General features: G+C 39.2%; 1 protein-coding gene and 3 pseudogenes across 1 annotated transcript; 1 reads left to right on the forward strand and 3 right to left on the reverse strand.

Moving 5' to 3' along the window:
• Window positions 1–25,994: 25,994 nt before the first annotated feature.
• ATF7IP2 (activating transcription factor 7 interacting protein 2) lies at window positions 25,995–102,300 on the reverse strand. Its single transcript, XM_066278252.1, has 11 exons — window positions 102,239–102,300; window positions 82,718–83,553; window positions 80,753–80,877; window positions 76,171–76,305; window positions 75,120–75,218; window positions 69,719–69,879; window positions 41,622–41,692; window positions 40,183–40,244; window positions 39,263–39,332; window positions 28,006–28,091; window positions 25,995–27,037 (listed from the first exon to the last, which is right to left on the reverse strand). The coding sequence occupies exons 2-11, from the start codon at window positions 83,541–83,543 to the stop codon at window positions 26,624–26,626; spliced, it is 2,049 nt and encodes a 682-aa protein (XP_066134349.1). The 5' UTR covers window positions 83,544–83,553; window positions 102,239–102,300; the 3' UTR covers window positions 25,995–26,623.
• Window positions 84,254–84,731, forward strand: LOC136335717 (small ribosomal subunit protein uS15-like; annotated as a pseudogene).
• LOC136335718 (tigger transposable element-derived protein 1-like) lies at window positions 85,857–90,605 on the reverse strand (annotated as a pseudogene).
• LOC136335719 (vesicle-associated membrane protein 7 pseudogene) lies at window positions 99,534–100,307 on the reverse strand (annotated as a pseudogene).
• Window positions 102,301–144,179: the final 41,879 nt, after the last annotated feature.

Below are 144,179 nucleotides of genomic sequence, written 5' to 3' on the forward strand. Positions count from 1 at the left end.
TGAAGCCATTTTAAATAACCAAATTGTGAAAAGAGCACATGAATGTTTCCTTTCCAATTTGTTCCTTATAAGGAGTTTCATATTACGTACCACGGTTTCCCAGTGTTGGCCCAATTGACATTTGGGGCCAGATAATTCTTTGTGGTGGGTCTGTCCTGTGTGTGTCAGATGTTGAGCAGATTCCTGGCCTTCACCCCACCAGAAGCCAGTAGGAAGCCTCTCCTCCCCAAATTATGACAACCAAAAATGTCTCCAGACATTGCCCTCATTTGGGAACCATGGCTGTAGTGTTTACACAGCAGGAAATATGACGATTGGCAACCAGAAGGCGGCAGCAAGGGTGCTGTCTGAAGTTGCTAGGGAAGGTGGCTGACCCAGAATGTCTCACACCATTGGGAGAGAAACATGGCTTAGCCAATGGCTGCCTAACCCTTGGTGACCTCCGGGATATCTCTGAACACGCTGGAGAACAGCATGGGGTGTTTCTGGTCCCCACGCTTAACATGCCCATTGGCTCAATATTTGTTATCAGCTAAAACAAAGAGAGACCAGAGCGGCCAAAAAGAAATTCTTCCCTTGTGGAAGGACATTAGTGTAATTTCGCCAGGGGCTTGTCACACATGAGGAAAGGGAGGAGTGACGTGACCTTGGCACAGGGTTACCTTAAACTTTTGTCTGTTTGCTTTTGCCAGGCAGGGAAGTTAGACTGCCGTGACATGCTGCCGCGACATGCTGCCACCTTGTCCAGGAAGGAATTACGGGTGAGGGTGCCTATGGAGAGAAGAGGGCCTGGGCAGAAGAGCACCCACATTTGCAGTCGGACCCCGAGTTTGTGATGGGGAAAAGGGGTACCAACAAGGCCAGCACTGCACCTCTGTCCCTTAGCTGTGTCAGGGTTCGTGTTTCCTCTGTCATTCTACAGCAGCCTCTGTACTGAAAAAAAAAAAAAAGGATGTCAAAAGCTCTAACCCTTCTCAGAATAAGGTGTACTATCCGGATGGTGAGGAAACACTAACCCCGCTGAGCTGGCTGCCGATATTCAAATCTGGTCCCAGCAGTTCCCTGCTGTGTGATTTTGGGCAAACTGCTTGATGTCTCTAGGCCTCTACTGTAATAAGGTATTTGAAGAACTTCCTTTTGCCCTTTCAATAGGAGATAGAATTTGTATATTGCTTTCTCTCTCCCCCTCTTTGTATCCTAGGAATAGCATGCCCCTGGGCAATGGAGGGAGGGGAGAGACATTGGAGGAATCTGTGAAACATTATGTCCTGTGAATCTCCACCTGTATGTAATTGTAAGCTTGTGTCATAATACTATGCCTCCTCCCACCTGTATGTGGTCAAAAAGTATATAAGCAGCCTCTGAGAAGTAATCAGGGCTGCATGATTTGGATAGGAGGATTGCCCTGTGTATGCTGCCGGCTTTTCATAAATAAAACTCCTCAAAATTCATATTGGACTTGATGTCTCTACATCAGGTGACGCAGGACGCAGGCGCCACGGCTCCGGAAGCACCTCATATCACTTGTTACGGCTAGCAGTGACAAATATGGAACCGGACATTGACCATCTCATTAGCCAAAAGCAGGCCCATAGTTCCCATTGAAATACTGGTCAGTTTGTTGATTTAAATTTACTTGTTCTTTATTTTAAATATTGTATTTGTTCCCGTTTTGTTTTATTACTTTAAAATAAGATATGTGCAGTGTGCACAGGGATTTGTTCATAGTTTTTTTTTTATAGTCCGGCCCTCCAACGGTCTGAGGGACAGTGAACTGGCCCCCTGTGTAAAACGTTTGGGGACCCCTGTTCTACATGAACCCGCAGAAATGAAGTACAGTACTCTATAACACTACTTCCTGGAAAATGGGAACAGTCGTGGATGGCGGAAATGGCAGAGGGCGCCGACGGCTGTTGATACTGCATTGTTGTCAAGTCACTGTGCCAAGGACCTATCAAGTACGTGGTAGACTCAAGGCTTAAAATTAGATTTTCTGACTCCAGATTCTGGGTTCTGCACCTCACCACTTGCTGGAGTCACGTGGGAAGCTTCTGAAACCTGGATCCCACAGAGGTTGCCCTTTAATTGGTCTGGGGAGCAGCAGGGGTGTGGAAGTTGTTAAAGTTCTCCTGGTCATCCTAACATGCAGCCTGGGTGGAGAACTGTCTCTGCTCCATGTTATGACTCAGGTACAATCAAGTGATGGTCAGAACTGTGCTGTATTTAACCTCCTGTGTCTGGCTTATTTCGGTTAGCATAGGGTCCTCCAGGGTTTGTCCATGTTGTAGTGCATGACATGATTTCCTTTTTCATGCCCGAATAATATTCTACTGTATATACATACCACATTTTCTCCATCCGTTCTTCTGTCAGTGAACGTTTAGATTGTTTCCTCCTCTTGATTCCATTGACGAGAGGTACCTAGAGTAGTCAAAGGCTTAGAAACAGAAAGTAGGTGGAGGGTGCCGGGGGCTGGGGGAGGAATAATGGGAAGTTACTGTTCAGTGGGTGGAGCTTACACAAAATGAGAAAGTTCTACAGAGCTCCTGTACAACATATGCCAAGAGTTAACAACACTATACTGTATATTTAACCTTGTTAGGAGGGGAGATTTCATGTTATACATTTTACCGTCGTAATTTTTTTTTTTTTAAACGCCAGGGTCAAATGGGTGGTTCAGGGAAGCACTGAAGGCTCCAGAGAGGGCAGAGGTCACAAACAGTGGGGCTAAATCAGAAGGGGCTTCCTGGAGGAGCTGGTGGGGGCTGAGCTCAGCTGGAGCTGGACTTCCTGGCAGAAGAAGCACAGGGAGAGCAGGAAAGGGAGGAGCCAGCTCGAGAAGCAGCCGCTGCTGGGGTTTCCCAGGGGGTAGATGGGAGAGGCAGGCTGCGGGTCCCTTTGGCATGAGTGGCAGACATGGGACCTCGGAGTTGCCTCCACTGGTTAGAAGGCATAGCTTGCCTGTTCCAGCCTCCCTGCTTCTGGGTGAGGTGACACAGTGACCAGAGTAACCAAAGGGAGGATGACTCAGCCTCCAGTTCCAGTCTCAGTCTTGCTTGGCTTGTTTTCTGGAGAAGGAGGCAGAGAGAGCCAGTGGGCAAAATGTATCGACTTGCTAGATTTTGCCTGCAGCTCCGCTGGTTTCAAATTTAGCTTAGATTTCTGTCTCATTATATGTGAAAAGGCTTTCGTAATTTGCTGGTGGGGGAAAAGGAGTTTCTTAAATTGTGGCCCTTGGATTTGCTGCCTTGGAATTCCCTGGGGAGTGTGCCGAGAGGACAGATTTCTGGACCACATCCCAGACTCACTGAGTGGGACCCCCCCAAGGGGTGGGGCTCGGGAATCGGCCATTTTCACAAGCTCTTCAGGGATTTGGGCTGAGGATGTCGGTGGATCAAAATTGAGAATATGTCATGGGGTGCTTAGCCCTGCAAACTAGGCCAGGCAGCCCAGATTAGGAGGTGGGGACGGCCCAACCCATCTGAACTTCCTTTCTCTGCTGGCTCTTGTCTTTGTCGCGCTGAGCTCCACAGACACAGAGTGGCCCTCCGCGGTGGTTTGAAAACGCAATGACCTAACTTCACTTAGTTCGACGTAAAATGATACGTTTTAAAAAGGGAACTTTCTCCTCCTCATGGTCCACAGGTTTTCAAAGTACCTTGTCAATCACACTGACACGGACGTTTATTGCTTTCTTCCGCCGTCTAATATGTAGTCCCCTCGCTTTGGTAACAACAGCCCGCATCCCTTTTGCAGAGACATCCCTCTCTCCCTGTGGGCAAGCTGGTGGGCAGGTCAATCGAGGTGTCTTGCGGTGTGTCACCCAAGCTAGCCCAATCAGTAATCAGTGTTTCTCTCCTGGACTCTCAGGCAGTGAAGATGGAGAACGCAGTTGGTGTTTATTCCCTTGAGCGGCTGCATCTTATCAAGTCTCCATCAGCTTATGTCCCTTCAATTGCCGCTTTGCCCCTTTCCGAGCCTCCTCTAGTCTGTGCTGAAATCCTGGGATGTCCTGGGGGCCACCATAGGTTCCTCCCATAAAACACTTGCTGCTTAGGTTTTTGGTCCACTCGGCAACGCTGAAGATTCTTTATGTCTGCGCGGTGCTACAGTGTTCTGGAAAGCTTCGTCCCATGTTTCTCTGTCCTAGGAAGGGAAGAGTGAGGTGGGGGTGGAAACACGAGTCACTTCTATGCTATTCATTTTGCCATATTCAATTTAGTCCATCAGGAAAGACTTCATTTCATCACAAATGATACAGTCAGTTGCTTTCATAGTCTCCTTGAGTTTTGAGTCTTCCCACGCGCATTGGATTTGATTTTCATTAGTCCGCATGATTCGATTCCAGTTTGGTGGAAGGGTGGAAGAATGAATGAAGTGAGGAGGGAATGATTTGCCGGATGATAAAATAAATCCACCTGCAAGGGCTTCTATTGCTTAGGTAAGACTGATATTCTGGAATTAGGAACACAGTCAGCAAAGAGCTCCCGACTCTTAAATTTCGAAAAGCCAACTAACTGCTAAGGCAATTCCAGTTACAATTTGTGAATCAAATAGAGATGCGAAATCAACAGAGAGCCAGGGTGGAGGTCTGGAAGGAAAGGACCACGTGGTACCTAGATATTAGCAAAAGATGGGCTACACTGGCACCATGTATCAAACATGTGATTTAGCAGTTTGTGACTATCAATTGGCTTCAGCACCAACAAGGACAAAAAGCAGCCTTGATTTCACATTTCAGAATTGTGGGAAAGAGGCATGACTGCCACCTGGTGGCCGTCTCAAACTGTTTGCTCATCTCGTTTTAGGGATGAATTTATGACCCTGAATTGGGAGTGAGGAGTCCTGAGGAGCCACTGCGCCACCTCACCTGCAGGTGTTGTAAAATACCAAAAGCTACAGAAGTGATATTAATATTTTAAAAAGCTTAAAGGACATTTTATTAATTTTGGGTTAAGGTATGCAGAGAAATTTTGTGAATAATCTCTGTACTGTGTAATTGGCCTAAAACCAGAATAGCCCTTGGCATTGTGTTGTAAATTGTATTGCAAAGGGAAGGAAAACATGGATTCCCCTGACATTCCACCACACCTGTGGGGAAAGGGGTGAATGGTTAGCCAGGTGCAGGAAGAGAAAAGCCAAAATAAACCTTTTCTTATAGTAATAAGCCATTTGCGGGCATTTGTCCCCACGGAAACTACCTCTCCCATATGAATGCATATAGTTAATGTGTGTGACTCTGGACAAAAAGATGGTGAATAAACATTAGAAAATATAGGGGCCTGACCTGTGGTGGCGCAGTGGATAAAGCGTCGACCTGGAAATGCTGAGGTTGCCGGTTCGAAACCCTGGGCTTGCCTGGTCAAGGCACATATGGGAGTTGATGCTTCCAGCTCCTCCCCCCCTTCTCTCTCTCTGTCTCTCCCCTCTCTCTCTCTCTCTCTCTGGCTCTCCCTCTCCTCTCTAAAATGAATAAATAAAAAAAAATAAAAAATAAAAAAAATAAAAATAAAAAAGCTTAATAAAAAAAAAAAAGAAAATATAGGAATGTCTCTTAATATGTAAAGAGACATCTTTTTATCATTGTGTTGACTTATAAATTCTGTTTTCTCCAAAATGATGTATGGCTTGCAAATTGAACATGGTCCTATCACCAATAGTGGTAAAGGGCACCTAATTGCAATTTTTGCTTCTATACTTCCTGCTTGCAGAACTATAAAAACTAAGTAGAACAAAGGGCCGGTGCGCTTTCCCTCAGATTTCTATCGGAGTTGCCGCTGCTTGGCCAAGCTAGACAATAAAGCTTTGGTGTGTAATCGATGGATTTTGTTCGTGTCTTCAATGTTTCGGGTCCCTCCGGATTAGGCTTAACAGGAGGATAACACATTTGGCTATTGACCTGGGCTGTATACATTTCTATCTTCAATTAAAATCTTGGTTATAAGATTTCCTCTTTTAATTTTTTAAATTTAGGTATTTCTCAAAGAGAATTGATTCCAGTGATTTTTCTTTTAATGGTCAGTCTACATTTTTTTTTCTGCCATGTTATTTACCCTGTAGAAGAAGGGTATGCACATTTATTTTGTCCCCCTTAGTGGTCTTGAGGCTGAATAACTGGCCCCTGGCGTGAAGTATTGATACAGGTACTGAAGGCTCATTTACTCTTCCCTGCCCCTGGACATCACTTCCACCACCCCATCTCAGCCGCTGTCATCTTGCCCTAACTACTGTGATAGACCTGTAACTTGTCCCCTAGTACCTTCCCCACCCCTTCTCACTCCTCCCCACCCCTCCCCACCCTCCCCAACCATCACCCTTGTTACTGGACAGGGGACCTGGCCCTTTGGGTCTGTCTAGGGCCAGCCATTAATGTGTAGGTTCTTGAGTTGGTGCTGGAAAAATTTCACAACACGAGTCCAGAGTTAAGATTTTGAGAGTTAAGTTTATTAAAGCTGGGGACAGTGAAACAAGGAAGGCCTAGAATAGAAAAAAGCAAAAGGAGAGCCCAGGCAGGGCTGCCTCTGCTCCCTGGAAACCTTATGGGAAAGAAGTGAGCCTGCACTGGGCAGTCAGAGAGAAGGAGCCTTGGGGACAGGCTCAGGGGGTCAGCCCGGAGGAGCTGCCACCGCCCACTGCCGCCCACTGCTTCCCTGACTGCAAGTCCTGTGAGGACCCTTAGACTGAGGAGACGCACGCCTGTGGGGGAAGAACAGAGGAAGGGGGAAGGAAAGGGCCCTGGTATGCTCCTGGGAAGGAGAGCACTGGATCCTCCCTCCTGGGGGCTTTGCTAAAGGTGGAGCTCTTAGGGGAGGTCGCAGGGGAGGATCTCAACAGACTCTTTGTTCATCAGCTCTTCAGCTGCGTTTTCTGGGGTCGTGGTCTTCATTGCTAGGTCAGTGCCAAGGCGGGGGATCCTGTGGCTTTCCTCTGTCTGGTTTGCTGCTTTTCTGGGCCTGAACCTGGAACACAACTGAGGTCTAGGGGTCATCTTTAGGGGTTAGTGCTTAAACGCTGTCCTCTGGCTTTCCTGTTTGTTCCTCCTCTAAGGGGTCTAAAACCACGTTACTACCACTATGAAATTAGGGGGCCTAAACTGCCTGACCAGCTAAGGGAGAAAAGGTCACCCTGAGGGGGAGATCCTTGTTTCCCCAGTATTGAAAAATATTTATTTATTAATTTTAGAGAGGGGGAGGGAGAGAGATGGAAACATCAATCTGTTCCTGTATGTTCCTGTATGTACTGGGGGTCAGACCTGCAATCATTGTGTATCTGAGATGATGCTCTAACCAACCACGCTACTTGGCCAGAGCTCTTGTTTTCCCAGCTTTTCCTGTTCTTAGGCACCCAGGGCTTTCTGCCCTGGTGGCTTTCAGTTTCTGGCCTGTAGTCCTTACTCTGCTCCTGTCTAACTGCCTGCCACACTGTTGCTGCATCATAAATGAGCCCCAAACTTAAGAGGCTTCCATGACTACTGTTTTGCTCACAGTTTTGTGGGGTGGGAATTTGGGCAGGGCTCAGCTGGGCTGTTTGCTCCACAGGGCTGCCGCTGGGCGTTAAAACCCAGATCCACTTCAAACGTGGCTTCTTCTTGTTTCCCTGGCCCTGAAAAATGGTTGTCCACGCCCCAAGCCCCCAGCCTGAAATTTAAAATTATGGGAAATTGTTCCTTTCAAAGAGATTTGAGAAAGTTATCCGTGTGTATGGATTATTATTTCCAGTGGTGGGATTTGGCCAGTTCGCACCGGTTCAGCAGAACCGATACCTAATTTTTGGTTGAATTCGGCAAACTGGTTGTTAAAATGGCACTTGTGATCAGGGTTCTCTCTAAGTTGGGCAGCTGGGCAGCCGCCCAATATGAAAATCACAAATTTACATTCCTCACTCTTTTATAACGTTTATCTGCACAGTAGCGTATTTTAAGCAGCCGGAGTAATTTCATTCCGTCCATGGGTGAAAAAATTACATGCGAGGATGCCAATAAAGAAGCAATATGGAAATATCTTCAGTAACAGTTTTATTGTTTTTTTGGTCAGGTATTATTTAATATTTTTCATTAATATTTTAAGACTTATAATCTAGTTTTGTGTACCTCCTTTATCGTTCTTATTTAATTATTAAATGCATGAAACAAACTACCTTTTGGTATATCTTTTTTTATACTTAAAATGGTCAGTAGGGCAGAGAACCGGTTGTTAAATTATTTGAATCCCACCACTGATTATTTCATTGTCTGTGTGGAAGGGTCTAGTTCAGGGGTCGGGAACCTATGGCTCACGAGCCAGATGTGGCTCTTTTGATGGCTGCATCTGGTTCACAGACAAATCTTTAATAAAAAAATAATAATGTTAAAAATATAAAACATTCTCATGTATTACAATCCATTCATTTCCTACTGCTCATGTTCATGGTTGCGGGTGGCTGGAGCCAATCACAGCTGTCCTCTGGGACAACACCAAATTTTTATTGGATAATGCGTAACATACACGGGTCATTGTATGGCTCTCACGGAATTACATTTTAAAATATGTGGTGCTCATGGCTCTCTCAGCCAAAAAAGATTCCCGACCCCTGGTCTAGTTTGTTGACCAGTGATGTAATTGACCCTGAGTTTGTATGCCCGATGCACAGAAGCCCAATCTCTAAAGCTTTGAGTATGCCACAAGGAAAGAGTTTGAGAGGCAGTCAAACAAGGAGACAGGGAGAAAGCTCCCATCTGTGTCCCCAAGAAGGAAAAGATGAGGGGTTTTTAACCTCTTTTAAGTGATTTAACCCATTTGCTCTTAGGTATCTTTGGTTAGGGGGGTAGATTTAACCATCTGTTCTCAGCAGAGGCGGATTAAGGTCGGTTGAGGTCCTAGGTGCAGAAGAAAATATTGGGCCCCTTTTAAAAAAAAAGAGAGAGAGGGAGGAAATAAAAATACATGTTAACTATATAACTATATTTTTAAATAAATAAAAAATATTAGGTACTATTAATGTTAAAATTGCACATATGAAACCAAACTTGGTGTCATTAGAAAAAAATGTAAAGTTGGGGTTTTGCGGGGCCCTTCAGAAGTGGGGCCCAGTGTGCGCACCCTTAAATCTGCCTCTGGTTCTCAGGTATCTTTGGTTACAGGGGGATGGAGTCTTGTGATTTGTCAGCTTGGCTGTTCGTTGCTCAGCTGTTCTTGCCGTTTGATTGGCTCTTTCCTCGTTCCACTGGCCAGGGAGTTTTCCTAGGTTCTTACTAAGGTGCCTCAATGACAGTCTGAATTTTAGCTAATCTGCTAATATCTCCTTCCATGCATTGTAATGCCTGTGAATACGGATGCTGGGATCCCAGCAGGTGGGGCTATTCACCTGCTTGTCCTGTTGCAGAAAAATCTCGCCTGACAGAAAAGACCCAGCGGTATTCGGGATGGCGGAGAGAACCAGTTTATTAGCGCCAGTGGGACCGGGATGGTTAGCACCCAAAGGCCTGGACCCCGAGCTTTCAGAATCTGAGGGTTTTATAGATTCTCTGCAAAGAGCTGCTTAAGCAAGTTAACGGTCACAAGTTGTGGGGACTCTCTGGTCCTAACTGCCGTGCGCCTGCAAGCAGGAAGCAGGGGTTACAGAAGCTAAAAAAGCAATTAGCGGGAAACAGGGAGTGTAGAAATAGCTTGCGAAGCAGTTATTGAGCCTGCTGTCAGTGAGGAGTTAAAATTTTCCATGGAATTAAAAACCCAGGATCCGCTTCAAAGATGGCTTCCTCTTGTTTCCCTGGCCCGGAGAAATGGTTGTCCATGCCCCAAGCCCCCAGCCTAAATTTTAAAATTATGGGATATTGTTCCTTTCAAAGAGATGAGATGTTAGAAAATTATCCTGGTGTATGGATTATCATTCCCAGTGGTGGGATTCGGCCGGTTCGCACCAGTTTGGCAGAACCGATACCTAATTTTTTGTTGAGTTCAGTGAACCGGTTGTTAAAATGGTATTTGTAATTAGGATTCTCTCTAAGGTAGGCACCTGGGCAGCTGCCCAATGTGGAAACCACAAATTTACATTCCTTACTCTTTTTTTCTTTATTATTATTCATTTTTAGAAAGGAGAGAGAGAGGGAGAGAGAGAGAGAGAAGGGGGGAGGAGCAGGAAGCATCAACTCCCATATGTGACCAGGCAAGCCCAGGGTTTCGAACCGGCGACCTCAGCGTTCCAGGTCGACACTTTATCCACTGTGCCACCACAGGTCAGGTTCCTTACTCTTTTTTAACGTTTAGCTGTGCAACAATGTATTCTAAGCTTCTGTGATAATGTTCATTCCATCCATAGGTGAGAAAAATTGCAAGTGAGGAAGTCAATCAAAAAGCAACATGGAAATACCTTAAATAACAGTTTTATTGTTTTTGGTTGGGCATTATTTAATATTTTTTCACTAATATTTTAAAACTCTTTCTTATTACAATCTAGTTTTGTGTACCCCTTTTAGTGTTATTTACTGTATTTCCCCATATATAAGACACATCTTTTTTTGGAAAAATTTGGGATCTAAAAACTGGGTGCATCTTATACAGTGGTTATAGATTTTTTTTACTTGCATTTCCTGCTTGTTTTTGTGCTCACTGTTGAAGACAGTGATTCATCATCAGACACAGATGAAGACAAGCTAATGGATGGGAGTTTTGACAGTGATGCAAGAGTTGTATGAATTTTATGATGAATAAAACTTGAGTTCAATAACTTTATGTAATACTTTCTTTCCCCAAATTTCAAGCCCCCAAATTAAGGTGTGTCTTATACATGGGAGCATCTTATACATGGGGAAATACGGTGAGTATTAAAAGCATGAAACAATAAACTACCTTTTGGTATATCATTTTTTTATACTTAAAATTATCATAGGGCATAGAACTGCCTGTTAAAGTATTTGAATCCCACCACTGATTATTTCATTGTGTATGTGGAAGGGTCTAGTTTGTTGACCAGTGACGTAACTGACCCTGAGTTTGTATGCCCGAGGCATGTAAGCCCAGTCACTAGGGGTCCCCAAACTACGGCCCGCGGGCCACATGCGGCCCACTGAGGCCATTTATTTGGCCCCCGCTGCACTTCCAGAAGGGGCACCTTTTTCATTGGTGGTCAATGAAAGGAGCACATTGACCATCTCATTAGCCAAAAGCAGGCCCATAGTTCCCATTGAAATACTGGTCAGTTTCTTGATTTAAATTTACTTGTTTTTTATTTTAAATATTGTATTTGTTCCCATTTTGTTTTTTTACTTTAAAATAAGATATATGCAGTGTGCATAGGGATTTGTTCATAGTTTTTTTTATAGTCCGGCCCTCCAACAGTCTGAGGGACAGTGAACTGGCCCCCTGTGTAAAAAGTTTGGGGACCCCTGCACTAGAGCTTTGAGTATGCCATGAGGAAAGAGTTCTGTAAGGTTGGCCGAAGGAGGACACCCAAGTTCAGGAAAGAAAAGTGTATTAGGGGGTCATCTGCGGGGCTGACTCCTAAGGTGGAGGTCAACAAACGTTCCTCTAATCGGTAGAGTTAAATAGGGGATTTGAAGTGGGGCTAGTAGTTGTTATGGGGAAAAAAAGATTAACCATAAGTAAGTTAGGGGACCTTCCACTCCCAAGTAAGTCAGTCCAGATGCCTGGGGGAAGGTGATCTGGGATGTCTAGTTTGTCCCTTCATCCTCTTTTTTTTGTTTGTTTATTAGTTTATTTATTTTTTATTAATTTTACTAGGGTGACATCAATAAATCAGGGTACATATGTTCAAAGAAAACATGTCCAGGTTATCTTGTCAATCAATCATGCTGCTTACCCATCACCCAAAGTCAGATTGTCCTCCGTCACCTTCTATTTAGTTTTCTTTGTGCCCCTCTCCCTCCCCTTCCCCCTTTTCCTCTTCCTGTCCCTCCACCCCTCCCCCCATAGCCACCACACTCTTATCAATGTCTCTTAGTCTCGCTTTTATGTCCCACCTATGCATGGAATAATGCAGTTCCTAGTTTTTTCTGATTTACTTATTTCACTTCGTATAATGTTATCAAGATCCCATCATTTTGCTGTAAATGATCCAATGTCATAATTTCTTATGGCTGAGTAGTATTCCATAGTGTATATGTGCCACATCTTCTTTATCCAGTCATCTATTGACGGGTTTTTTGGTTGTTTCCATGTCCTGGCCACTGTGAACAATGCTGCAATGAACATGGGGCTGCATGTGTCTTTACTTACCAATGTTTCTGAGTTTTGGGGGGTATATACCCAGTAGAGGGATTGCTGGGTCATAAGGTAGTTCTATTTTCAGTTTTTTGAGGAACCACCATACTTTCTTCCATAATGGTTGTACTACTTTACATTCCCACCAACAGTGTATGAGGGTTCCTTTTTCTCCACAGCCTCTCCAACACTTGCTATTACCTGTCTTGTTAATAATAGCTAATCTAACAGGTGTGAGGTGGTATCTCATTGCAGTTTTGATTTGCATTTCTCTAATAACTAAAGAAGATGAGCATCTTTTCATATATCTGTTGGCCATTTGTATTTCTTCCTGGGAGAAGTGTCTGTTTGTGTCCTCTTCCCATTTTTTTATTGGATTGTTTGTTTGTTTGTTGTTGAGTTTTATGAGTTCTTTGTATAGTTTGGATATTAGGCCCTTATCTGAGCAGTTGTTTGAAAATATCATTTCCCATTTAGTTGGCTGTCTGTTTATTTTGTTATCAGTTTCTCTTGCTGAGCAAAAACTTCTTAGTCTGATGTAGTCCCATTCATTAATTTTTGCCTTCACTTCTCTTGCCTTTGGAGTCAAATTCATAAAATGCTCTTTAACACCAAGGTCCATGAGTTTAGAACCTATGTCTTCTTCTATGTACTTTATTGTTTCAGGTCTTATATTTAGATCTTGGATCCATTTTGAATTAATTTTAGTACAAGGGGACAAACTGTAGTCCAGTTTCATTCTTTTGCATGTGGCTTTCCAGTTTTCCCAGCACCATTTGTTGAAGAGGCTTTCTTTTCTCCATTGTGTGTTGTTGGCCCCTTTATCAAAAATTACTTGAACATATATATGTGGTTTTATTTCTGGGCTTTCTATTCTGTTCCATTCGTCTGAATGTCTATTTTTCTGCCAATACCATGCTGGTTTTTTTTTTTTTTTTTTTTTTCTGAAGCTGGAAATGGGGAGAGACAGTCAGACAGACTCCCGCATGCGCCCGACCAGGATCCACCCGGCACGCCCACCAGGGGCGACGCTCTGCCCACCAGGGGGCGATGCTCTGCCCCTCTGGGGCATCGCTCTGCCACGACCAGAGCCACTCTAGCGCCTGGGACAGAGGCCAAGGAGCCATCCCTGGCGCCCGGGCCATCTTTGCTCCAGTGGAGCCTTGGCTGCGGGAGGGGAAGAGAGAGACAGAGAGGAAGGAGGGGGTGGGGGAGTGGAGAAGCAAATGGGTGCTTCTCCTATGTGCCCTGGCCGGGAATCGAACCCAGGTCCCCCAAACGCCAGGCCGACACTCTACCGCTGAGCCAACCAGCCAGGGCCAATACCATGCTGTTTTGATTGTCGTGGACCTATAATATAGTTTGAAGTCAAGTATTGTAATGCCCCAGCTTCATTCTTTTTCTTTAGGATTGCTTTGGCTATTCGGGGTTTTTTTTATAGTTCCATTTAAATCTGATGATTTTTTGTTCCATTTCTTTAAAAAATGTCATTGGAATTTTGATGGGAATTGCATTAAATTTGTATATTGCTTTGGGTAATATGGCCATCTTGATTATATTTATTCTTCCCCACCAAGAACAAGGAATATTCTTCCATCTCATTATATCTTTTTTGATTTCCCTTAACAATGGTTTGTAGTTTTCATTATATAAGTCCTTTACATTCTTTGTTATGTTTATTCCTAGGTATTTTGTTGTTGTTGTTGTAATTGTGAAGGGGATTATTTTTTTGAATTCATTTTCAAATGTTTCATTGTTGGCATATAGAAAGGCTATTGACTTTTGTATGTTAATTTTGTATCCTGCGACCTTACTGTATTGGCTTATTGTTTCTAGTAGTCTTTTTGTGGATTCTTTGGGGTTTTCGATGTATAGGATCATATCATCTGCAAAAAGTGATACCTTTACTTCTTCTTTTCTGATATGGATGCCTCTTATTTCTTTGTCTTATCTGATTGCTCTGGCTAGAAGCTCTAGTACCACATTAAATAAGAGTGGACAACCCTGTCTTGTTCCTGATTTAAGGGGGAAAGCCTTCAGTTTAGTGCCATTTAATATGATGTTAGCTGATGGTTTATCATATATGGCCTTTATCATGTTGAGATATTTTTCTTCTATACCCATTTTCTTGAGAGTCTTAAACATAAAATTGTGTTGTATTTTATCAAATGCCTTTTCTGCATCTATTGATAAGATCATGTGGTTTTTGTTCTTTGTTTTATTGATATGGTGTATTACGTTAACCGTTTTACGTATGTTGAACCATCTTTGAGATTCTGGGATGAATCCCACTTGATCATGATGTATTATTTTTTTAATATGTTGTTATATTCGATTTGCTAGTATTTTGTTTAGTATTTTAGCATCTGTATTCATTAGAGATATTGGTCTGTAGTTTTCTTTTTTTGTGCCATCTTTGCCTGGTTTCGGTATGAGGGTTATGTTGGCTTCATAAAATGTGTTTGGAAGTATTGCTTCTTCTTCAATTTTTTGGAAGACTTTCAGTAGAATAGGAACCAAGTCTTCTTTGAATGTTTGATAAAATTCACTGGTATAGCCATCTGGGCCTGGACTTTTATTTTGGGGGATGTTTTTAATGTTTTTTTCTATTTCTTCTCTACTAATAGGTCTGTTTAGGCTTTCTTCTTCTTCTTGACTCAGTCTAGGAAGGTTGTATTGTTCTAGGAATTTATCCATTTCTTCTAGGTTGTTGAATTTAGTGGCATAAAGTTTTTCATAGTATTCTACAATAATTCTTTTATATCTACGATGTCTGTGGTGATTTCTCCTCTTTCATTTTGGATTTTGTTTATATAAGTTCTTTCTCTTTTATCCTTGGTAAGTCTTGCCAGGGGGTTGTCAATTTTGTTGATCTTTTCAAAGACCCAGCTCCTTGTTCTATTAATTTTTTCTATAGTTTTTCTGTTCTCTATTTCATTTATTTCTGCTCTGATTTTTATTATCTCCTTTCTTCGGCTGGTATTGGGTTGTCTTTGTTCTTCTTTTTCCAGTTCCTTAAGGTATGAAGTTAAGTGGTTCACTTGGGCTCTCTCTTGTTTGTTCATATATGCCTGAAGTGATATGAACTTCCCTCTTATCACTGCTTTTGCTGCATCCCATAGATTCTGATATGTCATATTGTCATTTTCATTTGTCTGTATGTATCTTTTGATCTCTGCGCTTATTTCTTCTTTGACCCATTCATTTTTTAAAAGTATGTTGTTTAGTTTCCACATTTTTGTGGGATTTTTTCCCCTCTTTTTTGCAGTTGAATTCTAGTTTCAAGGCTTTATGATCAGAAAATATGCTTGGTACAACTTCGATTTTTCTGAATTTGCTGATGTTATTTTTGTGGCCCAACATATGGTCAATTCTTGAGAATGATCCATGTACACTGGAGAAAAATGTATACTCTGTCACTTTGGGATGAAACGTCCTGTAGATGTCTATCATATCCAGGTGCTCTAGTGTTTTGTTTAAGGCCAATATATCTTTATTGATTCTCTGTTTGGATGACCGATCTAGAGCCGTCAGTGGTGTATTGAGGTCTCCAAGTATGATTGTATTTTTGTCAGTTTTTGTTTTAAGGTCAATAAGTAGCTGTCTTATATATTTTGGTGTTCCTTGGTTTGGTGCATATATATTAAGAATTGTATGTCTTCTTGATTCAGTGTCCCCTTAACCATTATGAAATGGCCATTTTTTCTCTGAGTACTTTTGCTGTCTTGTAGTCAGCATTATCAGATATGAGTATTGCTACACCTACTTTTTTTTGGATGTTATTTGTATGGAGTATTGTTTTCCAACCTTTTACTTTGAATTTGTTTTTATCCTTGTTGCTTAGATGAGTTTCTTATAGGCAGCATACAGTTGGATTTTCTTTTTTAATCCATTCTGCTACTCTGTGCCTTTTTATTGGTGAGTTTAATCTGTTTACATTTAGTGTAATTATTGACACTTGTGAGTTCCCTGTTGCCATTTTATAGATTGCTTTCTGTTAGTTTTGTGTCTTGTTTGATCCTTCTCTTTCGTTTTTCTATCTTTTGTTTTTATTTGATTGTATTCCATACATCTTTCCTCTGTTGCTATCTTTTTTAAATCATGTGCTTCTGCGGTGGTTTTTTCAGTGGTGGTTACCATTAAGTAATGAAAAGGGTTCCTACCCTGTTCACTGTAGTGTACTGTGTTGTGAATACTTTTGCACTCCATCGTCCTTTGCTACTGTTAATCTCCATCCTCCCCCCCCTTTTTTTTTGTTGTTGTCACAGTTTAAATTTGGTTTTATTGTGTTCTTCTTGGAGCTTTTACTTGTGGCTTTTTTTTTTTTTTGTTCTTTGTATCTGATTGGAGAACCCCCTTTAGTAATTCCTGGAGTGGGGGTTTTCTGATGATAAATTCCCTCATCTTTTCTGTGTCTGTGAATGTTTTTATTTCTCCTTCATATTTGAAGGATAGCTTTGATGGGTATAGTATTCGTGGCTGAAAGTTCCTCTCTTTCAGGACTTTAAATATTGGGGTCCACTCTCTTCTAGCTTGTAGAGTTTCTGTTGAGAAATCTGATGATAATCTAATGGGCCTTCCTTTATATGTTGTATTCTTCTTTTCCCTGGCTGCCTTGAGAATTTTTTCTTTGTCATTGGTTTGTGCCAATTTCATTATGATGTGCCTTGGAGTAGGTTTGTTGGGGTTAAGAAAACTCGGAGTTCTGTTTGCTTCTTGAATTTGAGGCTTTAGTTCTTTCCACAGGCTTGGGAAGTTCTCATCTATTACTTGTTTGAATATGTTCTTCATTCCATTATCTCTCTCTTCTCCCTCTGATATACCTATTATTCTTATGTTATTCTTTTTGATGGAGTCAGATAATTCCTGTAGGGCTATCTCATTTTAAAAAAATTTTTGAGTCTCTTTCTTCTCTCTGTTGAGCCTCAAGTTGCTTGTCTTCTATTTCACTAATCCTACCTTCTATCTGGCCTGTTCTATTAGCTAAGCTTGTTACCTCATTTTTCAGCTTGTGAATTGAGTTTTTCATCTCTGTTTGATTTGTTTTTATAGTTTCAATTTCCTTGGTAATATATTCTTTGTGTTCATTGAGTTGTTTTCTGAGCTTCCTAATTGCCTTTCTGTGTTTTCTTGTATATCTCTGAGTATTTTTAGGATTTATATTTTAAATTCTCTGTCATTTAGCTCCAAGGTTTCCAATATATTAAATTTTTTCTCCATAGATTTTTCCTCATCCATCTATTACCTCTCTTTCTTTTGTATCCATGATATTAGATTTTCTCTTCCTTAATGGCATCTGAGGGTGGTTTTGTTGATAGTATTAATGAGATTTAATAATGAATAAAAAGTTAAAAAAAATAAAAATAAAAAATAGAAAAGAATTTTTTTAAAAATTAAAAATTAGAAAAATGAAAATTATCCCCCCCTCCTTTTTCCCTTTCCTTTCCTCTCCCCTCTTTCTTGAGAAAAACTTGTGGTGAACTATGAATTATATTGTGCTGAATAGAAGAAACAATACCTATAATGGAGGGCCTGAGTTGGGGAGAAGTAATAAAGGGGCAAAAGAAGGGGGTATGGACCCACAAACTGCAAATAAAGAAAAAATTTGAGTCAAGAATAAAATGATTTGCTTTTAGGTGTTGGTTGACTATGAGATATGATGAGAGGAATAAGAAGGAAACAGGAAAATGGGGGGGAAAATTAAAAAGTTACTATTGTATTTAGTGGAACAAGAACTAGATAAAATGGAGAGCCAGGGTTGGGAGCACTGCTAGTGAGTTAAAAAAGCAAAGTAAAAACCCCCCACAATGACACAAACATAAGTTTGAGTCCCAGATAAGATAATTTGTTCGTTATTGAGGATTGAATGAGAGGAGACATAAAGGAGAAAGGAAGAAACTAATATAGAGGGAGAAAAGAAAGAGAGAGAGAAAAAAGAGGGAACCACTAAAAGAATAAAAAAGAAAGGAGAGAGAGAGAGAGAGAGTTAAGGGTTTTGGAGTGCAACCCTCATAGAGAGAAAGGAAGAAGAAAGAAAAGATAATGGGAGATGTAACACTTGTGGGTAGTGTAGTTCAAGGAGAGGAGAGAGTAAGACTGGCAGAGAGTTAAACGACCAAATTGGAAGAGGAAAAAATAATCAAGACATGAAGATAAGAGGAACAAATGAACAAATATAATAAAATGGGATAGGTTATAAAGTCTGTGGATTATTCTTGATTTTGAGAGGTTATCTTCTTGCTTTTTCTTTTCTCTCCCTCTTCCTGGTCAGTGACTCTGTACCCTAGGTTCTGCCCCTTTGGCACACTCAAGTAGAGGTTTGCAGTTGATAAGTCTCTATGGTGATGTCATATACTGGGCTTCAGTCTCGTTGGCAGTCGAGGCTCATTAGTATTTGTAGGCTCCAACAGTGGGAGAGTTCATGTTCCTGGAGCCTCTCTCCTAGTCTTTCCTTCCTGAATTAGTAGCCTGATAATCCAGCTATAGGGTTGCTGCTGCCTCTGCCTGGATAGTAAGAGGCTCAAAGAGCTGGCAAATCCCCACTCTATTCCCACTCAGCACAGGGCTCTGGGTAAGGCTCAATCAGTCAGAGCTGCTAGCATAATCAGGCGGGGCTTCCGCCCACACAAAGACCTCTGACTCTGCCACTCTGTCCGGTAACACAGGTAGGCGCCCACTCCTGGGGTGCTTGGAGGAATCTCTCACTCACTATCTGTGCATGCAGACCGGGATATGAAGCAGGTCGTCTCTTACTCTGAATGAGACCCCCGTCTGCATGGAAAAGTTCCAGCGTTGGAATTAGCTCTTGCTCCCTCCCCGTGCGTGGCTTTTTCAGGGTGCTGGGGTGGCCCGAGATTCTGCTTTCAGCCCACACAGAGGCCCCTGACTCTGCTCCTCTGTCGGGGAACATGGGCACCCACTCCCAGGGCTCTAGGAGAGATCTCCTGCCCACTCTCCCTGCGCACCAACCAGGATATCAGGCTGGCCGTCTCACACTCCGAGAGAGACCCCTGCCTGCACGGAGAAGTTCCAGCATTGGAATTAGCTCTCGCTCCTTCCCCGTGCGCGGCTTTTCCAGGGCACTGGGGCAGTCCCGAGATTCTGCTTTTCAGCCCACACAAAGACCCCTGGCCCTGCCTCTCTGTGGGATAACACGGGTTTTCACTCCCGGGGCTCTCGGAGGAGTCTCTTGCCCACTATCTGCATGCGCCGACCAGGAGATCGGGGTGAATGGCTGCCCCACTTGTCTTTCTTTGTGTGGGTTTGGCGCGAGTTTTAGCTTGTATTGACTGGGTTGCCACAGGCACAGTTTTTCCTCGGCTTGGATCTCCGTGCCACAGCCTGGTTCGGCTGTTTGTGCCATGGCCTGGATCTATTTACCCCCTTTGCCTGCCTTAGTTCCTATACTCTCAGTTCCCAGTGAAAGCAGCCCTATTTAGGTTAGTGAAGAAGGCGGAGTATTTCTTACTCCCTATTTCCTTCAGGGTTTGATTATATATTTAGCCAATTTTTCGCTCGACCATACCTTCGGGGGTATTGCGGAACATATGGAGGCTCCAAGGATAGATTTTTCTGTTTCTGGTTGAAGATCTTGTTGAGTTTTGGGGGAGATTTATTGGTATCGCTCCCTATAGCGCCATTACTCTGACGTCATCTCCCCCTTCATCCTCTTAAGGGTGGTGGGAGTCATGGTCCCCATCTGCAACCCTATCACTCTAGCCTTTTGTTATATGGTTAAGGGGTGATGATCATTTTTCTGTAACTGCTTCCTGCTGACTAAGGGCAGTGAGTCATAGGAAGGGATGGCTGGCCTTGGGCTGCAGTGGCAAAGTAGGGACTTTCTGGTAGGTGGCTTGACGTAACAGTGTTGTATTTAAATAGTGAGAAACAGACATTTTGACATACAATTAAGTAGCCAAATTAAGGAGTCTTTATTTTAAAGTCGGCAACCACACGGAGACCTAAGTCATTCAAATCATGCGGCCCTGAACATAGTTTGGGGCCAGCTTTTAAAGACAAAATCAGGCCCTGGCCGGTTGGCTCAGCGGTAGAGCATTGGCCTGGCGTGCGGGGGACCCGGGTTCGATTCCCAGCCAGGGCACATAGGAGAAGCACTCATTTGCTTCTCCACCCCCCTCCTTCCTTTCTGTCTCTCTCTTCCCCTCCCGTAGCCAAGGCTCCATTGGAGCAAAGATGGCCTGGGCGCTGGGGATGGCTCCTTGGCCTCTGCCCCAGGTGCTAGAGTGGCTCTGGTCATGGCGGAGTGATGCCCCGGAGGGGCAGAGCATCGCCCCCTGGTGGGCAGAGCGTTGCCCCTGGTGGGCGTGCCGGGTGGATCCTGGTCGGGCACATGCGGGAGTCTGTCTGACTGTCTCTCCCCGTTTCCAGCTTCAGAAAAATACAAAAATAAAATAAAATAAAATAAAATAAAGACAAAATCATATACTGATTGGGGAATGTATGGGAAGGAGGGGGAGCTCAGCGAAGCATGGCACAAAAGTAATAAAACATTCACTAATCTCGCTAATAAGCTCATTAAATCTTACTGTCTTTTTACAATGTTTATCTATAGGATCAATTTAAAGAAAAAAGTATTTTTACACACTAAGACCATAAGCTCTGAAGATGATAACATAGTAGTGATAAATGTTTCACATACTTAATAAAAACATTTCTAAACATTCTAGGATTTATGACTGTAAAGCCAGTAGCCACAGCCACCATCATAGCTGCCTGGCCTGTGCAGGTTCGAATTTGATTCAGACAGATGGTAATGAAACAATGGAGCCAAGAACTGGTGGGCCATTACCTTTAACCCTAGCTTGTACCCGGAGGGCAAGAAATAACACACAGTGGGAAAACATGTTCCTTTCCATTCAGGGTTCCCAAAGCCACTGACTTGTCCGAGTTTCCTAGAATCAAAGGTTTCTACCTCACCAGCCTTATTCACCTCTGTTCCCCATCTCCTTCTCTCTGCACAAACTGGCTTCTTCAGCACTCCACCATCTTGGCTGCTTCTCCTCTCCTCCAGTGGCCTTTCTCTGCTCTCCTCCAGCATGGGTTCCTCTGCCTCATTTTATAGTGTAGAAATCAAAACCTTTAATTCAGTATACAAACAAGGAAGTCTCTGATACAAAGTCACTTAGGGTGGGAAAGGCTTAGTCTTAAAACTAAGCCTTAGGCTATAATGACCCTGCCTGCTTACAGCCTGTCCCCCACACCCAATGCAAAAGATAAGCGAGCAAACATATATATCATATTTACAACCTTATTTGACCAACAATGACCCACCCCCGACACATCGGCAATTTGGCAAAACTAACTTCAAGGCTGGGGGTAGGGAGTTTTAGACCTAAGTAAATTCTGGGATTATTTAGAGTTTAAGATGGAAGAGAAGTTAGATGAAGTTACTTATGCTAAGTGCCTTTTAAAGTGACCTATTGCTAAAAGCCTTTTTTTTTTCTCTATATTTCAACAGAGGCTTGTGGTCAGTCCAGTTAGTGAAGGCCTTCAGGCAGTCCGGGAGGAAATTAGAGAAAAGGTGCAGGCAACAGGGACCACATGCTAGAATAACAAAAATGAGAGTGAGTGGATGTTGGTCAAATAAGTTTGTAAATATGATATATAGGTTTGCTCACTCATAGTTTGCATTGGGTGTGGGGGACAGGCTGTAAGCAGGCAGGGTGGTTATAGCCTAAGGCTTACTTTTAAGACTAAGCCTTTCCCACCCTAAGTGACTTTGTATCAGAGACTTCCTTGTTTGTATATTGGATTAAAGGTTTTGATTTATACACTATAAAATGGAGCAGACCGGGAGCTTATTCTCTCTCGGTTCCTGAGATTAGCATTAGAGAGTAGAGCAGAGAAAGGCCACATGGAGGAGAGGAGAAGCAGCCAAGATGGCAGAGTGCTGAGAGAAGCCAGTTTGTGCAGAGTTTGTGCAGAGAGAAGGAGATGAACAGAGGTGAATAAAGCTGGTGAGGTAGAAACCTTTGATTCTAGGAAACTCGGATAAGTCAGTGGCTTTGGGAGCCCTGAATGGAAAGGGAAGTGTTTTCCCACTGTGTGTATTTCTTGCCCATCGGGTGCAAGCTACGATAAAGGTAGATGGCCCACCAGTTCTTGGCTCTGTTGTTTCATTACCGTCTTTCCGAATCCAATGTGAACCTGCATGGGCCAGGTAGCTGTGATGGTGGCCGTGGCTACTGGCTTTACAGTGGGCCAATAAATGGAATAACCAAGACACCCAGTTTGTGTGGAGCCACTGATCCCAGGACCCCTCTTGTCTTTCAGGGATTCGTTGAGCCCATTCCTTTAGCTTTGTTGCTGCGTCTCTAACCAGCCCTGACTGGTTGAGGTAAAAGCAACACTGTTCTAGAAAAACACAGATACCTCCCTTTATGTCGTCAAGAGGTCCAAGCTGTGGTGATTTTGTAGCATGACAGTGGCCAAGGGAATCAAATTGGTCTTGGAGTCTTACCAGAGTGGAGGCAATTTTCTCTAGGGAGTTCTGAAGCACCCGGGGCTGACCTCCACCTTTGGAGTCGCCCGGCACGTGACCCCCTATAAACTTTTCTTACCTGAACTTGGGTGTCCTCCTTCGGCTGACCTTACAAGTTTGAGAAGCAGCCAAATGAGGAGACAAGGGTAAAGCTCCCATCTGTGTCCTCAAGAGGGAAAAGATGAGGGGTTGGGTGATTTAACTCATTTGCTCTTTGGTGTCTTTGGTTACAGGGGCATGGAGTCTTGTGATTTGTCAGCTTGGCTGTTCGTTGCTCAGCTGTTCTTGCCGTTTGATTGGCTCTTTCCTCGTTCCACTGGCCAGGGAGTTTTCCTAGGTTCATACTAAGGTGCCTCAATGACAGTCTGAATTTTAGCTAATTTTTGTCCTCTTTACCATCTAAATAGCCAGGCTGTTAAAATCTCCTTCCATGCATTGTAATGCCTGTGAATTTGGAGGCTTGGATCCCAGCAGGTGGGGCTATTCACCTGCTTGTCCCACCTTTCCAATTTCCACTGCAGGGGAGCGAAGACTTCTCTCTCAGGTTCTGTGAATAAATGCAGCCCGTCATTTGACAAAAGGTAGATTAGCAGGAGAAAAGGAATACAAATTTTATTAGTTTTATAAGCACTGGGGCTTCAGAGAAATAAATGATACCCTAAATAAAGGATAAGACTCCAGGGCTTAACCAAAGGGCCATACATTATGGAGAAGTGACAAGACAAAGGGAATTTGGAGCTCCTGGAGGTGGTAGTTGTGGGCAGGGCACTAGGAAATGCAGAGTAAATATTGTTTGCTGGGGTTTGTTATGCAGACTAATCTCTTTGTCATCTAGGGCAGTGGTCCCCAACCTTTTTTGGGCCACAGACCGGTTTAATGTCAGAAAATATTTTCACAGACCAGTTTTTAGGGTGGGATGGATAAATGTATCACGTGACCGAGACAAGTGTCAAGAGTAAGTCTTAGACAGATGTAACAGAGGGAATCTGGTAATTTTTAAAAAATAAAACATTGCTCAGACTTAAATATAAATAAAATGGAAATAATGTAAGTTATTTATTCTTTCTCTGCAGACCGGTACCAAATGGCCCACGGATTTGTACCTGTCCGCGGCTTGGGGGTTGGGGACCACTGATCTAGGGTCTTCCTGGTACTGGAGCAGGGAACACCTTTACAAGTGGAAATTTATGTCATCTTTACTAATTTATATTGTTATGCCTTGATTTTAGGCAGGAGGTGGTGGAGGTCAGAGAGCTCTTCCTGTGTTTTCTGTTTCTCAGTTACCTTCAGCTCAATATAATCCTTAAACCAATGTGGCATATTCTTTTGTAATTGATTTTAGAAAGGGAGGGGAAGAGAGAGAGAGAGAGAGGAAGGGAGAGACAGATAGTGACAGGATAGGAAAGAGATGAGAAGCATCAATTCTTCGTTGCGGCACCTTAGTTGTTCATTGATTGCTTTCTCATATGTGCCTTGACCAGGGGGCTCCAGCTGCGCCAATGACCTCTTGCTCAAGCTAGTGACCTTGGACTCAAGCCAGAGACCCCACACTCAAGCCGGCGACCTTGGGATTTTGAACCTGGTTGTCTCAGGCTGATGCTTGATCTACTGTGCCATTGCCTGGTCAGGCATGGACAAATGTCAACATATAATTATGTGGTAGAACATGAATTGCATAAACTGTCTCAGGTTTTAAATTAAACCTCATGAATTTGTTGCAAAGTGGTTTTTCTCCCCCCTTCCTGTTCCCCATGCCTGAGTCTTTCAATTCCCTGGTGATTCCACACGTTACCCCATAGCCTTTTCTCAATTTATTCAATTTAGCTCATCAGTTCGGAGGCATCAAGTTTTCTCGCCAAAAGTACAAAGTGTTTCCTGGGCTGGGCTGGGGTGTTTGCTCTCTGTACTATGTACTGGACCTTTCTTGTCCTGAGGCTAGCTCTCTTCTGGTGCACTAATCGGAGACTCTGTGTTGGGCAAGTAAGTTTGTAAAATCTGTATTTTCTGGTTTTGCTCACTTTTATTAAAAATGGTGCTACCCACGAGAATGGCCATCACCCAGGTGATACAGTGAATTACCTTCCTGCTTGGGAAGGGACTTGGTTATGCTACTGTGCTGGAGGAGGGATTTTTACCCCAAAGTTTTAAAAGGAGGAGCTAGGAGGCCATTTTAGAGGAGACCACGTTGCTGTAGGGGAGAGAGGCCACGTGGTGGTTGCAGAGAGGCAGGCAGCAAGATGGAGGCGTGCAGAGGGGACTGAGTGAGGCTAGTAGGGCCCTTGATTCTGGGAAAACTTGGATGTGTCAGTTTTGTGAGCGCTGAATGAGTGGGTTTTGGTGCCCGTGTGTTTTTCTGCGCCAGATGAGTGCGACGCTAGGAATAAAGAAAAGGGCCCACCATTTCCTGGCTCGGTTGTTTCATTACGATCTGAATCGAATGAGAACCTGCACGGGCCAGGCGGCTGTGATGGCTGCAACTATTGGTCATACACTCTGATTCTTCCTAAAGGCAAAACATTCTTTTGCGCTACAAAGATGCTTGCTCTCATCTTTTCTCCCATCTATTACTGCACCTAAGGTTACGCCTATCAGTATTGCAGATGTGCATGTTGGGGATGTAGTTTCACTTTCACGTTGCACACCAAAGCCTTGTTTATGGTGTAAAGTCTTTGGGCTTCACTTAGCGAGTGAATGTTAGTTATGCCAACTGAAGAGTACAATTCTCCCCCAAGAGAAGCCCTTGACTGTGCTGGAGGGTGCCCTCCTGGCTGAGCCTGGGACCTCAGAGAGGGCAGCTCATCTCACCACACTCAGTTCAGAATCTGGCTCTTTTAGTCGTAATGTTTCAAAAAGGAAAGACAGAGGAGACTGAAAAATAACAGCTTTATTTATGACTTAAGCTGTGAAGGCATCCACAAAATGCCAAGGATAACTAATTCCTGTTCATTTCAAAAACATCCCAGCACCTCTGAGGCCTGAACTGTCATAATGTACCAAGAAAGAATGCCTCTTGAATAGACTATCTTTCACACTAACAGTTTGTGTTCTCAGCATCCCAGTTTGTCCCACTGGGCCTTAACTTATGCTTAGCGAGTCTGTTCACTTGTTGAGTTCCGTGGGCTATAGCCAGTTCCACCCAGTACTCTCTCAGGTAGAGGTATGCACAGGACAGTGTTAGATTCTTTCTTTAAGTAATAATGGTAGCCAGGAAATAAGCAAAGGGCAGCACTAGGGAGCCAGCAAATTAAAGCCTTAAATCTAAGGCAGACAATTCCATTTTTCTCAACTAAAATAGGTTTGGCTAAAGCTTTTATAAAAGATGCTGAATGTTTTGTGTGCACAGCAAACAGTGCTTAACTAATTTTATTGTATATATAGGTATGTGAACAGATGACTATTTCCCCAAATGATTGATGTAACAAAAAAAGGAGGTGGGGGCACAAATAGCCCTTAGAATTTCAACAGAGTGGGAACATATCTTCATAGAAGCTTGCTGGAGATGTAACCCAGGGATGATCTGTCCTCAGTAACGAGCTGGCTTTCCCTGTACCTATAATGACCACAAGGAGGCCACCAAAATTTGGTTGTTAACAGAGGAAATGGTGGTTGCTTGTATCCTAGGGTTTCTGATAGCAGCAGCAGCTCCATAGTCACCAAAAGTATTGTACACAGCACAGCTTAGTGATATGGATCCATGATAGTGTATGTTTTGGATATATCCTTTGGAAGCAGTTAGTGAATCAGAAATTCATGAAACTAGAGACCACTACAACATAGGGAAGTGGGCTGTCCCTATATAAAGGGTTCACAATCTTAACTGGTCATTTAAGACAGAAAACAGTGTTAGAAGAACATTGTAAACAACTTAAATATGAAAAAAAACCCTCCCAAAATATAGTACAATATATAATTATTCAAGTCTTTTCTTTTAGATACAAATTTCAGAAAACCCACAGATAGATTTTACATCACAAAATGGTCCATATCGCCCAAAAATGTCTTTTGATTGGACAGCAAAATAATATTTGTTGGAAGGTAAAAACTGAGATACAGTACAGGCCATTGGGAGTGGTAAAGCTTTAACTTCTCCAATTTTCTTCCACATCAGTTTGTTACTGGGATTCTCATGGCACAGGAAGAGGTGGTAGCTTTCCACAGGAGCACACTTCGGATTGATTTTGGTGATGTTCCAAGTCAGGGCAATGCCCTTGGGTCTCAGCACCCGTTTCAATTTGAGCTCAGGCTTCTGGGGAGGAAGTGTGTCTCGAAGTTTGTCTACCAGTTCGGGCAGTAGAGTTGGTGGTGCTGGGAGAGGGGGCAGATACTCAAAGGGTTTAGGAACCTGAAACACATTTATGAAAAGTTTAGCAAGCTGAATTGGTGGGTTCTAATTATTTTAAAGTGGTTAATTTACAGTTCTACAATATACTATTTTCCATTCTCCCATCCATTTATCAAAATCATAAGAACAAAGGATGCTTCAAGAATATGTAAGGCTGGACCCAGTCTCTTCAAGCATGATCTTCCTTTGGAGTTAAGATTGCTACACTCTGGAACATCACTAATCTAGAATGGATATGTCCCAGACATTCTGGATAGTCCATCTCATTTCCAAACTGTGTTTCCAAACATTGTGCTAATTTACATGAAAAGCATGAGTATACGAGAACCCATTTCCCTTCACTGTATCGATAATGGCTATTGCTATTAAAAATCTTTTCTGGCCCTGGCCGGTGACTCAGTGGATAGAGCATTGGCCAGGCATACGGACAACCTGGGTTTGATTTCCGGTCAGGGCACACAAGGTAATTGATCATCTACTTCTCTACCCGTCCCTCTCCCCCTTCTCTCCCTCTTCCCCTCCTGCAGCCAGTGGCTCAATTGAGCATAGCCCCAGGCACTGAGGATAGCTCGGTTGGTCCCAGTGAGCATGTCAGCGTCAGGCACTAAAAAAAGCTTGGTACTTGAGCATTGGCCCAGATGCGGCTGCTGAGTAGATCTCAGTCAGGGTGCATGCAGGAGTGTGTCTTACTATCTCCTGTTCTCTTACCTAAAATAAAAAAAATTTTTTTTTTCCAATTTGTTGAGTAAAAAATTGTATCTGTTTTAATTTCTATAGCTTCTGGAAAATTCAATTAAATTATTTTAATTGTGTCAGTAAGTAGACTCACAATAACACATTTAAGAATGCCCATAAATGTGCTTTTGAAGCTAAAATGTGACCCAAATATTCCTTCATGAGTAAAATGGCACTTCCATTTCTACTTAATTTGGAATGACTATCCCTTACAGAGCATTTCACATCAGTACCTGGGCTGCACTTTGTGCCACTGTGGTTGTCTCTTTTGAGATTGAAACAGACTTCATGGATGACTCTAGCACGGATACTGGATTTTCTGTGAACAATACAAGGTTTAAGAAGTTAAATTTATCTGCAATAATCAATCCTTTAGCCTTTAAGCAAAGAATAGTTCAAGTCATGCATAGTAATTAAATGGGAGCTAAAATTATAAAACTGTGAAGATAAACTTTTGATAAAAGTTCAAGATCCAAAGTTACCAAATACAGAGAATTTTCCTTTAATGTAACAGAAATTTCCCATGTAAGTTAAAGTTAAGTCATTATGTAACTGGGAACCAGGAAAAATGACACATGGGAGAGGGCTCCCTGCTTGCTGGTCATAGAGGTGGAATCTGCTACCAGGTCAACAAGGATGTTTGCAAACACAGAGTTATTTATAGTCCCGTTTAAATACGTGATACACACAGTCCTGGGAAAGCAAACTACAAATCATGCAGACTAGGAATGAAGGAATCTCCACTGCTGAGGTCTGCGTCAACCTAGAGGGAATGAGACGGGTAGGAATTGGGGACTGAGGAAAAGAGGAAGGAGAAGGGACAGAAGGGAGAATGGAAGAAAAAGAGATGGTGAAAAGAAGGGGGGAAATAATGAAAATGTGGGTGTGAGGAAGAGAAAGGGGGTTCAGTAGGTGCAAGAATGGTTTGAAAACTAAGAAGAGTATATATGGGGACAGTAAGAAAAGGGGATTCACATTGATAAGTTGTAGGGCTGGCAGAATGCTAACTTCTAAACATTTCAGACATATGAGCACATCTAATAAGCAGTAAAAACCATTTTAGATCCATTGTGTGTGCAATGATATACTATTTTTTTTTTTTTTTTTGTATTTTTCTGAAGCTGGAAACGAGGAGGAGACAGTCAGACAGACTCCCGCATGCGCCCGACCGGGATCCACCCGGCCCACCCACCAGGGGGCGATACTTTGCCCCTCTGGGGCATCGCTCTGTTGCAACCAGAGCCACTCCAGTGCCTGGGGCAGAGGCCAAGGAGCCATCCCCAGCGCCCGGGCCATCTTTGCTCCAATGGAGCCTTGCTGCGGGAGGGGAAGAGAGAGACAGAGAGGAAGGAGAGGGGGAGGGGTGGAGAAGCAGATGGGCACTTCTGTGTGCCCTGGCCGGGAATTGAACCCGGGACTTCTGCACGCCAGGCCGACGCTCTACCACTGAGCCAACCGGCCAGGGCCAATGATATACTATTTAATATACTTTATGAACCTCCCCAAATGAAATATTTTATTTGTATTTTTCTTTTGACAGACAAGGATAATTAAGAGTATTTGTTTTTTTTTCTTTTCTTTTTAAAAAGATTTTATTTACTGAATTTAGAGAGAGGACAGAGGGAGAGAAAGGCAAGGGGAGGAATAGGAAGTATCAACTCATTCTAGTTGCTTCTCGTATGTACCTTGACCAGGCAAACTCAGTGTTTCGAACTGGTGACCTTAGCATTCCAGGTCGATGCTTTATCCACTGTGCCACCACAGGTCAGGCTCTCTCTCTCCTTTCTTTTAAATATTATTTCTTTTAGAGAGGTGGAAGGGGGGAGAGGTGGAGAGAGAGAGAAGGGGGGAAGGAGCAGGAAGCATTAACTCCCATATGTGCCTTGACCAGGCAAGCCCAGGGTATTGAATTGGTGACCTCAGCATTCCAGGTTGATGCATTATCCACTGTGCCACCCCAGGTCAGGTCTTTTTTATTTTTTAAAGATTGTATTATTGATTTCACGGAGAGAGGAGGCTGGGGGGTGGGGAGGAATGAAATGAATCAACTCATAGTTGCTTCTCTTTAGTTGTTCATTGGTTGCTTGTCCTAAGTGCTTTGGACTGGGCAAACCCAGGGTTTCGAACCAGTGCCCTCAGCATTCCAGGTAGATGCTTTATCCACTGAGCCACCACAAGCCAGGCAGCATTGTGTTTCAAATCAATTTTATTAGTCACTTTATTTAGTGGTGTTAAAAAACATTTTTGGAAGAGGTAACGACTTTACGATTATAATTGTTTAAGAGTCTGTACAGCCTTTTTAAACTGGTATAATTGATTAAAACTAGATTTGTAAAATTATAATCTGTAAGTTAATTATCACAAGAGCTGACACAAATAACCTTTAAATTTTCAAGTGTATACTTTCATACAAAAAAATTCTATCAAATATGACTTTCTACCACATTCCCTCTTTCAACAGTTTGTAGAAATGAAGCTAGAAAAGTTTTCAGGGTCTAAGACATTAAGGATTTGTATATCTTAAGGAATTTAGCATTCACTCTAAAGATAAAAACACATGTAGATATGTATATAAGAAATAATATTTTAGTGGCAGCTTGGATGATTCATTAAAGTAATAATTTAGGGCAGAAATACGCAATAAGCTATGGCAATACACAATAAGTTATGGCAGAGCTAAGAGTCAAAAGTGACTCACTTCTGGCTTGGGAAACTGGGTAAGCTGGTGATAATACTCATCAAGCCTGGGAATATGGGAAATTGACCTGACTCTTATTCAGAACTGGACATTCTATAAGACAGACCTGCATTACCATGAGTTAGCTCATGAATTAGAATGATTTATCTTTCCAACTGCTACATTTCAACCTGAAGTCCTTAAATTAGATGTACTGCTTATTTTGTTAAGCACTGAATTAATCTTTATCCTTACTTTTTATTTTACTGTATCTCAAATCCTGTATTATATAGTTTAGAAACCTTAATCATTAAAAAGTAACTGGGAGCCTCTGAAGATGGCAGCGGAGTAGGCGGACGCACAGACGCCCAGCTCTCACCACCAAACTGGAATACAAATCAATTTAGGAAAAATCAGCATGAAAAACCAACTCTGGACTACAAGAACAGCTCTCAAAAACCAAAGAGCAAAGAAAAAGCCACAACAAACCTGGTAGGGAGCGCCTGAATCTCCTCTGCTTACAGGAATGGGGGGGTTTGAGGCTGAGAGCCCAGAGGGGATCTCACTCCAGGGAAAAGGGCAGAAAATACTGCTCACAGCCACTTGCCTGGCAACCAGGGAGCGAGGTGTGTTGAAAAGACCTATCTCCCAAGTGGAAAGGAGAGAGAGAGGGACAGACTGTGAGGGGCAAAGGAATGCAGCAGATGACCTAAAAAAAGCTGACTCATCCGTGCTGGAGATGGCCATAGCTGGGGGAGGGACTGATCCTTCCACAAAACAGAACTGAATTGCATCCAGATCAGAGATCTCCAGACATCTCTCCAGCTCCAATCAGTGCAACAAGACACAGCTGAAAACAAGAAGTGGGGAAGAGGGGCAGTAAGTCAGGTCTCCATGGAGATCTGAGATATACCTCCCCCTTCTGAAGCTGAGAAAACACCCTGCCCCCGGAGAGATTAGTTGGTGGAAGAGGCCTTCAGAGTCTCAGGTTACACCCATTGCATTCCTGGATACAGTTTCAAGGAAGCCCCCTGCTGAGATCAGTAAACAAGACTATCACCTGTTAAGAAAACAAACAAATCAAGACTTCAAAGCTGCCCAAATCCGAAAGTGGATTACAAATAGTAGCTGACACCAACCCAAGAAGACCTAGAAATAACACAATTGAAAACTGGAAGCAGACAACACCAAGCCTAGACTCAACCAACTCTACAAACAAAACACCCAAATACAGATAATGAGAAGACAAAGAAGTGCAATTCAAATGAAACCACAAGATGAACTGAGTGATATGGAAATAATCAAACTTCCAGATGTGGAGTTCAAAATGATGATTGTAAGGATGCTTAGGGATCTTAGAACAGGGGTCCCCAAACTTTTTACACAGGGGGCCAGTTCACTGTCACTCAGACTGTTGAAGGGCCGGACTATAAAAAAAAACTATGAACAAATCCCTATGCACACTGCACATATCTTATTTTAAAGTAAAAAAACAAAACGGGAACAAATACAATATTTAAAATAAAGAACAAGTAAATTTAAATCAACAAACTGACTAGTATTTCAATGGGAACTATGCTCCTCTCACTGACCACCAATGAAAGAAGTGCTCCTTCTGGAAGTGCGGCGGGGGCCGGATAAATGGCCTCAGGGGGCCGCATGCGGCCTGCGGGCCGTAGTTTGGGGACCCCTGTCTTAGAACAACAATGGATGGTCAATATGAACACCTAAATAAAGAAATAGCAAGTATAAAAAAGAATATCGAAATATTAAAAAAGAATCAGTCAGAGATGACAAATACAATATCAGAAATAAAGACCACAATCGAAGGAATTAAAAACAGGATGGATAGAGCTGAGGATTGAATCAGCAAGTTGGAGGAAAACTTGAATGAAGGCAAGAAAGCAGAGAAGAAAAAAGGAAAGAGACTCAAAAAGTCTGAGGAAACTCTTAGAGAGCTCTGTGACAACATGAAGAGAAATAACATCCGCATCATAGGGGTTCCTGAAGAAAAAGAGAAAGAACAAGGGATAGAGACTTTGTTCAATCATATCATAGCTGAAAACTTCCCTAAATTAATGCAGGAGAAACTCTCACAAGTTCAAGAAGCACAGAGAACTCCATTAAAGAGAAACCCAAAGAAACCTACACCAAGACACATCATAATTAAAATACCAAAGCTAAGTGATAAAGAGAAAATATTAAAAGCTGCAAGAGAAAAAAAAGCTATCACCTACAAAGGAGCCCCCATAAGGATGACATCCGACTTCTCAACAGAAGCATTTGAGGCCAGCAGGAAATGGCAAGAAATATTCAAAGTAATGCAGAACAAGAACCTACAACCAAGATTACTTTATCCAGCAAGGCTATCATTTAAAATCGAAGGAGAAATAAAAAGCTTCCCAGACAAAAAACAACTCAAGGAATTCATTACAACCAAACCAATGCTGCAGGAAATGTTAAGGGGCCTGTTTTAAACAGATCAAAGTGGGAAAAGAATATAGCAAAAAAGGAATACAGCTTTAAAGAATAAAATGGCAATAAACAACTACATATCAATAATAACCATAAATGTAAATGGATTAAATGATCCAGTCAAAAGACATAGGGTAGCTGCATGGATAAGAAAACAGGACCCGTACATATGCTGTCTACAAGAGACACACCTTAGTACAAAAGATGCACATAAATTGAAGGTAAAAGGATGGAAAAAAACATTTCATGCAAATGGAAATGAAAAAAGAAAGCTGGGGTAGCAATACTTATATCAGACAAAATGGACTTTAAAACAAAGGATATAGTAAGAGATAAAGAAGGCCACTACATAATGATAAAGGGAGTAATCCAACAGGAAGATATAACTATTATAAATATCTATGCACCTAATATAGGAGCACCTAAATATATAAAGCAGACTTTGATGGATTTAAAGGACGAGATCAACAGCAATACTATAATAGTAGGGGATTTCAATACCCCACTAACATCAGTAGATAGGTTCTCAAGAAAGAAAACTAACAAAGAAACAGCAGACTTATAGGACACACTAAATCAACTCGATTTAATAGATATCTTCAGAACCTTTCACCCTAAAGCAGCAGAATATACATTCTTTTCAAGTGCTCATGGTACATTCTCTAGGATAGACCACATGTTAGGGCACAAAAGTGGTCTCAACAAATTTAAGAAGACTGAAATCATATCAAGCACTTTCTCCAATCACAACGGCATGAAACTAGAAATGAACCACTACAGAAAAGCTCAAAAATTCTCAAACACATGGAAACTAAATAGCAGGTTGTTAAATAACAAATGGATTAAGAATGAGATCAAAGAAGAAATAAAAAAAATTCCTAGAAACGAATGACAATGACCATACAACAACTCAAAATTTATGGGACACAACAAAAGCAGTACTGAGAGGGAAGTTCATAGCACTACAGGCACACTTCAAGAAGCTAGAAAAAGCTCAAATAAACAACTTAACCATGCATATAAAAGAACTAGAAAAAGAACAGCAAGTAAAGACCAAATGTAGTAGAAGGAAGGAAATAATAAAGATCAGAGCAGAAATAAATGACATAGAGGCTAAAGAAACAATACAGAGGATCAATGAAACTAGGAGCTGGTTCTTTGAAAAGGTAAACAAGATCGATGAACCTTTAACTAGATTCACCAAAAAAGAGAGAGAGGACTCAAATAAAATTAGAAATGAGAGTGGAGAAGTAACAACTGACACAACAGAAATACAAAATATTGTAAGAAAATACTATGAAGAACTGTATGCCAAAAAACTAGACAACCTAGATGAAATGGACAAATTCCTTGAAACATACAATCTTCCAAAAATCAATCTGGAAGAATCAGAAAACTTAAACAGACCGATTACACCAAATGAGATTGAAACAGTTATCAAAAAACTCCCAACAAAGAAAAGTCTGGAGCCTGATGGCTTCACAACTGAATTCTACCAAATATTCAAAGAAGAACTAACTCCTATCCTTCTCAAACTGTTTCAAAAAATTCAAGAGGAAGGAAGACTTCCAAACTCTTTTTATGCGGTGAGTATAATTCTGATTCCAAAACCAGGCAAAGACAACACAAAGAAAGAAAATTATATAGGCCAATATCTCTGATAAATATAGATGCTAAAATCCTCAACAAAATATTAGCAAACAGGATCCAACAATATATGGAAAAAATCATTCACCATGATCAAGTGGGAATTATTCTGGGGAGGCAAGGCTGGTACAATATTCGTAAATCAATCAATGTGATTCATCACATAAACAAAAAGGAGAAAAACCACATGATAATTTCAATGGATGCAGAAAAAGCATTTGATAAAATCCAGCACCCATTCATGATCAAAACTCTCAGCAAAGTGGGAATACAGGGAACATACCTCAACATGATAAAAAACCATCTATGAGAAGCCCACAGCCAACATCATACTCAATGGGCAAAAATTAAAAGCAATCCCCTTAAGATCAGGAACAAGGCAGGGGTGCCCCCTTTCACCACTCTTATTTAACATAGTCCTGGAAGTCCTAGCCACAGCAATCAGACAACAAGAAGAAATAAAAGGCATTCAAGTTGGAAAAGAAGAAGTAAAACTATCATTATTTGCAGATGATATGATATTGTATATAGAAAACCCTAAAGTCTCAGTCAAAAAACTACTGGACCTGATAAATGAATTCAGCAAAGTGGCAGGATATAAAATCAATACTCAGAAATCAGAGGCATTTTTATATGCCAACAATGAACTGTCAGAAAGAGAAATTAAGGAAACAATCCCCTTCACTATTACAACCAAAAAAATAAAGTACCTAGGAGTAAACTTAACCAAGGAGACTAAAAGACTTGTATTCGGAAAATTACAAAGCACTGATAAAAGAAATCAAGGAAGATACAAACAAGTGGAAGCATATACCATGCTCATGGTTAGGAAGAATAAACATCATTAAAATGTCTATATTACCCAAAGCAATCTATAAATTCAATGCAATACCAATTAAAATACCAATGACATACTTCAAAGATATAAATCACATATTCCAAAAATTTATATGGAACCAAAAGAGAACACAAATAGCCTCAGCAATCTTAAAAAAGAAGAATAAAGTGGGAGGTATCACACTTCCTGATATCAAGTTATTCTACAAGGCCATTGTACTCAAAACGGCCTGGTACTGGCATAAGAACAGGCATATAGAGATCAATGGAACAGAATAGAGAACCCAGAAATAAACCCACAGCTCTATGGACAACTGATATTTGACAAAGGAGGTAAGGAAATACAATGGAGTAAAGACAGCCTCTTTAACAAATGGTGTTGGGAAAATTGGATAGCTACCTGCAAAAAAATGAAACTAGATCACCAGCTTACACCACTCAAAAAAATAAACTCAAAATGGATAAAAGACTTAAATGTAAGCCATGAAACTATAAGCATCTTAGAAGAAAACATAGGCAGTAAGCTCTCCAACATCTCTCGGAGCAATATATTTGCTGATTTATCTCCATGGGGAAGTGAAATTAAAGACAGGATAAACAAATGGGACTACATCAAACTAAAAAGCTTTTGCACAGCTAAAGACAATAAGAACAGAATAAAAAGACAAACTACACAATGGGAGAACATATTTGACAATACATCTGATAAAGGGTTAATAACCAAAATTTATAAAGAACTTATAAATCTCAAGGAAGACAAACAATCCAATCAAAAAATGGATGAAAGAAATGAATAGACACTTCCCCAAAGAGGACATACAGACGGCCAATAGGCATGTGAAAAAATGCTCAACATCACTAATCATTAGAGAAATGCAAATTAAAACCACAATGAGATATCACTTCACACCAGCCAGAATGGTGCTCATCAACAAAACAACACAGAATAAGTGCTGGCGAAGATGTGGAGAAAAGGGAACCCTCCTGCACTGCTGGTGGGAATGCAGACTGGTGCAGCCACTGTGGAAAACAGTATGGAGATTCCTCAAAAAATTGAAAACCGAAGTGCCTTTTGACCCAGCTATCCCAAGAACACCATAGAACGGCTCCAAAAGGAGAAATGCACCCCCATGTTTGTGGCAGCATTGTTCACAATAGCGAAGATCTGGAAACAGCCCAAGTGTCCGTCAGAGGACGAGTGGATTAAAAAGCTTTGGTACATATATACTATGGAATACTACTCAGCCATAAAAAATGATGACATCAGATCATTTACAATAACATGGATGGACCTTGATAACATTATACGGAGTGAAATAAGTAAATCAGAAAAAAATTAAGAACTATATGAATCCATACATAGACAGGACATAAAAATGAGACTCAGAGACATGAACAAGAATGTGATGGTAACGGGGGGGGGGGGGGATGGGTAAGGAAGGAGAGAGGGGGTGGGGGAGGGGAGGGGCACAAAGAAAACCAGATAGAAGGTGACGGAAGACAATTTGACTTTGGGTGAGGGGTATACAGCATAATCAAATGTCAAAATAATCTGGAGATGTTTCCTCTCAACATATGTACCCTGATTTATCAATGTCACTGCATTAAATTTAATAAAAATTTTAAAAAAGTAACTGATTACTTCATTATGGACTCCCAATTCATTTCTCAAATCATCTTGAGACAGGAAATTGAATGGTTTTAAAATTCTATCATGAGGTACCTAGAATTCCAATGGTTCTGACTTTTGTTGGATCCACAGTTGAAAGAGGAGAAGGAACTGGACTATATACTTCCTATACTAATCATCATTTAAAAATATTACATAAATTACTAATGCTAATAAGTGAAATTCAAACATTTCATCAAAAAAGTATCATAAACATTCAAATGTAGTTATAAAGAGATGAAACTTTATAGTTAACAGCCTTATAAGACTGTATTTGATTTTTTTATTTAAAAAAATTTTAAAAACTGATATAAGAGAGAGGGAGAGGTGGAGAGGGGAAGAGAGATAAAAAGGGGTTAGGGGGAAGAGAGAGAGAGAGAGAGAAAGAAAGAAAGGAAGAGAGAGGGGAGTGTGGGAGAGGGAAACATCAATTTGTTGTCCCACTTATTTATGCCCAGTGTTGGCTGATTCTTGAATGTGCTCTGACTGGGGATCAAACTGCAACCTGGCACATTGGGAAGTTGCTGCAACCAACTGAGCTACCTGCAGGGCTCTTTCTTTTCATTTCAATCTAAGAAACAGGGCACTGCTGTTACTCTCCCTCTACATTTTCATGTTATGCCTGTGAACCCCAAGAAGGAATTCATCCATTGAGTTGGACTAGGACTCCCCATGGTTAACCTGGCCTAAATTCAAAACTAAGTATCTACTGATAGCTGTTTACTGACAGGGGCCTCTTAAGTACGAGAAGAACCATGAGCTGAACTCGGGTTTCCCAACACTATGCACTGTGTGTTTACACTGCTGCCTGAGGCAGTCACTACAGAGAGGTTCTTTATTGTTATTTCCATGTAATCCAACCAACAGGCTATGCCTCGCCCTAACAAATCAGAACTGTACAAAATGTATCCTTATTTGAATTTATACCAACCAATCCGAACTGTACAATTTGAAAACCTCATTTACATGAAGCAGGCTAAAATGAGAACTGTAGGTGGGAAGTTTTCCATAAAAAGTTGCCTCTCAGGCCCTGGCCGGTTGGCTCAGTGGTAGAGAGTCGGCCTGGCGTGCAGAGGTCCCGGGTTCGATTCCCGGCCAGGGCACACAGGGGAAGCGCCCATCTGCTTCTCCACCCCTCCCCCTCTCCTTCCTCTCTGTCTCTCTCTTCCCCTCCCGCAGCTGAGGCTCCACTGGAGCAAAGATGGCCCGGGCGCTGGGGATGGCTCCTTGGCCTCTGCCCCAGGCACTGGAGTGGCTCTGGTCGCAACAGAGTGACGCCCCGGACGGACGGGCAGAACATCGCCCCCTGATGGGCAGAGCATCGCCCCTTGGTGGGCGTGCCGGGTGGATCCTGGTCGGGCGCATGCGGGAGTCTGTCTGTCTCTCCCCATTTCTAGCTTCAGGAAAAAAAAAAAAGTCGCCTCTCCTTTGTCCCAGGAGAACACACTGGATTTCTACCTCAGGCCTTGTCTTCCTGGTTTTCAAATTGTTATTTGATAATAAAGTCTCTCCTTTTTTGCCCTAGTACCTCTTGCTGGATTTGTTTACATACCCTAGTATCCTCTCATAACTGCTGCCAGTATGGTTAAGGAAAAAAACACGTGTGCCACAGGTAGGAAAGAGATTCCTAATAGCCCCAATATCTTTCCCTGAGTGAATGGATAAACTATTATACATCCATACCGGGCACTATTACTACTCAGCAATAAAAAGTAATACTACTAATGCACCCAAGAACTCAGATGACCCCCCTGGGAATTATGCTAAGTGAAAGAAACCAATCTCAGAAGAATACATACTGTGTCATCACATTTATATAACATCTATGAACTAATACAATTATAAAGGTAGAAATGGATTCATGGTTGTCTGGGTTTAGAGACTGGGGGCAGACAGCAGGTGTGCCTATCAAAAGGTAAGCATGAGGGAAACTTGTATTGATAGAACAGTCGTGTAATCTGATTGTGGGCAATTACTTAATCTTAACAAGTGATAAAGTTACATAAAGAGCTACATGATTTGGAATTGTGCCCCATGTAGCTAGCCAGCTAATTAATAAACTCCTCAAAAATTCAAAATAAATTGCATAAAGATATCAACACACACACACTGAAACTTCACAAATAGGTCAAATGCATTTTGAGTTGTTATCCTTCCCTCCTTAAAAAAAAGACAAATCCTTTACCTGTGTTACATTTTGATAGGCCTTCTTTCGTCAGATCAATCACAGAATCAAATTTCTTTTTCTCTACAGCCTAAAAAGTTAGGTTAAAGAAATAAGATTGCTTCAATGCAAATAAATATTTTTTAAAAATAAAACATATCATTTTAAATTACCATATAGAAGCTAGAAATTGAACATTCTATAAGTCTTTATGGTTTAATTCAGTCTTTTTTTTTGAGGGAGAGAGATGAGAAGTAACCCCTAGTTGTGGCACCTTAGTTGATCATTGATTGCTTTCTCATATGTGTCTTGACTAGGGAGCTCCAGCTTAGCCAGTGACCCCTTGCTCCATCCAGCAACCCTGGACTCAAGCCAGCGACCATGCAGTGATGTCCATGACCCATACTCAAGCCAAATGAGCCCACGCTCGAGCTGGAGATATCAGAGTTTCGAACCTGAATCCTCAGTGTCCCAAGCTGATGTTCTACCCACTGCCCCACCGCCTGGTCAGGCTAATTCAGTGATTTCAACCACTGGTTTGCCAAACATTTTGTGCCTGTCCATGAAAGACTTAACTACACTGATGCTGTATAAAGATTACAGACCCAATAATTATACACCATTGGTTTAATTTAACTCTCCTGTGATAAAGCAATTAATGAAATACTGTACAGTTTCTGAAACTATGACTAGGCAGAATTCAAATAAGTTAATTTGGTAAGTATGATTGTAAAATATGTGTATCATTAGCTGTTTGCTTTTTTATGTTTAAGTGAGGCTGGAACCTGGCTATGCTAGCTAGTCAGACATTAATTTCTCAGAGAACAAATCTTTCAAAGAATGAATAACAAAGCTGAGTCATACAACATGTAGCAATACTAAAGTTGCTAGAACTAACATATTCAAATAAACAATATTCAGTGGTATTATTTGTTACTTACCATAACTTCAGTATCAGCATTAGGTGAATTATTAGAATTTCCTGATGTATTTTTTCTAGTATCTGAAAGAAAATTATTAAAATATAAACATTTGATAAGTTTATTAAACTACTAAATATCTATCAACTTTATATATATTGAAACACAATAATATTAAAATGTTGATTATCTGTTTATTATACAATCCTAAAAAGTAACTCAGTTGACTTTATATCTAGAAGACTGATGACCAAGTAAAAAAAAAAAAATCTGATTTTGGTTCAAAAGATGTCCTTCTGTAACCGCACAACTATATTAACTCTTGAAAATCTATCTGTAAATAGTATTTGAGGGAATAAATTTGAAAATGTACACATTTTTTTATTTGATATTTTTAGATTAGACTACCCAAGATGGCTGAGCATTCTTCCTAGAACCAATAAGAAAACCTAACAAAATTGTTTAATATCCTTTAAGCAATTGTATTCACAATATTAACAGCCCAAACCAGAGGGGCAATTAAGTAGCTATATAAGTGAAGGCAAAGCTTTCAGAATTTAAAATGCAAATGCTCTAATATATCATAAAAAATGAAAAGGAAATGGAGAATTCTGAATGAGAAATTATGGATCAACAAGAGAGCTATTTTGAGAGAAAATTTATTGGAAATTTATGGTTAAAGATTTTTACATAGGTTTAAGAAGACAGAAACTTAAAGAACAATAGTATTATAAAAAACACCTCAAAGATGTTGAAAAAATCAAAGATACTAAAGAATACAAGGGGTCCTCTGGTTATGACAGTTGCAACATACAATGTTTCATGTTTATGACGCACACTCCCATTAAAACTTAAAAAAACTGAGATGTGTTTCAGCTAATGCTGTTAGCATCGTATGAACTATGGGGGCAAACTAGTTTGGTTGTGTGCAGTGGAAGAATATGCAGTAACGTGGCCTGTTCTGTTTTTATGTTCTAGAATTATGATTTTACAACTGTATTAGGATAGGTAAGTGACTTAGGCTAGGATGTGTTTTGATTTACACCAATATTTGGGTTACGTCACTATTGTAGGAATGGAACTATGTCGGAACCCAAGGATGCCCTGTAGTTAAATTTTAAATCTTAAGTAGATTATACAATAACTTAATAAACAAAAAACAAACCACTAATACAAGCCAGAGAAAACAAGTAAAAATAATGTATATGAAAGGTTAAGTAGTTTTACAACTTACAAAGCCATTAAACAAATAGTAAAGAAACAAAGACCATAAATTGATAAACACCAGGTTAAAAAGAAACCTCAATAAGATTTAGAGGTTATTTATTTAGGTAATATAAATCAAATATAAATTAAAACATTTTTGAGTGGGATTTTATTAAAGGATAATATTCAGTTCTCTAAAATACTGATTTGAAGCTTTCTAATTTGATAGATCATATTTTAATCAACTTAGATACCTGTTAGATTTGATGTAATTGGTGTTGTCAAACTAGGGCTTGCCACAGAAATCAATATAACATCATCGTTACTAAAATGATAAAAGAAATTAAAAACAAAAATGAACTAAACATGCATTAGGCTTAAACACACAATCAATGGTTAGAATTCTTCGAACTCAACATTCACAACTGACATGTCTTAATTTAATAATTGCGTGTGTGTGGGAAATGGAAGTGTAAAACCAAATTCACAAGAAGCCCCATGTATTACCAATTAATTATGTGACCAAAAGTTCACGGACGTCCAATAATAATAATGGACCCTTAAAACTTGGTAGAGATCCACTTACAATGAATCCAAATATATTATCTATATGTATACAATATACATAAGTTTTCAAAATATAAAAAGTCACTCTAGCACAAAAACTTGGCTTCATAAAAATGAAACAACATATAAGAAAAGCATTAAGATACTTTGATTCTTACTAGATATAGGACTATAACAAAGCCATTAAAATTTTACTTCTGCAACTACACTACATCACTACAGTGGCGATATTTACCACACATTTACTAAACTGAGGCATGAACAATAACTGATGCTGATTACGGTCACACAATATCTTGAGTCAAGATTGTCTCTGCTCCCATTTGACCCTGATGAGTAGCCATTTAAATTATAAGTTTTGTTAAAATCTTGACACAAATTTCATTAAGTCCATAAAATTGCTAAATGAATTTTCTTATAGATGTTTTGAATTTTAGCTTTTGTATTTAGATCTATACTTCATTCCAAGCTATTTTTGTATATAACGTGAGGTACAAGTTGAGGTTCACTTTTCTCCTCTGGTTATTTCAACATTTGTTGAAAAGACTTTCACCATTAAATTACTTTAGTATCTTTGTTGAAAACCAATGGCTATATGTATACTTTCTAATCTGTCTATTGACTTATGTATTGATCCTTATGCCAACAGCATTGTCTTAATTACTATAGCTTGAAAATATCTTGAACTCAGGTTGTTTATGTCTTCTTCTGACCTTTTCTTTTATAACATTGTTTTCATCTTTGTCTTTTCCATTTCACGTAAGTTTTCAGATTTTTACTTTCTACAAAAAGTGCTGCTAGGATTCTGACTGAGATTGCATTAAATGTACAGAACAATTTGGGTGAAGTGACATTAATAAAGAATTTTCTGATTTGTGAATATGGCATATCTCACTATACTGCTCACAAAAATCAGGATATTTCAAAATGAATATGAAGCAATAAAAAAAGAAGCATTTGACTTTTTAAAAAATTAAACAAGAACATCAGAAAAGCAAATGACAAGTAAAAAAAGTTGTTTATGCAAATGAGATGCAAAACCAACTTATTTCATTGGTGAAAATGCACTATACAAAAGACTGAAAGTACTGGAGTCTCTGTACGTTCCTTGATCCCCTAAGTTTTGTGAGCAGACACATTTTGGTCTCCTTTAATTTTTCTCAGCAATACTTTGTACTTAAAAAAATGGTTTTTTGGGGAGTAGTTTTAGGTTCACAGCAAAATTGAATGTAAAGTATGGAGTTCCTTCATACCTCATTCTCCACCCTTCCCAACCTCCCTACTGTCAAAATCCTGTACCAAAGTGGTATGCTTGTTACAACTGATGAACCTACACTGACACATCATTATCACCCAAAGTCCAGAGTTTACAATAAGGTTTACTCTTAATGTTGTACATTCGATAGGTTTTGACAAATGCATAACAACATGTATTCATCATTTTAGTATCATATAGAATACAGTAGTACCTTGAGATACGAACAGACCAACATACAATTTTTTTTTAAAGATATGAGCTGCGACTCAGTCCGTATCTTTGTTCAAGATCCAAGCGAAATTCCGAGATACGAGTCGTGATTCAGGAAGCTGCCACTAGTTGGCGCATTGGCGCACGGGTCCAGTATCGGCAGTTTGATACACGAGTTGACTGACTTACAAGCTCGGCTACAGAATGAATTAAATTCATATCTCAAGGTACCTCTGTAGTTTCTCTGCCCTGAAACCCCATGCTCTGCCTATTCATCATCCCTCTCTAGTAATCCTTGGCAACATTTATCTTTTCATTGTCTCCATTTTTTTGGTCTTTTCTAGAATGCCATATGTTGGAATCCTACAGTATGGAGCCTTCTCAGATTGGTTCCCTTCACTTGGTAATATGCATTTAAGTTTCTTCCAGATCTTTTCAAAACTTGATAGCTCACTTTTCTCTTTTTTTTAAGCATTGTAAACATTCCATTGTCTGAGTGTACCATAGGTTATTTATCCATTCACCTACTAACAGACATCTTGGTTGCTTCCAAGTTTTGGCATTTATGAATAAAACTGCATTTTATACGATTCCATTTTTTCTCCTTAGCATATCAATTACACTACTACTTCTTTTTTCTTTTTTATGGTTGACCTAGAGTTTGCAAAACACATTTACAATTAATTCCAGTCCACTTTCGTATACCATTACACTGCTTCAGAAACAGTAATATATCTGTGTAGTGGTATGACATGGGGGGAGGGGAAACATTCTACTACTAGTCCTATCATTAGATCATTAGATCTCTTTTAGTGAGTCTTTGCACCTGGAATGTGAACTTCACTCGTACTTCTCAGTTCCCTCCTCTTCCTCTCTTAGATGAGAGTTTGGCTAGAGGGGGTTAAATTTGGTTATTTTTCTTTTTCCATGTGGAAGGCCACAGAGAACAGGAGTATTTCCTTTCCCCTAGGTAGGTTAAGCTATGATAAGTTGATCCTGAGGGCAGCCCTCCTTGAGAGAGAGCTCTGGCTGAAATTTTTTGAAAGGTTCCTTTTACATCTCTCTGCTGTCAACATGAGGGGACTTTTTTTCAATATTCGCTGTGAGGACCTGGTAGAGCTTCTGAAGGTGAAACTCAAAACTATTGGGCTCCCTCTATAACCATCCTCCCACCCCAGAGTTTTAGGTTTTCCTACACCTCCACACTGGTTCTCATGGAAGTTTCCGCTTATGGGTTTCAGTTTCAATTCTAGTAGGTTGTGATTCTCAGTTTGTCTCTCCAATTACAGGGGAAGTAGCTGCTCTGTGACCCTACTTCTCTGATGGATCTAAGAAGAGTTGTTGATATTTTCAGTTTGTTCAGCTTTTTAACTGTTGTTATAATAGAATGATGATTCCTTACATGCAGGGCCAGAAATCTGAAGCCTAATGGATCTTATAGATATTAGGCAATTAGGTCTAATAGATATTTTAGGTCTTATAGATATTTTGGCAATTTTATCCCTATGTATGTATATCATCCTTTGATATAAATGTAAATGGTATTGATTTTTATCAAATTCCAACTACTTGTGCCTGACATGGAAATACTATAGAGAAATAGTAATGCTATATATTTATATACATACACAAACACCACATATTATAGAAGTAGTATAACACACATACACACATACATCCTTTGTAAAAACAGAAAATTTCTATTTATTCAAATACATTTAATTTCCAGCACTTTTCATTACTTTATTTTGCATAGGTCTAAATTTCCACCTAGTATTATTTTCCTTCTGCCTGAAGAACTTCCTTTAACATTTCTTGTAGTGCGGGTCTGCTGCTGATGTATTCTTTTTTTTTTTTTTATTTTTTTTTAATTTTTTTTTTATTTTTTATTTATTTATTTATTTTATAATTTTATTTTTTTAATGGGGTGACATCAATAAATCAGGATACATATATTCAAAGATAACAAGTCCAGGTTATCTTGTCGTTCAATTATGTTGCATACCCACCACCCAAAGTCAGATTGTCCTCTGTCACCTTCTATCTTGTTTTCTTTGTGCCCCTCCCACCCCCTATCCCTCTCCCATTCCCCCCTCCCCCCCCCGTAACCACCACACTCTTATCAATGTCTCTTAGTTTCACTATTATGTCCCACCTATGTATGGAATAATACAGTTCCTGTTTTTTTCTGATTTACTTATTTCGCTTCGTATCATGTTATCAAGATCCCACCATTTTGCTGTAAATGTTCCAATGTCATCATTTCTTATGGCTGAGTAGTATTCCATAGTGTATATGTGCCACATCTTCTTTATCCAGTCATCTATTGATGGGCTTTTTGGTTGTTTCCATGTCCTGGCCACTGTGAACAATGCTGCAATAAACATGGGGCTGCATGTGTCTTTACGTATCAATGTTTCTGAGTTTTGGGGATATATACCCAGTAGAGGGATTGCTGGGTCATAAGGTAGTTCTATTTTCAGTTTTTTGAGGAACCACCATACTTTCTTCCATAATGGTTGTACTACTTTACATTCCCACCAACAGTGTATGAGGGTTCCTTTTTCTCCACAGCCTCTCCAACATTTGCTATTACCTGACTTGCTAATAACAGCTAATCGAACAGGTGTGAGGTGGTATCTCATTGCCGTTTTGATTTGCATTTCTCTAATAGCTAAAGAAGATGAGCATCTTTTCATATATCTGTTGGCCATTTGTATTTCTTCCTGTGAGAAGTGTCTATTCATATCCTCTTCCCATTTTTTTATTGGATTGTTTGTTTGTTTGTTGTTGAGTTTTATGAGTTCTTTGTATATTTTGGATATTAGGCCCTTATCTGAGCTGTTGTTTGAAAATATCATTTCCCATTTAGTTGGCTTTCTGTTTATTTTGTTATCAGTTTCCCTTGCTGAGCAAAAACTTCTTAGTCTGATGTAGTCCCATTCATTAATTTTTGCCTTCACTGCTCTTGCCATTGGAGTCAAATTCATAAAATGCTCTTTAAAACCCAGGTCCATGAGTTGAGTACCTATGTCTTCTTCTATGTACTTAATTGTTTCAGGTCTTATGTTTAGATCTTGGATCCATTTTGAGTTAATTTTTGTACAGGGGGAGAGACTGTAGTCCAGTTTCATTCTTTTGCATGTGGCTTTCCAGTTTTCCCAACACCATTTGTTGAAGAGGCTTTCTTTTCTCCATTGTGTGTTGTTGGCCCCTTTATCAAAAATTATTTGACTATATATATGTGGTTTTATTTCTGGACTTTCTATTCTGTTCCATTGGTCTGAGTGTCTATTTTTCTGCCAATACCATGCTGTTTTGATTGTCGTGGCCCTATAATAGAGTTTGAAGTCAGGTATTGTTATGCCCCCAGCTTCATTCTTTTTCTTTAGGATTGCTTTGGCTATTCGGGGTTTTTTATAGTTCCATATAAATCTGATGATTTTTTGCTCTATTTCTTTAAAAAATGTCATTGGAATTTTGATGGGAATTGCATTAAATTTGTATATTGCTTTGGGTAATATAGCCATCTTGATTATATTTATTCTTCCTAGCCAAGAACAAGGTATATTCTTCCATCTCATTATATCTTTTTCGATTTCCCTTAACAATGGTTTATAGTTTTCATTATATAAGTCCTTTACATTCTTTGTTATGTTTATTCCTAAGTATTTTATTTTTTTTGTTGCAATCGTGAAGGGGATTATTCTTTTGAGTTCCTTCTCAGTTGTTTCATTGTTGGCATATAGAAAGGCTATTGACTTCTGTATGTTAATTTTGTATCCTGCGACCTTACTGTATTGGCTTATTGTTTCTAGTAGTCTTTTTGTGGATTCTTTGGGGTTTTCGATGTATAGGATCATATCATCTGCAAAAAGTGATACCTTTACTTCTTCTTTTCCGATATGGATGCCTTTTATTTCTTTGTCTTGTCTGATATTCTATTCATTTATTTTTAGTGTGGAAAATCCCCTTTTCCTCTACATGTCTAAATATATATTTTAACTGAGTGTAAGAAAATTTGAATGAAGTTTTCCTTTCAATGTTTTAGAGAGGTCTCTCCATTTCAGTAATTAAGAGATGTCTTCTAGTTTGCACAGTTTATAGTGAGAAGTCTACTGATCTTACTTTTTTGTTCCTTCCTGGGTAATGTGTCCTTTCTCTCTGGCTCCTTTTAAGATTTTCTTTTGACCACTGACTTTCAGCAATCTGATTATGGTGTGGTTTTTCTTTATGTGTCTTCTCTTAAGTTGGTTAATTATTTTGTTTTTACATTTATGGATTTAGAATTTTCATCAAATTTGAAACATTTTTAGACATTTATTTTTCTGATTCCCTTGCCGCCTGCCTAGTGATACTCCAATTTCACTTTATTAGTCTTTCATCTCTGGAAGTTCAATTTGGCTCTTTTTTCCCCCTCCTATTTCTCTCATAACATTCACATTTTTCACTATATTGATAATAGCTGTTTTATGTTGTTGTCTGCTAAGTCCATCAACCATATTATTTCTACGTCTGTTTTAATCATTTTGGTTTTCCCCTTGTTATGGCTTATTTGCTACTTTGCATGCCTGGTAATTTTTTATTAGATGTCAGACATTATAAAATTTACACTGTTGGATAATGTTTCATTCATAGAGTGTTGGACTTTGTTCTGGCATGCAGATAAAATTTTCAGGACTCATTCAATTCCATGAGTCCTTTTAGGTTTTTTTTTGGGGGGGGCAGTACATCCACTGCAGACTTTAGTCCAGGACTACTTTAGCCCCACTACAGCTATACCCATCTAAGGAGTCTACCTGTTGTTTCATGATATTATTAGTCTCTTCATTATAGCCAGTGGGAAAGCAAAATGTCTAATCCCTGTAAAACCTCCAGTAAATGATTAGCTTTCTTCTTTTCAATGGTTCTTTCTCTAGCCTTTGTAGTTTCATACTTTGCTGGAATCCATGGAGGATTATGTCTTAACCCTTTGCGTAGTGAGTTTTTTCATGCTTGTTGACCCCCTGGAGTGAGTTGTTTTTAAAAAAATGAAATTAGTTCCAGATTACAGTTTTATTGACTTAAAATCATGTTTGTTTGATAACCAATTTATGGAAATAAGAACATAATTTGCCTTTTTTAATGTTGCCTTACACATTTTTAAAATAAAAATTTTTGTTATCTCATACAATTCTTACGTACCTCCCATCTGTAAATAAAGAAGTATTGTTATTGGCAGAATCTCAAATATGTACTTGCATGTGATGATATTCTTAGGACAATTTATAGGTATTTTTATTTATTCTTTACGTTTAAAAATTTTTCAAACTGTGGTATTCCTTAAAACATGGATGCAGCCAAAGTGGTTTGTTACATTCAATGCACATCACCTTTGTCCCCCGTTCTTGTAGTATGCTGACATGTGAAGCATTTTCATTGTGGCTTATCCTTTGAGGCTACTGCAGGGACTGGCTTTGGGAAGTGACGCCCTGAAAGACAAAGGCTGTCTCCTACTGACCATGGTCGGCCTCCTCTGGGTGATTTCCTCTCTTTCACAAACTACTCCAAAAGCTGGTCAATGAGCTGCAGTCTGAAGTCATATAGCTGTGGTCTTTTTCCAGTCTTCATCTGATACACATGTATGAGTTCAAAACAGCAATGTCAATTTCATGAAAAAAGTTTTATATACCATTTCATGGTTTTTCTTACATTTCCTGTGAAACCTATTTGCCTATCAGCCTTGTCAATCAAACCCATATTCTCATTATGCCTAAGCACACTTAGTGGCTTGGTAATGCTTTGCCCAGTAGTGTAATCACTTTTGCCAGTTTCAATCATCAAGTCCTCATGAATTGTAGTTAGCATGTTGACCTCTCTTTTGTCATGCCATCTTTGAGCTAACATGATTGTAGTGTGTCTTGAGATGCATTCACCCTTTTTTATATTCTTAGGAAACTCAGGCATTCCCTTTTGGTTTTTTCTAACGATACCAGAAGCACCAGTTCCGTTTTCATGTAAATATTCAAACAAATTAGGACTTGTATACCAATTGTCAAGGTAGACATTATGGTTTTTTCCTGTGTAAGGAGTAAGTAATGTCTGTACCACAGAACCTGAGATTCCAACTTTTTCATCATACTCAGTCTCAGTTTCCTTCCCTGTATAAACTATGCAGTCAAGGACAAATCTTGTTTCACAGTCACAAAGGAGGAACATCTTTATCCCAGGTCTCTGCCCTTTCCAAGCCACAATGCTTTCATTGATGTACAAATTTCTAAATGGATAAAGAACAGACTTATATTTTCTTCTGAAGTGGTCTACAATAGCCCTAATTTTGTAGTCGATCACCTTGGGGTTGAATATTGTTATCACAAAAGTTCAACAGTCGTAGCATCAGCTGAAAACTATCCAACGACATAATTTTTCCAAAGATTGGTGTTTCAGTTAAAGAATTTTTTGACCAGTAGTCCTTCAGTCTGTCCTTTTTTATGTACCCCATCAACATAACAAGAGCTAGAAAAACATACAAATCTTCTGCAGTAATTCCTTTCCACTTGTGTAACTTTGATTTTTCTTTTATTTCTGTATTTTCAAGAATAAATTTGTGATATTCATTTCAATCACATTTTTGCTCAGAAAACCTTCATCAACAATCTCTTTGGAAATTTCAATTTCCAGTCTATTGTTGTCATCAGCATCATCCAGATTCTAAGAAAAACTATCAAAAATACCTGAATTTGAATCATCAAAGACAGGAGAAATTGTTGGAAGAAATTTTCCTGCAGATATCCACTTCCTCAGCACAGGTGGTTTATCTGGTTTGTCAAACAAGGCCTTTTTGCTTGTGTTGCTGGCCCAGGATCCGAAGAACTTTCATCAGACAAAGAATCAATTATTTCATCATTGAAATCACTATCACTACAAGATGAATATTAATTATCAGACACTGTATTTGTCAAGATATTATGAATATGTTCCAGTGCTAGCTTTCCTGCCTGATGATGTCTCGACATCTTTCCTGGGGAAGAGCTCCAGCTCAAAGTTTAAAGATGTATATGTATGATCATACTCTGGATGGTCAGGAGGCACAAGGAAATACATGAATGTTTGTACTACTCAAAGGGTTAAGAACCAGAATGGCCTGACCAGGCGGTGGCATGTGCAGTGGATAGAGCATTGGACTGGGATGCAGAGGACCCAGGTTTGAAACTCCGAGGTCGCTGGCTTGAGTGTGGGCTCACCAGTTTGAGTGTGAGGTCGCTGGCTTGAGCGTGGGATCATAGACGTGACCCCATGGGTTGCTGGTTTGAGCTGGGATTGCTCACTCTGCTGTAGACCCCAGTCAAGTCACATAAGAGAAAGCAATCAATGAAAATTAAGGTGCTGCAAGGAAGAACTGATGCTTCTCATCTATCTCCCTTCCTGTCTGTCTATCCCCCCTCTCTGTCACACACACACAAAAAAACCCAGAATGAACAAGAAGTAGAAGGAGCAGTACCAAAATGAAAACAAGCCTCAATTTATAATTTTCTGAGTAGACTGGGTGATCAAGCCACTCTATCTGCCAGAGGAGAAGATAAATCTTGTCTATAAGATGAGATCATTCAGAGCCTCACCAATTTTTCATAAATTATCAAGCATGCCAACAGATAGGATCAAATGACAAGAAACGGAAAGAACACCAACAGAAACAGATGAATAGACAATTCAGATAGTGGAGTTATAAAATGATGGCAGTAAACTATAATAGTTGTAAGAATATTGAGAAAAGATAGAGAACACAGTTAAAAGAAATGGAACTTTCATTAGAAAAGTAGAATCTATGAAAATGACCATTGGAAGTAAAAAGGGTCAATTTATATAAAGACATTGTTATGTAAGTAGAAACATTTGGGGTGGAAAAATATATATATATATATATATATATATATATATATATATATAGTAAATGTATCTGGAAAAAAATGGGAAACGCAACTCAAAAGAAAAACATGCAAAAATCTTAAAGAAACTATAAAAGAAGGTATCAAAATGGCTAAAAAAATGTTTAATTTTATTAGAAGGAAATACAAATTAAAACCAATATATGATGTTATAAACATGCCAGTGTGGGTACAATGAAATAGGCATATAATACCAAGTGTTGGCAAAAGTACAGAGTAACAAAAACCTTATGTACTTTCAGTGGAAATGAAATGGTACAATTTCTTTGGTAAAGTATTTGGCAGTATCTCTTAAACCTGAAAGTACACATACCCTATGGCCTACCAATTCTATTTCGAGGCAAATGTCCAACAGGAATGTATATAAGTACATTCACCAAAAGACATATAAAGGAATGTTCATAGCAGCACTATTCATAATTTCCCCCATCTGAAAATCCAGATACCAATCAACAATTGTGACTGAGTAAATTGTGGTATATTCGTATGATGAACATTATATAGCAATGACAATGAACAAATTATTACTGCTAAGCAACAGCCTAGATGAATTTCACAACACATAATGTTGGGCAAAAGAAGGAAGATACTGCTTGATCAGGTGGTGGCGCAGTGGATAGAGTGTTGGCTTGGGATGCTGAGGACCCAGGTTTGAAACCTGGAGGTCACCAGCTTGAATGTGGGCTCATCAGACTTGAGAATGGGGTCACTGGCTTGAGTTTGGGATCATAGACATGACCTTATGGTTGAGGGCTTGAGTCCAAAGGTCGCTGGCTTGAAGTCCAAGATCACTGACTTGAGCAAGGGGTCACTGACTTGGCTGGAGCCCCCAGTCAAGGCACGTATGAAAAAGAAATCAATGAACAACTAAGGAGCCGCAACTATGAGCTGATGCTTCCCATCTCTCTCCCTTCCTGTCTATTCCTGTCTCTCTCTGTTGCTTAAAAAACAAAACAAAACAAAGCTCAAACAGTTCACTGAGTCTGATTACATTTACATAAAAGCAAAAAGCAAACAAACAACTTGTGTTAAAATTTAGACTAGTGGTGACTTAGGGTGGTGTGGTAGGAGTGGGAATGCTGACTGGGAATACTGCATAATCAGACTGGATGCTGTTGGGTATTGTTTTTGTTCTTGGTGATAGTTCACAATGCATTTGGCTTTGTCAAAATTCAAGAAACTATCCACTTAGTTTGTGTAGCTTCCAGTAGGTATTCTATATTAACATTAACTGTGTGTGTGATTAAAGCTGTCAATCTTTATCCTGAGGAGTCTATCTATAAATATGCTATTTAATAAGAATTCCATGATATGTAACTTTCATGAAACTGTTCCTCCACTGACCGCTGCCAATGATGCCTTTCTTTTTCTATTTTAGATTTTTAAATTTATTCATTTTATAGAAAGAGGAGGTAGGGGGAATGAGAAGTATCAATTCATAGTTGCTTCACCTTAGTTGTACTGATTGCTTGCTGTATGTGCCTTGACTGGGCAAGCCCAGGTTTTCAAACTGATGATTTCAGCATTCCAGGTCAATGCTCTACCCACTGTGTAACCATAGGCCAGGCATGACGGTTCTTTTTTAAATGAACTATACCTTGGAGGAAAACTAAGGACAATAATGGTTTTCAAGGTTGTCTGGATGCATTTAACATGTTTTCTACTTGCATCTTACCTTGGAGAAAAATTTCTGTATCTAAAAGTAGTAATTAAAATTCTCCAGGTAACATTATAAAAATATAGTACTTTTAAGAATATGGTTCTGCCAGACCAGTGATGGCGCAGTGGATTGAGCATCAACCTGGGACACTGAGGTCCTAGGTTCAAAACCCTGAGGTTGCTGGCTTGAGCAAGGGATCAATGGCTCAGCTTGAGCCCCACCCCCCCAACTGTCAAGGCACTATGAATAGCAATCAATGAACAACGAAAGTGATGCAACTATGAGTTGAAGCTTCTCATCTCTTTCCCTTCCTGTCTCTATCTCTCGCTTAAAACAAAAAAGGAACCTGGGTTCTGGAGACAAAATTGCCTTGGTCTTAAATGTCTAAATCCTGGCTCTTCCATTTAATATGAGTGTTTTGGGGCAAGAAACTGCTTTGGATTGCTCAACTGTAAAAGAGGAATAAGTTTATTAAGATTAAATAAATATTGTTAAAGAATAAATAGGAAAGAACATATGCCAAACAGTAGGAAATTTCTTCAAATATTGTGGCTGGTAATTGCTTTTTTCCCCCTTTCTTCATGTGAAATTCAATGTAAGACTTAATTTTTAGACAATATTAATATTCACTCAACATTGGTGAAGTGGTCTGTTCTTGGGTGCCTTGGACCTTGACACTTACTTTTCATCTTTGGAAACGACTACACTTAAAGATATTTTCTTCTCTAAACAAGTTCCTTCTTTATCAAATATGTATTCTGGTCCATAAGCTTCTCTTCTATGAGCTTCTTCAGCTCAGCTGTTACTGCCTTTCACATACTAAAAATAAAAATGCTAAGCTTCTAAATCCAACCATTATTATACATACAAAGTAACAGCACTAATTCCTACAATACTTGGGCTCTCAGACAAAAAAAATTAAATCTGACTTTCTCTGGATTTATAATAAGGGGAACCAAGTTTCATTTCTTTTTTATTAAGTTTCTTTATTTCTTAAGTATTTTCTGAATTTTAAAAATAAATTATATGTATAGAAAATTACATATATTGCTATGTAAAATTGCTATGATGTAGTTACCCCTCACCAATCTGAATAATTTGAGAAGCAATATTAAAATTTCTAAGAAAGAAAAAATTAAAGTATTTCAAGAGATTAGAAAGCTGTGGTGGAAGCCAGGACCTAAGGAACTAAGATCCCAGAGAGGAAGAGGAGAGTATAGAGAAGTAGACTAGATACTTGCCACTAGTGTTCCTCTTAAGGCATTTGTCAAGTCATTCAGGAAAACTAAGAAGCCAAGGAAAGAGTAGCTGAAATCACAGCAAACTGTACTGGGAAGATAAAAATTGGAATACAAGGCCCTGGCCAGCTGGCTCAGTCAGTTAAGACCATCACCCTGAAAAACAAGGTTGCAGGTTTGATCCCCAGTCAGGGCACAAACAGGAAGCAACCAATGAATGCTTTCCTTCTCCCTGCCCTCTCTCTCCCTTCCTCTATCTCTATAAAAAAGTCATTCAATAAAAAAGTAATAAAAAAATTAAGTCCTGGCCAGATAGCTTGGTTGGTTGGAGTATCGTCCTGAAGTACAGAGGTTGCCAGTTTGATCCCCAGACAGGGCACATAGCAGAACAGTTCAATGTTCCTGTCTCTCTCTCTCTCTCTCCCTGACTCTCTCTAAAAATTAAAAAAACAATTGTAACACATGAAAAGCAATAGGCAGAGAACAACAGGAAACACCCCAGGCTTCTCAGTTGAACTCTTGAAGGGCTACACAATAGGAATGAAGAGAAATCAGAATAGACTGAATCTTATAAAGACTGTGCAGATCAGCCTCAGTTCTGCTCAATTCCCTACTGGATTGAAATGTGTATAATTTATCTACTGCTACAGAACAATTTATTCCAAAAAATAGTGGCTTAAAGAAATAAACATTTATTGTCTCTTGGTTTCTGTGGGGTAAAGAAGTAGGAAGCAGTACAGTTGAGGGTTTTGGCTCAGGATCTCTCATGAGTTGTACTTAGGATGTTGACTTGGAAGGGGCTGCAGTCATGAAAGGGCAGGACCAGGGTTGGAGGTTTTGCTTTCAAAATAGATTACTCGCATGGCTGTTGGCAGGGTGCCTCACCATGTGGGACTCTGCAAAGGTTGCTTGATGGCCTCAAGAAACCTATGCTTGTTGCCATGATATCATGGCAATTACTTTGCCCCAGAGCAACTGATCCAAGAGAAAGCAAGGAAGTTATGATAAATTCTATGTTACAATTACCACTATCACTTTTATTATGTTTTATCTGCTATCAGTAAGTATAGCCCAAGAAAGGGAATTAAATTCCATCTTTTTAAAGGGAAGAGTATCAAAAACTTATTTAGGCATATTTAAAAACCATTAACAGAGGCTGTTTCCTTCTTTCTGCTAACTGCCAGTGTATGGGGTGAACTTACTCTAGTGGACATCATTTAGAGCAGTGGTAGTCAACCTAGTCCCTACCGCCCATTAGTGGGTGTTCTAGCTTTCATCATGGCTGGTAGCGGAGCAACCAAAGTATAAATAAAAAGATAGATTTAACTATAGTAAGTTGTTTCATAAAGATTTATTCTGCCAAACTTAGCGAAAATCCGACATAAAGTACTTGGTAAGTAATTATTATTATATGCTTTAACTTGCTGTAACTCTGCTTTATAAATTTTATAAAGTTACTTCCCTACTTTATAAATCACCATTACTGTGGAACTGGTGGGCGGTTAGAAAATTTTACTACTAACAGAGATACAAAAGTGGGTGGTAGGTATAAAAAGGTTGACTACCCCTGATTTAGAGCCTCTAAAAGTTTCAATACACAATGTCCAAGATTCAAGTAAAAAATTAGCAGGAAAGAGGAGAAAGATAAAAATATAGCAAATAGAAATAAAGCTCAAAGAAACTCACATACAAAGAGTCTTAAGAAATGGATCAGAAAATAACAAAATATTTGACACATGGATGACAAAAATGAAGAATTTCACCAGAGAGCTTGAATGTATAGAAAAGAAGCCAATGTAAAGGGGAGAACTGAAAATTAAACAAACTGAAATTAAGAACTCAATACAAAGTCTAACCTGTGGTGGCACAATGGATAGAGTGTTGACCTAGAACTCTGAGGTTGACAGTTCAAAACCCTGGGCTTGCTGGATCAAGGCATATCAAGAAGCAACTATTAAAAAAAAAAAAGAAAGGAACTCAATACTGGGCTTAATAGCCATTTGAATCTAGCTGAAGAGAGGATTAATGCCCTGGAAAAGAGATTACTAGAAAATATCCAGACTGTAGCATGGAGAACAGAAAAGATGGAGCATACAGAGAAGCATGTAATTAGACTATCATAACAGGAGAAAAGATAGAATAGTGCAGAAGCATGATCTGAAGAGATAATGGCTAAGAAATTTCCAATGATGAAAGATATCAAGACACAGAATCAAGGACTAGAAGTCCAAATCAAGACAAATTAAAAAGCAAAATACCGGCCCTGGCCGGTTGGCTCAGCGGTAGAGCGTTGGCCTGGCGTGCGGGGACCCGGGTTCGATTCCCAGCCAGGGCACATAGGAGAAGCGCCCATTTGCTTCTCCACCCCCCACCCCCTCCTTCCTCTCTGTCTCTCTCTTCCCCTCCCGCAACCAAGGCTCCATTGGAGCAAAGATGGCCCGGGCGCTGGGGATGACTCCTTGGCCTCTCCCCCAGGCGCTAGAGTGGCTCTGGTCATGGCAGAGCGACGCCCCGGAGGGGCAGAGCATCGCCCCCTGGTGGGCAGAGCGTCGCCCCTGGTGGGCATGCCGGGTGGATCTCGGTCGGGTGCATGCAGGAGTCTGTCTGTCTCTCCCTGTTTCTAGCTTCAGAAATACAAAAAAAAAAAAAAAAAAAAAAAAAGGCAAAATACCCCACAACTAGCATCCTACTGATGAAAACCAAAGATAACCATATTTTTTGCTCCATAAGATGCAACTGACCATAAGATACACGTAGGGTTTTAAGGAGGAAAATAAGAAAAAAAATATTCTGAACCAAATGGTTTTGTTAAAATATTTAATAAAATATAATTTTTTCATTCCATAAGATGCACGGGCATTTCTTCCTCCACTTTTTTGGGTGGCAAGTGCTTCTTATGGTGCAAAAAAATACAGTAAGTAGAATATTTTAAAAGCAGCTAATAATATAAACATGATCTTCAAAGAAGCAACTGGTGCCTAACTTTTTAACAGAAATAATAGAAGTCAGAAGACAATATAATGACATTGTGAATGTGCTGGGAATAAAAAACTGTCAACCTACAATTTAATACCCATGATAAAATATCCTGTAAAACTAAAGACACAATGAAAGTATTTTAGACAAATGAAAACTGACAGAATTTATCCTGAAAAGAACTATAAAAAAGAAATGATGGAGTTCTTCAGAAAGAAGCAAAATTATCCCAGATGAAAACACAGAAAGAAATGAAGAACAATAGAAAGGGTAATTATTGGGTAACATTAAGTGAATAATGAATGTACAAAATAGTAATATTATTTTGTGAGATTTAAAATGCATAGAAACACAAAAGATGAGAGGCAAAAAATGGAGTTAGGCCCTAGCCGGTTGGCTCGGTGGTAGAGCGTTGGCCTGGCGTGCAGGAGTCCCGGGTTTGATTCCTGGTCAGGGCACACACACAGGAGAAGCGCCCATCTGCTTCTCCACCCCTCCCCCTCTCCTTCCTCTCTGTCTCTCTCTTTCTCTCCCACAGCCAAGGCTCCATTGGAGCAAGGATGGCCCAGGCACTGAGGATGGCTCTGTGGCCTCTTCCTCAGGCGCTAGAATGGCTCTGGTTGCAACAGAGCGATGCCCCAGATGGGCAGAGCATTGCCCCCTGGTGGGAGTGCCAGGTGGATCCCGGTCGGGTGCATGTGGGAGTCTGACTGCCTCCCTGTTTCCAGCTTCAGAAAAATACAAAAAAAAAAAAAAAAAAAAAAAAAGGAGTTAAAGTCAAGCATTGCCTACAAAATAGTAAAAGTAGCAATTCATATTAGACTGTAATATTAGAATCAAGAAATCATTTCATGATCTTTAGGATAACTTCTAAAGGAACAATGAAAGATAACAAGATAATGAGGAAAAGAAAACAAAAAGATCCACAAGAATTCTAAAATAAAAAGAGAAAGACACATACAGTCATCCCTCGTCATACTGTGGTTCACTTTTCACGGTCTCACTGCATTGTGGATTTTTAAATTGTATATATCTAATTTTGTATCTTGGATTTTTTGCTATATTGCAGAATTTTGTGGTATATAGGTATTTTTATATATTTATTATTTAATTACTTTTGCAATAATATAAGCATTTTCTAGCCTAAAAAATTGAAAACAATATAAAAAGTGTGGGAAAGATAAGTGTGGGGAGGGTTTGTAAAGCCTTAAAATATATATAATATAATAAATATAAGGTTTCTACTTCACGGATTTTTGCCTATCGCAGGGGGTTCTGGAACCTAATTCCTGCAATACATGAGGGATCACTGTATAGGTGAAGAGGACCATAAAATAGATGGGACAAATAGAAAACAAGTAGTAAGACTGTGGTTATGAATTCACATATATCAGTAAGATTATATAAACATAAATACTAATCTAAATTTTCTAATTAATAATTATTTTCAAATTGAATTAAAAATACATGTTCAGTTTAAAATAAAACTAGTGTCCAGATAGCCATCACTCAGGTATAAACATTTTAAATTATCAGCACTTCAGAAATCTCTGTGCCTCTACCGTATATCATACATCTCCAAAAACAACATTTGTGGTATTATTTTTGTTTTATTCTCTGAATTCCTAAGTTATATATATATATATATGTATATATATTCTATTTTTCAACTTCATTTGAAAGGAATCATACCATTCTTTTGTGTCTGCTTTTCAATGTTTTGTGAGAGTAACATACTTTTCCATATGACTATAGTTCTTTCATTTTCATTAATATAAGAATCCCACTGTATGGACTTACTGTAATTTATTTTTCTTTTCAACTGTAGGTGGACATTTTTTCCTTCCAGTTTTTGGCTATTATGGAAAATGCTGCTAATAAACATTCCTATACATGTGTACATGCCTCTAGGGCATATATCAAGGGATGGGAATACTAGGTCAAAGAATATTCAGATCTTCAATATTTCTGGACAATGCCACTTTTTTTTTCTAAAATACTATACTAATTTACTCACCCATCAACAAAATATTAAAACCAATTCCCTTTATTGCAAAACCTCACCAATACTTGGTATTGTCAGATCTTAAAATGGTTTAGTTTTCCTTGCCTGATATAAGGTATCTCACTGTGGTTTTAATCTGTATTTCCCTGATGACCAATGAAGATGAGCACCTTTTCATATGCTTATTGGCCGTTTAGAATTCATCTTTTGTGAAGTAGATGTACAAGTTTTTCCCCCCATTTTTCTTTTGTACTATCTATTAATCTGTTGAAGTCCTTTATATGTATTCTAGGTACCAGTCCTCTACAGGTTATATGTGTTGCGAGTATCTCCTCCCACTTGATTGTGCCTTTTGAGAAAAGAAGTTTCTAATTTTAATGTGGTAAAATCGATTGTTTTTCTTTTATAGTGAGGGTCTTTGTGTCTTAAGAAATCTTCCTTATCTTAAGTTCATGAAGACATTCTATATTACCATCTAAAAGCTCTCTAATTTTCCTTTAGTCCATGAGATTGATTTTTATGTATAGCCTGACATCACCACTTACTGAAAGCCAATCATTTCCCAAAAGATCTGCCAATCTCCATCACATATCACATATACATATACATATAAGTTTCTGGACTCTGCTACACTGCTCTACTTAGCAATTATCACATTATCCTATACTTGCCAATATAACATTATCCTAATTACTGTATTGCAATTTTGTAATGTTCTGACATCTGATGTAAAATTCCTTCCATTTGGTTTCTCTACTTAAGGAAATCTTGACCTCTTAACTACTGTATTTATATATACATTTTAGAATCAAATCAACTTGTTAAGTTTCATAAAATTACACACTGAAAAACTGATTAAAATGGTACTCTATAAAATAATTTAAATAAAAGTAAAACCATTTTAATACTGCATTGTCCAAATCACAAAACACACTAAATTTCTCTATTTTATTCTTTAACAACTCTCAAAGTTTTAAAATTTTCTTTAGTTACTATATATTTTTTAAAATATATTCCTAGTTACTTTATATGTTTGGTGTTTTTGGAATTTCTTTTTTTTTAATTGAGAAGCCGGAGGCAGAGAGATAGATTCCCTTGCATGCGCCCTGACCAGGATCCACCCAGCAAGCTCCCTAAGAGGTGATACTCTGACCATCTGGGGCCACAGATCTGTTGCCTGGCAACCAAGCTATATTTTAATTTTAATTTTATTTAGACAATTAATTTTAATGGGGTGGCATTGATAAATCAGCGTACATATATTTAGAGAAAACATCTCCAGATCATTTTGACATTTGATTATGTTGTATACTTATCACCCAAAGTCAAATTGCCCTCCATCCCCTTTTATTTGGTTTTCTTTATGCTCCTCTCCTCTTCCCACTCCCTTCCTCTCTTCCCTTTCTTTCCCTACTGGTAACCACTGCACTTTTTTTTTTTCTGAAGCTGGAAACGGGGAGAGACAGTCAGACAGACTCCCGCATGCGCCTGACCGGGATCCACCTGGCACGCCCACCAGGGGCGCAACGCTCTGCCCACCAGGGGGCGTCGCTCTGCCGCGACCAGAGCCACTCTAGCGCCTGGGGCAGAGGCCAAGGAGCCATCCCCAGTGCCCGGGCCATCTTTGCTCCAATGGAGCCTTGGCTGCGGGAGGGGAAGAGAGAGACAGAGAGGAAGGGGGGGGGTGAAGAAGCAAATGGGCGCTTCTCCTATGTGCCCTGGCTGGGAATCGAACCCGGGTCCCCTGCACGCCAGGCCCACGCTCTACCGCTGAGCCAACCGGCCAGGGCACCACTGCACTCTTATCTATGTCCATGAGTCTCAATTTTGTGTCCCATCTATGTATGGAATCATACAGTTCTTAGTTTTTTCTGATTTACTTATTTCACTCAGTATAATATTATCAAGGTCCATCCATGTTGTCATAAATGATCCTATGCCATCATTTCTTATGGCTGAGTAGTATTCCATAGTATACATGTACCACATCTACTTTATCCAATCATCTATTGAAGGGACTCTTTGGTTGTTTCCATGTTTTGGCCACTGTGAACAATGCAGTGATGAACATGGGGCTGAATGTGTATTTACGTACCAATGTTTTTGAGTTTTGGGGGTATATACCCAGTAGAGGAATTGCTGGGTCATATGATAGTTCTATTCTTAATTTTTTGAGGAACCACCATACTTCCATAATGGTTGTACTACTTTACATTCCCACCAACAGTGAATGAGGGTTCCTTTTTCTCCAAAGCCTGTCCAACACTTGTTATTGTCTTGTTGATAATAGCTAATCTAACAGGTATGAGGTGGTATCTCATTGCAGTTTTGATTTGCATTTCTCCAACAGCTAGTGAAGATGAGCACCTTTTGGTCATTTGTATTTCTTCCTGGGAGAAGTGTCTGTTCATGTCCTCTTCCCATTTTTTATTGGACTATTTGCTTGCTTGCTGTTGAATTTTTTGAGTTCTTTATATATTTTGAATATTAGGCCCTTATCTGAGCTATTGTTTGAAAATATCATCTCCCCTTTTGTTGACTGTTTTGTTATCAGTTTCTTTTGCTGTGTAAAGCTTTATAGTCTGATGTAGTCCCATTCATTTAACTTTACCTTCACTTCCCTTGCCTTTGGAGTCAAATTCATAAAATGTTCTTTATGGCCAAGGTCCATGAATTTACTACTTATGTTTTCCTCTATGTAATTTATTGTTTCAGATCTTATATTTAGGTCTTTGATCCATTTTGAATGAATTTCGGTTCAAGGGGACAAACTGTAGTTGAGTTTCATTCTTTTGCATGTGGCTCTCCAGTTTTCCCAGCACCATTTATTGAAGAAGTTTTCTTTTCTCCATTGTGTGTTTTTGGCTCCTTTATCAAAGATGATTTGACCATATATATGTGGTTTTATTTCTGTGCTCTCTATTCCGTTCCATTGGTCTGAGTGTTTTTCTGCCAATACCATGCTGTTTTGATTGTCATAGCTCTATAATATAATTTGAAGTCAGGTATTGTAATGCCCCCAGCTTCATTCTTTCTCCTTAGGATTACTTTGGCTATTCAGGGTTTTTTATAGTTCCATATAAACCTAGTGATTTTTTGTTCCATTTCTTTAAAAAGTGACGCTGGAATTTTGATGGGAATTGCATTACATTTGTATATTTCTTTAGGTAATATGGTCATTTTAACTATATTTATTCTTCCTATCTAAGAACAAAGAATATTTTTTCATTTCATTGTATCTTTTTAAATTTCTCTTAACAATGCTTTGTAGTTTTCATTATATGTCCTTTACATTCTTTATGTTTATTTCTAGTTATTTTTTCTTGTTGCAATCATAAAAGGGATTATTTTTTTGAGTTCATTTTCTGAAGTTTCATTGGCATATAAGAAGGCAATAGACTTTTGTATATTAATTTTGTATCCTGTGACCTAACTGTATTGGTTTATTGTTTTTAATAGTCTTTTTGTGGAGTCTTTGGGGTTTTCGATGTACAAGATCATATCATCTGCAAAAAGTGAAACCTTTACTTTCCCCCCAATATGAATGCCTTTTCTTTCTTTCTCTTGTCTGGTTGCTCTGGCTAGAATTTCCAGCACTACGTTGAATAAGAGTGAAGAGAGTGGGCAGCCTTGTCTTGTTACTGATTTTAGAGGAAAAGCTTTCAGTTTTTTTGCCATTTAATATGATGTTAGCTGATAGTTTGTCATAAATGGCCTTTATTATGTTGAGATATTTTTCTTCTCTACCTATTTTGTTGAGAGTTTTAAACATAAAATGATGTTGTATTTTATCAAATGCCTTTTCTGCATCTATTGATAGGATCATATGTTTTCTGTTCTTTGTTTTGTTGATATGGTGTGTTACGTTAACTGTTTTATGTATGTTGAACCATCCCTGTGATTCTGGGATGAATCCCACTTGATCATGATGTATGATTTTTTTAATATGTTGTTGTATTCGATTTGCTAGTATTTTGTTTAGGATTTTAGCATCTGTATTCATTAGAGATATTCATCTGTAGTTTTCTTTTTTTGTGTGTTGTCCTTGCCAGGTTTTGGTATGAGGGTTATGTTGGCCTCATAAAATGTGTTTGGAAGTATTGCTTCTTCAATTTTTTGGAAGACTTTGAGTAGAATAGGAACAAAATCTTCTTTGAATATTTGATAGAATTTACTAATATAGCTGTCTGGCCCCAGACTTCTGTTTTTTGGGAGGTTTTTGATAGTTGTTTTTATTTCTTCCCTGCTTATGTATCTGTTTAGGCTATCTACTTTTTGTTACCCAGTCTAGGAAGATTGTATTGTTCTAGGAATTTATCCGTTTCTTCTAGATTGTTAAATTTGGTAGCGTATAGTTTTTCATAGTATTCTACAACAATTCTTTGTATATCTATGATATCTGTCGTGATTTCTCCTTTTTCATTTTGGATTTTGTTTATGAGTCCTTTCTCTTTTTTCCTTAGTGAGTCTTGCCAAGGGTTTGTCAATTTTGTTGATCTTTTCAAAGAATCAGCTCCTTGTTTTATTGATTTTTTCTCTAGTTTTTCTTTTCTCTATTTCATTTATTTCTGCTCTTATTTTTATTATTTCCTTTCTTCTGCTGGTTGTGGGTTACCATTGTTCTTTTTCTAGTTCCTTAAAATGTAATGTTAAGTTGTTTATTTGGGTTCTCTCTTATTTGTTCATATAAGCCTGTAGTGATATGAACTTCCTTCTTATTATTGCTTTTGCTGCATTCCAGAGATCCTGATATGTCATATTGTCATTTTCATTTGTCTGTATATATCTTTTTTTTTTTTAACAGGGACAGAGAGAGAGTCAGAGACAGACAGACAGGAAGGGGGAGAGATGAGAAGCATCAATCATCAGTTTTTCATTGCGAGACCTTAGTTCATTGATTGCTTTCTCATATGTGCCTTGACCACGGGCCTTCAGCAGACCGAATAACCCCTTGTTCTAGCTATCAACCTTGGGTCCAAGCTGGTGAGCTTTTGCTCAAACCAGATGAGCCCATGCTCAATCTGGCAACCTAGGGGTCTCGAACCTGGGTCCTCCGCATCCCAGTCCGACGCTCTATCCACTGCACCACTGCCTGGTCAGGCTGTATATATCTTTTGATCTCTGCTATTATTTCTTCTTTGACTCACTCACTTTTTATAAGTATGTTGTTTAATTTCCACATTTTTGTGGATTTGTTTACTTCTTTTTTGCAATTGAATTCTAGTTTCAAAGCTTTGTGGTCAAAGAATATGCTTGGTTTAATTTCAGTCTTTCTGAATTTGTTGATGTTAGTTTTGTGGCCCAAAATATGGTCAATTCTTGAGAATGTTCCATGTACACTGGAGAAAAATGTATACTCTGGCGTTTTGGGATGAAATGTCCTGTAGATGTCTATCATATCCAATTGTTATAGTGTTTTGTTTAAAGTCAATATTTCTTTATTGATCTTCTGTTTGAATGAACAATCTAATGCTGTCAGCAGTGTATTGAGGTCTCCAAGTATGATTATATATATATATATATATATATATATATATATATATTTAGATCAGTTAGTAGATGTCTTATGTACTTTGGTGCTCCTTGGTTTGGTGTATATATATTAAGAAGTGTTATGTCTTCTTGATTCAGTGCCCCCTTTATCATTATAAAATGACCATCTTTATCTCTGATTACCTTTGCTGTCTTGTAGTCAGCATTCTTAAATATGAGTATGGCTACACCTGCTTTTCTTTGGATATTATTTGCTTGGAGAATTGTTTTCCAATCTTTCACTTTGAATTTTTTATCCTTATAGCTTAGGTGTGTTTCTTGAAGGCAGCATATAGTTGGATTTTCTTTTTTTTTTTCCGATTTTCTTTTTTGATCCACTCTGCTACTCTATGTCTTTTTATTGGTGAGTTCAATCCATTTACATTAAATGTAATTACTGACACTTGAGGGTTTCCTCCTGCCATCTTATATATTGCTTCTGATAGCTCTGTATCTTGTTTGATTCTTCTTTTTTGTTTTTCTGTCATCTGTTTTTGTTTGGTTGTATTCTATACTTCTTTTCTCTGTTCCTTCTTTTTTTAAGCCATGTGTTTCTGTAGTTTTTTTTTTTCAGGGGTGGTTACCATAAGTAATAAAAAGGATATATATCTTATTCATTGTAGTACATTATCTCATGAGTGCTTCTGCACTCCCATCTCCCTTTGTTCCTGTTAATTTGTGTCGTCTCCCTTTTTGTTTTTGTTGTTATAGATTAACCTTGTTTTTACTGTGATCTTGTTGGAGCTTTTACTTGTGATTTTGTTCTTTTCTTTGTATTTGGTCGAATAACCCCCTTTAGTATTTCCTGAAGTGGGGGTTTTCTGGTAATAAATCCCCTCATCTTTTCTATATCTGTGAATGTTTTTATTTCCCCTTTGTATTGGAAGGATAGCTTTGATGGATATAGTATTATTGGCTGTAAGTTCCTCTCTTTCAGTACTTTAAATATTGGGGTCCACTATCTTCTGGCTTGGAGAGTCTGCTGAGAAATCTGATGATAGTCTAATGGGCCTTCCTTTTTATATGTTGTATTCTTCCTTTCCCTGGCTGCTTTGAGGATTTTTTTGTCATTGGTTTGTGATAATTTCATTATGATGTGCCTTGGAGTAGGTCTGTTTGGGTTAAGATAACTCAGTGTTCTGTTCGCTTCTTAGATTCCAGGCTCTAATTCTTTCCACAGGCTTGGGAACTTCTCATCGATTATTTGTTTGATATGTTCTCCATTCCATTTTCTCTCTCTTCTCCTTCTGATATACCCATTATTCTTATGTTGCTCTTTCTGATGGAGTCAGACAATTCCTGTAGGGCTTTCTCATTTTTTTAAATTTGTGAGTCTCCTTCCTCTTCTCTATGTAATATCTCTTGTTGCCTGTCTTCTATGGCACTAATTCTCTCCTCTATCCAGACTGTTTTATTAGCTAAGTTATCTCGTTTTTCAGTTCATGTACTGAGTTTTTCATCTCTGTTTGGTTCCTTTATACAGTTTCAATTTCCTTGGTGGAGTATTCTTTTAGTTCATTAAATTGTTTTTTGAACTCTCTAAATTGCCTTTCTGTGCTTTCTTGTATTTTCCTGAGTATTTTTAGGACTTCAATTTTTAATTCTCTGTAATTTACAATGTTGGAATTTTTTTCTAGAGATTTTTTCATCATTTATCTGAGCTACATCTTTGTCTTTTCTATCCATGATATTTGATTTTTTTTCCTTAATGGCATTTGAGAGTGGTGTTGTTAATAACACTAATAAGAGATAATTAAAAATAAAATAAAAATGGAAAAGATACAGTGAAAAAATAAAAATTCTATAATGAGTGGAACAAAAACTACAGAGAACAAAGAGTTCTCTGTAGATGAACTGAACTGAAGAAAGATGACAGAAGAGTTAAAAAATGAAGTAAAAGAAATGCAAAATGCCACAAATAAAATATAAATCCAAAATATAATAATTTGTTGATAAATGACGATTGGATGAAAGAAAAAGAAAAAAAAAGTAAAGGTTTTTGAAATGAAACCCTCATAGAAAACAAGAATGAAAAATGTAACAACTATAGATAATGAAGTTTAAAAGGAATAGGAAAGAATAAAAAGGAAAGAAGATAAAATGACCAAAATGGGAAAAAAAATTATAAAAATGTAATTTTTTCCTTGTTTTGAGAGGTAGCTTCTTCCTTTTTTTCCAGCAGATGGCGCTGTATGATGGCTTTTGCCCTGTGGGGCTCTTGGGCAGAAGTTTGCTGTTGTGTCGCTTGGAGGCTCCGACAATGGGAGACTCAGTTTTCTAGGAGCCTCTCCCCACATATCTCCCACCTGAGCTAGCAGCCTGGGGACTTAGCTGTGAGGTTCGCCCCAGCCACTGCTTGCAGAGCAAGAGGCTCTAAGAGCAGCCAGGCCTTCCTCCAATACTGCTCAAAGCACAGGTCTGGGTAAGGCTGTGCCAACCAGAGCCACCAGCAAGAGCAGGCAGGTATGGGAGCCAATTGCTGATCTAGTGCCTTTCTAAGGGCTGGCAGACAGGTCTAGCATGTCTCGGCATGCTGTGGACTGGGAGCCAATTGCAGATCAAGTGCCATTCTAAGGGCCCCCGGGCATGTCTAGTACGCCTCACCGCTCTGTGTGTTTAATCTCCACAGGCTTCTTCCTTGTACATGGTTTGGTAGCCTGCAGCAAGTCACGTGTGCACCCAGCCCCCACACCTTCAGCTGTGCATATGGAGGCTGACACCCACCCACTTAGGTGGACAGCACCTGTGACCTCAGTCAGAGCCAGGAATGGAGGCCTGCAGAGGCGTCCTGCCGGGACAGTCTTAGGCCCAGAGATCCCGGCGTTTGCTCATGTCCCGTGCAGGTGGTGGAGCTGAGACTGCACAAAGGTGCTGGCAACAGCCCATGCAGATGTCTATCACTGATAATCTTGGGCTATGCCCTCCAGCCCATGTACACACGCACCCATGCCAGTGGTGCCGGGTGGAGCCACTCGCACACTGCCTGGGATCACGGAGCTGGGATCACACAAAGCTACTGGCGTTGGGATGCCGGCTCCCGTGGGCACCCTGTACTGGAAATCATTGTTGGAGCCTGCCTCCCATGCTTACCCCATGTCCATGATCTCAGGCAGAGCTAGCATGGTCTTTCTTCTGTTTGATCTTCCACCCTAAGCCAGCTTCTTCCCTTGGCCTCTGACCTCCATTTTGCTCGGCTTCAGACAAAAGCATTCCTTCCTCAGATCAGTGAGGAAAGCAAAATACTCCTTTCTCCATCATATTTCCTTCAGAGTGGATTATATATTTAGCCACTTTTCGCCCAATCATACCTTTGTCTGGTGTGTGTATATTTCAGGTGCTCCTGAGATTTTTTTCTGTGCTTTTAGTTGTTGAGATTTCAAGGGGAGATATAAGGAGCACCCCTCATGGCGCCATTTCTCTGACCTCAACCAAGCTATTTTTAATGCCCAAGGAAAGGCCATAGAGCCATCCTCAGAGCCCAGGGCCAACTTGTTCAAATCAATTGAGCCTTGGCTGTGGTTGGGGAGGGGGACAGGCAGAGGAGGAAGGGAGGCAAGGAGCAAGTGAGAGAGAGTGAGAGAGAGAGAGAGAAAGGGGAAGGGGTGTGGTGGAGAAGCAGATGGGCACTTCTCCTGTGTGCTTTGACTAGGAATTGAACTGGGGACATTTAGACATCAGCTGATGTTCTACCACTGAGCCAACTGGCCAGGGCCTGTTATTGGAATCCTTAAAAATTTTATTTCTGCCCTGGCCAGTTGGCTCGGTGGTAGAGCATCGGCCTGGTGTGTGGAAGTCCCGGGTTCGATTCCTGGCCAGGGCACACAGGAGAAGTGCCCATCTGCTTCTCCACCCCTCCCCCTCTCCTTCCTCTCTGTCTCTCTCTTCCCCTTCCACAGCCGAGGCTCCATTGGAGCAAAAGATGGCCCAGGCGCTAGGGATGGCTCCTTGGCCTCTGCCCCAGGCACTAGAGTGGCTCTGGTCACGACAGAGTGACGCCCCGGATGGGCAGAGCATCGCCCCCTGGTGGGCGTGCTGGGTGGATCCCGGTTGGGCGCATGCGGGAGTCTGTCTGACTGCCTCCCCGTTTCCAGCTTCAGAAAAATACAAAAAAATAAATAAATTTATTTCCTGTTTATATCTGATATATATAAGAATACAATTGATTTCTTATATATCAGAGTTTGTCAATCTTGCTAAAATCTTATTAATTCTGAGAATTTATCTGTAAATTCCTTTGGATTTCCTATATACATACCCTGAATCACCCAAGAACAGTAATAATATTTATTATTCCTTTATTTGAGGTTTAACAACATATAAAAATAAAACCATCAGACATTTTAATGTAAACATTAAGAATAAATAAATATTATAAAGCTTCAACCTGTTGAGAATCACTAGTGAAGAGAAAATGATTCATTAAGATGCACCCCCACCTCCTGGAAAAATCAATCCAGGTTAGGATTACCAATCACGTTTCTTTGTTAGACTATACTACTTCTTTGCTATAAGCCCCAAATCTTTTAGACTAGATCAGCGATAAGTTGTCTCAGTTGCTTTGTGACTCAATTATGCAAATAATTTATGGTAACCTATTCGTTATAATTTGAAGTTATCATGATACTACTTACAACAAGTGTAATTTTAGGCGCTTTTTCCCTAGTCTTAATCCTCTGTGTATTTTTTTAAACCTCTGTTTCATAGGGTCTTGACTTTTCCATGTGTATAATTGGAAACCATTAGTGCTCCAGCTGATCGGAAAGCATCACAATACCTGGCACCTAACCAATTCAAAATTTTATTTAGCACTGTTTGGTACTGTTAAAACAAGAATAAAAGCTTTGGAGAACCAATTCCATTTTTTCATAATAAAAAAAATGTAAAGCTTTAAGCTATTCTATGTTTAACTGACAAAAGGTTATATGTTTACAAGTATATATTTAGATAAATAAGTTCATGCATTCTTATGGAAATGCCTACCTTTCACAGACATCCTCATCATAATCCTGTATCAAATCAGTATTTTCACTTGCTTTTTCTGAAAGGTCAGAAGGTTCAGAGTTCACAGAAGTTTGTCTTTCAGTTGTACTACTAGCCGACTCTGGGTTCCTATCCAAAGTCACAGTGTCTGAATTTACAACCTGTTGATTGGGTGAGGTAAAAGCAGTTGAGGAGAAGGTTACCAAGTGTGTTCTTCCACACAAAATTGATTAATAGGTTAAATTTAAGAAAATGTTTCCCAAATAGTCTCAAAAGCAAATGGTAAAACATATATTAAATGATACATATTTCAACAGCTGATGACCACCATGACTGCTGTCTGTCAAAATGAATTTTAAAAAAAACTTCAGAGAAATAAAAATGATAGTACAAATTAACTTTCCAGCTTGAATGAAAGGAAGGAAAAACAAACAGCTAAGTCAGCGATTATCAACCAGTGTGCCACAAGAATTTGGAAAATATGCGGTACCTATTTAGTTAGGGGCACTAACCTCTTTTCCCTTAGACTATCAAATAAAAAAAAATGACAACAGCCAACACAACAATAGCCACCCAGTGTGAATAAATCAAAATCATACCCTTTTTGGGGTCAGATTTCCAAAAAATATTTTTTTGGTGTGCCACAGAAGTTTAGTAATTAGTTTACATGTGCCATGAGGTTAGAAAGGTTGAAAATCACTGATTTAAGTATTTAGATACATTTTATTCCTATTAGACTAAGTTTTAGGAATAAATATTGGAATTTAACAAAGAAACCCTTTTAGTTTTCTGATACTTCTAATAATGTGTGAAGAATATAAATAAATAAAATTTCAACTTGCTCTTCTCCTCAATGAGTTTGGTTTAAAACTTGGAGCTGAAAAACTGAGCCTGTACTTTGGTTGAGAACTTGAAGTATCTAAATATCTGTGTATATTAATCAATACAAAAGGATAAATTGATTGCCCAACTGATGGGCTTTTCTGATGTATAACTTGAAGAAAAATACAAGTATACAAAGGCAGAATTCTAAAATGTTATTATATTACATGTACAGATCTTGTATGTAGAAATACATTGAAACATTAGAAAAACAGTAGCAAAAAATATTGGTATTCTTTTCTTTTTTGTTTTTGTTTTTTTTAAGTTTATTTATTCATTTTAGAGATGAGAGAGAGAGAGAGAGAGAAGAGGGGGAGGAACAGGAAGCACCAACCCTCACATGTGCCTTGACCAGGCAAGCCCAGAGTTTTGAACCAGCGACCTCAGCATTCCAGGTCGATGCTTGATCTACTGCACCACCACAGGTCAGGCCTTTTCTTTTAATTCCAGGATAAGGCAGACAGATTCACTTTCCCCTGCACCTCCTTTCTAAGTACAACTAAATACCTTGGAAATAATTTACTGAATACTAATCAAAAAATGCCTCTGAAAGGTGGAAAGAAGATGGTAGGCTTCCTGGGCACTTCAAGGTTGAGGAGCAACACCACAGTGAGTTCCCTGGGGTTTCTTATTATTATCTATGTATATATCCTGCACTTGAGTGCCAGAAAAGGCCAGGAACCTGTCCTCCCCAAACCTAGATTAGGGTTGGCTAGCCCCCCACCCCATACCAGCAGAATCAGCAGCCAGATTCACTGCAGCAATAATGCCAGCTGGGCCCCTACCTGACACCTGGGGCAGCAGTGGCCCTAAACGGCTGCAATAGCAATGTTAGCAAAAGCCAGTCAGAACCAATCCCTAGGACTCCACATCTGGAAGAGCAGTGGGCCAAATCCACTGCAGTGCCAGTGTGGCCATCATCCCATACTTGGCACAGCAGTGGTGTGGACCACCAAAGCATCAACATTGTCCCTGCTCCACATCCCGGGCAGCTGCAGGTCCAATCTACTGCAGTGGCAGTGACCATAGGCCAACATTTCCTGAACTGCCCTCTCAACATCACTGGGGAGCCCAGGTAGCACTTGCAGGGATTAGAACAGGAAGTTCAGTGGAGCCAGAAGAAAAAAGCCAACCAGAATGGCACTGCAAGGATTTTGAAAAGTAAACTGCCATTGAACTATATAGCTCATACAAAGAGTCCAGGACTTACCAAAGAGTCAAATGCCTGATCTCTGTGTGACTGAATACTCTGACCTTTTGATCTTCCCAAGGCACTAGCAAAAGCTTGTCCCGATACACCATTGGCTTTCTCTCCAGATAATTCCTTTCTGACAGAGAATCTCCTAATTTTAGGGTCTTTGCAATTTGGATAAGCCTCGAATATTCCAAATCAAGTCCTCCTGGTTCTTTTTTTGCTGAACAGTTCCCTCCAATTTATCTCTTCCCTCTCATAATTTACTATAGCAAGAAGCCAGGCCAAACCTTCTTATACTTTGCTCAAAATTCTTGTTAGCCTAATAAAAATAAAGTTCATCACCTATAAATTCTGTTTTCCACTGTGTGGGACACAATTCAGCAAAGCTTCCCTGCTACTATGTAGCAAGAATCCGCTTTCCTCATTTTCTTTTGAGTCTTTACCAACTCTAAAAAAATTTTAATTTATTTTAGAGAGGAGAGAGAGGAGGGGGGGAGAGAGAGAGAAAGAGAGAGAGAGAGAGAGAAGGGGGGGAGGAGCAGGAAGCATCAACTCCCACTTGTGCCCTAACCAGGCAAGCCCAGGGTTTTGAACTGGTAGCCTCAGCATCCCAAGTTGATGTTTTATCGACTGTACCACCAGAGGCCAGGCCCAACTGTTTTTAAATGTCCATATTTCTACCAAGTCTTCTTAATGAAGATTTAGGTATTCTCTTTGTATATGTTTTCTCTAAGGTGATCATCATTTCCTTTCTGAGCCCTCACCTACAGTCTTTAACATGTACATTTCTGTTAAAGAGTTTGTTCAAGGCAATCCAGGATTTAAAAAAAATATTTTGCTCCTCAATATTCTTTCAGTCTCTACTCATTACCCCATTCCAAACCCACTTCCACATTTTCAGCTATTTGTTAAAGCAGCATTCCAGACACCTTGGTGCCACATTCTGTATTAGTTTCTTGAATCTGCTGTAAGAAATTAACAAACACTGGGTAGTTTAAAACAAGAGTAATTTATTCTATCACACTTCTGGAGGCCAGAAACTTGAAATCAGTTTCACCAAGCCAAGATCAACTTGTTTGCAGGGCTGCATCCCCTGTGGAGACTTCAGGGGAGAATCTGTTTCCTTTTCCCAGGTTCTAGAAGCTGCCAGCATGCCTTGCCCTACAGCCCCTTCCTCCATTTTCAGTGCAATGCTTTCAACGTCTCTGCTTCCACTGTCCCATCTTTCTTATGCTTGACCTTCATGACTGACTCCTTTTGATAAGGACTCCTATGAGTACTGAGCCCATAGGATAATCTCCTCATCTATACGCTTCCTTTACCATGTTAAGGAAGATATTCCCAGGTTCTGAGGATTAGAGTATAAGACATCTTTTCAGGGCCATTATTCACCACTATCAATCACCTTGGCACAATTAACACAAAAGTGACATTTATAGAACATTACACAATATTTTTTTCAAGTATACATGAAACATTCACCAAGAAAAACTATATCATGGACTACAACTTAAGTGTCAATAACTGTTAAGACTGAAACTTTACACAGTATTTCTTGACCAAAATGAAATTAAATATCAGTAAAAACAGTATACCTAGGAAAGTACCAAATCTTTGAAAAAATTAAACACATTTTTCTAAATAACCCATGAGTTAAAGAATACCATAAGGAAAATCAGAAATTATTCTGAACTAATGAAAAACAAAAATATATCAAATATGATATAATCTTTGCACTCAGAAGCTGATTAGAAGTGGCAAGAAAAGCACTGCTTAGGAGGAAATTGACAGCTTTAAACATTTTCCAGTAGGAAAGAAGTTTAAAAATTAAAGTTCTTTTTCTCTTAAGAAGCTGGAAAAGAAGAATTATATCCAAAGTAAGTAAGAAGAAAATAAAAAACAGAAAAGATTTAAGTGATAGAGAATAAGATTTAAAAAACCCTAGCAAGACTGATTAAGGAAAAAACATAGCTTACCGATATCAGAAATAAAATAGAGAATATCATTACAGATCAACAAATATCTACAAAAATATCTACAAAAAGGGAATTTTATCAATAACTTTGTTAACAAATTCAACAACTTATATAAACAAATTCCTTGCAAAGCATAGCTTACAAAATACAAGATGAAATAAAAATATCTGAATTGCCCTGTACCTATTAATTGTATTTTCAAGGAAAAGTCTTCCTAAAAAAAAAAGTTCCTCACTCAGATAATTTTCAGAGATGGATACTATCAATTACAGAAGGAATAAAACCCTTACATTTTCAGAAAACAGGGAAGAAAATACTTCCCATTTATTGATACTAGCATAAATATGATACCAAAGTAAATAAAGAAACCACAAGAAAAAAATCCAGTGAATGTATAAAGATTATTTAAATTTTATATAAGATATAAACATAATACTTTATTAATGATACCCACATTAAAATATTTTATGTGTATGCTGCAAAGTGTATTTTTATACAAAATCCATTTGTACTTACAATTGTACCAAGTATAAAAGATGGCGTATGGGATGAACAGATTGACAGATAATATGACAAAAATAACTATGTTAAAATAGTAAAGGTAAAATTTAGGTGCTCAGTATACAAGGGTTCACTGTAAAATTATTTCAAACTTTGCTGTGTATGTTTCATATTGATGAAATGGTGCGGAGAGGGGACAGCCTACTAGGAAATCATAAATCACTGCTCTACTCAATTTATTATTTTTTATTATTATTATTTTTTTTGAGAAGAACACACTTTATTTATTTATTTATTTATTTATTTGTATTTTTCTGAAGTTGGAAACGGGGAGACAGTCAGACAGACTCCCGCATGCGCCTGACCGGGATCCACCCGGCATGCCCACCAGAGGGCAATGCTCTGCCTATCTGGAGCGTTGCTCTGTTGCAACCAGAGCCATTCTAGCGCCTGAGGCAGAGGCCATGGAGCCATCCTCAGCGCCCAGGCCAACCTTGCTCCAATGGAGCCTTGGCTGCGGGAGGGGAAGAGAGAGACAGAGAGGAAGGAGAGGGGGGTGTGGAGAAGCAGATGGGCGCTTCTCTTGTGTGCCCTGGCCGGGAATTGAACCCGGGACTCCTGCATGCCAGGCCAATGCTCTACCACTGTGCTCTACTCAATTTATTATAGTAATACAAGTGGCATTTACTTTTGGCTGCCTAAGGGTGTCTTCCCCAGGTACATTTTAAGTATCAACTTATTGTCTTTTAATCCTTCTATCTTAGTCTGGAAACATTCATTTCTTATAATCCAACTATCAAAAAGTGGGTCAAAAAAGTTATTAAAACTCCCATGTGTTTATACCAACCTTAGTGGATGTATTACTGGATAATGTGCTTAATTCCAAACAATTCCTTTGAGATAACACTACTTTTTCAATACGTCTTTGAAGTTTTGCTATTTTTGCCTAGAGGAAAGAGAAAAATAAATACATATAAAACCAGAGTACTAAATAATATATCATATAGATAGAGATGGAGAAAAAGCTACCTGCCAAAGTAGTTTTGTGAGACTTAAGCATCCACCCAAATAAATGAGAAATTCCTTTGTAAGCCAAAGATTTAAATCATGTCTGATGTATCCTCCAACTGATGAATGGATCAAGATGTGGTATATATACAATAGACTAAGCCATTAAAAAGGATGAAATATTGTCATTTGTGACAACATAGATGAACCTTCAGGTTGTTATGTGAAGTGAAATAAGTCAGATAGAAAAGAAAAAAATTGTATTAATTTCAATTTTTACAAGGGATGTTAGTGGAGGGTGAAATGGGTAAAGAGAGTATGGTAATGAACAGAAACTATAGACTTTTGGTAGTAAATGTGCTATACAATGTATACAGATACTGAAGTAAAATGTTGTACACCTGAAACTTATGTTATAAACCAATGTTAACTTAATTTAAAAAAATCATGTTTGATGCTAGGATGACATTCTAGAATGAAAGATAAAAACACCAAATTTCTAATTGGTCCATAATAAAATTAACGTTGGTATAAACACCAATCAGCAAGTAACCCCAGGAGAGTAAAACAACCTTCCCATCAATCTTGAAACTAGTTGTACAAGCTCTAATACAGAATATATTTTGAATTAAAAGAAACTGCCTATGTCTTAAGCCTTTTAATTGACACAGAATAGCTGATTACTTTGAAAAGTATTTGTCAAGGGCCAATATTGCTGAGATAATAATACATTCTTTACCTATAGAAATCTATTATAGTATGTCAGGCCAGCGATCATATTTGGGTTTGCCTTTATTACTTTCCTCCTTTCCTAACATATGATATAAAATATCACCAAAGTCTATTCTTTATAAAAACTGAAACAAAATCAAATGAAATGAGAAACTTACGAAGAGGTCATCAGCTATTGCTTCATGTTTATTCCTGCACTGTGTCTTCCCAATGCGTTCAGTCAATTCTCTCAGTTTGTTATCAAATAGTTTGTAATTTATACTACAGATCTCCTGTTGAATCAACTGTTTGACCTAGAATTTTAAAATAAAAACCAAAACACCCCATGTTTCAAATTTAAAAGCAACTCTATTTTCTACTTCTTAAAAATAGCTTTGTTCTCTTCTGGACTTTCTATGATCAATAAAATACACTTTATTTGTATTTTTATGTTTATATTACTATATGTTTTATAGAAGTTAAATATCAAGTTCAGAACACATCTAATAAATTGATTCTCCTAGTGCTAATTTTAGTTTCCTATAGTTTCAGTTGAATTCCACAATACATATTAAAGGAAAAATAAAAGCCTATATCCCATTTTTTGTGTGTGTGTGACAGAGAGAGAGAGAGAGAGACAGAGAGAGGGAGAGAGAGGGACAGACAGGAAGGGAGAGAGATGAGAAACATCAACTCTTCATTGTGGCTCCTTAGTTGTTCATTGACTGCTTTCTCATATATGCCTTGACTGGGGGTGGGGGGTGGGGACTACAGCAGAGTGAGTGACCCCTTGCTCAAGCCAGCAACCTTTGGACTCAAGCCGGTTACTTCGGGGTTTCGAACCTGGGTCTCTGTGTCCCAGTCCAATGTTCTATCAGCTGTGCCACTGCCAGGTCAGGCCCCATTTGTTTTTAATAACCATATTAAACCTACTATTCCATAAAGAGGAACTCTACTTCTCAGAGTACAGATGGAGCAAATTATGCAAGTTTGACCCTTGAGACTGCCATTAACAGCTATCTTGACCTTTAGAAAGTCACATCTCTGAGCTTCAATTTCCTTATCTACAAATGGTTAGATGATACACTAATGAATGAGGCTCACAGGATTTTTATAAGAGTATAAAAATACAACACGTAAAAGAGCTCCGAAAGATGGAAAACACTGAAGTGATATAAAGAAAATAAATATACAAAATAATTTCCTTTATTTGTATAGTTTTTTTAGGGGGTGACTTTCTTATTGTTAAAATTGAAAAATAGCCACGGACAATTATGTGGTGAATAATGTTATCTGGCATAATGCATGCTATTCTAATGGATCATAGTAGCTATAACATGAAACACTGATGCCTTTCCTTATTTGTCTGTTTTTTAGAGAACAGACTGGCCTATTTTCAAGAAGCATAATTAATCTCAATGCCCACTCATATGAACAACTCTGATTAACAATACATTCAGAAATATCTGCTCTAGTTACATGGTCATTGTGTATGGTCTTGTAAGCAACTTTCATACCAGAGTAGGTAGTCTCTCTTAATAACAAAACTTGTCATAATACACTTAAAGTATTTAATAGTAATATTTACAACTTTATGTTAATATCTTGACTCTTGGTGCTCAAAATTGGAACATGTAGTTTCCATGTTAAACTCTTTTACACTGATATCACCTGGATGATCAGTCATATTCAGTAATTTTATTTGATTAGTCCCAAAATTTTTCCTTCTAATTTTCAATTGTTCTTTCTCTTCAACACTGTTTTCTACTTGACTACTACTTCTGTAATGCTTCATTAACATTTCTTCAATAGTTTCTCAACATTATTAGACATAATTGTCATTATCAACACACCTTTAAATATTTGATTCAATTAATAAGTGCTTAAAATGTGTTATATAAAGAAATGTTCAGAAACACATACTATTTTTACTGACAACCATTACCTGTCACTCATGTGTGGTTTATACGGATTATTGCACGGTTGCAAGGTTACTGGCTGAGATTAGTATGTGAAGTTCATGCACAGATGAACCTTGGAGAAATATCTAAGTGTTTTGAATATGGGAATCCTGTTCTGCTAATAAGCAAAGGCCATACAGTGTCTGTCAAACTTCCCCGGTGAGAAATAACCACACCGGATACTTATTAAAATCACAAATTCCTAGACCATCTTCCCCTGGATTCACCAAATAGAATTTGCTGGAAAGTTATATAATTAACAGGTATCACTGATGATTCTTATCAGTTAAGTTTGAGAAAAGAGTAGCCTAAAACAACAGTCTTCAACTCAGTGAGCTCAAGAAATCACAATTTAAACAAGTACTCCTGATCATTCAGATGGGGAAGACTCTAATAACTTGATTATTTTGGACTAAACGTCCAGCAAGAGGTGATTACTCTTGGTTAGTTGGACATTTGTTCTCATTTAGTGGTGGTGTTTCTTGTACAGAAGACAGACACTATAACGTACATTAAATGTCTTCTGCCAATTGGAATGTATCGATATTATAAAACCAGATGAAAGTCATATGTATAATTTTGCAGATGGCAGATAAAGGCACCTAAAGACAAAGAGGCCTAAAGACTGAAGACTGGAAAATATATATCCCCAATATGTTCAGCTTTGAAAATGGTGGGTGGAGTGACTAAGTTGGATTTGAAAGAAAAACCCCTCTATTTCAGTAATTTAATTGGAACCAACAAGGCCAAGATCCTTATGAAATCCCAAGAGTCAACAGCTCCAGGACTCTCTCAGCAGGGAAGAACAATGTCAGAATAGGAGGCTCAATTCCACTGGGATTCAAACAAAAAAGACAAACAGCCTGATCCAGTGGTGGCACAGTAGATAGAGCACTGGCCTGGGATGCTTGAGGACCCAGGTTCAAAACCCTGAGGTTGCCAACTTGAGTGCAGGCTCACCAGTTTGAGCATGGGATCCTAGACATGACCCCACGGTCATTGGCTTGAGCCCAAAGGTCACTGGCTTGAGCAAGGGGTCACTGGCTCGGCTGGAGCTTCCTAGTCAAGGCACATATGAGAAAGCAATCAATGAACAACTAAGTTGCCACAAGTATGAGTTGATGCTTTTCATCCCTCTCCCTTCCTGTCTGTCCCTCACCCACCAGTCTCTCTAGAAAAACAAACATGTGATTTAGAAGGTTTATGTTTGGACAGGAATCAAAACATTAAATGATGGTAAGCTAGCCTAGCTATTTAGAGATAGGTATAAAGAAAGAATTAGCTACCCAGGTTGTCTCTGTAGAATCTAGAAGAAATTTCCAGGTGGGGGATGTGGGAGGGGGTAGAAAACTGCATTCCCTAAATGTCACTGGGAAAGACTTATTTTCTGTGTCAGGTTGTGCCAACTGTTTTTGTTGAGGCAGAAAATGAATGAAATCCCTGATTTTTTCCATGCCAGTACAATTAAAATTTGCAAAGGTTAAATTTTGTCTTAAATGTCCATATCAGACTTTATTTCTGAATTCAGTCACTAATAACTGGAAATAAGACACAGTTATAATATATCCAAATATTTTCTTAACCTAAATCCATGTTTACCATAATTCTGCTACTCTTTCCCTGCAAAAAGTAGAATATTTACATATTTTTTATTAGAACTGTATCTCTTTTGGTCTTCCTGAAAGACAACAAGAGTTCTGTAGAAAGGGGAAAACTGTTGACTCATCTATTAGGCTGGTTCTGCATGAGTTTTTCAAAAAGGTTTCCAGGTATTGTGTGAATAAACATTACTATTATATATAACTATATAATTGTAATGGTCTGTTTTAAAAAACAGTAGTGTTTTTCTTTCTGGTACAGTTAGAATCGGGACATTTCTGTTCCATTACAACTGACAGGCATTAATTTACTACCTAATGACTTTTAGTTGTGGCATTCTAGTGGTAAATACAGTAAAATAACAAAACATAATAATCAAAACAAGATCTACTAAAATTGAAGCTCATTACACTTACATGTCAGAGTTGATCTGACATGTACGGGAACTATAATACAATGAGATGAAATGGGGCAAAAATGAAAGCAAAACGTGCATTTAATGATACTATAAAGCAAAATGTCAGATAATGCATCATATCTGTGTAAACTTGGAAATCAGGGCAAGTAAACCTGAATGTAACAGAACTTTGCAATGAACTTCTGGGTTGTCTAAGTTTATACAACAGATACAGATGCAGACCAAAGAACCTGGTGACCAGTAAAAACAGATTTTTCAACAAAGCTCAAGGTTATGCAGTATCTGATTCTCAAAGAAATTTGAATGTACTACTTACTGACTGAAAAGCCCATTCTCTTTCTATCAGAGCACTCTACCTACATTACTCTGCATAGGATCATTCTCAAGAAACTACTCTGGCTGGGTAGCTAAGTTGGTTGGAGTGTCGTCCTGAAACACCAATGTTACGGGTTTGATCCCTGGTCCGACTATATACGAGAATCAACCAAGGAATGCATAAATAAGTGAAACAACAAATCGATGTTTCCGTTTCTCTCTCTCTCCCCCCCTTCATTTCTCTCTTAAATTAAAACAACAAAACAAACCAAACTAGAGATATTTTGGTACGTAAATAACTATCTGCTCCTAATATCTCCATCTGCTTATTCAATTTTCATATACCAGCTTTGCATCAAGTGAAAGTCATCTGTACTAAGTCGTTGTAGAGATTAATGAACTTTTATCATTTTTTACTAATCAAAAGTAAAAGTTTCAGAAGCAAATATTTAAGTCCCAATATTTTACCTGTTCCAGCAATGCTGTTTGCTTTTCCAGAGCCACACAAATATTTTCATTAATTTTCTCGGAAGTTTTCATGCGCTTAACATTTTCTTTGTTTTCTGAAAACATCCTCTTCTTTTGATTATGGCCTTGGGGAAATGAAAAAGTAAGAGATAGAAACATTCCTTCTAATGAAGAAAACGGTAATTCTCTAATTTAGAGACCCTCTGCAAATAGAAAAACAAAAATATGACCATGGCAGCATTTTTTAGAAAATGCAATTGTATAAAAAATTGCAACAATCTAATTAAAAAAAAAAGAATATCCCAGGTAGGATTCTCAGATACACTTTCCCTTCAACCTTATTTAATACACATTTATTACTGGCAAAAACTGAATAAACTATAGCATTCAGTCCTCTATTTACAGTCACATAAGTGGTCACAATATTTTTATAAAGTTACTTAGGCAGTCCTTCATAATTTTAATAGGTGATCCCATTCTTAAGCAATTTTAAGTTCATCTTTTTAAATGATCACTCTGTAGCCTAGACAAAAACACAAAATTTATCCTATAATTTTTTTCTTTTATTTCATTAACCTACAAAAATACTCTACTTCTAATGAAATACACTTTAAAGATTTTATAACCCTAGAACTTCATTGGCTAATTATTATTATTATTTTTTACAGAGACAGAGAGAGAATCAGAGAGAGGGATAGATAGGGACAGACAGACAGGAACGGAGAGAGATGAGAAGCATCAATCATCAGTTTTTTGCTGCGACACCCTAATTGTTCATTGATTGCTTTCTCATATGTGCCTTGACTGGGGGCCTTCAGCAGACCGAGTAACCCCTTGCTCGAGCCAGTGACCCTGGGTCCAAGCTGGTGAGCTTTGCTCAAACCATTTGAGCCACGCTCAAGCTGGCGACTTCAGGGTCTCGAACCTGGGTCCTCCACATCTCAGTCCAATGCTCTATCCACTGCGCCACCGTCCAGTCAGGCCATTGGCTAATTATTTGACGTGTTTCTCTCTCATTCTACAAACACACACATATGTGTGTGTATATGTGTATATATTTTTATTATCTGTCAGCTCATATTTGGCATGTGAGTTTTACAGGTCAATTTTATGAAAAAAAAAAAAATAGGTTCACCAAAAATTTAAAAACCTACTCTCTTCTTTCAACTATTAATCTATTCACTGCACAACCTCCTGGTCAGGCAATCTCCTATTAATTTAATAAATACAACTTCAAACCAAAAAAATATATAAACTCTGGCCAGTTGGCTCAGTGGTAGCGTGTCAGCCTGGTGTGAAAGTCCCAGGTTTGATTGCTAGTCAGGGCACACAGGAGAAGCAACCATCTGCTTCTCCACCCCTTCCCTTCTCTCTCTCTCTCCCTTTCGCAGCCATGGCTCGATTAGTTCGAGTGCATCAGCCCCAGGTGCTGAGGATGGCTCCGTGGAGCCTTGGCAAAATAGCTCAGTTGTGAGTATGGCCCAGATGGTGGTTGCTGGGTGGATCCTGGTCAGGGTGCATGTGGAAGTCTTCTATTTTCCCTCCTCTCACTTGAAAAAGAAGAAGAAAAAAAGAAAATATGAAGATGAAATAAACCAAATACCATAACCTACCTTTTGATTTTAATTTCAGGGAAAAGTGACTGTTTCCTTTTTGACAGAATTTACTTCTCTCAGGATATAGAGGATACCATTTCCCCTCCTCACCAAGAATTGTTCAGAAACAAGATATTCTGAAATAATTAGTTATAATTTGCTTTTTTATGTCAATAAAAAGTAGGTTTACAGTTATGAGTATGTGGAAGTTTATTCTTGTATAATTATTAATTATTGTATTATTTTCCATTTGAAATGTAAACCTACCTTTGCCCCACCCTGTATATACTGTTTCTATATCTGAGACTATAAAATGCCCCCCTCAAAGTGATTATTTTAATTCTCCAGAAAGGTGTACAAGTATACTTACTGTTATTTCTATCTGTGTCAAGTGATGACAGCCATGTTGACTCTGTATTTCCACAATTTGATGTGCTGGAATGACAGGTTCTAGAGGAGTCTTCACCTTTCAAACTGTCAGCAGTACTGGTATGATAAATGACTGAATTCACCGCTGTATGTATTTTATTAGCAGGAACAAAATGGGTGTCTGAACTGAAAACCAAAATGTCATTTTGCCTTTTATCATGTGATGCAGAATAGGAATTTGTTTCTAAATGGGAAACCATCTTGTCAATTCCCGTATCATTCAAGGTATTGATTACTATAGACGTTGGCATTTGAACTATACCATTCAATACACTGTATGGATGACTAATGGATTTCAGACTATAGTCCTCTTTGTGTTGTTCAAAGAAGGGTCTTGTTATATTTGCCTGATATTCCAAATGGTTTCCAGAAGTGTTTTGTGAATCTTTTGCCTCCTGTGTAGACAGTTTCCTGGGAGATTCTATTGGTTTACTTGGCTTTTGGTACGGGCATACAACTTCTTCCCAAATGTTTTGCAATCTTGTTTCCAAACCAATTTCTAGTGGTTTTATTAAATTCTGAAAAAATACTTGACTTTTTTGTGAGTCCAATGAGGAAGCATCATTTTCAGAATATCTACCTTTGTTATTTATGACACCAATACTTGAATTCTGATTATTACTTGACATATTATTCCCAATTGCTGCTGAGTTTAGTGCTTCAACGTTCTTTGACTTATTGAGGATCTCCATTTGCTTCCGGCAACTGGCAGGCATTGTTTTTTTGGCTTTTAGTATCTTCCGTTTACTTTTACTTGGACTTGCCATCTTTCATATCCTAGAATTTAAGATACCATATTTAAATGCATTTCTCCAGCAGACAAAGGCTAACATTTATTTATAATATTAAAACAATGTTGAGACTATCTCCATTTAAATAATTCTTTGTTGAAAATTGTATCTGTTTTCATCTGTTACTAAAATGTACAAATAATTTAAATTTATTTCTGTAAATCTAAACTGTATAAATTCAAAATTTGGCCAGCAAGGCTCTACTTCTTACTAAGTTTGATAATTTATCTGTCCACTTTTTATAACATTACCTCACTGCTATAACCATTGCCTTCTGGTTTCTATACTTTAAAGATTAAGTTGCATTTCTTCATAAAAATAAAAAAAAACCAATGTTTTGTATAGAACATTCTATTTTCCACATATAGTGGCATATTTTTGAAAGCTTTCCTAGCGTTCAAAATTTCAAAATAAATGGTATTACAGGAGTAATTCCCAGTAGTCATTAATATAAAATGTGCACTAAGATATCCCACATGATGCCAGTTAAAATAAGAAAGCCAATTTAGGTTTAACAACATCTAATTCTTGATTGTTTCTCATAACTTAAAAATCTACTCCACAGCAGAAAAATATTTTAGTATTTATCTCTCAGTGTCCATATCAACTTTGATCTGAACTTTGAGTAGGTAAAATGAACTAAAGAAAGGAATATTGCTCTTTTTTTGTTCCTTGTCCATGCCATTATGGGTTGCATGTATGCTCCCAGAAAGGGTCTGTCCCAGTTGGCTCTGCCCTGCCCTTCACCTGGCTGAAGTTGACATGTGATGATGACATGTGATGATGTGAAGGAGCAGATCAACAAACTGGACAGGTAGGGGCTAACTCCATCACAAATCGGTGTGATCCTGAGACTCACATAGCATTACAGAAGTGATAAGTAATACAATCTTGAGAATTCTTAAGTCAAAAGGACTTGCTCCTGATCTTCTTGAGGACCTCTACCATTTAATTACAAAAGTTGTAGCTAGTCAAAAGCATCTTGAGAGGAATAGAAAGGAAAAGAATGCTGGATTCCATTGATTCTGATCAAGAGCTATACTCACCAATTGGCTTGATATTATGTAACCAAAGGAATCCTCCCCCTGCAATTGGACATATGAGTTATCCACAGACTCTACCCTAGTTGCATACATGTGTCTATGTACTCAAGCAATAAAATGACTGTTTAGGAAAAAAAAAAGAAATACTGCAATATTTCCAGTTAAGATGGTGGAAAAGCCCTGGCTGGCTAGCTCAGTGGTAGAGCGCTGGCTTGGCATGTGGAAGTCCCGGGTTAGATTCTGGGTCAGGGCACACAGGAGAAGCGTTCATCTGCTTCTTCACCATTCCCCCTCTACTTTCTATCTCTCTCTTCCTCTCCTGCAGCCAAGGCTCCACTGGAGCAAAGTTGGCCAGGACACTGACGATGATTCCATGGCCTACGCCTCAGGCACTAGAATGACTCCAGTTGCAATGGAGCAATACCCCAGCTGGGCAGAGAATCACCCCCCTAGTGGGCATGCCGGGTGGATCCTGGTAGGGCGCATGCAGGAATCTGTCTCTCTGCCTTTCTGCTTCTCACTTCAGAAAAATACAAAAAAAAAAAAAAAAAGATTGTGGGCCTGACCTGTGGTGGTGCAGTGGATAAAGCATTGACCTGGAAATGCTGAGGTTGCCGGTTCAAAACCCTGGGCTTGCCTGGTCAAGGCACATATGGGAGTTGATGCTTCCAGCTCCCCCCCCCCCTGTCTCTCTCTCTCCTTTCTCTCTTCTCTATAAAAATGAATAAACTAAAAAAAAAAAAAAAAATTAAAAAAAAAAAAAAAGATTGTGGAATAGCTAAATGCTGTTTGCCTCCTCTCATGACCGCATCAAAATTACAACTAATTTATTCAACAACCATCATTGAAACCAACTGAAAACTAGTTGAAGAAAATTTCTATAACTAAAAATATAAAGAAGCCACACAAGACTGGAAGAAGGGATAGGGATGTGGTACGGGCAGGTCTGACATGACCAGTGTGAGAATTAAGAATCAAGAGGGATATCTCAGTTGCAGAGGTCTCCCTAAATAGCGTCAGTCCCATCCCTGGCTCACTAGCTCAGGAAATGTTAATACGTGCCAGGAAGAAGAGTGCCTGTAACACTGTAACACTGGGTTGTGAAAACAAGCAGAGATTATAACTGAGTAAGATGGAGAGCTGCTGGGGTCCCAGGAGTTTTTCTTGAGTGACTCACTCACTCACAACCTTACTATGTGCTCAAAGACCTCAAGGGATATAGAGAGAGGATCTAAATTGACTGGCTTCAGGAAAAGGGCTTGAAGATCAGGGTCAAGGGCAGCTTTCTCTGGGGATAGAAGGGCTGGCAGGCACCACTGTTGCTTTGTTCGGCCTCAACTTCACTCAGCTGGTGGCACAAGTGGGTGTCAAATCTGAGCTCTCCATTATCCTGGCTAACAACGCTTGCCCAGCACTGGTGATTCCTTGAGGCCCTGTCCCACCCAACTCAACCTGCCTGGCCTGAACTGTTTCCAATAGCTTTTCACAAGAGGCATTGCACTGTGGATTTTCCTGAAAGGCCTACAAACAGCAAACAAGTAGCAGCTATACTCATCATGCCTTGTACCTCTTGCTAAGTGGCTCCAAGGGTGGCACAGGTTGTGAATGGTCTCAGCTTGCACTGTGACTCCCATGAGGTGGTTCTGAGCCTGTTATAAAGCTGTGACCAGTGTTGGCTTATAACATAGCTTCAACTAAATGGCCATAAATGCAACACAAGTGGCAGGTGGCCTCAGCTTACCTCGTGGTGTCCACACCAAAGCATCCCAAGCTCAGTACTAGTAGGAGTCAGACTCTGTTTGCAGCACAGCCCCTTGCAAGAGCCTCCAAGCCTAGTACAAGCACCAAAAAAGTGCAGATCACTTTTAGCTCCCACCAGGTGACCCCAAGCTGGTCAAAATGATGGCTGAACTTGGTCTGCATTGAAGACCCTCCCAAGAGGCTGCAGAAACAATATAACCAGTAGCTAGCTTCAGACCACAACAGAGCATTGTCCAATCAGCTCAACAAATAAAATATCCAAAGGGCAGACTTGGCTGGCACCAGGCCCCTAAAAATGAGACTCTCCTTTTGCGAGGTCAGCCCCAAAAATTTACATTTTTTTCTTTTATAGCTAAAGCCTAATCTTTCTTATTTGAGAAATTCTTCCCAATAGTAAAGACTACTAGTGGTAGGAAAACCTTCTTCTGGTCTAGCCTGTCTGAGAGCATGGAGCTGTACCACAGCAGTACAATGGTAAAAATATATAATACGAATGAAGATCTCAGACAGAATATATATATGAAGTCCCTGAGGTACCAACATCCAACTTACGTATAATTCATACTAATGAATGGAGTGCAATAAGGGCTACCGGTAATCCACTGCAGTTGAACATCAGTGAAAATGGTATCATAATTACTTGACTCTTATGGCAAAGAACTAGCCAATGAAGACTTTATAAAACTAGAGCAGCAGACAGCATTTAGGGAAGAAAACAGGGACCCAGAAACTCCAGAACCAAAAATGTTTTCCACAGAATAGCTGATGCTTTTTGTCTCATTGAAGCAGGAATGGCAAAATTAGAGGAGCAAGATCCTGATACAGAGAGGTTCACCAGAGTTTACCATGCAGTTACTGAAGGCCTAGGATGCTACAGGGCCATTTATGATGGGGAAAAAAAGCTCTGTCAAAACCTCCCTGGATGCCTACTTCAAGAAACTGACTCCAGCAGAAGAATCCTCTCCAACAAGTCCTTCATCTTCTGTATCACCTATAATTTTTAAAGGTTGTACTTGAAAATATTTAAGTATTTATATGCACAGAAAGGTAAAAGCAAATACTAAGACATTTAAGTAGCATTTAATAGGTAAAAGTACCTGTTTCAACTTACATACAAATTCAACTTAAGAACAAATCTATAAAAGCTATCTCATTTGTAACCTGGGGACTGCCTATACATGCTTACCATGGAGATATTGAAGGTTTGGTTTCAGACAACCACAAGAGTCAGTAACACAATAAAGTGAACTTTTAGGTTTCCTAGCGCATATAAAAGTTATGTTTACTTTACACTATAGTCTATTAAGTGTGTGATAGCATTGTATTTAAAGAAAAGTATGTTTAATTAACAAATATTATGTTGTGAAAAAATGCTAACATTTGAGCCTTCAGCGAGTTGCAATCCTTTTGCTGGTAGGGAAGTTTGCCCTTGATATTTATGGCTGCTGACTTATCAGGGTGGTGGTTCCTGAAGGGTGATGTGCCTGTGGCAATTTCTTAAAATAAGACAATAATTAAGTATGTTGTATTGATTGAGTCTTCCTTTCAATAATGATTTCTCTGTAGTAAATGATGTTGTTTCATAGCGTTTTACCCATAGAACTTTTCAAAATTGAAGTCAATCTTCTCAAACCCTGCTGCTGCTATATCAACTGAATTTCTGTACAATTCTAAATCCTTTGTTGTCATTTCAACAATCTTCACAGTATACTCACCAGGAATAGATTCCATTTCAAGAAGCCATCTTCTTTGATAACCCATAAGAAACAACTCCTCATACATTAAAATTTTATGAGATTATAGTGAAGTGTGGAAAAGAAAGGCTCTTACCATGAATAATTTTTGGCAAAACTTACTTTCTCTAAAACAGAGACTTTTAGCAAAACTTACTTTTTCTGAAAAGACTCCCTATTCCTGGCCTTGAGGCTGGTTTCCCAGACTGTGGCCTTGGGCTAGCTTTGCAAAGTTGCAGGTGTTCTCAGAATGTTTCTCCCTGAATTAACCCTATAGATAAACACTGTAAGAAAGCTTGTTTCACTGCTTTGTTTTACTGCTATGCTTCCTCTCCTCCCCATTCCTCAGTATGTAATTTCCCCTTTAAAAGCCAGCCCCAAACTGTGTTCCCTGCTGCATTGATTTGAACTACTTAGGTCTCCATGCAGTCCGCTCAGCCAGTTAATTAAAGACTCCTTAATTTCTTAATTTGGCTGATGGACTGTGTGTGTGGCAAGATGTTCGTTTCTCGCTGTTCTGATACAACAATAGCAATCCAGTCACATTATCAGGCTCCATTTCTAAATCTGGTTCTCTTGCTATACCCACTGCATCTACAGGTACTTCCTCAACTGAAGTCTTGAACCCTTCCAAGTTACCCATCAAGGTTGGAATCAACTCTTCTAAACTCCTTTTAATGTTTAGACTTTGATCTCTTCCCGTGAATTATGTTCTTAATAGCACCTTAAATGGTGAATCCTTTTCAGAACGTTTTCAATTTACTTTGCCCAGATCTATTAGAGGAATCATTATCTATGGCAGCTATTGCCTTTATGAAACATTATTTTTAGCATATGCTAAAAAGAGAGAGAAACAGATAGGGAGAGAGATGAGAAGCATCAACTTGTAGTTGTGGCACTTTATGTGTTCATTGATTGCTTTCTTCAGCTGAGCCTGTGACCCCTTGCTCAAGCCAGAGACTTTGGTGTCAGGTCTACGATCCCGGCAACCTGGCACTCAAACCAGAGACCTCGGGGTTTCAAACCTGGGTCCTCAGTGTCCCAGGTTTACACTCTATCCACTGTACCATGATCTGGTCAGATTGAAATATATTTCTTAAAAATAAGATCTGAAAGTCAAAATTACTGCTTAATATTTTAGCTAGAGAAAAGATGCTATATTAGCAGGCATGAAAATAACGGTAATCTCGTTATACATGTCCATCAGAGCTCTTGGGTGACTATACATTGTCAATAAGCAGTAATGCTTTGAAAGGAATCTTTCCTCCTGAGCAAGTCTCAACAGTGAGCTTAAAATATTCAGTAAACCATGCTGTAAGCAGATTATGTTGTCATCTAGGCTTTTTGTTCCACTTACAGAAAACAGGCAGAGTAGATTTAGCATAATTCCAAAGGGCCCTAGAATTTTCAAAATGGTAAATAAACACTGGCTTCAGTTTAGTCAGCAGCTGCATTAGCCCCTAACAATAGAGTAAGCCTGTCCTTAGAAGCCTTGAAATTGGGCATTGCCTTCTCGCTAGCTATGGAAGTCCCAGATGGCATCTTCTTCCATTATAAGACTGTTATATCTACTTTGAAAATCTGTTTAGTGTAGTGACATTTATTAATTATCATAGCTAGATATTCTGGATAACTTGCTGCAGCTTCAACATCAATACTTGCTGCTTTAGTTTGCACTTTTATGCTATGGAGATGATTTCTTTCCTTATAACAACCTCTGCTAGCTTCAAACTTTTCTTTGGCAGCCTTCTCATCTTTCTCAGCTTTCAGAGAATTAAAGAGAGTTAGAACCTTGCTCTGAATTACTCTTTAGCTTGACGGAATGTTGTGAATGGTTTGATTTTATATCCAGACCAACAAAGCTTTTTCCATATCAGCAATAGTGCTGTTCTGCTTTCTTATCATTCATGTGTTCACTGGAGTAACACTTTCACTTTCAATTTCCTTCAAGAAATTTTCCTTTATATTCACAACTTGGGTAACTGGGCACAAGGGACATAGTTTTCAACCTATCTCACTTATTTTTTGAGACAGAGGGACAGACAGAAAGGGAGATGAGAAGCATCAATATCTCATTGTGGCAACTTAGTTGTTCATTGATTGCTTTCTCATATGTGCCTTGATGGGGGAGGGGGGAGAAGTTACAGCTGAGCCAGTGACCCCTTGCTCAAGCCAGTGACCTTGGGTTCAAGCCAGAAACCTTGGGCTTCAAGTCAGCAACCTTTGGCTCAAGCCAGTGACTATGGGGTCATATCTATGATCCCATGTTCAAGCCAGCAATCTTGAGCTCAAGCTGGTGAACCCATGCTCAAGCCAGTGACCTCAGGGTTTTGAACCTGAGTCCTCTGCATCACAGGCTGATGCTTTATCCACTGCACCACCGCCTGGTCAGGCCAGCCTATCTTGGTTTTTGACATGCCTTCCAAGTTTAATTATTCTAGGTTTTGATTTAAAGTGAGAGTCATGCAACCTTTCCTTTCACATCAGCATTTTGAGGCCATTGTAGTGTTGTTAACTGGCCTAATTTAAATATTGTTGTGTCTCAGGAAATACGGACTGAAGAGAGGGAAAGCGATAGGAGAACTGCTGGTCAGTGGAGCAATGAGAACACACACTTATCAATTAAGTTTGCTATCATACATGGCTGTGGTTCATGAAGCCCCCAAAACTACAGTGTGTCCGTAATGTCATGGTGCACTTTTAACCAGTCATAGGAAAGCAACAAAAGATAGAAATGTGAAATCTGCACCAAAGAAAAGGAAAATCCTCCCAGTTTCTGTAGGATGATGTGGCAGCATGTGCGCATGCACAGATGATGACGTAACACCGTGTATACAATGGAGCAACCCACAGCCATGCCAGTCGAGATGTGGACAGTACAGAGGAAAGTTCAGTGTGTTCTGTGGCTCGCTAAATTCGAATCCGTGACCAAAGTGCAACGTGAATATTGGCGTGTTTATAACGAAGCGCCACCACATAGGAATAACATTACTCGGTGGGATAAACAGTTGGAAGGAAATCGGCAGTTTGGTGGAGAAACCCTGTTCTGGTAGGCCGTCAGTCAGTGATGAGTCTGTAGAGGCTATACGGGATAGCTACCTAAGGAGCCCTAAAAACTTTGTGCATGAGCCCACATCGAACTTCACTGAATAGGTATGAAACTGGGAGAGTTTTCCTTTTATTTGGTGCAGATTTCACATTTCTATCATCCTTTGTTGCTTTCCTGTGACCGGTCAATAGTGCACCATGACTTTACGGACACACTGTATTATAATAGCAACATGAAAGATCACAGAACACTGTAACAAATATAATAAATAGTTTTTGAAAATATTATGAAAATTACTGAAATGGAACAGACACAAAATGAACAAATGCTGTTGGAAAATGGTGCTGATAAGAGTTCCCTGATGCAGGGTTTCCACAAACCTTCACAATAAAGTGAGGCACAAAAAAATGAGATATGCCTGTAATAGGAATGCTTGCTCAGAGTGAATTATTTGTAAAGTTTATAAACAACATGAGGTAATGGGCATAAATACTTTGCAACTGCTAGATGATAAAAAATGTGCTGAGGAGTGGTACTTTACTGAGAAAATCTCTGTATTAAAATATTTAGAGAAAACAAAACTGCCAGTCACAGGCTCTAAGAAGTTAAGTACAAGTAACTGCCCAAAAGGTGAAGGGATAGTTTACATGTTGTAGAGAGACTGAGTGAAATTTAATTGCTAGGAGAAAATAAAGCAACAACTTAGTCTAATTGGGGGTCCTTAGTATCACCAGAACTCCTGTTTTCAATCAGCTTGAATCTTTAGCTGTCATAAGCCACATATCACAGAAAGCACATGAATTATAGTACAGCTAGTGCTCAACTTACGACCACGATTGGTTCCAACAGACCGGTTGTAACATGATTTGGTCGTAAGACTATATGTACAGTACTGTGAAATGATGTTATAAAAATCTTTGTCATATTTTATCATAATTCTCTCATTATTATTATATATCATGATTTTCTTTGTTCATTTTATGCCATTTGTATCATCTCTACACCATTTAGTTTCTTATTTTTACATTCATCAGGTTTAAGTAAAACACTGCATTACCCACACAACTGGTTTAATATTTGCAAAGACAATTTCCTCTTGGTAGACATCTTGGGAGGGGTTTGATGAAAAGTATCCAAGACACAAAACACAAATTGCTGTACCGAGTCTGGGATAACAGTTGAAATGGTGGATGCGGAGATGGTAGTGCTGCCGGAAGCTGGTCCGCACTGTCAAACGCCCAGCTGGGCAACACTTGTGCTGCCAGACGCAGAGCAGTTGTGGCTAGCAATTGTGGTCGTAAAGTCAAATGGTCGTAAGTTGCATAGGTCATAAGTCGATCAATATTTGTACTGTCTTATAGTACAAGGTTGGAAAGACAAGTCTTCTATATTTTCTCAAGCTTCAAAGATTCGTTTTTTATAATTTAAGTCCTCAATCCATCTAGAACTGATTTTACCATATAGTGAGAGGAAGAGATCTCATTTCATTTTCCCCTCAGATGTATAATTAACAGTACAGGCAGTAACCAGGTTATGAATCAGATAAGTTCTATAGGTTTGTTCTTGTTGAATTTGTATGGAAGTGGTAACAGACATACATTTACTTATCAAATGCAACTTAGATGTTTGCCTTAATGTTTATTTTTATCTTTCTGTGAATATAAATTCTTAAACCTTTTCCGAACCTATTTGTTTGTAACCCATGGACTATTTTTTGTTAATATTAAAGTATAATCTAATCAGTCCTTTTCAGTGTATTTTATTTGATGATATACTCATGCTGAATATATTATTGTCCATCCCAGTAATGTTTTAATGTCTTCTTTAGAATTTATTGAAAATAACCTAAGAAATTTGTCTTTTAATAGAATTTAACCCAATTACATTTATTGTAAATGGCATTGTTACTGTTTTTACTTTTTGTTATTTGTTATCTCCATATTATTTTAACACTAAAGTGTCTTTTTTAAGGTCTACAAATGCTTTATAATTCCATGGTTTCTAGTATACAGTATGTCTGTAAAGTCATGGTGCACTTTTGACCAGTCACAGGAAAGCAACAAAAGATGATAGAAATGTGAAATCTGCACCAAAGAAAAGGAAAATCCTCCCAGTTTCTGTAGGATGATGTGGCAGCATGTGCGCATACGCAGATGATGATGTAACACCCTGTATACAGCGGAGCAGGCCATGCCAGTCGAGATGTGGATGGTACAGAGGAAAGTTCACTGTGTTCTGTGGCTTGCTAAATTCGAATCCGTGACCAAAGTGCAACGTGAATATTGGCACGTTTATAACAAAGTGCCACCACATAGGAATAACATTACTCGGTGGGATAAACAGTTGAAGGAAACCGGCAGTTTGGTGGAGAAACCCCGTTCTGGTAGGCCATCAGTCAGTGACGAGTCTGTAGAGGCTATACAGGATAGCTACCTAAGAAGCCCTAAAAACTCTGTGCGTGAGCCCACATCGAACTTCACTGAATAGGTATGAAACTGGGAGAGTTTTCCTTTTATTTAGTGCAGATTTCACATTTCTATCATCTTTTGTTGCTTTCCTGTGACCGGTCAAAAGGGCATCATGACTTTACAGACACACTGTATGTAAAGATATTCTAAAAGCATTCTTTAGCCAGCATTTCTTAATCACTGAGGGCAAGAGTGAAGCAATATTATTTGAGTATACCATAACAAAAAAATTCTTCCTCTCAGCATTACCCCGTTTAGTGCCTTTTCTCATGCAATTTAGAATTTTATATCCCAGATTTTAGCTTACTTTTACATACCTTGGGTAGTTATATTCTGCTATAAAATCAAATACAGCTATTATGAATAATGCTGCTATAAACGTTGACATATATGTTTTTGAGTGGACATATGTTTTTCTCTTTGGTACATGCCTAAGGGTAGAACTGCTGAGTCAATATGGTAACCCTATATTTAACCTTTAGAGTACCAGTCAGGTTGTTTTCTAAAAGGGTCTAAACCAATTTACATTCACCACAGGAATGTATAAAGAATCCAATTTCAGTACCTCTTTATCAACACTCATTATGTTTTTTAGCATAGCCATCTTGGTGTGAGTGATGTGGCACATCATTATTATTTTGGTTTGCATGTGTCTCATGGCTAATGATGTTGAGTACCTTTATACGAGGTTATTGGCTACCTGTGTATCTTCTTTAGAGAAATGTCTATACAAATCATTTATTTACTTTAAAATTGGGTTGTCTTTTCATAGTTTTGTAACAGTTTTTAGGTATTCTAGTTTAAGTCCCTTATCTGATTTGCACAATTTTGATCACATTTGGTGGGTGTAGTCAATTTGCTGATGGCACTATTTTGTGTATGGACATATAATTGTTCTAGCACCACCTGACAAGGCCAACTTACCTCATTGATTGTTTTGGAAATCTTGTTAAAAATCAATTGATGCCTGACCTGTGGTGGCGCAGTGGATAAAGCGTCGACCTGGAAATGCTGAAGTCGCCAGTTCGAAACCCTGGGTTTGCCTGGTCAAGGCACATATGAGAGTTGATGCTTCCTGCTCCTCCCCCCTTCTTTCTCTCTGTCTCTCTCTCTCTCTCCCCCTCTCTCCTTTCTAAAATGAATAAAATAAAAATTAAAAAAAATCAATTGATTATAAATGTGAAGGTTTATTTCTGTATTTTCAATTTCACCCAACTGATATATAGATCTGTCTTTATACCAGTACCACATCTTGATTACTGTAACTCTCTGGTAAGTTTTCAATTCAGATGTGTGAGTTTCCCAGCTTTGTTCTTTTTGAAGACTATTTTGGCTATTCTGAATTTCTTGAATATCTACACAAATTTTAGGATCAGTTTAACAACTTCTTCAAAGAAGGTAGATAGGACTTGGAAAGGGATTGTGCTGAATCTGTAGGTCAATTTAGGGAGCATTGCTACCTTATTTAATTCAATCAAGTATTATGATCCATGAACATGAGATGTCCTTTCACTTATTTAGATCTTAAATTTCTTTGAATATTTTGTAGTTTTTAGAGTTTAAGTTTTGCACTTCTTTTAGATGCTATTGTAAATGAAACTTTATTTCATTTTTAGATTATTCATTACAACTACGGGAAATACAGAATTTTGAATATTGATCTTGTGTCCTGCAACACTGTTGACCGTGTTTTAAATCTTTTTCTGTATAGTCTTCAGGATTTTCTACATACAAAATAATGTCATCTGTCAATAGTCTTCCTCCTTCCTTTCCAATCTCAATGCCTTTTATTTCATATGCTTGCATAATTGTCCTATTAAAAAAAAGAACTTAAGTGGCAAGAGTGCACCATCTTTGTCTTGTTCTTGGTTTAGGTGGAAAACCTTTAGTTTTTAACCACTATGTATGATTTTAAGCCATAAAAATTTTACAGATGCCCTTTATCAGTTTAAGAAATTTACAAAGTATACCTGCTTTATTAAATGCTTTTTCAGGAAAGGAACATTGAATTTTAACAGAAAATGGTATTTCGGCATTGACTACTAATATGACCATATGGCTTTGTTCTCTAGTCTACTGTAATGTACTGTATCAGTACATTACAGTAATATAATTTTGGATATAAAACCAACCTTGCATTCCTGAGATAAATCCTACTTGGTCATAATGTATAATCTTTATGTTGCTCGATTGGATTTTCTTAATTTTTTTTCTCTTTTGAGAGAGGCAGGAGAGAGAGGGACAAGAACATTAAGCTTCTCCTATATGTGTCCTGACTGTAGAATTGACCTGGCCACCTCCACGATCTGGGGCAACAACTTAGCTATCTGGCCAGCACTTAAATTTTTACTGATTTTTAGAGAGACAGAGAGTGGAGCAAAGAGAGAGGGGGTAGGTAAGCATTTGTTGTTCCACTCAATTGTGCATTTTCTTTTTTTGCCTCCCGTGTGTACCCTGCCTGAGGACCAAACCCGCAACCTTGTTGTTTTGGAATGGATTTGCTAATATTCCATTCATAATTTTTGTATCTATAATGAGGAGATATTATTTTGTAGTTTCCTTTTCTTGTGATGTCATTATTAACCTAATACTGGCCTCACAGAATGATTAGAGAAGTGTTCCTTCCAACTCTTCAATGTCTTGGAAGAATGTGTAAAGAATTTGTAAATTTAAAAGAATTTGTAAATTTAAAAGTTGTCACTTTTAAATGTAAGGTAGAATTCAACAATAAAGTCATCTGATATTGGGTTTTTCTTTGTGTTCTAATTCAATCTCTTTACTTGTAATGAGACAGTTTAAGTTTTCTATTTCTTCTTGTCTGCTTTGTTATCTTGGGTATTTGTAGGAATTTGTCTATTTGATCTACAGTGATACCTTGAGATACAAACACACCAACATACGAATTTTTTAAGATACGAGCTGCGACTTGGTCTGTATTTTTGTTTGAGATCCGAGTGAAATTTCGAGATATGAGTCATGATTTGGGAAGTTGCTGCTAGTTGGCGCATCGGCACACGGGTCTAGTATCCGCAGTTTGATATACAAGTTGACTGACTTATGAGCTCGTTTAGAGAACGAATTAAATTCATATTTCAAGGTACCACTGTATTTAACTTATTGATACAAAAGTGCATTGTTCTATAATTATTCTATAACAGCTTTTTTTTTTGTATTTTTTTTTTGTATTTTTCCGAAGCTGGAAATGGGGAGAGACAGTCAGACAGACTTCCACATGCGCCTGACCGGGATCCACCCCGCACGCCCACCAGGGGGTGATGCTCTGCCCCTCCGGGGCGTCGCTCTGTTGCAACCAGAGCCACTCTAGCGCCTGGGGCAGAGGCCAAGGAGCCATCCTCAGCGCCTGGGCCATCTTTGCTCCAATGGAGCCTCGCTGCGGGAGGGGAAGAGAGAGACAGAGAGGAAGGAGAGGGGGAGGGGTGGAGAAGCAGATGGATGCTTCTCCTGTGTGCCCTGGCTGGGAATCGAACCCAGGAACCCTTGCACGCCAGGCCGACGCTCTACCACTGAGCCAACCGGCCAGGGCCTTTTTTTTGTATTTTTTGAAGTTAGAAGCGGGGAAGGCATCAGACAGATTCCCGCATGCACCCAATCAGGATCCACCAAGCATGCCCACCAGTGGGCAATGCTCTGCCCATCTGGGGCATTGCTCTGTTTCGGCTGGAGCCATTCTAGTGCCTGAGGTGGAAGCCATGGAGCTGTCCTTAGCACCCGGCCAACTTTGCTCCAATGGAGCCTTGGCCGTAGGAAAAGAAGAGAGAGATAGAGAGAAAGGAGAGAGGGAAGGGTAGAGAAGCAGATGGGCGCTTTTCCTGTGTGCCCTGACCGGGAATTGAATCCGGGAATTCCACACGGCGGGCCAATGCTCTACCGCTAAGCCAACTGGCCAAGGCCCTATAGCAGTATTTTTTTACCACCAGGCCATAGAACAGAGCTGGTCTGTGAAAGTTAACCACCCCGAAGTATGAAGATTATAGACCCAATGATCTCAGTAGAATTCGATTATGCTCAGGGCAACTGTCACTTATCAGCCTGTATCATCAATGAAAATACTATTGAGGGTGTCTTAGATATCTCTGGAACTTTGTAGGTTCATTCAAACAACCTTTTGAACTATGCAGAGCTTTTACAAATCATGTGCAATCAACAAACAGCATCTGGACAAACTTACATAGTATTCAATGCTACCTAGAATGCTACATAGAAAATATTGAAATGTTTCCATTTTCCCAACCTTTTAATTGCTGCAGGCATCAGCCAGAAATTTATCGTTAACATAATAAGTCAACATTTAAAAGTATTAGTTCAAACTTTAACCATTATTATCGTGAAAATGAGGATCCTCATAAAAGTAAATTCTGGATCAATAACCCACTCATGGAAGGTATCAATACCTGCTTCATTAATCATTGTGAAAAAGTGATAAATTTATCTTTTAATGTAACTCTGGTGTCCAAACATAAATGCAATCATTGTCACAATTTTGCATATCACTGGAAGAATATCCATCTCTTAGTTATAAAGCTATTAAATTTTTAATTGTATTTTCTACTACCTACTTATGTGAGACTTTTTTGAACCTATCAGTAATAAAATTCAAACAGAGAAACCGAATTGATGTCAATGCAGCACTTCATCTCTCAGAAACAAAAGTGCAGCCTCGGCTATCAAGTATTCTTGCAAAGAAGCAATAGCAGATTTCACACTGGCTTTATTTGAATTAAATATTGCTTTTAACCAAATAATGCATGACTGAAACAACAAATGCTTCCCTTTCCCCCTCCCCTCTCTCTGTCTCTAAGAATCAATAAAAATTAAGATTTGGCCAGATAGCTCAGTTGGTTAGAGCGCTGTCATGGAGGCTGCCGGTTTGATTCCCCCGCTAGGGCACATATAGGAGTAGCTCCATTTTCTTGTCTCTCTCAAAAACTACAAATATACATATATATATATTGCTTTCTAGAAATTTCAGTTGTACTCCACAAGAAAAATATTTTTTACTGTTTGGTTAGAGAATTTTCATTTATTAGTGTTATAACAAAAAAAAGCACAAAATACTAATAATGGTTTTAATTTCTGTCTAACAGTCCCCAAAATAATTTTATTTTCACTGGTCCCCAAGAGTAAAAAGGTTGAAAACTACTGTTTTACATTATAGTTGTCTCTCACCATATCATGGTTCACTTTTCACGGTCTACCTGTATCGCAGATTTTTTATTTTTATTTTTTATTATTTTTTATTTTTTACAGAGACAGGGAGTGAGTCAGAGAGAGGGATAGACAGGGACAGACAGACAGGAACGGAGATGAGAAGCATCAATCATCAGTTTTTCATTGCGACACCTTAATTGTTCATCAATTGCTCTCCCACATGTGCCTTGACCACGGGCCTTCAGCAGACCGAGCAACCCCTTGCTGGAGCCAGCGACCTTGGGTTCAAGCTGGTGGGCTTTTTTTGCTCAAACCAGATGAGCCTGCGCTCAAACTGGCGACCTCGGGGTCTCGAACCTGGGTCCTCAGCATCCCAGTCCGACGCTCCATCCACTGCGCCACCGCCTGGTCAGGCTGTATCACAGATTTTTAAATTGTATATATCTAATTTTGTATTACGAATTTTTCACTATTTTGCAGGACTTTGCAGTAAATAGGTATTTTTACATATTTATTTTAATTATTTTTACGGCAAAATAAGTGTGGGAAAGGTTAATAACTGTGAGAAATACTTGAATACTTTGTGTGTGTGCACATATAAAATTCATCTATAGTTGTAGTAGACAGTTCATAAGATTGGTGTTTTCCACCTTGGTGATAGCTTTGTGCAATCGCAAACAAAAATGTTTCTCTAAGGAGATGATAGCAGTTAACCAAAGAAAGAAATGAAAAGCCTATTAAGGTTACTGTTGCAATAAATGGTTCTTTCTGGTGTACTGGAATAAATTGGATAACAGGACAAAGATCAACCCGGAAGCATTGTATAAAATTAAAAACAGAATAAAGAAAGAAGAGTGAACAGACTGGCAGACACCATCTGTCAGTATTAAATGGACCTTTTGGCTCCTTTTCTCTCATATCCTTGGTTAACAATAATAACTTTTTCTTCTTTATTTCTTCACACAGTTGGCCGTGTAAATTCACCACAGAGCTGACACGATGATACAGATGAACACCAAATCCACAAGATTTTTTTTTTTTAATCAATAGTTTCAATCTTTCTCCTTGCTGAGCTGCCAGATCTGTTTCTGACCATGATTCCTTTCAGTTTGTCAACTTGGGCTTGAGTCTCCATCACTTTGGCTAGGCCCTTATTCTCAGTGATGCTTCAACTGTGCAGCTAAAACACTTGAGAGCTCACTATTCATGACATATATGAGTTCCATCTGTGCTCTTGAACCATGTGTAGTCTGGAATCACTTTTTAACTCATTCAGAAAATTAAAGGTTCGGAAACGCTTCAAAATCATCATCAGTGATACAAAGGTATACAATCCTGTCTTGGCAAATGTAATGAAACAAATAATTACCATGTGACTATGTCAGTTTGTTAATTTCAGAAGATACCTTGGCCAGAATCTGCTGTCACCTCCAGGTAGTTTCTTCCACATCAAACATTTTTGGCAAGGATAGAGGTTCCCTGGCAACAACAGCAAAAAGAATGGCCAGGGCTTCCATCTGTCAACCCTCTGAGAGCACGTGCAGGCTCCAGACCAAGGGGCACGCATGGGTCAGTGGAGGGTCACTGACTGCCCAATTCCAGAGAAGGCTGGGACTGGATACTGACAGCTTCCAGGACTGAGAGTATCTTATGTTTATATCCTAAGTGAGAGATGCCTTTAACATAGCTTTATTAAATGCTACTTAAATGAATACTCAATATAAAAATGAACCTCTGGAAAGCTACCCAAGGACTATTATTTCTTTAATAAAGAGTACCAGAAAAGGCCTCAGCAACTTTTGCCACAGCCATCCCATAAGCTATTTCATATCAGATGTGCTATACAGTTATAGCCTCAATAAACTAATGGTACCACATTTAGTAGATACAGGTAGAATATTTTCATACTAGAATTAAAGATATTAAGTAGTGGGGAAGTACAATGGAATTGAAGGCTGAGGTAAAGTACAAGGGTCACTTGTATTTCAGCTGGTGTATCTAAACACACCAGCTCTTAAGAGACTCAGAGCATTTCCAAACAGCCGCTGTTCAAGCATTTCTGTTGAGACAGAATTCTATCTTAGGATGTTGTCTGTACAAACCCACAGATATCACTGAGAGTTAAGTAGATTTGATTGGGGTCAGATTCAACATTTGTAAAAACAATGAACCGAGGGGGCCCTGGCCTAGGGCTCCATGGCCTCTGCTTCAGGCGCTAGAATGGCTCTGGCCGCAATGGAGCAATGCCCCAGATGGGCAGAGCATCGCCCCCTGGTGGGCATGCCGGGTGGATCCTGGTCGGGTACTTGCGGGAGTCTGCCGCTCCCTTGCTTCTCACTTGCGGGGGGTGGGGGAGGGATGAACTGAGGGATAAACCAAGGCAGCATAAATAACAAAAGCTTAATTCAGTATAATTAGTCCTTCATTCAGTGCTTCATTTTTGCATTTTCAATAGTTTTCCTGTGATATAAATTATCTATCTTGAATGTTCTTCCTCATTTGTTTTGGAAATAGTTATGCTGCAGGTCATTCACTGGCAACAAGTAAATAAATACATGACAAAATTATATAGAAAAGAGTATTAAATCCTCGACATAGTAACATGGAAAAATGAAAATCAGTTTTCCAAGTACGGCAAGACTGTCCAAAGAGACAAAATAACGGCACTTCCTGTATACTGGACATTTGCCTGAATTTGCCAAGATTGAGGAAAGTAGGTGGGGAAAGGGGCGATAATAATAAAGCGGTCTCTTTGATTTACCCCCCCCCCCTCGCCACCACTAATTTACAAATAGGAACTTGTGTGTTAGAGAAAGACCACCTTTGTACCCGGCTTTCACCGCTTATTCACAGCACCCCTCTATTGGGCAGCTCAGCAGGTGCGCACTGCAGGGTCGCGCTCCAGAAGGCGTCAGCAACAGGCAGGCGGGCACACTGCTCCAGTCCAGGGTTCATGCCTCAGGTTCTGGTGCTTTCCTAGCAGGGCATCAGGGATCCCTGTCCTGACACCAGACTCTTCAGCTAACTCGGACTCAGACAACTCAAGGAACCCGGGTAGCACATTACAAAACCTGGGGCTGGGATTCCGTTCCTCCGTTCGCGCGTAGCAGTCCCGGGCAGCCCGCACACAACTTGACTTACTCGGCTAGCGGGGACCCTGAGCTATGTCCCTCCACCGCCCCGGGCTCCCCAGCCGGGCGCTACACCTGCAGCCGGCTCGGCCCCCGGGTGAGCCGCATCCTGTCGCCCTCCTCGGGGGTCTTCCCGGCCAGCTCGGAGCCACAGCGCCGCTGTGGGCGCCTTTCGGCCAGCCCTGCCGCTGGCGCCCTCCGCTCGCGCTGCCCGCCGAGGAGTCCTTGGCCGGTCCTCGGAGCTGCTCGCCGCCCCCGCCAAACGGCCCACCCGGCCAAGCGCCGCTCCCCAGAGCTCACCTCCAGCTCCAACGTACCTGCTGCGGCTCCACGTCGCGCCAGCCGCTCGTTCTTCCCTTCACAACCGCTCCGGATCTCCTCAGAGCGCGGAGTAACGCTCCTCAGGGAGGTGGGCAGAGTTAAATCTCCCTGGGTCCACCCCCTATGGACCTCGGCCCAATGGCAGTACGAAGGTGAGACATCCCAGCCAATCAAAGGCGACCAGGTACAGTGGGTGGGGCGAGAGCCCCTCCCGAGGTGGAAATTGGCTGAGGGGCGGGAGAGTTCTGGTACCTAGGCGCTATTTCCCATCAGCCCTTTGGGCCTAACGCCCGTTGGCGCGACCAATTGCCATTGCTATCCCTGTGAGAGATTCCTGCGACGGTTTGGAAAGTTTCCCGAAAGTCGTTACTAAAACTTGACTTACAAGAAAACTGCCAGCATGCCGCAGTTTACCAATTTGAATTGTTAAAGTATTGCATTTAAATAGCAATTATCTTGATAACAGAGGGGTTGTTGGTTTTTTTTGATAACTCCTTAAACTTCGCTCCTCAAGCGAGTTGTGTTTTCTTGTTTCATCAGTTGCTCTAGGGTCCTGCCACCCTAGGCCTATCGGATTTCATAAGACCTACCCTGCTGGCAGGTTATCCTCCTCGGTGATTATTGTGCTCTGTATCAGTGGTTTTCAGTCTTTTTACACTTGGGGACCAGTGAAAATAGAGTTATTTTGGAAACGACTAAGGCGGAAACCACCCTGAGCATAAGCAAATTTGACTAAGATCATTGGGTCTGTAATCTCCATACAACATCAGGGTGGTTAACTCTTTTGCAGACTGGCATGTAATTTCTGGCAATGGACCTGTGGTTAAAAACACTGGTCTAAGCAATAATTGAGTACGCTATCTGTACTAAGTGCAGGAATTACAACCTTCAACTGGTTTGATCAAGTCCTCATCAGGGAGGGTAGAGTTGATTACCTTGTAAGTACTGGCTCAGAGAAAAATGAGACAAGGCCAGGCAATCCTGAAGTCTAGGTCGTTAGCAGAATAATGTACTCTAACTCAGTGGGTTACCAAAATATAGTCCAGGAGGTCTTTAAGGTCAATCCTACTGTCATAATACAATCGTAGGAAGATATCTGCCTTTTCCATTTTTGTAGTCTCAGGAGGTGTTAAATAGAATTTTCCAGACTGAAACTCTAGGTGTCTTATATCAAACATGAAAAAAATTGACAAAAACTTAAAACAATGCCAATTGTAGAATAATTTTTTTGTTGTTTTGGAAAATAATAAATATATATTTTTAATTTATTGATTTGAGAGAGAGAGTGAGACAGAAATATCATTCTCTTCCTGTATGTCCCCTGACAGAGGATTGAACCAACAAACTTTGCATATCCCCTTGGCACTCTAACCAACCAAGCTATCAGGCCAGGGCAATAATAATCTTGACTATAATTAAAGGGTATACATAGGGTGGCTGAGAGGGAGAGGTGGTGTGGGAGGCGACTCCATTAGACCTTTGAGCAACAGGGGTTCGAACTGCATGGTTCCATGTATATGCAGATTTCTTTTCGGTTGACTGCAGTTTAGTTGACCCACACAGTTCAAATCCAAGTTGTTCAAAGGTAATCTCCCCCGTTAGGAATCCACATGTGCTGAGAGCTGATTTTAGTTATATGCAATTTTTTTTCTGCATAGGAGGTGGTTATCCCAACCCCTGAGTTGTTCAAGGGTCAACTGTAAATTGGAGCCAGATAAGAAATTTGAATTAATTCAGACATGAGTAAGGAGGCTTTAGAAATCACATGTCTACTTAGGGCAGTGGTTCTCAAAGTGTGAGACAGGGTGCACTGGTGCACCCTAAAAGATTTCCAGGTGCACCCTATGGTATTCCAGAGAAATATGTGCCTGTTGGGGACCAAAAAACCAACAGGGTTTTGGAGTTTAGATTTTGGGGGGACAGAGGTGTGGGGAATTGGCTGTAAGCTAACAGTCTGCCCAACCCTCCACCTCACTTGCCTGATTAGGTTGCAAAAGGCTGTTAAGCTATGGTGCTGGATTGTTTACACTACCCCCCATGTTCCCCAGAAAGACTGGAGGCAAGTTTCTTCTATCCCTTGTTTGGTGTAAAGTTAAGATCTGCTAATGGCCTCACTTTGCCCTATAAATAAAGCAAGATGCGGTTTTTGGGCACTTTGCTCATGCCAGCAGCAATTACAGAGCCCTACCGACCCTGTATTTTCATAATTCCACACTGTTCCCACTGGGGACCTGGAATTACTAGCTGCACTCATGCGCAGCATGTGCCCAGATATAAAAATAAATATAGTTACTCTATTATACAATTTCATTATGGAAATACCGCTTTTTGTTGACATCATTATAATTATTATCAACACATCATTATATTATTTTTAGATAAATACACTCAAATAAAATGGATAGATTTCTCAAAAAGAAGCATGATATTGAAGAATCTGATACTGGAAGTGAGCAAAAGTTAAGTAAATAAAATAGGACTTGAAGGCTGATGAGCATAATTTAATTTATAGCATTTTCCATCACTTAACACTGAACCATATGATTGGATTAGAAACACATTCATGGAAGCTTCAAGTGATTTTCGTTTAACATTAACAGAAGAAGTAGAACTGGAAGCTATATCCAATGATTGTGGATTGATGATTAAACATAAGGAATTGTCTCTTGAAGCCTTTTGGATTTCTATAAAAGAAGAATATGTGGCAATATCTAAAAAAGCTTTGAACATTTTACTACAATTTTCAACATCCTATTTTTGTGCATTAGGATTTTCTACCCTCAACACACTTAAGAGTATAAAGAGAGGAATTCTTCAATGTATTGACAAGGAAATGAGAGTTTGCCTTTCAAATATATGCCCAAACATTGAAGAAATCGCTAGGACACATTAGGCTCATGTTTCTCATAAACACAAGAATGAAAAAACTTAACACATTTGTGCCAGGACCTGCCAAATTTACTAAATCTTACTAAGAATGTATCTATATATATAACATTTTGGTCATTTTTAAAAATTTTTAACCCCTATTTTTTAAGAATTCTAAAAAGCATAACTCAAAAAATGTAACATAAAAATGTTTTTTTAATGTCAGAATAAATTTAATTTTCTATTTATTTCATTTAATTACCATAAAAGCATGCTTGGACTTTATATTTTTTCTTTAATATTTGACTTAATTATTATAACATATTTCTCAGAAATTTGTATATAGTGCACCTACAATTATTTGTAGGATTTTAAATGTGCCCTGACTTCAAAAAGTGTGAGAACCACTGATTTAGGGTAATAGGATATATTGTGTTATTATTTATTTATTTTATTATTATTGAGAGGTGGGAAGGCAGAGAGACAGATTCCTGCATGTGCTCTGACAGAGATCTACCCAGCAAGCCACCTGCTTATCTGGGGCCCCTGCTCCATTGTTCAACAACTGAACTATTTTAGCACCTAAGGGGAGGCCATGGAGCTATCCTCAGTGCCCAGGGCCAACTTGCTGGAGCCATTTGAGCCATGGCTGTGGGAGGAGAGAGAGAGAGAAAGAGATAGAAGAGAGGGGAGGAGTGGAGAAGTGGATAGTCACTTCTGTGTGCCTTGACCGGGAATGGAACCCAGGACTTTCACATGCTGGGCTGATGCTCTACTTCTGAGCCAACTGATCAGGATCTGGAGTAGTTTCTATTTTCATGATTGAAACCTAAGTAATAGACATTTTCATGTTTCAGTTTCTCCACCTGTAAAGTGAAATTACCAATAATGCATGACACATGTTACCGAACCTAGAATGAATGAATTGGCCTCTTGGTGAGCCAAGAATTTGATAGTACATCAAGGGTAGTTACCACCGTGAATTGATGGTGGTTGGTGTCAATTCAATGCCAACAGAAATCCCCAGTATTGGGTTCAGTCAGGAAGGAAACTTTATTCAGTACAAACAGCTCAATAGTGATACAGCACAGCTGTGGAATGGCTCAATATTGTTACAGTTCAATTATAAAGCAGCACAGCTGTGGAACACCATGGCTGTGAGCAGCCCTGGGGCAAGGCTCCTCTCAGGCTATGCAGGCTAACAACTTTGCTCTGCTGTGCCTGCTCTGCTCTGGCAAGATGCCTTTGGTTTTCTATCTACAGTCACAGAAACACAGCCTTCAGTGGGAAAGGGAAGTACACTCTCCAAACCAGAGGAGAGCTGACATGTATATATAGAAAAGTCCCCACCCCTGATACTTGATTGGTCTGTCCTCATGCAAATGAGGACTCCAAACTGTCATAGTTTGATTGGTCCATAAAGCACTGTCCTGATTGGTCAGAGTAGAGTCACTCTGATAGGTTGGTGAAGATGGTGATGGGGGGAATATAGTTGCACAGCTCCAATTGGATGGGAAAAGCCTCAATCCTATTGGTTGAAATGAAATTCTAGGAACTCCTTTATAAGGGCTGGCTCAGATGGCAGGAACACAGTACGGAAAGGCAATTCAGTACTGGAGGCAGGGAGCATAATGCAGGCCTTTCCCTGAAGCACATCTTGGGTGAGAGGCCCTTATTTAGAAAGGGCTGCTAGGATCTGTTTTTATTTTTGTTTATTTTTATGTTTTAAAGTCAATTTATTGGGGTGGCACTGGTTAAAATAATTATACAGGTTTCAGGTGCCCAATTTTACAAAACATCTCTGTACACGTATTGTGTATTCACCCTTTCAAGTCAAGTCTTCATTCATCATCATTTATCCCCTTACCCTCTTCTACCTCCCCTCTGGGTTCATGAGATTTTTCTTACTTTTTTGCTCATTCTCTTCACGCTCACCCAGCTCAGCTGTCAGTCTGATTCTCTGTGTATGAGTATATGTGGGGCAGCTGTATTAGGCTTGCTCGCTGGTTTACCAGCTGCAAGCACTTTGATTGGTGTGTGAGTGCATGGCTGTGCCATGTATGGGTGGCCTATGTAAGGCTATGGGTGCTTGTGATCAGGGGGATTGCAGATGGCAGATTGCCTGCCCTCCACTCTGAGGGGCCATTTTGTTGTTTCTTTGCCTGAGAGGTAGTTTCCCCCTGCCTGTGTGCTTGTCTGCCATTGTGAGACTTTATTAAACGGAATGGCCCAAAACTTTCTGGCTTTGCAGTTTTTTTACTGTTTGCCCGAATCCAATGTGGACCTGCCTGGCCTCAACCACCGGCATTATGTTGTGTCTAAATTTTCCTTGTTAGCTCATTTTGTTCAGTAGATTCCACATATGAGTGAAGTCATATAGTACTTGTCTTTCTTTAACTGGCTTGTTTCACTTAGCATAATACTCTCCAGGTCTACCCATGCTGTCACAAAAGGTGAGATTTCCCTTTTATGGCTGTGTATTATTCCATTGTGTGAATGTACTACTGCCTTTTTTTTTCTTTTTTTTTTTTCTTTTTTTTCATTTTTCTGAAGCTGGAAACAGGGAGGCAGTCAGACAGACTCCCGCATGCACCCGACCGGGATCCACCCGGCACGCCCACCAGGGGGCGATGCTCTGCCCCTCTGGGGCGTTGCTCTGTTGCATCCAGAGCCATTCTAGCGTCTGAAGCAGAGGCCACAGAGCCATCCTCAGCGCCCGGGCAAACTTTGCTCCAATGGAGCCTCAGCTGCGGGAGGGGAAGAGAGAAACGGAGAGGAAGGAGAGGGGGAGGGGTGGAGAAGCAGATGGGCACTTCTCCTGTATGCCCTGTCCAGGAATCGAACCGAGGACTCCTGTAAGTCAGGCTGATGCTCTACCGCTGAGCCAACCGGCCAGGGCCACTACTGCCTTTTTTTTCCTGAAGCTGGAAACGGGGAGGCAGTCAGACAGACTCCTGCATGCGCCCAACCGGGATCCACCCGGCACGCCCACCAGGGGTGACGCTCTGCCCACCAGGGGGCGATGCTCTGCCCATCCAGGGCGTCGCTCTGCCGTGACCAGAGCCACTCTAGCACCTGGGGCAGAGGCCAAGGAGCCATCCCCAGCACCCGGGCCATCTTTGCTCCAATGGAGCCTTGGCTGCTGGAGGGGAAGAGAGAGACAGAGAGGAAGGACGGGGGGGGGGGGTGGAGAAGCAAATGGGCGCTTCTCCTATGTGCCCTGGCCGGGAATCGAACCCGGGTCCCCCGCACGCCAGGCCGATGCTCTACCACTGAGCCAACCGGCCAAGGCCACTACTGCTTTTTAAAACACTCATCTACTGCTAGGCACCTGGAGTGTTTCCAGATCTTGGCTATTATAAATAACACTGCAATAGACATAGAGGTGCATATATTCTTTCAAAGTAATGTTTCAAGATTTTTTTGTGTGTGTGACAGAAAGAGAGAGAGAGACACACACACACAAATAGGGATAGACAGGCAGGAAGGGAGAAAGATGAGAAGCATCAATTCTTTGTTGTGACTCATTAGTCTCCTTAGTTGTTCATTCATTGCTTTCTCATATATGCCTTGACCAGGTGGCTACAGCAGAGCAAGTGACCCCTTGCTCAAGTCAGCAACCTTGACCTTTAAGTCAGCGACCTTGGGCTCAAGCCAGCGACCATGGGGGTCATGTCTATGATACCATGCTCAAACCAGCAATCCCGAACTCAAGCTGGTGAGCTCGCACTCAAGCTGGTGACCTTGGGGCTTTGAACCTGGGTCCTCTGCATCCCCAGTCTGACACTCTATCCACTGCACCACCGCCTGGTCAGGCTGTTTCAAGATTGTTAAGATATATTCCCAGAAGTTGGATTGCTGGGTCAAAGGCAGTTCTATTTTTAATTTTTTGAGATAACTCCATACTGCTTTCCACAGTGGCAATACCAATCTGTCTCCCCACCAACAGTGCACAAGGGTTCCCTTTTCTCAACACTTTCGCCAGTACTTGCTGGTTGTTGATTTATTGATGGTAGCCATTCTGACAGGTGTGAGGTGATATCTCATGGTGATTTTAATGTGCATTTCTCTGATGATTATTGATATTGAGCATCTTTTCAAATGTCTATGGCCATCTGTATGCCCTCTTTGGAAAAGTGTCTGTTCAGGTCCTTTGTCCAGTTTTTAATTGGATTGTTTGTTTTTTGGTGTTGACTTTTATAAGTTCTTTATAAATTTTGGATATTTATAAAGAACCCTAACCCTAACCCTTAGCAGTTGTACCAGCAAATATTTCTCCATTTCTGTGGGTTGTATTTGCATTTGATGGTTTCTGTTGCTGTGCAAAAACCTTTTAATATGATGTAGTCCCATTTGCTTTTTACTTTTGTTTCCCTTTCCCAAGGAGATGTATCAGAAAAAATGTTGCTATAAGAAATGTCCAGCCTAACCAGGCGGTGGCGCAGTGGATAGAGTGTCGAACTAGGATGCGGAGGACCCAGGTTCGAGACCCCGAGGTCGCCAGCTTGAGCGTAGGCTCATCTGGTTTGAGCAAAAAAGCTCACCAGCTTGGACCCAAGGTCGCTGGCTTGAGCAAGGGGTTACTCAGTCTGCTGAAGGCCCGCGGTCAAGGCACATATGAGAAAGCAATCAATGAACAACTAAGGTGTCGCAACGAAAAACTAATGATTGATACTTCTCATCTCTCTCTGTTCCTGTCTGTCTGTCCCCATCTATCCCTTTCTCTGACTCTCTCTGTCTCTGTAAAAACAAACAAAAAACAAAAAGAACTTTGATAAAAAGAAATAATAAAAAAGAAATGTCCAAAATTTTATTACCTATATTTTCTTCTAAGATTTTTATGGTTTTGAGTCTAATATTTGTCTTTAATCCATTTTGAATTTGTGCTTGTATATGGTATAAGAAGGTTTTCTAGTTTGAGTTTTTAGCACATATCTGTCCAATATTTTCAACATCATTTATTGAATAGACTCTCTTTACCCCATTGTATGTTCTTACCTCCTTTGTCAAATATTAATTGACCTTGTAGGTGTAGGTTGATTTATGAGCTCTCTGTTGTATTCCATTGATACATACAGTGGTACCTTGACACACAACTTTAATTCGTTTCATGGCCAAGTTTGCGACTCAATTTGCTCATGTGTCAAATCGAATTTCCTCATTTAAATTAATGAGAATGCAATTAATCCATTTTGTCCCCCAAAAACCACATGAATTTTTTGTTTTATATGCTTTTAAATAAGAAAATATACTTTACAAATAACATATATATATATATATACACACACACACACATACATAAGAGAGAATGTAAATAAATAAACTGGTTTATGAAGTGTATTTACCTTCAAGGTCAGGCAAAGATGCTGAAAAAAGGGGAGGAGACATTAGCATAACAATGGCCCTTCACAAGCAGGAAGGTAATTAACAATTCCACAGAGAGTTGATCAGCGCCATTTTTAACAATAAAAGTGAGCAAACTCAGACAATACAAATTTTACAAACTAATTTGCCCAACAATCATCATTTTCTTCACTGACTTTTGGCTTTTTCACCACACTTCCCTTGCTTTCACTTAGAGCCCATTTCAACAAAAACCTTTCCATGGAAATTTGTTTCTTGCTCCCTTTCAGAACTCTAGGCAAGCTATCTAATGGAGGGTGGTGGAAGCTCGTGATTCAAATATCAGCTCATGACTTAAAGCAAAAAATCCTGTGAGTGTTGCTTATCTCTAAAAGTGCTCGTGATTTAAAATGTTCATGTGTCAAGGTACCACTGTATATCTTTTTATGCCATTTTTACATTGTTTTGATTATAGTGGCCTTGTAGTCTAGTTTGTTATCAGGTAGCATGATTCGTCCCAACTTTGTTCTTTCTCAAGATTGTTGATGCTTTTCAGGGTCTTTCGTGGTTCACATAAATTTTTGAAATATTTGTTCGTATCTTCTTGTTCTGTGAAATACATTATTGGTGTTGTGCAGTGGTGAGATTCAGCTGGTTCGCACCAGTTCGACAGAACCGATACCAAATTTTTCATTGAGTTTGGCTAACTGGTAGTTAAAATGGCACTTGTAATCAGGGTTCTCTCTAAGGTGGGAGCCTGGGCAGTCACCCAATATGAAAATCATAAATTTACATTTCTTACTCTTTTTTACTGTTCATCTGTGCAACAACATATTCTAAATTCCTGTATTAATATTCATTTCATCCATAGGTGAAAATAATTTGATGGAACTATGCTTGTAATACTCTATTTATTTCCTAAAACTCATTATACTTTTGAATCCAGTCAATCCAATCTTACCTATGGGAGTTTAATTACTTATGCTTTAACATGTACATGAGCTACACATTAGGGTCCTAAAAAGGTTTTATAAGGCAATATGGAAACATCTTAAATAACAGTTTTATTGTTTTTTTGTCCGGTATTATTTAATATTTTTCATTAACATTTTAAAACTTTCTATAATCTGGCTTTGTGTACCTCTTTTATTATTCTTATTTAAGTATTAAATACATGAAATAATAAACTACCTTTAGGTATATCATTTTTTTAATACTTAAAACGATCATTAAGGCAGGAACTGGTTGTTAAATTATTTGAATCCCACCACTAGTGTCATGAAAGGAATTGCATTGATTCTATAAATTGCTTTGGGTAATATGTATGTTTTAACGATGTTAATTCTTCCTATCCTTGAACATGGTATATGTTTCCATTTGTTTGTATCTTCTTCAATTTCTTTCCTCAGTGTCTTATAATTTTTGGAGTACAGGTATTTTACATTTTTGGTTAAATTTATCCCTAGGCACTTCGTATACCTTTTGAAGCAATTAGGAATGGTATTGTTGTCTTGGTTTCACAACTGATTTCTGGATATTTATTTTGTATCCTGCTACTTTATCAAATTTATTTATCAGTTCTAGTACTTTTTTTGATGAAATCTTTTTTTGTGTGACAGAGACAGAGACAGAGAGAGGGACAGATAGAGACAGACAGACAGCAAGGGAGAGAGATGAGAAGCATCATCAATTCTTTGTTGCAGCTCCTTTGTCTCTTTAGTTGTTCATTGATTGCTTTCTTAAATGTGCCTTGACCCGGGGGGATACAGCAGAGCGAGTGACCCCTTGTTCAAGCCACTGACCTTTGGGCTCAAGCCAGCGACCATGGGGTCATGTCTATGATCCCATGCTCGAGCCAACGACCCCACAATCAAGCTGGTAAGCCAACACTCCAGCCAGCAATCTAGGGGTTTTGAATCTGGGTCCTCTGCATTGTAGTCCAACGTTCTATCCACTGTGCCACTGCCTAGTCAGGCTTGATGAAATCTTTATCATGTCACCTGCAAATAATGAGTTTTACTTCTTTCCAATTTGGATGCCTTTTATTTCTTCTTGTTGTTGATTGCTGTGGCTAGGACTTTTATATTGAATAAAAGTGGTGATAGCATACATCCCTGTCTTGTTCCTGATCTTAAGGGAAATGCTTGTGGTTTTTGCCTATTGAGTATGATGTTGGCTATGGGTTTGTCATATATAGCCTTTATTACATTGAGTTATGTTCTATTTCCACTTTGCTGAGAGTTTTTAACATAAATGGATGCTGGATTTTTATCAAATACTTATTCTGCACTTATTAATAATATCATGTGATTTTTATCCTTCATTTTGTCAATGTAGTGTCATTTACTAATTTGCAGATGTTGTGCCAATCTTGCATCCCAGGAAGAAATTCCACTTGATCACAGTGCATGACCTTTTTAATATATTGCTGGATCTGGTTTGCTAATATTTTGTTGAGGATTTTGCCATTTATGTTCATCAGGTATATTGGTCTATAATTTTATTTCTTTGTAGTATCTTTATCTGATTTTAGAATTAGGATAATGCTGGCTTTATAAAATGAGCTTGGTGGTCTTCCCTCCTCTTGAATTTTTTAGAAAAGTTTGAGAAGGGTAGGTATTAATTCTTCTTTAAAATTTGGTAAAATTCACCTGTGAAGCCATTCAGTCTAGGGCTTTTGTTTGTTAGAAGTTTTTAAATTACTGCTTTAATTTTACTAGCTATAATCTGTCTATTCAGATTCTCTGATTCTGATTTAGTTTTGGAAGATTGTATATTTTTAGGAATTTATCCATATCATCCAGATTGTCCATTTTGGGGGGCATATAGTTGTTCATAATATTTCCTTATAATCCTTTGTATTTCTTTGATGTGTGTTGTTAATTCTTCTCTTTAATCTCTAATTTTATTTATCGGGTCTCTTTTTTTTATTGATGAGTCTGGTTAAAGGTTTGTCAATCTTGTTTATCTTTTCAAAGAACCAGCTCTTGGTTCCAGTGGTCTTTTATATTGTTTTCTTAGTGTCTTTATCATTTATTTTTGCTCTGATCTTTATTATTTTATTCCTTCTACTTCCTCTGGACCTCGTTTAATGTTCTTTTTCTAGTTATTTTAGGTTTAGGGTTATATTGTTTATTTGAGATTTTTTTGTGTGTTTAAGGTAGGACTGCAGTGCTATGAAATTTCCTATCAGGACTGCTTTCACTATGTCCTGCAGATTTTGGGTTGTTGTGTTTTCATTTTCATTTGTTTCAAGGTATATTTTGATTTGTTCCTAAATCTCATTTTTAACCCATTAATTGTTTAGTAACATATTATTTAGCCTCCATGATGTTCTGTGTTTTCCATTATTTTTCTTATGATTTATTTGTAGCTTCATACCATTATGGTCAGAGAAGATACTTGATATGATTTCAGTTTTCTTAAATTTATTGAGACTGGTTTTGTGTCCTAACATGTGGTCTATCCTAGAAAATGTTCCATGTGCACTCGAAAGGAATGTATATTCTGCTCTTTTGGGGTTAAATACTCTGAAAATATCAATTAAATCCTGCTGATCTAATGTGTCATTTAAGGTTGCTGTTTCTTTGTTAGGTTTCTGTCTCAAAGATCTATCCATTGATGTCAACGAGTTGTTAAAATCCCCTATTATGACTGTATTGCTGTTGATCACTCTCTTTATGTCCATAATGACTTGCTTTACATTGGGTGAGTAAATGTTTACAAGGGTTATATCCTCTTGTTGGATTGCTCTCTTTATTATTATGTAGTGTCTGTCTTTGTCTCTTCTATAGCCTTTGTTTTAAAGTCTATTGTGTCAGATATAAATATTGCTACCCCAGCTCTTTCTTCATTTACATTTGCATGAAATATCTTTTTCCATTCCTTTACATTTAATCTTTGCGTATCTTTCATTCTTAGATGGGTTTCTTGTAGGTGACATATATATGGATTTTGTTTTCTTACCCATTGAGCTACCCTATGTCTTTCAATTGGAGCATTTAAACCATTTACATTTAACATGATTATTAATAGGTACATATTTATTGCCATTTTATTCTTTTTAAAAATTTATTAAAATTTTATTGAAGTGGAGAAACAGGGAGCCAGAGAGACAGACTCCTGCATGCACCCAATCAGGATCCAGCTGGCAAGCCCAACAGGGGGGTGATGCTTGGTTCATCTGGGGCATTGCTCCACTGCAACCGTAGCCATTCTAGTGCCTGAGGTGGAGGCCATGGAGCCATCCTCAGTGCCCAGGCCAACTTTGCTCCAATGGAGCCTTGGCTGCAGGAGGGGAAGAGAGAGATAGAGAGAAAAAAGAGGTGGAAGGGTGGAAAAGTAGATGGGTGCTTCTTCTGTGTGCCCTGGCCTGAAATCAAACCTGGCCATTTTATTCTTTTAACTATGTTTTTCTGTTTTTTTTTTCATCCTCTTCCTACTCTTCCTCTTCCTCTTGTTCTTCTTCATCCTCTTAAAGCAGGTCCTTAAATGATTGTTGTAATACTAGTTTGGTGGGAACAAGCTACTTTAGCTTTTTCTTGTCTGGGGAGCTCTTTGTTTCTTCTTCAATTTTAAATGATAGCCTTGCTAGGTAACATAGTCTTAGTTGTAGGTCCTTGCTTTTCATCAGCTAGAATATTTCATGCCAGTCCCTGATTTCTATTGAGAAATCAGCTGACAGTCTTAAGGGAGCTCTCTTGTAAGTAACCACCTGTTTCTCTCTTGCTGCTTTTGATTCTCTGTCTTTAACCTTTCCATTTTAATTATAATGTGTCTTGGCATGGGCCTCTTTGGGTTCATCTTGTTTGGGACTTTCTGCACTTCTAGACTTATGTGTCTTTTTTCTTAACCAGCTAAGGGACAATTTAAGATATTATTCTTCAAATAGGTTCTTTATCCCTTGCTCTCTCTCTTCTCCTTCTGGTATGCCTATGATATGGATGTTGTTATGCTTCATGTTATCTCAAAGGTCTTTTAAAATATCCTTATTCTTTAATAATTTTTTTTTTTAAATTTCTTTTTCTCTTGGCTGCTCTGATTAGGTGTTTTTCCCCCCCTATCTTGTCTTCTAAATCACTGATTCAATCCCCTGCTTCATTTAACCTACTGTTTATTCCTTTCACTGTATTCTTGTTGTTAGATATTGTATTCTTCACTTCTTATTTTAAGTGGTTTCTTTGTTCTTTTTAAATTCTTGCTATCTCTTTGTTGACATTCTCACTTTGTTCCTTGAGTTTTCATATCACCATTACTTTGAACTCTATATCTGCTAAATTGCTTATTTTCATTTCAGTTAGCTCTTTTTTTGAAAATTTCTTCTGTTCTGTAATTTGGGGCCTGCCCCCCCCCCACTTTGGCTGCCCTATTTTTTTTTCTATGTGTTAGATCTGCTATAAAACCCAGTCTTCATGAGGTACCCTTATGTAGTGATATTCTGTTGGGTCCTGTGTGCAGACTCCCTCATTACATGAGTGGGTACTCCAGAAATGTCCCTTGTGTGGGTTATGTGGGTCCTCCTATTGTAATTTAGTCTTGATTGCTATTGGCTCATTGTCATTGGGATTGACTCTCAGGCTGGCTGACTGTGAGGCTTTACCTCAATCAATGAGTGTGAGCTGCTTTGCAGGTATTGACCGCAGGAAGAAGGATTGGCCTCAGCTGGGTTTGGTGCCTGATGAACTCTCCCTTTGGATATGCTGTTTATAATGCTGGTTGTATCCTGCTCTGATACTTTCTGAATCTGGCTACTGAGTCTGTTTGTTCTGGGCCTCTTGGCTGGGGACCTGTGCAGGCCAATGTAAGATACTGCCTGTGACTGGCCCTCAACAATCTGTTTTGAGCTATAAGCAATCTCTAGTTTGTGGCTATCTCTGCTGGGCTTAGGTGTGCATGGGAAGAACCAACCTACACACCAAGGCTGGCTTTTACCAGCACCAGGCCTGGGGGAAGGTCAGCAAAAGTCCCAAGGCACCCTGAAACCTGCCTCTGCCTGCCTCCATCTCCTGGCTGCCTGGTAGGCTCAGTCACTGGAAGAGCCTCTGGAGGAGTCTGGGGATTGGGCTACTGGATTTTCCCTTAGGGGGAGGTGCCTTTCAGGTTTCAGAATAGATGGAGGGTGTGGCCCCCACCCCAGAACTACAGGTCTCAGTCTGTCCTGGATTTTGCCCCAACCTCAGCAGGGTGGAGTCACTAGGTGTCAAATAGGTGGGGCCTCTTGATCCCAGAGGTTGAGTCTGCCAGCAGCCAGGAGAGTGATTCTACTGAATTTTCTGTGAGGAGGTAGTGCCAGTCAGATTCACAAGAAATCACGAGAAAGTGGGGGGAATGGTCTCTGTCTCAGAGCTGAACAATGGAGTCACGTCACCCCCCCCCCCCCCAGTCTATGCAGACCACCACACCCTGGCTAAGACCACTGACTCAGAAGGACCTAATCTCTGCAGGGGGGCAGGGCAAAAGGGTGTCCTCAGAGTAGATCAATTGTTTTTCCCCAGGGTGATGCCCTACATAGGGGTGTGCTCTACTGTTGTGGATCGTAAATGGCAAAAAGCCTTTGTAGATTCGAGGCTTAGAAAAAGGCTAAGTTCTCCCCCCTCCATCTCCATATTTGGCTATTATGCTGAGTATTTGCACCCACTTCACTTGCTTCCTTAAGTTGCTGGAAGCAATTTACATGCCCTTTCTTTTACTCTTTGTTTGTTCAGATGTTGGTTGACTTCACTTATGCATGGTAGGGGGATTCCTGTTTATGCCTTGGGAGAGTTCCTGTTTTTGCCTCGGATGTGTAACTTTGTATCAAGGACTTCCTTGATTTGCATATGACTATATAATAAAGCAAACTGGGGCTATGGGGCACTTGGACATTGCCATCAGCATTTGAAGAGTCCTCCCAGCCCCATCCTTTTAGATAAGTCTGTTTCCTTAATTCCACACTGTTCTTAGGAACCACGCTGGTTCGCAACAAGTGGCTGAAGGGAGGTGACGGAACTCCCCAAGTGAAGTGTACACAGTGAGTAAAGAAAGTTTTTGGAGAAAGTATAATTGGGAGTAAAATATTATGAAACAGTTAGGATAAAAAATAAGGGACTTTTTTGTAGAAATGTTTCCATATGAGGACAAATCGTTGTCTGAAGAGTATCAGGGTGAGCTGGAAACAGAGGGATGTGAATACAAGGATAACTTGGAGTCTGAGGATGACTGGGGGATAAAAAAAAATCTGCAGCTATGGCTATGTTAGCCGCGTGGCCTCCGCTGCCCTCGGCTCCTTCCTATGTTCAACCCTCTGCTCCTCTGTTCCCTAATGGGGCTGATTCTGGAGTCTATAGCTCAAAATCTGGGAAATCCCCTCGCCAACAATCTATAGACCAGGCTCGAAATATAGGGGAAACAATAAGTGATGGCTTTACCTGTTTTCCTGTTGTAGAAAGACAGGACAATACGAAGAGACCAGAGCGAGAACATGAGCCTGTACCCTTTAGAGCTATGAAAGAGCTTAAACTTGCTTGTGTTCAGTATGGGCCTACTGCTCCTTTTTTACTTGGTTTATTAGATACTATTAGGGCAAAGGCTCTTCCCCCAAATGACTGGAAGGCAATTGCTTGTGTTTCTCTCTCCAGGGGTGATTATTTGCTGTGGAAGTCAGACATTCATGAAAAGGCCGTAGAGGTAGGGGAGAAATCTCAGCATAGTCAACCTGAGCCACCGGTTACAGTGACTATAGAATTTGAGAATGAATAGGAGACTTAGTTATTAGGAAAGTTACAGCTTTTCCTGTTATGGTCTGATTTTCTTTAATGTTTTAATTACAATCTTCTGAACTATCATTTTGTTTCTTTCTTATTCTTTGCCTGGAAATTGAGTCAGGGGACTTGTGTTTGATCTGACTATAGAAAATATCCCAGCAGCTGCCAAGAGCAAATTTTCTTGGGGAGATTTTGTTTAGTTCTATCCTTCAGTCCCTCTGTCAGAAAATGCCCTGACTAAAATCAGGCAGGCATCTTTCTAATCTGGTTATGTTCTGAAATCCTGGGTTTCTCTCTGGTTTGTCTAATTCTTGTTTCTGTTTAGTCTTTGTTTAATGTTGTCTAGAATGTGTCTGTTTTGTTTTTTTTTTTACTAGTTAGTCATGTTTATTATTATTATTATTATTTTTTTAAATAATTTTATTTTTTTAATGGGGTGACATCAATAAATCAGAATACATATATTCAAAGATAACAAGACCAGGGTATCTTGTCGTTCAATTATGATGCATACCCGTCACCCAAAGTCAGATTGTCCTCTGTCACCTTCTATCTTGTTTTCTTTGTGCCCCTCCCCCTCCCCCTTTCCCTCTCCCATTCCCCCCTCCCCCCCCGTAACTCTTATCAATGTCTCTTAGTTTCACTTTTATGTCCCACCTACGTATGGAATAATGCAGTTCCTGGTTTTTTCTGATTTACTTATTTCGCTTCGTATCATGTTATCTAGATCCCACCATTTTGCTGTAAATGTTCCGATGTCATCATTTCTTATGGCTGAGTAGTATTCCATAGTGTATATGTGCCACATCTTCTTTATCCAGTCATCTATTGACGGGCTTTTTGGTTGTTTCCATGTCCTGGCCACTGTGAACAATGCTGCAATAAACATGGGGCTGCATGTGTCTTTACGTATCAATGTTTCTGAGTTTTTGGGGTATATACCCAGTAGAGGGATTGCTGGGTCATAAGGTAGTTCTATTTTCAGTTTTTTGAGGAACCACCATACTTTCTTCCATAATGGTTGTACTACTTTACATTCCCACCAACAGTGTATGAGGGTTCCTTTTTCTCCACAGCCTCTCCAACATTTGCTATTACTTGTCTTGCTAATAATAGCTAATCTAACAGGTGTGAGGTGGTATCTCATTGCTGTTTTGATTTGCATTTCTCTAATAGCTAAAGAAGATGAGCATCTTTTCATATATCTGTTGGCCATTTGTATTTCTTCCTGGGAGAAGTGTCTGTTCATATCCTCTTCCCATTTTTTTATTGGATTGTTTGTTTGTTTGTTGTTGAGTTTTATGAGTTCTTTGTATATTTTGGATATTAGGCCCTTATCTGAGCTGTTGTTTGAAAATATCATTTCCCATTTAGTTGGCTTTCTGTTTATTTTGTTATCAGTTTCTCTTGCTGAGCAAAAACTTCTTAGTCTGATGTAGTCCCATTCATTAATTTTTGCCTTCACTTCTCTTGCCATTGGAGTCAAATTCATAAAATGCTCTTTAAAACCCAGGTCCATGAGTTGAGTACCTATGTCTTCTTCTATGTACTTAATTGTTTCAGGTCTTATGTTTAGATCTTTGATCCATTTTGAGTTAATTTTAGTACAGGGGGACAAACTGTAGTCCAGTTTCATTCTTTTGCATGTGGCTTTCCAGTTTTCCCAGCACCATTTATTGAAGAGGCTTTCTTTTCTCCATTGTGTGTTGTTGGCCCCTTTATCAAAAATTATTTGACTATATATATGTGGTTTTATTTCTGGACTTTCTATTCTGTTCCATTGGTCTGAGTGTCTATTTTTCTGCCTATACCATGCTGTTTTGATTGTCGTGGCCCTATAATAGAGTTTGAAGTCAGGTATTGTAATGCCCCCAGCTTCATTCTTTTTCTTTAGGATTGCTTTGGCTATTCGGGGTTTTTTATAGTTCCATATAAGTCTGATGATTTTTTGCTCTATTTCTTTAAAAAACGTCATTGGAAGTTTGATGGGAATTGCATTGAATTTGTATATTGCTTTGGGTAATATAGCCATCTTGATTATATTTATTCTTCCTAGCCAAGAACAAGGTATATTCTTCCATCTCATTATATCTTTTTCAATTTTCCTTAACAATGGTTTATAGTTTTCGTTATATAAGTCCTTTACATTCTTTGTTATGTTTATTCCTAAGTATTTTATTTTTTTTGTTGCAATCGTGAAGGGGATTATTCTTTTGAGTTCCTTCTCAGTTGTTTCATTGTTGGCACATAGAAAGGCTATTGACTTCTGAATGTTAATTTTGTATCCTGCGACCTTACTGTATTGGCTTATTGTTTCTAGTAGTCTTTTTGTGGATTCTTTGGGGTTTTCGATGTATAGGATCATATCATCTGCAAAAAGTGATACCTTTACTTCTTCTTTTCCGATATGGATGCCTTTTATTTCTTTGTCTTGTCTGATTGCTGTGGCGAGAACCTCTAGTACCACATTAAATAAGAGTGGAGAGAGTGGACAACCCTGTCTTGTTCCTGATTTAAGGGGGAAAGCCTTCAGTTTAGTGCCATTTAATATGATGTTAGCTGATGGTTTATCATATATGGCCTTTATCATGTTGAGATATTTTCCTTCTATACCCATTTTGTTGAGAGTCTTAAACATAAAATTGTGTTGTATTTTATCGAAAGCCTTTTCCGCATCTATTGATAAGATCATGTGGTTTTTGTTCTTTGTTTTGTTGATATGGTGTATTACGTTAACCGTTTTACGTATGTTGAACCATCCTTGAGATTCTGGGATGAATCCCACTTGATCATGATGTATTATTTTTTTAATATGTTGTTATATTCGATTTGCTAGTATTTTGTTTAGTATTTTAGCATCTGTATTCATTAGAGATATTGGTCTGTAGTTTTCTTTTTTTGTGCCATCCTTGCCTGGTTTTGGTATGAGGGTTATGTTGGCCTCATAAAATGTGTTTGGAAGTATTGCTTCTTCTTCAATTTTTTGGAAGACTTTGAGTAGAATAGGAACCAAGTCTTCTTTGAATGTTTGATAAAATTCGCTGGTATAGCCGTCAGGGCCTGGACTTTTATTTTTGGGGAGGTTTTTAATGGTTTTTTCTATTTCTTCTCTACTGATAGGTCTGTTTAGGCTTTCTGCTTCTTCTTGACTCAGTCTAGGAAGGTTGTATTGTTCTAGGAATTTATCCATTTCTTCTAGGTTGTTGAATTTAGTGGCATAAAGTTTTTCATAGTATTCTACAATAATTCTTTGTATATCTACGGTGTCCGTGGTGATTTCTCCTCTTTCATTTTGGATTTTGTTTATATGAGTTCTTTCTCTTTTTTCCTTGATAAGTCTTGCCAAGGGTTTGTCAATTTTATTGATCTTTTCAAAGAACCAGCTCCTTGTTCTATTAATTTTTTCTATAGTTTTTCTGTTCTCTAATTCATTTATTTCTGCTCTGATTTTTATTATCTCCTTTCTTCGGCTGCTTTTGGGTTGTCTTTGTTCTTCTTTTTCTAGTTCCTTAAGGTGGGAAGTTAAGTGGTTCACTTGGGCTCTCTCTTGTTTGTTCATATATGCCTGAAGTGATATGAACTTCCCTCTTATCACTGCTTTTGCTGCATCCCATAGATTCTGATATGTCGTATTGTCATTTTCATTAGTCTGTATAAATCTTTTGATCTCTGCACTTATTTCTTCTTTGACCCATTCATTTTTTAAAAGTATGTTGTTTAGTTTCCACATTTTTGTGGGATTTTTTTCCTCTTTTTTGCAGTTGAATTCTAGTTTCAAGGCTTTATGATCAGAAAATATGCTTGGTACAACTTCAATTTTTCTGAATTTGCTGATGTTGTTTTTGTGGCCCAACATATGGTCAATTCTTGAGAATGATCCATGTACACTGGAGAAAAATGTATACTCAGTCACTTTGGGATGAAATGTCCTGTAGATGTCTATCATATCCAGGTGCTCTAGTGTTTTGTTTAAGGCCACTGTGTCTTTGTTGATTCTCTGTTTGGATGACCGATCTAGAGCCGTCAGCGGTGTATTGAGGTCTCCAAGTATGATTGTATTTTTGTCAGTTTTTGTTTTAAGGTCAATAAGTAGCTGTCTTATATATTTTGGTGCTCCTTGGTTTGGTGCATATATATTAAGAATTGTTATGTCTTCTTGATTCAGTGTCCCCTTAGCCATTATGAAATGGCCATTTTTATCTCTGAGTACTTTTCCTGTCTTGTAGTCAGCATTATCCGATATGAGTATTGCTACACCTGCTTTTTTTTGGATGTTATTTGCTTGGAGTATTGTTTTCCAGCCTTTCACTTTGAATTTGTTTTTATCCTTGTTACTTAGATGAGTTTCCTGTAGGCAGCATATAGTTGGATTTTCTTTTTTAATCCATTCTGCTACTCTGTGCCTTTTTATTGGTGAGTTTAATCCGTTTACATTTAGTGTAATTATTGATACTTGTGAGTTCCCTATTGCCATTTTATATCTTGCTTTCTGTTAGTTTTGTGTCTTGTTTGATCCTTCTCTTTTGTTTTTCTATCTTTTGTTTTTATTTGGTTGTATTCCATACATCTTTCCTCTGTTGCTATCTTTTTTATCTCATGTGCTTCTGTGGTGGTTTTTTCAATGGTGGTTACCTTTGAGTAATGAAAAGGGTCCCTACCCTGTTCATTGTAGCAAACTATTTTGTGAGTACTTTTGCACTCCATCGTCCTTTGCTACTGTTAATCTCCATCTTCTCCCCCTCTTTCTTTTTGTTGTTGTCACAGTTTAAATTTGGTTTTATTGTGTTCTTCTTGGAGCTTTTACTTGTGGCTCTGTTTTTTTTTTGTTCTTTGTATCTGATTGGAGAACCCCCTTTAGTAATTCCTGGAGTGGGGGTTTTCTGATGATAAATTCCCTCATCTTTTCTGTATCTGTGAATGTTTTTATTTCTCCTTCATATTTGAAGGATAGCTTTGATGGGTATAGTATTCATGGCTGAAAGTTTCTCTCTTTCAGGACTTCAAATATTGGGGTCCACTCTCTTCTAGCTTGTAGAGTTTCTGCTGAGAAATCTGATGATAATCTAATGGGCCTTCCTTTATATGTTGTATTCTTCTTTTCCCTGGCTGCCTTGAGAATTTTTTCTTTGCTGTTGGTTTGTGTCAATTTCATTATGATATGCCTTGGAGTAGGTTTGTTGGGGTTAAGAAAACTCGGTGTTCTGTTTGCTTCTTGAATTTGAGGCTTCAGTTCTTTCCACAGGCTTGGGAAGTTCTCATCTATTATTTGTTTGAGTATGTTCTCCATTCCATTTTCTCTCTCTTCTCCCTCTGATATACCTATTATTCTTATGTTATTCTTTTTGATGGAGTCAGATAATTCTTGTAGGGCTATCTCATTTTTTTTAATTTTTGAGTCTCTTTCTTCTTCTCTCTGTTGAGCCTCAAGTTGCTTGTCTTCTATTTCACTAATCCTCTCTTCTATCTGACCTGTTCTATTAGCTAAGCTTGTTACTTCGTTTTTCAGCTCGTGAATTGAGTTTTTCATCTCTGTTTGATTTGTTTTTATAGTTTCAATTTCTTTGGACATATATTCTTTGTGTTCATTGAGTTGTTTTCTGAGCTCCCTAAATTGCCTTTCTGTGTTTTCTTGTATATCTCGGAGGATTTTTAGGATTTCTATCTTGAATTCTCTGTCATTTAGCTCCAAAGTTTCCAATATATTAAATTTTTTCTCCATAGATTTTTCCTCATCTAGCTGTGTTACCTCTCTTTCTTTTGTATCCATGATATTCGATTTTCTCTTCCTTAATGGCATCTGAGGGTGGTTTTGTTGATAGTATTAATGACATTTAATAAAGAATAAAAAGTTAAAAAAAATAAAAAATCAAAAAGAGTTGTTTTTTTAAAAAAAATTAATAATGAAATAAAGAAAAATAAAATAATAATTTTTTAAAAAAGGAAATTATTTCCCCCCCTCCTTTTTTCCTCTCCTCTCCCCTTTTTCTTGAGAAAATCTTGTGGTGAACTGTGAATTATAACAAACAATGCCTGTGATGGAGGTCCTGAATTGGGGAAAAGTAATAAAGGGGCAAAAAAAAAAAAAAAAAAGAAAAAAAAGGAAAAAAAAAGGGGGGGCGGTATGGACCCACGAAAAGCAAATAAGGAAAAAATTTGGGTCAAGAATAAAATGATTTGCTTTTAGGTGTTGGTGTTGTCTAAGAGTTATGATGAGAGGAATAAGAGAACAGAAAAATGGGGGGACAAATTAAAAAAATACTATTGTATTTAGTGGAACAAGAACTAGATAAAATGGAGAGCCAGGGATGGGAGCACTGCTAGTGAGTTAAAAAGGTGAAGTAAAAAAACCCCAAAATGCCACAAACATAAGTTTGAGTCCCAGATAAGATAATTTGTTTGTTATTGAGGTTTGAATGAGAGGAGATGTAAAGGAGAAAGGAAGAAACTAATATAGAGGGAGAAAAGAAAGAGAGAGAGAGAAAAAAAGAGGGAACCAGTAAAAGAAGAAAAAATAAAGGAGAGAGAGAGAGTTAAGGGTTTTGGAGTGCAACCCTCATAGAGAGAAAGGAAGAGGAGAAAAAAGATAATGGGAGATGTAACACTTATGGGTAGTGTAGTTCAAGGAGAGGAGAGAGTAAGACCAGCAGAGAGTTAATCGGCCAAATTGGAGGAGGAAAAAAAGTATCAAGAATGAAGATAAGAGAAACAAACGAACAAATATAATAAAATGGGATAGGTTATAAAGTCTGCAGATTATTCTTGATTTTGAGAGGTTATCTTCTTGTTTTTTCTTTTCTCTCCCTCTTCCTGGTCGGTGACTCTGTACCCCGGGTTCTGCCCCTTTGGCACGCTCAGGTAGAGGTTTGCAGTTGATAAGTCTCTATGGCAATGTCATGTATTGTGCTTTAGTCTCGTTGGGAGTCAAGGCTCATTAGCTTTCATATGCTCCGACAGTGAGAGAGTCCGTGTTCCTGGAGCCTTTCTCCTAGTCTTTCCTTCCTCAATTAGTAGCCTGATAATCCAGCTATGGGGTTGTTGCTGCCTCTGCCTGGATAGTAAGAGGTTCAAAGAGCTGGCAACTCCCCACTCTATTTCCACTCAGCACAGGGCTCTGGGTAAGGCTCAGTCAGTCAGAGCTGCTAGCATAATCAGGCGGGCTTTCCGCCCACTCAAAGACCTCTGGCTCTGCCACTCTGTCCGGTAACACAGGTGGGCACCCACTTCCGGGGTGCTTGGAGGAAACTCTCATTCACTATCTGCGCGCGCAGACCAGGATATCCGGCCAGTAGTCTCACGCTGAGTGAAACCCCCAACCGCATGGAAATTTGCAGCGCTGGAATTCGCTCTCGCTCCGTCCCTGTGCGCGGCTTTTGCAAGGCGCTGGGGCGGCCCGAGATTCAGCTTTTGCCCACACAAAGGCCCCTGACTCTGCCCCTCTATGCGATAACACGGGCGCGCCCTGCCGAGGCACTCGGAGGAATCACTCACTACCTATCTGTGCGCGCACACCAGGATATGAGGCCGGCCGCATTTCCCTGAGTGAAACCCTCACCAGCACGGAAAATCTCCACCGTTGGAATTAGTTCTCGCTCCCTCCTGTGCGCGGCTTTCCCAGGGCGCTGGGGCTGCCCAGAGATTCTGCTTTCGGCCCACAGAAAGGCCTCTGACCCTGCCTCTCTGTGGGGCAACACGGACACCCACTTCTGGGGCTTAGGAAGAGATCTCTCGCCCACTAACTGCGCACCAACCAGGAGAACGGGTAAAATGGCTGCCCCGCTTGTCTTTCTTTGTTTGGGTTTGGCACGAGTGTTAGCTTGTATTGCCCGGCTTGCCACAGGAACAGTTTTTCCTCCGCTAGGATCTCCGTGCCACAGCCTGGTTCGGCCTTTTGTGCGCGGCCTGGATGTATTCACCCCCTTTGCCCGCCTCAGTTTCTATATTCACAGTTACCAGAGAAAGCCGCCTTGTTTAGGTTAGTGAGGAAGGCGGAGCATTTCTTACTCCCTATTTCCTTCAGGATTTGGTTATATATTTAGCCAATTTTTCACTCGACCATACCTTCGGGTGTATTGCAAAGCATCTGGAGGCTCCAAGTATAGGTTTTTCTGTTTCTGGTTGAAGATCTTGTTGAGTTTTGGGGGAGATTTATTGGTATCGCTTCCTACTCCGCCATTACTCTGACGTCATCTCCGAATGTGTCTGTTTTTAAGGCCTGAATTAAGTTTTTTTTTTGCATGCAAAAATTGGAAATGCTGGCTCTAATATTGAAAAAATAAAATGATTTTAGAACTTGTAAGGAGTGCTCATTTAAATTTAAATAGAATAGAATGTAGATCCTTAAGACTTACTGATTTGGTTAGTGCATTGTGACATGTTTTCAGAGTTAGGAGCCAAATAGCAATTCAAGTATTAGGATTAATCAGTTATATGTTATACTTGTGTTTTTTGTACGTAAATTGTCTTGTTTATGTGTAAGGTTATACTCAGGTAGGCAAAACAAAGGAATTGAGCAAAATTAAGCAGGGCCCTAATAAGTCATTAAAAGAATTTGTCTCAAGCTGCTTCAGGCAGTTAGAAGAATAGTATAAGAATGCTAATTCTGCTTCTCAAGCCAAATCCTGCAAGAGGGGCCCCCAGGAAATCAAGGATTTGGCTCCTCTGATTTTGCCAATTGGGTTAAAAAAATAGGTCAGGCCTGACCTGTGGTGGTGCAGTGGATAAAGCATCAACCTGGAAATGCTGAGGTTGCCGGTTCGAAACCCTGGGCTTGCCTGGTCAAGGCACATATGGGAGTTGGTGCTTCCAGCTCCTCCCCCCTTCTCTGTCTCTCCTCTCTCTCTGTCTCTCCCTCTCCTCTCTAAAATGAATGAATAAATAAATAAAATAAAAAAAATAGGTCAGGAATGCCTTGAAATGGAACTAACAATACAAGGGCATAAATTTAAAGGACTTTTAGATACTGAAGCTGATGTATCTGATATTGCTAAGCTACATTGGCCTCCTTCCTGGCCCACTTATGCAGCAGCCACAGAATTACAAGGTATAGTGCAGAGTAAATCCCCTCAACAAAGCTCTAGTTTTTTACAATGGGAAGACAAAGAAGGTCATTCTTGACTTTTTCAGCCTTATGTGCTCCCTGGATTGCCAATTAATTTGTGGGGTAGAGATGTTTTGAAAAATAATGGGAGCATTGCTTGTCAGTCCTAATAGTTTAGTCAGCACTCAAATGCTTGATCAGGGATTTTTGCCCACTAAGGGACTAGGGAAAGAACAGAGGGGAATTCTCACCTTTATAGAAGTGGCACCCAATACCAGAAGGTGTGGATTAGGATATCAAAATTTAGCATAAGGGCCTTGTTAGCTCTAGCTACCCCAATAATGCATTGTGCAGACCCAATTAGTTGGAAATCAGATAATCCTGTATGAGTAGACCGATGACCCCTTTCTCAGGAGAAACTTAAGGCAGCTGCTCAATTGGTACAAGAGCATTACAGCTTGAGCACATTGAGCCTTCTAATAGCCCATGGAATATGCCTATATTTGTTATTAAAAGAAATCAGGAAACTGGAGGCTACTACAAGATTTGAGAGCAGTAAATAAGACTATGGAAATTATGGGTCCTCTCCAGATAGGACACCCTTCTCCTCCATGGAATTTTCACCTTGTAATTATTGACTTGAAGGATTGCTTTTTTACTATTCCTTTAAGCCCTCATGATTGCAGGTGTTTTGCATTCAGTGTCCCTTCACTTAATTTCCAGGCTCTAATGGAGTGATACCAGTGGAGTTTTACCTCAAGGTACGGCTAACAGTCCATTTTGTGCCAAAAATATGCTGCTCAAGCTATCTTTCCAGTATGAAGGCAGAACCCTAAGATGTACATAACTCAGTATATAGATAATATTCTTATTACTCATTCAGATAAAGACACTATGTTGACCATCTTGCAACAACTAGAATATTCTTTGAAAGAATCAGGACTTTATATAGCTCCTGAAAAAATACAGCAATCTTTACCTTTTTCTTAATGAAGACAAATTATTGAGGGACAACAAATTTGTCCACAAAAATTACAATTCAGAACAGATCATTTGCAAACTTTAAACAATTTCCAGAAATTATTAAGAGACCTTGAAATTAACTAATGGAGAACTGAAACCACTTTTTGATACTCTTAGAGGCTCGACTGAACCAGCTTCTCCTCGGCTACTTACAGCTGCAGGACAGCAAGCTTTAAAGATTGTAGAAAAAGCCTTGCAACAAGCACAACTAAAATGCATAAATCCTGAAGAATCAATTGCCTTACTAATTTGTCCCTCGAGTTACACTCCAATGGGACTGTTGTGGCAAGCTTCAGGTCCTATTGAATGGATTCATTTAGCTGTTATTCCTAAGAAAGTTTTATCTCCATATTTTGATCTTGTCGTCTCATTGATTATCAAGGCAAGTAGGTGACTCTTACAGTTTATAGGTTTTGAGCTTCAAATTATTGTTGTTTCTTTTTTCAAAGGATCAACAACAATGGCTCTGGGAAACTTCCACTAAATAGCAAATTGCTTTTGCAAATTTTACAGGCCAAATTGATTCTCAGTATCCAGCTGATAAAATAGTTACATTTTTATTTCCTAAGACAGTTATTAATGAGCCCATTCCTGAAGCACCTACAATCTTTACTGATGGGTTCAGCTCAGGAATAGCAGGCTTAATAATCAATGGACAAGTTTATACTGAAAACAGTCACCTTAAAATCAGCTCAATGACTAGAATTACATGCCATTATCATGGCTTTTTAGCATTTGCCATATTCCTTCTTTAATCTGTATACAGACAGCAAATATTTACTTATGGTTGTTTCTACTATAGAGACTGCTGTCTTAGGGACGACTGTTGATGAGGAACTATTTCAGCAGTTTCTCCTTCTTCAAAGATTTGTACATCAACATAGAGCTCCATGTTAATTTATAGGACATATTTGAGCTCAGTCTATGCTCCCTGGAGCTTTAGCACAAGGGAATGCCCTTGTTGATCAAACAACCCAAAAGAAAATGATTGGAACAACCATGACAGTCTCATACTGTTCATCACCAGAACGCTGCAGCCCTGCATAAACAGTTTCAACTTTCTCTGGAAGCAGCACAACAGATTGTTAAATCCTGTCCAAAGTGTCCTATACTACAATCTGTCCCTTCATTTGGAGTTAACCTTCGAGGACTCCTACCAGGACAACTTTGGCAAATGGATGTTACTCATATACCTTCATTTGGCAAACAGTCCTTTGTCCACGTTACAGTGGATACTTATTCTGGATTTATAGTAGCCTCTGCCAGAACAGGAGAGGCTGCTAAGCATGTTATAGCTCATTGTCTGTATGCATTTTCTATTATTGGACTTCTTAAACTAGTTAAAACTGACAATGCTCCTACATATGTAGGAAAAGCATTTACTATATTTTGTCAAACCTTTCAAATTACGGGTGTTTCTTACAATCTTTAAAGTCAAGGTGTTATTAAAGTGTACCCAGCAAATATTTAAGGTCAATTTAAAAAAATATAAAAGGGGGAGTTGTGTCCTGGAATTCATGCAGATCTACCTTGTCTTTGGGAAGTTTCTTTTGGATGCTGATGGGCAGGGGACACCGGATCTTTTTCTCCTGCGGGCTTCTGTCCCTTTTTGTTTTATCCAGCTGGTGGTGCTGTTTTGTCTTTTTCTGAATAGCTCCAGATGTGTGGAAGGGGTTTGTATAGGTGGATGGGGATCCTCGGACCCCTTGGGGAGATCTTCTGAGCATGGCTTTTGAGGTCTATAATGACCAAGAGGCAGAGGAAGCCCAGGGAAGATCATGTGAAATGCCAGCTCTTGGCATGCACCCTTGGAGGCTCCAGCACCCCAAAGAGGCCTCATGGGACTCTGCTGGGCCCTGCTTCAAAAGTGGAAAGGAAGGTCATTGAGCTAAAAAGCCTGCTAGGCTTCTTGGCTCCCACCAGGACATGCCTTTGAGTGGGAAAATGGGACACTGGAAGGTAGGCTTCCCCCTCACTCCTCTAAGGGAGGGTTCAGTCTCTTCTAGCCTTGCTCCAGCCATGTGTGACCTAACCTTGCCCAGCCTGCTGGGACTTGCTACTGAGAACTGAAGGTGCCCAGGGCCATTGGCCCCATCTCAGGTGGATAAGCCTAGGGTGTTCCTTCCAGGTGGTGGGTAAACTGACCTCATTTCTTGCGAATATGAGGGCCACTTACTGTGTCTTGCCTGAATGTTTGGGTTTTTATTCATTCTCTTGAAGATCTCTGTTGTGGGTGTTGATAATCCTATTTTCTGCTGCTTTGTTTAATATATAGTGTTTCCTTTATTCCTCCTGCCTCAATGCCTCATTCATATTTTAGGCTGGGACCTACTCATAATTTAGAGCTCTCTTTCTCCTTTTTTCCAACTTCTATTACGAATTTACCTTTGCCACTCAGCTTAGTGAATCCCAAGGTTCTTTTCACCACGTCATGGTTGCAGAGCTCCCGGGAAAAGCACCCTAGTCTCATCTCTCTAGGCTGAGAAGAACAGAAGCTCCATCTCCACACATGCTGCAGATGGCTTTTCCACTCTACCTGAATCATTACCAGCTAGAAGCAACAGTCATTGGGACTTGGACGCAAGCTGAAAAGTATGATAACAATTTCAGTGCCATGCGGACTTTTTTTTGGACTCCTGCTTCTTGTGACAGCTCCTAATGGACTGAACTGGGGTTGGGTTGCATTTGTAGGGATTTGGAATGGTATTGGTGCTAACTTGGACTTGGTGAAATTATATGAGCATGTTAAGGACATTTAACTATTATAAATCTTGCTGTATTGGCTAAAAGTTTGCTTGATAATCAGAAAGGTTTTTATCCCTTTTATGTATTAGAATACTTGTTTGGGTATCTGTTAGCATTGGCTATATTGATTTTGTGTTTGTTCTATATTTTTTCAGTCTGCCTCCATATTAGAATCAGGGAAACTAGGAAATCAGGTGAGTGCAAATCTCAGCATACAAATTAAAAATAAAAAAGAAAAGGAGCCCTGGCCAGTTGGCTCAGTGGTAGAGCATCGGCCTGGCATGCGGAAGTCCCAGGTTCGATTCCCAGCCAGGGCACACAGGAGAAGCACCCATCTGCTTCTCCACCCCTCCCACTCTCCTTCCTCTCTGTCTCTCTCTTCCCCTCCTGCAGCCAGGGCTCCATTGGAGCAAAAGATGGCCCGGGTGCTGGGGATGGCTCCTTGGCCTCTGCCCCAGGCACTAGAGTGGCTCTGGTCATGACAGAGCAACGCTTCGGATGGGCAGAGCATCGCCCCCTGGTGGGTGTGCCGGGTGGATCCCGGTTGGGCACATGCGGGAGTCTGTCTGACTGCCTCCCCATTTCCAGCTTCAGAAAAATACAAAAAAAAAAAAAAAAAGAAAAAGAAAAGGAGGATATGTTGTAGACCATAAATGGCAAAAAGCCTTTGTAGATCCGAGGCTTAGCAAAAGGCTAAGTTCTCCCCCCTCCATCTCCATATTTGGCTATTATGCTGAGTATTTGCACCCACTTCACTTGCTTCCTTAAGTTGCTGGAAGCAATTTACATGTCCTTCCTTTTACTCTTTGTTTATTAAGATGCTGGTTGATAAGTGTATGCATAGTAGGGGGATTCCTGTTTATGCCTTGGGAGAGTTCCTGTTTTTGCCTTAGATGTGTAACTTTGTATCAAGGACTTCCTTGATTTGCATATGACTATATAATAAAGCAAACTGGGGCTATGGGGCACTTGGACATTGCCATCAGCATTTGAAGAGTCCTCCCAGCCCCATCCTTTTTTAATAAGTCTGTTTCCTTAATTCCGCACCATTCTTAGGAGCCACGCTGGTCCGTGGCACTCTACCCTTGAAAGAATGTGCATTATTGGGGAATGACTCAGCGAAGGGATACGGTGGCTGTTTTCCTTGCCATCTTCCCACCCTTGTGTCTCTTCCCAGACTTGCAAACCTCAGACTCTCCTCATGTAACTCCGGGGTGCTCAGCCCTCCCTCCACTGGAGCCCAGGGTAAGTGGCTGCGAATAGATTTTGTGTGTTGGGCCTTTTAGAGGATGCTCACATCTCTGTGGATGCCTGTCTCTTTCTGACAACAGAAACCTAGCTTCTTTTTACAGCCAAATGCTATGTGGGTTCCTCTTCCTGGATCTGGTACTCTGGGCTGGGGAACTTGGCTTGGGGTTTAGATCTTACACTTGTCTAGTGGATCCCCCTTGCAGCTGAGGTATTCCTCCAGAAACTCATACACTGCTTGTGGGATGGGGCCAGCCCTTTTTGTGTCTCTACCCTTCCTACCAGTCTCACTGTGGCTTCTTTATGAATCCTCGGTTATAAGACCTTTCTTCATTTAGTCTTGAGTTGGTTATTCAGGATGATTGTTCTTAATCCTTTGAGTAGTACGAGCATTCATGTATGTCTTTGTGCCTCCTGACTATCCAGAGTATGATCAATTTATTTTAAAAATGTGTAAGGCAACATTAAAAAAAGGCAAATGTATGTTTTTCTTGTTTTTAGAAATTGTTATACAATCATGTTATCAAACAAACATGATTTTAAGTTAATAAAACTGAAACTGGAACTAATTTTATTTTTTTTTTTAAAAAACTCACTCCTGGGGGTCAGTGAACATGAAAAAAAACTCACTACTTAAAGGGTTAAATTTACTTTTATCTCCAGTTAGGTTCTGGCTGGATGTGAGTGTAACATCCACCTAAACTAGCGATTCTCAACCTGTGGGTCGCGACCCCGGTGGGGTCGCCTAAAGCCATCGGAAAATACATAATGCATATCGGGTATTTACATTCTGAATCATAACTGTAGCAAAATTGCAGTTATGAAGTAGCCACCAAAATTATTTTTTGGTTTGGGGTCACTGCAACATGAGGAACTGTATTGCAGGGTCATGGCATTAGAAAGGTTGAGAACCACTGACCTAAACCATTGCCATCTTGGATCTCCTGCTAGAGTCCATTTTTTAAAAATTATTATTTTAAAATTTATTTTATTTTTTAAAAGACTTTATTTATTGATTTTACAGCAAGAGAGGTGGAGGGAAGAGAGAAATATCAACTCATCATTGCTTCACCTTATTGTTCATTGATTGCTTGATCAGGCAAGCTCAGGGTTTTGAACCAGCCACTTCAGTGTTCCAGGGTCAAGCTCTATCCACTGCACCACCACAGGTCAGGCTAGGGTCTGTTGTTTTTAAATTTGAGCCCTGTCAGCCACCAGGAGCCATTTTTGGCTGGTATCTTTTTTCTCTGGGTCTGTACCACACAAAGCAAGATTTTTTTGCAGCAAGTAGGAGCCCATGGGTAATACTTTTCAAAGACATGGCTCCCATACTGTGGAGCCTCTGTCCTTTTATCCTGTCAAATTAATACATATTCATGATTGAAAATATTGTCACTGCACTGTAGTACATAGGGGGTAGTATCAGGTTGGTTCATGTGCAGTAATAGGTCATGCTTCTTCATTGCATGTTCATAAAATAGCATCCAAACTGCTCCCAGAGGCAGGGATTTTACTATTTTAATGAGCTCTCAGTCACTTGAAGTTCATAATGGCTGCCTTAACCTGTTTGGGCCAATTTTCTTTTTGGCTTCTCTTAGTGGTTTCTGCAGGTATTGTCTAGGGTCTCAATAATTTCCTAGGAAATATGCTTACAGAGCAGTTAACAGAGAATTTAGTGACTTTCTCGAATTTAGTTTGGGGTGACACATAGTAAAAAGTAATCTCTTAGAATTATTGTGTTGATTACATTACATGGGTAAAGTCAATATAAAATGTTTACTAGAGTATATAACACACAGTAAGAGCTTAATAAATGTTTGTTACTATTTTTTTCTAAAGGGCTAGTCACATGATTACTAAATTGGCACTACCAACTGCCATTTTACTTTACTGTCCCCTAACCTATCGTCAACATTCCTACCTTGAAAACATGTACACATTGTCACTACTTTATTGGGGAGTTTTAGCAGCCAGAAAGTATTTTATAATATAAGAATTCAGTATACCATGTTTATTTTATACCAGTTATTACTGGATTTTTTTGAGAAGCCATATGAGAAATTTGGAAATATAGCAAGTACAGAAAGCAAAAACAATTTTGTGGTAACTTTCTGGAAAAGTAACTCTGCCTAGCTTACTACTCTCATTCGTAGCTCCTTGATCTCCAGCCTCTCCAGAGGTTATATTATTATTAGCATAATAATATTTTAATCAAGATTTGGTGATTTACAGTTGTTGCTCCAACTATGTAGAAAAGTCTGTTTTCCTCTTCTTCATCTGGCTAATGTCTATTCACATTTTAAGTCCAGTGGTTTAACCTTTACCATGTTTTCTCTTTTCTCATTAGTCTCTTCTCAATGATTATAAACATCTTGAGAGCAGTGACTTGTCTTTTATGTATTATATGAAATAAATTGTGCCTGATTCATAGTAAATACTTAATAAAAATTTGTAATTACTAATAAAATAATCATTGCCATCCTTTCATTATCATTATATATTCGTTTTTCCATTCTCAATAAAAGTTGATTAAATGAAAATGAATGGGTTTAATTCATTCAGAAAGAGTTTTTCAACATATTGTTTATTGTATCATTTCCACTAACATGCATCAAAATAGGACAGCTAGATTTTGTTTAAGGGATAATTATAGAAAACAACATAATTGTTCATTATGAATGAAACATTAAATTATAGAATAAAAATATCATCTTGAAGAATTTTTTTGTGGTACAATTATTATGATGATTAAATTTTATGTGTCAGTTGGCATGGCTATGGAGTCCAATTTGTTTGGTCAAACACAATTCTAGATGTTGCTGTGAAGTTTTTGTAGATATGATTAAGTTACAAATCAGTTGGCTTTAAGTAAAACAGTGTGTAAAGATGAAATTTATCATACCAACAACATACAAGGGGAGGGAAGGAGCTATATAAGTTTCTGTATTTTATTGACGTTAAGATGGAATTAAACAAAATAGATTGTTTTACATTTAAAGTCTAATTTTAATCCCCTGCTGTGGTCGGCAAACTCATTAGTCAACAGAGCCAAATACAACAGTACAATGATAGAAATTTCTTTTGAGAGCCAAATTTTTTAAACTTAAGCTATATAGGTAGGTACATTCCTTATTGAGGTAGTGTCCGCACATGGTATCTTGTGGAAGAACCACACTCAAGGGGCCAAAGAGCCGCATGTGACTCGCAAGCCGCAATTTGCCGACCAGGGCCCTAGGGTAACCACTAAGAAAATAACTTTTTCACAGAAAAGGGAATGAGAAAGAAATAAAAATGGTGCATATTTTAAAAATCATGTAAACACAAAAGAAAGAAGTAATGGAAAATTGAGGGATAAAAAGAGTTAAAAAGCCAAAGAGCAAATTAACAGAAATAAGCCCTACCTTACCAGTAACTACTTCAAATGTAAATGGATAAAACTCTATAGTAAAAGCAGAGATTGATTGACGGAATAGTTTTTAAAAAGTGATCCTACCATATGCTATAAGAGATCTACTTTAGATCCAAAGACACAGTAGATTGAAAATAAACAAACAAAAAATAGATGTTTCATGCAAATAGTAACCAAAAGAGAGGTAGGGTAGCTGTACTAATATTAGACAGAATAGATTTTTAGTCAAAAATGGTTGCAAGAAACAAAATAGAACATTGTATATTAATAAAAGGGTCAATCCATTAAGAAAATATTATGATTATAAACATATTCACTCCTATTGTTTTCTATTTTTTTTCAATTTTTTTTAATTCATTTTAGAGAGGAGAGGGAGAGATAGAGAGAGAGAGAGGAGAGACAGAGAGAGAGAAGGGGGGAGGAGCTGGAAGCATCAACTCCCCATATGTGCCTTGGCCAGACAAGCCCAGGGTTTCGAACCGGCGACCTCAGCATTTCCAGGTCAACGCTTTATCCACTGCGCCACCACAGGTCAGGCCTAACATATTCACTCCTAATAACAGAACTAAAAACTATACAAGGAAAAAAATAGTATTGAAGGAAGAAATAGGCAATTTTATAACAATCATTGTGTCAGAAGCTGGTCAACAGCTGCTGGTTGACATAGTCACAGCAAAAAAGATCAACAACTACTGGTTGACACAGTCACAGAAAGAAGAGGTGCAACAATACTTCCTCCTTTAACTTTTTGCATTAATTTGGCCTTTTATCCCCCCTCTTCTGGGTGTGTGTGCTATCATTTATGGCACAGGGATAATAGCACCGTGCTTTTCCTGCAGATTCGTAGTAATTTCTCTGGAAATGAGACAGAGGGTGTGAGTTCCACAGAAAAGCCTATAAACCCCCTTGCCTGGGCTCATAGACATAGGAGGCTGGCTATGATATCCCCCGAAAAAGGGCTAAGTCTGTAGGAAAATTCCCTCCTATAAATCATGTTAGAAAAAATAGATTGTGACTTATGAATAGGTAGGAAACAGTAACTATACACAAAAGCACCTTTCAGCCTTCACTTAATCCATTACTTTACCTCCCTAGCCTTTTCATATAATAGAATAGAAAACCTTTCCTTTCCTCTTGCATACCTGACCTGCAGGTAGTGGAAGACTCTGAAAAAAATAAAGTTAGGACTTAACTGGTATATGAATATAGTAGACAAATAAAATTTGACTAGACAATAGGACATTAGGTAAGGTAGAGTTATTAATCAATACTGACCTTTTAGAAGCTTGCACAAAAATTGTTGTTGCTGTTTTCAAGTTATTTTATAACTGTACTTAGAATGACTTACCAAATGATTTATAGCTTATAGAAATGTTGCCTAGACATATGGAACCATAGTGAAACAAAAATAATTATTAATCAATGCATTCTGTATACCATGTGACTGTAACTTAGTGTGTGTATAAAAATAAAGCTATACTAGCCATTGGTGGAGATGCCTGGCAGTTAATGCTAAAGAATTTGGCTCTCTCACTCATTTCATGCCGACGCCATCTCTTCCTGTGGGACCCCTGGATTCCCCCCAGGGCTAGACCCCGGCATCATTGGAGACTTTAATATCCCACTTTCAACAATAGCTAGAACAACTAAAAAGATCAATAGGAAATAGAGGACCTGAACTACAGTATTAGTCAAGTAGAACTAATAGATATATACAGGACATTTTATACCAAAACAGCATAAATAGACATTTTTTCTCAAGTGCACATGGAACAGTTCTCCAGAATAGAACATTTTAAAAGATTGAAATCACAAAAGTATCTACTCTGGCTACAATGGAATAAAATTAGAAATCAATAACAAAGAAAAGTGGAAAATTCACACATATGTGGATCTTAAACAACATGTTCTAAACAGGTCAGTGGACCAAATACTTTGAAGCAAATTAAAATGAAAACAGTATAACAAAATGGGATATAGCAAAAACAATGCTCTGAAAGAAATCTGTAACTGTAAATGCCTATATTGAAAGAGAAGAAAGATCTCAAATAAATAACCAAACTTTATACCTTAAGGAACTAGAGATAGTTTCTAAACTAAATCAAAAGCCAAAAGAAGAAAGAAAATAATAAAAATTGGAACAGAAATATGTAGATGAAATAGAGAACAGAAAAATCAACAAAATATAGAAAAAGTCAACAGAACAAAAAATGTTTTTCTTTGGAAAGGTCAATAATGTTAACAATTCTTTAGTTAAATTGAACAAGGGAAAAATAGAGAGGAGTGCAATTACTAAAGTCAGGAAAGTTTGTGGGGACATTACGATTGCCCTTACAGAAGTAAAAAGGATTATTAGAGAGCATTATGAAAAATTGTATGCCAACAACTTAACCTAGAACAGGAGTCCCCAAACTACGGCCCGTGGGTATGCATGCGGCCCCCTGAGGCCATTTATCCGGCCCCCACCACACTTCTGGAAGGGGCACCTCTTTCATTGGTGGTCAGTGAGAGGAGCACAGGATGCGGATGCATCCTGGAGAGGAGCACCTGTGCTCCTGGAGTACTGTATGTGGCGGCGCCGCAAAGCACGGTGTCGCTTACGTACAGGACTACTTCCGGTGATGTGGGATGCACACCTCAACGGCTCCAGAAGTACGTCATATCACTTGTTACAGCTAGCAGTGACAAATATGGAACCGGACATTGACCATCTCATTAGCCAAAAGCAGGTCCATAGTTCCCATTGAAATACTGGTCAGTTTGTTGATTTAAATTTACTTGTTCTTTATTTTAAATATTGTATTTGTTCCCATTTTGTTTTTTTTACTTTAAAATAAGATATGTGCAGTGTGCATAGGGAATTGTTCATAGTTGTTTTTTTTTATAGTCTGGCCCTCCAATGGTCTGAGGGACAGTGAACTGGCCCCCTGTGTAAAAAGTTTGGGGACCCCTGACCCCTAGATGAAATGGACAACTTCATAGAAGCCCACAAATTACCAAAACTGACTCAAGAAGAAATAGAAAATTTGAACAGGCCTATTAAAAAAAATGTAATAAAAAACATCTCAACAAAGAAGATAGGTAGCTTCAATGATGAATTTTACCAGTTATTTTAAAAAGATTTAACACCAATTCTTCTCAAACTGTTAAAAAAAATATAACATAATATAAGTGCCTTGGGGACTAATCTTTGATTCCTTGAAGTAAATGGTCAGTAATATGCTGAGTTGGTTTGTTCTGGTCACCAACTGATATGCATAAAGAAATGTAAATGTTTTGGGTGGTGCTGTATTGATTTCCCATCAACATATTGGAATATCTTCTAATTCATTCTAAACCAGAAATATTCTGGTACTAAAGCCAGATAAAGATATTATAAGCAAATAAAACTACAGGCCAATTTCTTTTATTAATATAAATGCAAAAATCCTCAACAAAATATGAGCAAACCAAATCTAGCAGCATATGAAAGGGATGATATACCATAATCAATTGGCATTTATCCCAGGAATGCACGGGGTGTTCAACATAAGAAAATAAATGACTATAATACATCACATTAAAAGAATGAAGAAAAAACTACAGAAACACCTCAATTGATGCAGAAAAAGCTTTTGACAAAATCCATCACCATCTCATCTTAAAAACCTTTAAATGTTAGAAATAGGAAGGAACATCCTCAATATGAAAAAAGGTATTTATAAAAGAATCCCCAGAGAGATCTCTGTTACTGTCATGTTAGGACACAGCAAGAAGATAGCCATGTATTAACCAGATAGCAGGCCTTTACCAGACACCAAATCTGCCAGTGCCTTGATCTTGGACTTGTTGCCTCCGGAACTATGAGAAAATAGATGCTGCTGAAAGCTATGAGGAGCATGAAATTGTCCTACTTAATGTTTTCCAGCCAAGTCTGTGGGCAATAAAGCATACATTTTTTCAAGTCTACTCTTGGTAAAAGATGATCTGTTTAGCAACTAAAATGGAAAGAGCTTATATATTTTTAGAAGGTACTCATCCTGCCAACTCTAAAATTATTGCATTTTTGTTAAGGGTTTAATTTTTGGGCATTTACAAGACATGGGTATATCAGAGTTGGGAACAGTAATATAATTAAATTATACTTCTAGATAGTGTTACAGAATGTAAAGTGTCTTGGATGGCCAAGTTTATGGGAACATCCACAGGGTGATAACTATGCAAACAGGTAAAGGTAACAAGTCTGGTTCCCTGGACTTCCTCAGTGGTTGTGTGATTATTGGTGGGAAGGTCTAACCAGAGTGAGGATTCTACCAAGTTTCAGATGCTTTTTTTCCTCCTGATTTAAGAGTCTTTATAAATTATGTTTTCTTCTTAGAGGGAAGACTTCTGTTATATGTCTGCCTGTTTACCATATGCTGTCTTAAGTTACTGATTTCCAATATGTTGATGGGAAATCAATACAGCACAACCCAAAATGTTTACATCTCTCTATGCTTATCAGTTGGTGACCAGCACAAACCAACTCAGCACATTTCTTACCATTTACTTAAAGAGATAAAAGGCTAGTCTTCAAGGCTTTTATATTAGACATAGGCTTCAGACCTGAGGTCCATTTCTGCACAGATTTTTTTTTTGTTGTTGTTATTTTTCTAAAGCTGGAAACAGGGAGGCAGTCAGACAAACTCCCGCATGCGCCCGCCGGGATGCACCCAGCACGCCCACCAGGGGGCGATGCTCTGCCCCTCCAGGGCGTCGCTCTGTCACGACCAGAGCCACTCTAGCTCCTGGGGCAGAGGCCAAGGAGCCATCCCCAGCGCTCGGGCCATCTTTTGCTCCAATGGAGCCTTGGCTGCGGGAGGGGAAGAGAGAGACAGAGAGGAAGGAGAGGGGGAGGGGTGGAGAAGCAGATGGGCGCTTCTCCTGTGTGCCCTGGCTGGGAATCTAACCTGGGACTTCTGCACACCAGGCCGACGCTCTACCACTGAGCCAACCGGCCAGGGCCTGCACAGATTATTTTAATTGTTACAATATATACTCTTTTATATCTTTCATTCAATATAATATTTTTTAGATTAATTCAAGTTGTATGTTTAGTAGTAGGGATCCCCCCCCCATTTTTAGCAAAAAAGAGAGAAAGAGAGAAAGACAGGAAGGGAGAGAGACAAGAAGCATCAAAACTCATAGTTGTGTCACTTTAGTTCTTCATTGACTGCTTCTTAAACATGTCTTGATGTGGGGGGGGGGGGGGAGGTGCTCTAGCTGAGCCAAGCCAGTGACTTTGGACTCAAGTCAGCAACCTTGAACTTTCAGCCAGCAACTTTTGGGCTCAAGCCAGCAACCATGAGATCATGTTGAGGATCCCACGCTCAGGCCATTGACGTGGTGCTCAATCTGGTGAGCCTGCACTCAAGCCAGCCACCTCAGGGTTTTGATCCTGGAACCTCAAAGTTCCAGTTCGACACTCCATGTGCTGTGCCACCACTGGCCAGGTGGGATTGTTTTCCTTTTTCATGTGGAGTAGCATTTTATTGTGTGCATGAACCTCACTTTGTGTAGACATTCACCTGCTGATAGTGTTTTGGGTTGTTTCCAGTTTTGTCTGTTATGAACAAAGTTGCTCTAAACATGTGTATACAAGTCTTTCAGGGAACATATGTTTCTTTTCTACCTGGTAGTAGAATTGCGAGGTCATATGATAAGTATATGTTTAACTTCAAGGGTCTGTGAAAGCTTTTGGTAAGGGCAATAAAGTAAATACTGTACTATATAGGCTTTGCAGGCCAGATGGTCTATGTTACAACTACTCAAATCTGCTATCATAGTATGAAAGTAGCTATCTATGGGCAGGACTGTATCTCAATACCACTTTATTTGCAAAAACAGGTCAGATTTGATTCATAGTCCATAGTTTGCTGAACCCTGGTAACCACAGTTGCAAAAATTTACTTCTATCTTTTCCTTTAGGAATTTTATACCTCTAGCTTTTATATTTAGACTCATTTTCAGTTAATTTTTGTAGATGGTGTGAAGTTAGGATTAAGGTTCATTTTTTTTCACACTGTTTTTTTTCTTGTTTTAGTAACTTTTGTTGAAAATACTTTTTATTTCCTCTTTGAAATACTTTTGGTATCTTAATAAAAAAGCAGTTGATATATACATATGGATCTATTTCTGGATTTCCTATTTGTTTCTATTGATTAATATATTCATCCTCATGCTGCTATCTCATGGTTTTGATTACCGTGGTTTTATAGTAGGCCTTAAATTTAAAGTGTATAAGTCCTCCATCTTTTTGTTTTTAATTGTTTTGCCTATTCTATGTTCTTCTCATTTTTATATAAATTATAGAATCCACTTGTCACTTTATATTTTAAAAGGTAGTGGTTTTTATTTTGATGCTATTGTCTATGCTATATGGATATATATGACTTGCTGTATATGACTAGACATATAGTCAATAGCAAGAATTGATATCTTAACAATATTGAGTTTTTTAATCCATAAGTAATTAACAGTCTGACATGTAATATGTATTTATCATAAGTATATTGATGGGGTTCAGAGTAAGCTGCCCAAGAATATACCACTTTGGCCGGGGGATTGTTTTTTTTTTTGTTGTTGTTGTTGTTTTTTTGTATTTTTCTGAAGCTGGAAACGGGGAGAGACAGTCAGACAGACTCCTGCATGCGCCCGACTGGGATCCACCTGGCACGCCCACCAGGGTGGCGCTCTGCCCACCAGGGGGCGATGCTCTGCCGCGACCAGAGCCACTCTAGCGCCTGGGGCAGAGGCCAAGGAGCCATCCCCAGCGCCTGGGCCATCCTTGCTCCAATGGACCCTTGGCTGTGGGAGGGGAAGAGAGAGACAGAGAGGAAGGAGGGGGGGTGGAGAAGCAAATGGGCGCTTCTCCTATGTGCCCTGGCCGGGAATCGAACCCGGGTCCCCCACACGCCAGGCCGACGCTCTACCGCTGAGCCAACCGGCCAGGGCCCAGGGGGTTGTTTTGAGCTGAAAACAAGCAAGGCCCAACAGACTCAAGAAAAGCTTCTTACCTCCTCCTTAAGTGCCTAAAATAATTTATATAGAGGGCCCGTATCAGGAACAGAGCTATTATTGTATGGCAACTTTTTACATCAGAAAGACTTGTCTCCATGGCATTGTAAATGTTTACTGAACAGTTGCTCTTCCCATTTTCTGTGAATTGTCTGACTCCCCTTGGGAGTCCCAGATCCTTACCCACTTCTCCTTAGCTCAAGATGGCTTAGAGCCTTAATTGCTTAACTTTTGGGGAGCCTTTCATGTTTTTGTGGGACCCCCATATATATGAAATTAAATTTGTTTTGCTCCTATTAATTTGTCTTATGTCAGTTTAATTATTAGGCCAACCAAGAACCTAGAAGATAAAAGTTTTCCTCCCCTGCTCTGCCTCATAAATATTTTCTGAACATGATTTAGCTAGACCGAAAAAGGACACAAATTTTGGTTATGAAAAAGCTCAATTTAATTGGAATGATTCAGAAACAAGTAGCTATATTAGAAAAAGAGAAGATAATTGTTTCTGTCATTGCAACCGAAAGATTCATTATCACAGGAAAAATTACTTGATGGTGTGTTCTTAACAGCTGAATTTTATGAAGGTAATTGAGGAAAGAAGAATGGGAAACTGCATATTCATCTTAATCATGAAAACACCTTCATCCAAGTACTCTTTTTTGTACATTGTGACTTCATGATGTATTTTCTCTTTTAAAAACAAAAAAATATATATTTCTAACTTTCCCACTGAAAAAGACAAGAAATAATGATTACTTTAATGGCATTAGATTCCCTTAGTGTTCAGTCTACGTACAGTTTTTCAGAGGCTCGGGTTCTTGGAGAAATAATTGACTCCAGGTCTGAGCAGGAAAGTACAACTTAACTTGGAACATCTCATGTTCTTGAGGAGGAAAATTAAATTTTACCTCTTAAATGGAAGACTGATCTAGAATTTGTGGGCATATTTTAAACCCATTACAAGTCAATTAAGATTTTGATTTTTTAAAATTTAATCATTTTACAGAGGAGAGAGAGAGAGAGAAAGAGAGAGAGAGAGAGAGAGAGAGAGAAGGAGGGAGAAGCAGGAAGCATCAACTCCCATATATGCTTTGATCAAGCAAGCCCGGCCACCTCAGCACTCCAGGTCGATGCTTTATCCTGACCACCTCAGGTCAGCAGCTTTTGATTTTTAAAAATGTATTTGATTATTGTCTGTATGTATTCTTATGAAACACAAACCTTATAGAAGCATATTTAATATAGTAGAAATTGAAATCTTCTCTTCACAATTAAACTTACCCATTCCCTCAATCTAACCTTCCTAGAATTACTTTAGACTTTTTCATGTTCACACACACACACACACACACACTTATACATATGCACATACATATTTGTAGTTTTAATTCTTATATGAGTGGGCTCATCCTATTTATCAATCTGAACATAATACCATACTTTTACTTTTTTTAGCGAAGGAAAGAGAAACAGACAAAGACAAGAAG

The sequence above is a fragment of the Saccopteryx bilineata genome, chromosome 4 (genome assembly GCF_036850765.1).
Source record: "Saccopteryx bilineata isolate mSacBil1 chromosome 4, mSacBil1_pri_phased_curated, whole genome shotgun sequence".
NCBI lineage: Eukaryota > Metazoa > Chordata > Mammalia > Chiroptera > Emballonuridae > Saccopteryx > Saccopteryx bilineata.

Coding starts and splice junctions, on each gene's coding strand:
- ATF7IP2 (XM_066278252.1), bottom strand. CDS start 83,543: ATGGCAAGTCCAAGTAAAAGTAAACGGAAGATACTAAAAGCCAAAAAA. Junction 40,245..41,621: donor AATTACATCAAATCTAACAG/GTATCTAAGTTG, acceptor ATTTTCTTTCAG/ATACTAGAAAAAATACATCA. Junction 27,038..28,005: donor TGGCACAAAGTGCAGCCCAG/GTACTGATGTGA, acceptor AATGTGTTTCAG/GTTCCTAAACCCTTTGAGTA.